This window comes from Hyperolius riggenbachi, chromosome 8 (genome assembly GCF_040937935.1).
Source record: "Hyperolius riggenbachi isolate aHypRig1 chromosome 8, aHypRig1.pri, whole genome shotgun sequence".
Taxonomy (NCBI): Eukaryota; Metazoa; Chordata; class Amphibia; order Anura; family Hyperoliidae; genus Hyperolius; species Hyperolius riggenbachi.
In genome coordinates this window covers 255,689,124-255,833,302 of record NC_090653.1, presented here as the reverse complement: position 1 = coordinate 255,833,302, position 144,179 = coordinate 255,689,124, and the positions used below count along the sequence as shown (strand labels likewise).

The 144,179-nt window shown below is 46.6% G+C and overlaps 3 protein-coding genes across 6 annotated transcripts in view; 1 reads left to right on the top strand and 2 right to left on the bottom strand.

Moving 5' to 3' along the window:
* Positions 1-35,460: 35,460 nt before the first annotated feature.
* Positions 35,461-93,728, bottom strand: ANAPC2 (anaphase promoting complex subunit 2). The gene is made up of 13 exons (XM_068248660.1): positions 93,578-93,728; positions 90,844-91,466; positions 88,504-88,636; positions 86,811-86,985; positions 84,570-84,689; positions 80,301-80,418; positions 77,463-77,638; positions 77,039-77,180; positions 73,144-73,219; positions 63,595-63,798; positions 54,431-54,560; positions 39,003-39,238; positions 35,461-35,895 (listed from the first exon to the last, which is right to left on the bottom strand). The coding sequence occupies exons 1-13, from the start codon at positions 93,644-93,646 to the stop codon at positions 35,683-35,685; spliced, it is 2,415 nt and encodes an 804-aa protein (XP_068104761.1). The 5' UTR covers positions 93,647-93,728; the 3' UTR covers positions 35,461-35,682.
* Positions 93,729-93,789: 61 nt separating this feature from the next.
* On the top strand, positions 93,790-99,017 carry SSNA1 (SS nuclear autoantigen 1). The gene is made up of 3 exons (XM_068248661.1): positions 93,790-93,926; positions 96,120-96,319; positions 98,761-99,017. The coding sequence occupies exons 1-3, from the start codon at positions 93,875-93,877 to the stop codon at positions 98,854-98,856; spliced, it is 348 nt and encodes a 115-aa protein (XP_068104762.1). The 5' UTR covers positions 93,790-93,874; the 3' UTR covers positions 98,857-99,017.
* A 21,468-nt stretch (positions 99,018-120,485) lies between these two features.
* The window catches only part of LOC137527775 (multidrug and toxin extrusion protein 1-like), a 153,411-nt gene continuing 129,717 nt past the window's right edge, over positions 120,486-144,179 (bottom strand). For all 4 annotated transcript variants that reach the window (XM_068248657.1, XM_068248655.1, XM_068248659.1 and 1 more), the window contains 6 exons: positions 138,590-138,665; positions 132,959-133,028; positions 131,705-131,837; positions 130,374-130,468; positions 127,576-127,660; positions 120,486-121,794 (listed from right to left, as the gene is read on the bottom strand). In XM_068248657.1, coding sequence (XP_068104758.1) covers positions 121,586-121,794; positions 127,576-127,660; positions 130,374-130,468; positions 131,705-131,837; positions 132,959-133,028; positions 138,590-138,665 — 668 coding nt within the window. In that variant the 3' untranslated portion in view covers positions 120,486-121,585. The remainder of the gene's footprint in view (positions 121,795-127,575; positions 127,661-130,373; positions 130,469-131,704; positions 131,838-132,958; positions 133,029-138,589; positions 138,666-144,179) is intronic.

The following is a 144,179-nucleotide window of genomic DNA, read 5'->3' as shown; positions in this document are numbered from 1 at the left end:
GCTCCGACCGATTGGGGCTTCACACCCTGACTATACCAGCTGCAAAAAGGTCCCTTAATGCCGATTTTTGTTCCGGGGTATCTTTTGGGGGGGGGGGGGGGGGCCCAGGTTTATTTTGCCCTGGGGCCCCGTTGTTACTAAAACCGGCCCTGCTCTCTCTCTCTCTCTCTCGCTCTCTCTCGGACTGAATTCCTCCGAATGGGGATTTTTGCCATTAAAGGTGATTTTTGCTTCAGCTCAGAATGATACCCAAACTAACTATCCGATGGATTTCGGATTTTTACATAGAAATTCGAGTTTGCTCGGATAGTGCTATTCGGATTTTAAAAAATCTCTGAATTGCTATTCAAAGTTCGGATAGTGAAAAAAGTTCGGATTATCTGGGTAGTTCGGGACCCGAATATTGGATGAGCAGCACTGGCGTAACAATAGGGCCTGCAGCCCCTGCCCGTCTGGCGCGACTTCCTGTATAAACAGGAAGTCGCGTCAGAGGCTAGAGAGAGGAACATCCACGCTGGAGCGCACGGAAGGTATGTATCTGCCGCCACCCGCCGCCTGCATACACAAACTATTCAACGCTGGAGGGGAGCGCAGAGGGGAGAGCCCGAGGTGAGGGGGGGGGGGGACCATCTCCCTCCCCGCCAAAGTGCAGCATGGCTTTCCCCTCATGCTGCGACCCCTCCAGGCCCCCAAAACAGCCCCAAGCCGGCCCCGAGGGGGGCGCTTAGTAATTCTGCAGGGGGGCCCAGTGGGACCTTGTTACGCCCCTGATGAGCAGCACTACTTCACACCCATAACAAGAGTAGCCACAAACACACCAGATCTGAAGTATAGCCCCTGTATCGGAGGAAGAGAAGGTTAGTAGTTGGGGTCCCCCACCGCTCTGGGCTCCTCTGCTAGTTACACCCCCTTCATGTAGGTCACACATGCAGGAGGGAGATGCATATTGAAAGATAGAAGGGTTGCTATAGACCAGGGCCGGTTCTCTCATGAAGCAAGGTGAAACACTTGCATCAGGCGCAGAGTTTACAGGGGCAGCATGTTTGTACTGTGTTTACACTAGCAGCATGCAGTCAGAGTAGGAGGAGAAGCGAGAGGAGAGCGAGGTAAAGCGGTCATCATTGGGGAAAAGCAGCTTGTTGTGCTGTGTGAGGAGTCTGACAGTGAGTGAGGGGGGGGGGGGGGGGAGGCAGGAGAGCAGCAGTGTTTCATTTGACTTGCACAGCAGAAGGGAGGAGGTGGCACTGCTGTCCTGACTGAGGAGGAATGGAGGACGGCAACTGGCTGGGGGTGAGCAGTTTGTTTGTCACAGACTCCCAGCCAGCCAGTGTGTTATTGTGTTGAGCTGCAGCATGTTATGTCTCAAGTTGTTGCATATGCTGCCTTGCTGACTGAAGCAGAGTACATTTTTGGGTGCTGTGCGATCATTCCAAATCGGGAGTGGGGGGGGGGGGGGGCGTATCTCCACAAGTTTTCCTCAGGCAGAAAAAAAGTATAGAACCGGCCCTGCTATAGACAGAGGCTGTTCAGTATATTGAAATGCCGGGTAACAGAATGAAGTCGGCCCTGGGAAGCTCTGCCTAGCTTTAGCCTGCGGTTTATAAGCAATAATTAGCGAAAGTTTCAGAACTAGTGTTTGCACAGCTTGGGGTTGGGAGGAGAGGCAGTCAAGGCTAAACTGAGCTGTTTTTGATAACAATGTTCTATAATTCTGAGAAAACTTCTGATTCAGATCCATATCAGTTACTGTCTATGATTTCCTTCTGAGTATAACATTTTCACATTCAGCACCTGCAAACGTGTGAAAGTTTTCTTGCTGTATCTCCTGTAGAGGTGAGATCTGATTGGTTACCTGGAGCTGCTCTTCCTTTACATTCATTGCTCTTTCCCCACTACAGCAACTATTATTCATACAAGAAGCATTCAGAGATCGATTAAGATGTAACGGGGCCCTAGGCAAGGTGGTAAATTTGGTGCTCGCTTATGGTCCCTTTGGTAAGCTGAAATGGAGAGAGGTCAGAGAATCTGGCAGGTGAGCCCCTTGACACTTACTAGGCCCAAAGCACCTGCCTAGGTTGCATGGTGGATGATCATGCTCTGAAGATTCTGCTCTATGGCGCTGCCATAGAGGTAAAGGGGGCAGCTGCCCCAGGGCCCCTGACCTCTGCAGGGGCCTCGCTCCACCAACCTTGCCGAATGCTGCTCCCCTTGCTCGCACTGCTCACTGGAGCCCTTGCGTGAGAAGCAGCAGCACTAATTACTATTACCTGTGGGCGGCGGCTGCACACAGTCCGGGCACTCTAGCCACGCTGTCCTCCTCCTTCTCTATGACCCGGCGCGTTATGTGTAAACATCTGGCTCATAGAGAAGGAGGAGGACAGCACGGCAAGTGTGCCTGAACTGTGCAGCCGCCGCCCGCCGGGACTGGTGAGTAATTACTGCTGCTGCTTCTCATGCAAGGGCCCTGGGGAGCAGTGAGGCAATGGATAGTGAGTGGGTAAGCACCTACCGTATTTTTCAGACTATAAGACGCTCCTGACCATAAGACGCACCTATATTTAGAGGACAAAAAACGGGGGAAAAAAAATACTAAACCTGGTGCCTCCATGGTGAAGGGGCGTCTTGTGGATTATGACGACGTGTATCTCTTGTGTCTCCATGTCCTCCTCTGTCCCCCTTGTGTCTGCCCCTGTCCTCTTCTATGCCCCTTTCTGTTGGCGGGTTGGAGGTTTGTATTAGCAGGTGTTCACAAGTCAGGAACTCCCTGCATTTGGACTATAAGACGCAGTGACTTTTTTTTACACTCTTTTGGGGGCGAGAAAGTGTGTCTTAAGGTGGCCATACACTCGTCGATTTGCCATCAGAATCGACCAACAGATAGATCCCTCTCTGATTGAATCTGATCAGAGAGGGATCGTATGGCTGCCTTTACTGCAAACAGATTGTGAATCGATTTAAGCCTGAAACCAATCACAATCTATGGAGCTGCCGCTGCTGCCGCCTCCCCCCCTCCCCCCCCCCCCCTGCATATATTACCTGTTCCGGCTGGCGCGAGTCCCCTGGTCACCACGGTCTTCTTCTCCGCTCCGGGCTCCAGACCGTTCCTGCAGCTACTAAACTTCCTGTCCAGGGGAAGTTTAAACACTAGAGGGCGCTCTACTGTTTAAACTTCCTGCCGGGACAGGAAGTTCTGTGTAGCTGCAGCTGGTCCGGAAACCCAGCGCGGAAAGAAGACAGCGGTGACTGTGGGAACTCGCGCCGGCCAGAACAGGTAATGTATACCCGCTGTATTGCGTCGGTCGCCGGGCATTCGAACGCTGCTATCGACGCACTCCCGACCCGCCGGCGATCGAGAAAAATCTTCCGCACGGACGGATCGACGGGAGCGATTGATTTCGGATGGAAATCGATCGTTCTGTCAGCGGTGTGCACGGCGATTTCACAGCCGATTCGATCACTGTGATTGAATCGGCTGTATATCGGCGGGAAAATCGTTAGGTGTATGGGCCCCTTTAGAGTCCAAAAAACACAATATATGAACTTGACACAGTTGAGAAGCAAGCAAATCTTTCCAAACCCGGACATGTTAATTGCATTCATGTGTGGCACAGACAACTGGGTCACAGACACCCTGACAACAAATTATCTACAAAACAGACTATACTCTAAGGGTAGCCATACACTGGTCGATTGCCACCAGATCGACCAACAGATAGACCCTCTCTGATCTAATCTGATCAGAGAGGGATCTATTGGCTGCCCATACGCTGCACACAGATTTGTATAGATTTGAGCATGAAATCAATACAATTCAAAACCTGTGGAGCCGCCACTGTCGCCTGCCTCACCGCCCCCAGGTCATTCCTGCTCCCTTGGCCAGCAGCAATAACATCACCTGTCTGCCGGCGCGAGTCCCCAGTATCCGTGCTGTCTCACATCTTTCAGCGTCCTCCTTGTGCTCTCATCCTGTGGCAAGTGGAAGTTTAAACAGTAGAGGGCGCTCTACTGTGTAAACTTTGGCTTGTCACAGGACGCGACAGGAAGTGAAGATGATATGGAGAAGAAGGCCAGCCAGAAGAAGTGACAGCACGGACCCGGGGACTAGTGCCGGCTGGACAGGTGATGTTATTGTTACGTTGGTTGTCGCCAAATCGAATGCCGCTAGCGATGAGCTCCCGACCCGCTGGCATTCAAGCTAAATTTTCCATTGGGACCGATCAACTGAAGCAACCGATGTCTGATGGCAATCATTCGATCAGTCAGTGTTTGCGTTCTCGATTTCACAGGAGATTCGATCACAGTGATCTGCTGAATATCGACATGAATTCAGCCAGTGTAAGAGTACCTTAAGACAGTTACATAACGACATATGAACTGTGGAATGGGGAAAAACCAAGTATGAAATACAGAGTCTTCCGATGTAAATCCTTTGTCTACATTCCAGGAGAGAAACGCAATAAGCTCCAAAACAGGGCAGTGGAGGGTATCCTTGTCGGTTGTGCAGAGAACTCCAATTGGTACAGAATCCTGGATCTAAAGACTGAGAAGATGACAGTCAGTAAGTGTACTTCATCGAAGACCTGAGAAACGTTGTGATGATTTCACCTGAACCTACAATAGAAATTAACAATGTAGAGGTGTAGCTATGGGGGGGCGCAAGGGGCACATATGTCCCCGGGTGCAGCACTGTGAGGGCGCTCAGCACGGCTGCTGCACCCCCATGCATGTGAGAGGCGGCTCGCTAGCTGGCTGAAGTGCCCCTGCTTCTCTGCCTCCCTCTGCAGAGGAGCGCAGGAACATTACAGCAGCAGAAAAACCGGGCACATCTGTCTATATAAGCAGGAGGAAGGGGAGCAAATCTGGCTATATAAATAGGAGTAAGGGGGCACATTTGACTATTTAAAGGGGCCCATACACTGGTTGATTTCAGCCATCGATCGATTTTATAGAATCGATGGATCAGAAATCGATTCTTTCAAATCTATCAAGCGATCGATTTGTGGGCGATTTTTATTATTTTCGATGGATTTAATCTATCTGACAGGATGGAAGATCTGTCGGCAGCAGATCGATAGCCCATAGAGTTGCATTGGATATAATGGTCCAATAATGCATTTAGATAGATTTCCAATAGGTTTCATTCTGATGGCGCACATCAGATAGATTCCTATCAGCTTCGACTTGACAGCCATCTGACAGAAATCTATCTGATGGTCGAATCTGCTGCAAATCTATAGGTGTATGGCCCCCTTAAATGGGGGAAGAGGGCACATGTGGCTATCTAATCAGCATTTGTCCATCTGTCTCCACCCATGACCACGCCCACATTCTGATGCGTGTCCATGCCTATTTTGTCCAGGAGGGGCGCAAAAATTGTCTTTGTCCCCAGGTTTTGAAAACCATAGATACGCCTCTGGAACAATGGTCCTGAACAGGGGCCTAACTAGAAATCACTGGGCCCCCCTGCGAAACTTTGGATGGGCCCCCCTCTGCAGACCTTTCCAGCATCACTACAGTACAGCGCACTTGGGGAGGGGTAGAGGGGCTGGGGGCTGGGCGCTGTACACAAGAGCCTGCTGAACACTGAATAAGAACTGTCTACAAATCTTTGTCTGCAAAACTTAGTATGATGGCTGAGCAGATGCAGTCATTAGAACAGTTGTGCAGAGAGAAGAAAATGTTTTCTCTCTGTGCCCTTAGTTGTCAGTCTCTCAGGACAGGGAAAAGAAACTTCTCCCCCCACGGGGCCCCATGCGGCTTCTGGGCCCCCATGCAGCTGCATCCCTTGCAGGGTCTATTGTTACGCCCCTGGTCCTGAACAGTCAACCACCACAACTACAAAACAGGAAGTTGAAGAAGCAACAAGTCAATCATCTCAGCTATAGAAGTACGCATAAGTCCAGAGACTCAACGAGAGAAAACCAGCTAACTCTCCTACGGAAACAAATAACCTGAAGGAGATGAATACTAAAGGTGATTTACTGCCAAGTAACTGTCAGTACAGAAAAGCTGTAGGAAAACTACTCAACAAAGCCACAATTGGAAGACCGGACATGGCCACAGGAATAGGATTCCTATGTAGAAAAGTGTCTCAACCAAGTCAGATGGATTGAATGGTGTTAAAAGAGTCATACGCTACTTGAAGAGCCGCATACACTTCAAACTGAGACTACCATTGACTGGGAAGAATGATCTGATTCGGTATGTAGATCCGGATTGGGCTGGTGATTCCAGTGATCGAACGTCTACCAGCGGTTTTCTATTCCCAATCAATGACAGACTAATCAGCTGGATCAGGAGGAAGCTGCCAAGTATAACTCTGTCTTCAACTAAAACCGAATAGGTAGCAGCAGCACTGGCAGGTAAATAACTAATTTGGCTAAGACAACTATTGGAAGACCTGGATCAAACAGGTGCTACACCAATGTTTGAGAATAATCAAGGATGCAATACACTCGCACAGACGGAGTGAGTCAATCCAAGAACCAAGCATGCTGATGTGAAGAATCATTATTTCAGAGAATTACAAGAAAAAAGACAAGTTGATTTGCAACTTGTCTTTATTCAACTGAAGACATGATAGCTGACAATCTTACAAAGTCTCTACCTTAGAAAAGACATTTAGAAGTGATAAAGAAAAATTGGGCAGTCAGTTTAGGGCTCATCTGTTGAGAAGGGGTGCTGGATGTGTCAACAGGATAATTAGAAGTATCAACAGGATTATTATCTTGAACTACAGCATAATAAAGCAACCACAAGACAAGACAAGACAAATAACATTTATATTGCGCTTTTCTCCTTGCGGACTCAAAGCGTCAGAGCCGAGCAGCAGCCACTAGGGCGCGCTCTATTGGCAGTAGCAGTGTAAGGGAGACAAAGGTCTCCTACTGAATTAGTGCTGGCTTACTGAACAGGCAGAGCCGAGATTCAAACCCTGGTCTCCTGTGTCAGAGGCAGAGCCCTTAACCATTACACCATCAGCCCAGTGGCGGACACAGCCAGCAGTGGGCCCCTGTGCAAAATTGTAATTGTGGGCCCCCACGACCTGCGGCGCGCGCAGCGCGCCACGTCAAAAAATGGGCGCGGCTACAACCTGCGGCGCCACGGCAAAAAATAGGTGTGGATAGAGCCGCAGCAAAAAAATGGGCGTGGCAATGACCGGATGAGGGCGGAGCTAACTAACTTAAAGCGAACCCGGGGTGAGGGTTTATTTCCTTTTAAACAATACTAGTTGCCTGGCGGCCCTGCTGATCTATTTGGCTGCAGTAATAAACTAAATTACACCAGCAACAAGCATGCGGCTAATCTTCTCAGTTCTGACAATATTGTCAGAAACCCCTGACCTGCTGCATGCTTGTTCAGGGTCTATGGTTGAAAGAATAAGAGGCAGAGGACCAGCACGGCAGCCAGGCAACTGGTATTGCTTAAAAGGAGAGAAATATGGCAGCCTCAAGATTATTCTCACCTCAGGTTCCCTTGAAAAGTGCAACGCAAAGACAGTGGGCCCACGTTTTGGTGACCCTTTCCCCAGAAAATTCACATAATTGTGCAGGTTTTCTCAAGAAAATACACATCATGTCGGCAGATATGCCCAGAAAATACGTGCAATTATGTCGGCAGATATGCCCAAAAAATACGTGCAATCATTTCGGCAGATATGCCCAGAAAATACGTGCAATCAAGTCGGCAGATATGCCCAGAAAATACGTGCAATTATGTCGGCAGGCAGATATGTCCAGAAAATACGTGCAATCATGTCGGCAGATATACCCAGAAAATACGTGCAATCATGTCGGCAGATATGCCCAGAAAATACGTGCAATCAAGTCGGCAGATATGCCCAGAAAATGCGTGCAATCAAGTCGGCAGATATGCCCAGAAAATACGTGCAATCAAGTCGGCAGATATGCCCAGAAAATACGTGCAATCATGTCGGCAGATATGCCCAGAAAATACATGCAATCATGTCGGCAGATTTGCGCAGAAAATACATGCAATCATGTGGCAGACCTGCCCAGAATATACACCTGCTAATATAAATAAAAAAACAAAAACATTTACTCACCTGCAGCAGCAGACCTCCTGTCCCAGCCTCCATCCGGCGCGCAGCTCCCATGGGTGGTTGGGTGAATAGGTAGCCTGGTGGGTGGGTGGGTGAGTGGGTTGGTAGCCTGGTGGGTGGGTGGGTAGGTAGCCTGGTAGGTGGGTTGGTAACTAGCCCGGTAGGTAGGTAGGTAGCCTGGTGGGTGGGTAGGTAGGTAGCCTGGTGGGTGGGTGGGTGGGTAGGTAGGTAGCCTGGTGGGTGGGTAGCCGGGTGGGTGGGTAGGTAGCCTGGTGGGTGGGTTGGTAACTAGCCCGGTAGGTAGTCGGGTGGGTGGTTAGGTAGGTAGCCGGGTGGGTAGGTAGGTAGCACGGTGGGTGGTTATGTAGGTAGCTGGGTGGGTAGGTAGGTAGGAAGCCTGGTGGGTGGGTAGGTAGGTAGCCGGGTGGGTAGGTAGGAAGCCTGGTGGGTGGGTAGGTAGCGAGGTGGGTAGGTAGGTAGGAAGCCTGGTGGGTGGTTAGGTAGTCGGGTGGGTAGGTAGGTAGGAAGCCTGGTGGGTGGGTAGGTAGCCGGGTGGGTAGGTAGGTAGGAAGCCTGGTGGGTGGTTAGGTAGTCGGGTGGGTAGGTAGGTAGGAAGCCTGGTGGGTGGGTAGGTAGCCGGGTGGGTAGGTGGTTAGGTAGCCGGGTGGGTAGGTAGGTAGGTAGCCGGGTGGGTAGGTAGCCTGGTGGGTGGGTAGGTAGCCGGGTGGGTAGGTGGTTAGGTAGCCGGGTGGGTAGGTAGGTAGGTAGCCGGGTGGGTAGGTAGCCTGGTGGGTGGGTAGGTAGCCTGGTAGGTGGTTAGGTAGCCGGGTGGGTAGGTAGCCTGGTGGGTGGGTAGGTAGTCGGGTGGGTGGTTAGGTAGGAAGCCTGGTGGGTGGGTGGGTAGGTAGCCGGGTGGGTAGGTAGGAAGCCTGGTGGGTGGGTAGGTAGCCGGGTGGGTAGGTAGGTAGGAAGCCTGGTGGGTGGTTAGGTAGTCGGGTGGGTAGGTAGGTAGGAAGCCTGGTGGGTGGGTAGGTAGCCGGGTGGGTAGGTGGTTAGGTAGCCGGGTGGGTAGGCAGGTAGCCCTTTTAGTAGCTATCCGGGAGGGGGGCCCGACTCCTATCCTCCCTCCCTCACCTCGGGGGCCCCCCTCCCGATATGCGCGGCGGGAGAGCGATCGGCAAATACAGGAAGTCTTCTTCGGCTCTCCAGGCAGACGCTAGAGGGCTCCGCCGCTTGGTCTCCAATATGTCTCCAAGTTGGAGACATATTGGAGACCAAGGGGCGGAGCCCTCTAGCGCCGCGCTCTCCCGCCGCGCATACCGGGAGGGGGGCCCCCGAGGTGAGGGAGGGAGGGAGAATAGGAGTCGGGGCCCCCCGGGGAAAAAATAAAAAAAATATATATATTAAAAAAAAAAAAAATACTTAATGGGCCCCTGAAGAAAACGGAACTTCAGGGGCCCTCGTGCGGCGGCACGGCCTGCACGGCCGTATGTCCGCCACTGCATCAGCCAACTGCTGATGGTGTAAGCAAGATGTCACTGTGTGTAAAATGTGATGATGATCTCTATGGTGTTGTTGTTTCCTGTGTTCCTCTCTGATTTAAAGGACAACTGAAGCCAGAGTGATATGGAGGCTGCCATGTTTATTTCCCTTTAAGCAAAACCAGTTCTCCGGCCATTCTGCTGATTCTCTGCCTCTAATACTTTTAGCCATAGACCCTGAACAAGCATGCAGCAGATTAGGTGTTTCAGACATTATTGTCAAAACCAACAAGATTAGCTGCATGCTTGTTTCTGGTGTAACTCAGACACTACTGCAGCCAAATAGATCAGCAGATGCCAGGCAACTGGTATAGTTTAAAAGGAAGTAAATATGGCAGCCTCCATATACCTCTCGCTTCAGTTGTCCTTTAAGTATGCTGCATTTCCTGATGGTGTTGTATGATGTGTCTCTGCATGTTTTTCTTCAGTAAAGAGTTCTATCTTGTTATACTGAATGCTTAAGTACAGTATACTGAATGTGTGTACAGATCACTCTGTGCCATCATGCAGCAGTTGTAAATGAATGGGCTTCCTCCATTGAGCAAATCACATATCAGACGTGTGCGTAAGCCGGCCTGTGACCAATGGGAGCAGAGGTGGGTGGGCAGCACAGCGTCAACGAGTTGCATCTTTCTTCCTTTGTTTTCATGATTTCAGCTTACTTGCCCTGCTTTTATGCATATTGTGCACATCTATTCCACAGTGTTCCTAAAATCTGGTGAGTATAAGAGCCTTCAACCAATCACTGGATTAGTGTAGAAAATGAGTAACAAGGGCTAATTACTTCCTCAGGAAGATGGGAAGTTCTAGGCAGTCCAGTCTCAGGTCTGCTGTCACTCACTTAAGTTAGTTCAGGTGTCGAACTTGTGCGGCAAAGGCTTCTGCTTTGTGCAGCTACTTACTCATGCAGGTCTCTTCGGTCTCTTTTAGTCACCTATACTTCCCTAGTGGTTTTGGGTCACCCCAAGCTGCTTGGTCACTCTGATGTACTCGTCCAAACCCTATCCCGTAGAGTCATATCAATCCCTGCCATGTACTGGAGGAACAAAAGTCCGAAACAGGCCGTCTACATGTGGGGTTGGTGTGGCTTTGTAAAATATAAATCTATAGACTATGCTATACACCAGCAGTTCTGGATGCAAGCCTGGCTACAGTAGCATAAAGAGATAATTTGCATATTCAGTAGCAGTGCATTGTGGGTAGCCACAGATGTTCACTTAAAGAGACTCTGAAGCCAGTTAAAAAATGGGTTTTTACCTTTTATTTAGCTTAAGCATGTTGGTCCCTGCTAAAACGCCGATATCCCGCGGCAGAACGAGGGTTTTTTACCCCCCAAATCCTAGGGCAAAAATCCACAACTTTTCTGGTTGTGGATTTTGCTGCCCGGGGAGGCAGAGCTGTGGGCTGTAGCTCTGCCTCCATTCGCGTCAATCTGCCCACGGATCTCTGTCTCTCTTAGCCCTTTTCAGTGAAAGAAGACTGAGAGGGGCGGGGAGAGGCGGCGATCAGCGGGGATTGACACAAGTAGTGGCAGCGCTACAGCCCAAAGCTCTGCCTCTACAAGGAAGCGCTCTCCGATTTTTTTCCCTGGGGATTTGGGGGTTAGAAAACCCTTGTTTTGCCACGGAATAGCGGCGTTTTAGCAGGGACCAACATAAATAAAAGGTAAAAACCAGTTTTTAAAACGGCTTCAGTCTCTCTTAAGGCTACTTTACACCAAGACGTTGCATTTTAGGGGACGTTATGGTCGCATAACATGCCCCTAACGCAACGCCTGGTGCTCTTGGATGTGGACGTCAGAGTGAGCCACGTTGTGCAGCTCACTCTGGCGTCCGTGATGCGTACTCTTAGACGCATGCGGCATCACGTGGTCCCGCCAGCCAATCGCCGCACAGAGCGGCCGCTCCAGGAAGTAAACACTGCACGTCACACCGTGCAGTGAATATTAATTAGCCATGTGCCTGGCCGAGGAGGAGGAGGGAAGACCTCCTCCTCCAACACTACTGAGCAAGTGCGCACACGCGGCTTAGCCGCGCATAACGCACAGCATGCAGCACTCTCAACTTACGTGCTGCATTACAATGTAACGCAACGTGGGCACTGTGAACAGCCCATTGATTAATCATTGCTGTGAGTTGGGATGCGTTACAGGCTGCTCTAACGTGTGCCTGTAACGTCTTACTGTGAAAGCAGCCTTAAAGCTGAATTTATTGCAAGTACCTTCTGTGTTGCTGTTTAGTAGGAGGGCTTTTCGGTCTGCCCCCTATACTTTCCTAGTGATTTGGGTCACCCTGAGCTGCTTGGTTACTCTGATGCAGAAAGAGGAAAAACTTACAGGCGGTCTGCACATCAGCACAGCTCAAATTCCATGTCTGTGACAAACATTTCAATTACAGTCACTTTGGGAAATGCATCATTTGCTACAAATTGAACTAGAAAGATAATTTTACTTATATTGCACCGATCTACATTCGCAACAGCTTTCCGCCACAGAGGCAGAATTTCCTTTTAAACATACTGGTATTTTTTTTTGAACCGCACCCTTTTGTTCATTACCCTGCAAGCAATGCAATGTAAACATCAGAGCGTAAAAGGGAAGCTTAAAGTGAACCGGAGGTGAAAATAAACTGATAAGATAAACAATTGTATTTATCCTACTACTCCTAAAAATGACTTTTTTAGATATCGCATGGTTTTAGTTTTTTTTTACAACTTGCACTTAGTCACGGGCTAAACTCTCTAAAAACATTACAGGGTGCATTTCTATATGTTTTCCTTCTGTCCTGTACAAGAGTTCAGGGACACTTTAAGTGACCCAGAGTAAAAATACATGAACTATTGATCTTTTTTTTTTTTTTTAATCCCCCCCGCCACCCCCTGCTCTCAAAAGTTGTATTCTGCCAGGAAAACGCTTATGACTGTAATCTGTTAATCACTGAGGTTTACTATATTCCCTGACAAGGTACAAGACAGGAAGCTGTCACTTCCATGCCTAAACATTAACTATAATTTCAGGCAGCTAAGTACAAGTAAAACAGCCTAGTTATTTATATGTTTTGTACTGTACACACACATTTATCTCATCACGACACACGTCACCTCGGGTACACTTTAAGTGACATGATGAGATAGACCTATGTATGTACAGTAGGACTACAGTGGCTCTTCTTGATAAGGAATTTGCTCTCAGAAGCCCAGTTCTCTGCCAGGAGAGGATAGATAAAAAAAAGGTCAATAGTTTATATACTGTATACAGTATGAGCACTCTGAGACACAGAGACAGACTGTTACATTCAGCTGAGACAAAACAATAAATCTGCATTTTAAAGTTTTTAAACAGGACATAAAACTGTGGTAGATCTAAAGGTGGACACACACGATACAATAAAATGATCCCATTTCACGGAAATTCGATAAAAAACGATCGGATTGTCTGAAAAATGGAAAAAAGCTCATCTTTTTCAATGGAGCAAGAAATCTAATCAGATTTCCCCTTTTTCTTTGATATAAGTCGATTGGGAATGGTGGATTTTTCTGATCAATTTTTAAGAAAATGTAATGGCGGTAGATTGTCCATTTATTAATATAAACACCCAAGCAATTTTCTCAGAGTTTTCAATCATTTCTTTTATAATGAATGCAGTTAATGTTGGTACATTGGTCAGATGTTTCAAATGTTACAATCAATCATAAAAATTGATTGTGATCCATGATTTGAAACAAAATGTAAAAAAAAAATTGTATGGTGTGTGGCCACCTTAAAAATAATTTTTAGAAGTAGGAGGATAGGCAAAATAGTTTTTCTCATCACTTTGTTTTCAAGTAACTTTCGCTGTAGACATTTTCTGGTGTGTACCAGAAGGAGAGGAGGACAGAGGGGAAGGAGAGACTCAGTTCCAGAATAGGGACTGTCGCTTTAAAGATGAGGTGTCATCTTCTCCCTGGTGGGACATGATGGGAGATGTAGTTCTCTCTGGAGAGCTTTAGGCTGCCTGTTGGTGTGAGAAATACTTGCTGAGGATTATCCAGACAGGTATGTTTCAGCCTCTGAGAGCGAGAGAAGGGGAGGGACAGCCTGACTGTAAATATATCTCTCAGCTTCTTCCAGTCTACACACAGTCCTCTCATCAGTCACTGCACAGACACAACGCCAGGTAAGGCTCTGACCCTCTGTAACTGCAGGGGGACCACACTGTTCCTGCTTTACCTGAGACCCTCAGTGACGGACAAAGCTGCGGGTAAGCTACAGCTTCCCCTACCCCTTATTGTGTATTGTAATCTCTATTATTATTGCATCTTTACATAGTATATATAGTCATAGCACTGACTGTTCTCAGAGGAGCTCACAATCTAATCCTACCATAGTCATAGTCTAATGTCCTACCTTATTATTATATATTTATACAGCACTGACATCTTCTGCAGCACTTTACAGAGTACATGGTCATGTCACTGTCTGTCCTCAGAGATGCTCACAATATAATGCTTATTATAGTCATAATCTAATGTCCTACCTTATTATTAATATGTATTTATACAGCTCTGACATCTTCTGCAGCACTTTACAGAGTACATAGTCATGTCACTGACTGCCCTCAGATGAGCTCACAATCTAATCCTATTATAGTCATAGTCTAATGTCCTACATTATTATTATTATGTATTTATATAACAATGGCATCTTCTGCAGCACTTTACAGAGTACATAGTCATGTCTCTGACTGTCCTCAGAGGAGTTCACAATCGAATCCCTAAGAACATGCAAAGAGAACACACAACCTCCATGCACATAGTGTTGTGGCCCTAATTTGAACCAGGGACCAATGGCGCTGCAAGGCTGTCCACTACAGGGGTGCTTGGATACCACTTTTCAAAATCCGAACTGATCCGGATCTGGATACCCAGATATCCGGATCTGAACTTTCAGATATCCGCGTTCATGTGGATATCCAAACGCATTATCCGGGGTATCCGGGTGGATTCAGATATCCGGATAGAAAAACCCGAAGTGCCCTTTAAATTGCTTTAAAACGTTTTTTAGGGTAAATGAAGCATGTAGCATCATTATTTTTTAAAGGGGAACACTAATTGATGATGTGGGGACTTGAAATCCCCCCCCCAAAAAAAAAAATGGCTGTCAATTAACATTAGGCCTAGGTTCCAGACAGCGGTCGTGCAGCCCACATTGTGTCCAAAGTCCAACCCGCACAACTGGGACATAACAGTTTTCAGCCAAGACAACTCCAAAAAATTCCGCAGCAATTGTGTTTTGGGTTAAATATAGGTAGTATCAGTGGCCTGTGGCACCCTGGCCTGGCGGTGGGAGCTGCACAGGCAGCAGGAGCAGGGCAATGCAGCAGCAGCAGGTGTAACGTGTGTCAGGAGCATGCCGGACATGGCACGTGGCAATTGGCACTTAGCACGTGTCACGTAATACGTGGCAAGTGCCATGTGACACATGCCAAGTGCCGAGTGACAGTCAGACCGCAGAGGAGAAGACACACTGGCACTGCTCACAGCACAGCAGTTCTGTAGTAAGCTAACACAGTAGTAGTACTACTACTCTGACAACTACTAGCACTGACTGCAGTACTACAGTACTAACTACACAATAACACAGCAATCCTATCCCTTAATACCTAACCTAACCTATACTTAAGGCTAATGGCAGGCCAGCAGGCAGCACCTGGCCTGGTCTGTGCACAGCACACACACAGACACTCGGACTGTCTCACAAATGACATCAAGTTAAATAATGATTTAACAATAGTGTAGTGATAGTGAAGAGGTTAATCACTGAACAGCTTTGGATTTATCACTGCTAGGCCAGCAGCACTGGAGCACACACTCTGACTGTCATACGACATCAATCAAGCAAATTAACGATTTAACAATAGTGTAGTGATAGCAGTGAAGGGGTTAATCACTGAACAGCTTTAGGTTTATAACTGTGTACAGCTAGGCCTCTAGCACTGGAGCATGTCTCTCAGTGAGCATTCAGCAAGCTAAGACGATATGTCTCACCATGGCAGCCCTCCTTATTATACAAGGGGGGAGGAGGGCTGGCCAGTGTTTCTGTGATTGGGTGCCAGGGTTTAGGCTGGGAGCCCTCTGATTGGCTTAATGAGGTCAGGTGGGGCTGGCCAGGGTTCCCCTCTGTGATTGGTTGCTAGGACTTCTGCTGGGAGCCCTCTGATTGGCTCCAGGACGTCATCTCCTTAGTTACAGTATTTCAGATCTGGATATCCGCAATATCCACGGATATCCGCGTTATGCGGCCAAATATCCGCAGATAGCTAGCTGGATTTTTGAGAAAAATCCAGAATCCGAATCGGATAGTGTAAAAAAGTTCTGATCTGATATGAACTCAGGTAGGGTAAGGGTCAGTTCACACTCAGAGCGCCGCTAGCCCGTGATTTTTAACTTAAAGCTTGCGATTCGTCCATGCTTTGCGCTTGTGATTCCCATTTAGTAGAATGGGAATCACAGAGCAATCGCCCAAAAATGCTGCATGCAGCGCATTCGCGATTGATGGAAATCGCAACCGGTGCAGTGTGAATGTATCCATAGGGATACACTGTAGCAGCGCTTTGCTGATTGCCGACGATCAGCAAAGCACTCAAGAATCGCCCCAATGTGAATCAGCCCTAAAAGAAATTCCTACTTAACTAATAATAGACAGTCTATAATCTTTTAATCCAAACCAGTTTCGCTGCATCACTCATAGTATCCCAACCGGGAATTCTCAGAGGTCCCCATTGGAGATGCCTAGGTATTGGTCCTGGGAGATGTATTTTTGATCACGATGACTATTGATAGTGAGTAGTGTTGGTATTCTAGTCCGGGTTTCCTAGTTAGGATTATGCCGCACACCGCACTTCAGTACCTCTCCGCTAGTGGAGAGGCCTACGGGGTTCCAGTCCATGTTGTGCTTCATGTGACTCTGATGTTTTCTCCTTCCAAGCCAGAAGGAGGAAGAAAGGGTTTTGATCCTTGATCAGGGCAGTTTCTAGGCTTAATTGAACAGTCACACAGCCACATGTAGATCCGCCAACTTACTAGTGACCAGCCGCTCATCCAGGAGGAAGCAGGGACCAGGAGACCACACAGGCAAAGAGAGCCTGGAAAGCCGACTCCTCCATGGGCGCTGCATACTGACAGCCTACAGGACATCAGGTGTCATCACGCGGTGGTGACGTGATGACGGCTTGACATCTGACACAGGCAGCCCAGGAGGAGTCAAGGAAGGTGATCGCACTGGTAATCTTCTTCCATTTGTCTGCACCGCGCATCACCAGCTCCCTATCGTTTATGTCCTTCTGCCTGCGCCCCCCCCCTTCTTTTACTTGCCCGTCTGCGCCCAGGACTGTCCACGGCTCAGGGAAGCTTCTGCCCATGGTGGAGATTGGAAATGATGGGGAGTAGAAGACTGCAATTCATGTAAGAGACGCCTAAAAATGGAACAGGTTAAAAATAGTGGGCTGCCCAAGGACGAGGGAAGTTGCTGTCTGAGGAGTGGAGGGTTGCAGCACATAGAGAAGATGCACTATTGTAGATTATTAACCACTTGCCGACCAGGGGATTTTTCAATGATCGGTGCTGCGTGGGCTCTACAGCCCGCAGCACCGATCAGGAGTGCAGCAGGGTGATCAGACTACCCCCCTTTTTTCCCCACTAGGGGGATGTCCTGCTGGGGGGTCTGATCGCCACCGGATGCATTTGCTTAGCGGGGGGGGGCTTTTCAAAGCCCCCCTCCACAGCGTTCTCCGCCGTCTCGCCGCTCCCTCCCTCAACCTGTGAGCTGCGCAGGACGGAAATCCTATGCCGGCGATCCCCGGCCAATCAGAGGCCGGGGATCGCCGATCTGCCTTACGGTGCTGCTGCGCAGCAGCGCCGTATGATGTAAACAGCGTGGATTTCTTCCCCGCCTGTTTACATTTTGCCGGCGAGCCGCGATCGGCGGCTCTCCGGCTGTTCACGGAGACACCCTCCGTGAACTGACATGGAAAGGCCGCTCGATCGAGCGGCCGTTTCCATGGTAACCCGCAGACGACCAGTTTACGCCAATCGGCGTTAGCTGGTCGTCAAGAGGTTAAAGCTGACATCTTCTGCATTGCTTTACACAGTATATATTCATGTCACTAACTGTCCCTCAGTGAGGCTCACAATCTAATCCCTACAATAGTCATATGTTCATCATAGTCTAGGGCCAACTTAGGGTAAAGCCAGTTCACTTACGTGTATGTTTGTGGGATGTGGTAGAAAACCGGAGTGCCCAGAGGAAACCCACACAGACACAGGCAGAACATACAAACTACATGCAGGTAGATCACCATGGTCCCAGTGCTGCAAGGCAAGAGTGCTATCCACTATGCCACCGTGCTGCCCACAAAATGAAACGTTGGATAGCTGCATATTAGGAGATTGCTATAAGGCCTCTTTCCCACCAGGACGTTGCATTTTAGGGGGCGTTATAGGTCGCATAACGTGCCCCTAACGCAATGCCTGGTGGTGTTGGAGGAGGACGCTACCTAGAGCTGCGTTATGCAGCTCTTGGTGTGCCTTTTTTGTGCTGTGAGATGCGGAGACCATGTGATCCGCATCATGTGGCCCCGCCAGCCAATCGTCGCACAGAGCGGCCGCTCCAGGAAGTAAACACTGCACATCACAGTGCAGTGAATATTAATTAGCCATGTGGCTGGCCGCGGAGGAGGACTGGAGACCTCCTCCACCAACATTACTCGCATGTGCAAACAGTCTAACACGGCTAAGCCGCGTATAACGTATAGCATGCAGCACTTTCTTTAAACGTGCTGCGTTACAATGTAACGCAACGTGGGCACTGTAAACAGCCCATTGATTTTTCATTGCTGTGCGGTGGGCTGCGTTACAGACTGCACCAACGTGCGCCTGTAACGTCTTACTGTGAAAGCAGCCTAAATGTTGGCTGGGATAGTTAATAAACACCAAAGGCAAGACATGTCTGCTGAACATGGGATAAAGGTGGAGAGAGGTTAAGAAAGTTGGCCAGTGGGGATAGAGAAAAGAATAAATTTGTCCTCATTTCAGATACACAAAATATATATTATAGGGTCAGTAAGCTAGAAGGGTGGATGGGGAACTCTAGTTATGAAAAATGGCTGGCTGAGTCACCACAAAAGACTTGAGGGCACCCGTCAAAGCTGGAGGACAAAAAAGGTTAACTCTTTAGGGATGGAAACGGTTCTTCACTAGGGTGTGAAAATGTGGAATAGTCTTCCATCAGAAGTAGCAACAGAGAACCACCTACCAGTATACTTCCAGCAAATTATAGTAGAACATGATTGCCATGCGGAATAATTGATGCAAATTCTTCTTTGTTTTTCAATGAGGTCTCACCTTCCTCTAAATTATTTTTTTTTATTGGTTGAACTCATTTGTCTTATTGGCCAAACTAATTCTGTAGCCATGTAACACAGATGACTTTGAAATCTGATGGCGTTGGCTTAGTTTTCTCTATGCAATTTTCCCTACAGGCTGGAGACAACTCAAGAACTCTGTTCACATCCAAGTCTATAATGGATACCAAAGTCCTCATTGACAAAGGAAAGGAGCAAGGTGTCCCTTACCCGGAACGCTACATTCAGATACTCTGTAAGGTGGAAGAGGCCTGTCGCGGCACTCAAGAGGCCAAACCTGGCCGAGGACCTTGTAGGAATATATTGCTGATCACTGGCGTGTTGGTAATCTTCCTATTCATGGTACTGCTCCTTCTCTGGAATTACAAATGCACCATCATTGATCATCTGTGTGGGAGTGATGATGAAATGGAGACGCCTACGATGAAGATATAACCATCAATAACTTAAATCTTCAGTCATCAAAGCTTGGTGCTCTGCAGTGGTCCACACCAAATTTCCAATAAGTTCCTTATGGTTCTGCATTGACAATATCCTTGAAGACCCTTCTCTCAACTGAGAATTTAGCAGTGAACTTATTGGTATCCCTACCTGAATGTTGCAACTGGACATCAGGAAGAGAGGACAGTTCTAACTCCATCATTTATGGTCAGAAGGCAATACAATTCAGCAGTACTGATTGGTAGATACTGTAGTAGAGACAATAATCCTTGTGTTAAGACTTGTGAAATGGTTTCTCAGCTGAAAAAAAGAAAGAATTGGATTGTGTCACATATATCAATGGGAATGAAACAAAAAGTTATTTTGCTTTTAAAGGGGACCTGAACTCTTGCACAGGACAGAAGGAAAACAGAGAGAAATGCACTCTGTATGTATTTAGGGAGTTCAGCCAGTCTAATCCCTCTGTGACTAATCACAAGTTGTAACTTGATTACTCAGCTGAGTTTGTAAACACAGGATGTTAACAATATGTCTGCTTTCATGAAAGCAGGAAGAAGACACACTGCAGATTTAGTTTAGGATTTGTATCAGCTATAAGAAAGAAATGTTTTTTTTTCTTTAAACGTTATTATGCTGTTGCTTATCTTTTAGAGCAGAGAGGAAGTTCTAAGCTCAGGTCCACTTTAAGAAACCAGGGACCTACTTTAATAAGCTAAAGAAGTAAAAGTTAGTGAATTTGCAGCTGTGTGGGAGTTGTGTGCATATTTTTTTTATTTTACAAAAATACGTCCTCGCTGTGGATGCAAGCATTTGTCTACAACAGCTTGAACTCAAATTCACAAACTTTTCAGCAATCTTGTCTTTGCTGTACACAGAATGGGAGGAGGCACCCCAATGTAGTAAGCAATGGATAAACTTGGGTAACGAAACAATCTTACCTCAGGTAGGATGTTTAAAGGCAGGCACGTGCAGAGGGGGGTGCTCTGGGTGCCCAGGCACCCCCCCCACCCCTTTTTAAAATCAGCAAAAAAGGCCCCTCTGATCGCGCAAAATAAGCCCCGCCCCCTACCGCGGTAAGCCCCGCCCACCCGCAAGAAGCTCCGCCTCCGCCTGGGGCACTTTTAGGTGAAGAGGCCTGGATAGGAATCCTAGTGTGGCATACTGACCTCACCCTGCACCTAGGACCCATACTGACCTCTACCTCCCCAAGCACCCATATTGACTTCTCCCTCACCCACAGGGACCTCTCCATCCACTTAGCACCCACAGTGACCTCTCCCTGCACCTAGCACCCACAGTGACCTCTCCCTCCACCTAGCACCCACAGTGACCTCTCCCTCCACCTAGCACCCACAGTGACCTCTCCCTCCCACAGTGACCTCTCCCTCCACTTAGCACCCACAGTGACATCTCCTTCCCTAGCACCCACAGTGACCTCTCCCTGCCACAGTGACCTCTCCCTCCACCTAGCACCCACAGTGACCTCTCCCTCCACCAGCACCCACAGTGACCTCTCCCTCCCACAGTGACCTCTCCCTCCACCAAGCACCCACAGTGACATCTCCTTCCCCAGCACCCACAGTGACCTCTCCCTCCACCAGCACCCACAGTGACCTCTCCCTCCCACAGTGACCTCTCCCTTCACCTACCACCCACAATCACCTCTCCTTCCCCAAATCTAGCAGTGATCCTGCCTACCCCAGCACCCACACTGACCTATCCTTCCCCCAGCACCCACAGTGATCTTTCCCTCCCCCAGAGGCTACCCTCCTGTCCCCTGCAGCACTTACAGGGACCTCCCATCCCAAAAGCAGCGCCTATAGTGACCTCTCCCAACACACAGCATCCACAACTACTCCCTCCTCCAATAACTACAATGACCTCTCCCAGCACCCACAGTGACCTCCCCTTCCTCCGGCACTCATACTGACCTCTTCCTTCCACAGAACCCACAGTGACCTACCTTTCCACCAGCACCCACACTGACCTCTACCTCCCCCAGCAACCACAATGACCTCTACCTCCCCTAGCAGCAACTATGCCATTCATAGCAGTACCCACAGTGACCTCCCACTCCCTGCACCCACTGCAATCCCACCAATATTCAGCACCCACATTACACTCAACCAGTAACCCCCACTATAGCAAGCACCCAGTACTTGCACCAAGCAACTTTCACCCAATACTTATATCCGACCTCCATATGGCACTTAGTACTTGCATCATTCACCCTATAGCTGGCACCCAGTACTCACACCCACTTGGCACAGTACTTGCACATTATCTGAACTCACATAAACCAGTACTAGCACCCAAAGTACCTGCACTCAGAATCCACATGACACACAATGCCCACCCATAGCTAGCACCTAGTGCAGGCAATGCACCAAGTATTCACACCAATGTACCTGCACCCAACACCCACATGTTTCATCTGCAGTAGTTCCAGTTGCACTAAGCCTCCACTTGGTGCCCAGCACAAACACCAAACACTCACATATGACATCTAGTACTTGCACCCAGAACTCACAAGGGCTTGAGTAACTGCAATCAACACCTACATGATGCTTGACACCAACCCATACAGCCAGAATGCACATGACACCCTGTGCCAGCACCCAGAACCCACATGGCACCCAGCTTCTGCATTTAGCACTCACATGACAACAAATACCCCACTAGCCAGCACCCATTACCCAGATGTTACCATGTACTCGCTCCCAGTACCCACTTGGCACTCAGTATTTGCACCTAAGACCCACATGACACCCTATAACCCCCATAATCAACACCCACATGGCATAGTACTCACACAGCACAACGTTCCAAAGCCATTATATGCACCTAGTACCCATCCATGGCCAGCACTCAAATAGCAACCAGTGCCCACCCTTGGTCTGAACCCATATGAGACTCAGTTCTCTCCCATGGCACTCATCCAGACCACACATGGCACTCCCTGCTCACTCATGTCCAACACTCACATGGCTCCCTGTACCAATTAACACTCACATGGCACCCACTATTGTTTATCGCCTTCTGCTACTCATTCAGCACCCAATACAGCATAGCATCCACAGCAAATAAACACCCAATACAAACTGGACCTTGGTAGTGGTACCCACAGCAGCTTGACACGGACTGTACTTTGGCACATCGGCACCCACTGCAACTTAGCACAAACTGGACCTTTGCGTCTTACCACCCACTGCATCTGTGCACCCACTGCACCTTGGCACTTACTGCAGTTTTGCATCTACTAATGCTTAGCAACCACTGCATATTGGCAACCACTGCTTCTTTGCCTAAAAAGAAGCTTGGGTGCTGATCTAGAGGGACAGAGGTCCCAGTAATGAAAGGTGAATCCATGCCTACATCAGGCTCCACTGTGCCCACTCTAATAGTGCGCACCTATGACTGCTGATTTGAGGGTGGTGGCACCAAAGAAGTTGGTTGAAAGAAGACACAAAGTCTGCCTGATACTTCTATAAAAGTATCACACACACTAAAGTATCACACACACACACACACGCACGCACGCGCGCACGCACGCGTGTGTGTGTTGGGTAAGACTGCCTAGTGCTTTCTGGAGAAGGGGTATTACATACACAATTTAGCACGATTTATCGATTAGGGCCCCTTTTTCAAATTTGAGCAGCCCCCCTTGAGAATCCTCTGCACGGCCCTGTTTAAAGGGATACTGTAGGGGGGTTGGGAAAATGAGTTGAACTTACCCAGGGCTTCTAATGGTCCCCCGCAGACATCCTGTGCCCGCGCAGCCACTCACCGATGCTCCGGCCCCGCCTCCAGTTCACTTCTGGATTTTCAGACTGTAAAGTCTGAAAACCACTGCGCCTGCGTTGCCATGTCCTCGCTCCCACTGTTGTCACCAGGAGCGCACAGCGCAGGCACAGACCATACTGGGCCTGCGTAGTACGCTCCTGGTGACATCAGCTGGAGCGAGGACACGGCAATGCAGGCACAGTGGTTTTCAGACTTTAAAGTCTGAAATTCCAGAAGTGAACCAGAGGCGGGGCCGGAGCATCGGTGAGTGGCTGCGCGGGCACAGGACTTCTGCGGGGGACCATTAGAAGCCCTGGGTAAGTTCAACTCATTTTCCCCCAACAGTATCCCCGAAGATCATTTTATTGGACACAGGAAAAGATGATGCATTTTGCTGGACCTGCCTGCTTCCTCAGGTCCACAGTACAGTGGTGTCTTATGCAGCTGCGTGCATGGACTGGGAGCACCTTTCATAGCATGAAGTCCTTGCATGCAGCTGCATAAGACAAGACCTGAATAAGCAGGCAGGTCTCGCGAAACATGTTCTCTTAGCCTGTATCCAATAACATTATTATCTTTAAACCTCCAACCTGAGGTAAGATAGTTTCATTACCAGAGTTGACCCATCGTATACTTATTGGAGTGCCTCCACCCATTTTGTGTACAGTTTCGGTGTCCCCTGTGATAATCATCCCGTGGTCCCTTTTCTGGGGTTCAACCCAACCTATTCTGGAGGATACCCAATCCACATGGAGAAGAAATTCTCCACTTGCTTTATTATGTGGTTGCCTAATAGCAACCCAGGTTTAAGTGTTTTCTGGTGTTTTCTGTTCCTTTTCCTTTGCCGGATCCTGTGGTTCCTCACTGGAGTTCATCACCCGGGCACCGCGCATTGTCTTTGCTGTGATGGTCCCTGGGGAGGGTTGCAAGCCTTTGGCACCTAATGTAAGACCACCAAGTTGGATATTGCTGGATGTTCTCCAGTTTACTACAGAGTTAGTCAATTAGATGCTAATTTTTACGACTCGTATGCAAATATAATGCCAATGGTACGCAGCTTGGAGTTGGGCCAAAGCAAATCAGCAGGAATTGCATTTGTTTGGTCCAATTCCAAACTACAAACAATTTGGCTGCAATGCAGAAAAAATAACGTCTCGTGACCATCTGTAGTGCTTTGCAGCTTAGAAGAATGTTAGAAAATGTTAGCAACCATTTTTGTATATGGTTGGTTGAGAAGTAACGAATGGATGCATTATCAAACAGGAAGTTGGCCACACTTTTTCGAACCCTAGCTCAACACATGATGCCATCTCTTAACTTTTTTATATTTGATTGTGAAAAGTGTCTGAAACAGATGTATATTTGTCCGTGAATGTAATTAAATGATTTTTACGTGAACCAAACTGTGATTTGTACTGACTGGTCCTTTAAAGCTCAACCAAACTCAAAAGGCAAAATTCTAAAAACCAATCATGTTGAACAATGCAAATGACCAGTTTCACTTTTTGGAATTAGCCTTTTAAAAATTGAGAAACCCACTTTGTAGCTGCACTTGCCTGCAGTTGGGCTCCTATCCATATAGACTTCCTGCCCCTACTATTAGCAGATAGAGGTCTTACCATTGCTCACCTCCTACTTTCTGTGAACTGCAAGTTCCACCTCCTCATACAGAGACAATGGGCTGAATTCACAGATATTGCTATTGGTGGTAGAATAGGTTCGGTATAGTTCCGATTGCTTAACAAACAGTAAACACTGTACGTAAAAGTGGTATTAAAAAAATACATACATTTTGGACTGTTCTCAGCAGGTAATCTTTTTGATTGTTATTGATCTAATTTGGAGAAGCTGCAGGCAACACCCAGCAGAGTGACAAAGAGAAAGGAATCCTTTTCTCAAATTGCACCATCTTGACTCCCCAAACCAAACTCACGCAGACTTTATATAAAGACAGGTGTAGAGTGGCGGTGTTTTTATTTGGTATTTACCGTTTTGGTGTCATTGTTTTTGCTAGTGAATTTTAAAAATGAGATTTTCCGACTAAGGTTGGTAATTAAATAAATAAAAAAAGATAAAAATATGAACATCTTTACCGCATTCATTGTTTCAAAGGAAACAACATCTGTGAATCTGCACGTTCAATATTGTTGTTTTATTTAACCTCCCTGGCGGTACGCAGTTTTGGTGGTTGCTACCGCGGGAGGGATTTTTTGAATAAAACTTTTTGTAAACCTTGTAGCTAGCACTAGGCTAGCTACCTGTGTCCCCAAAGTCCTCCTGCACCTTTTTGATCCGCCGATTGCCGGCGCTTATATTTACCCAGCCTCGATCCCGCGAGAGCCGCAGCCTCCTCAATCAGCTTCAGTTCTCGCTATGGTGACGATCAGACATGACATCTGACGTCATACGCAGTCCCAATCCTCCACACAGCGAAGCCTGGATGTGATTGGAGAGGCAGAGCGATTGCAGGATCTGGGGAGTGGTACATATAATGGAGGCAATCGGGGGGATCAGAGAGGTACAGGGGGACACAGGTAGCTAGCCTAGTGCTAGCTACAAGGTTTACAAAAAGTTTTATTCAAAAAATTCCTCCCAGGGCCATGTAATTCTCTGCAGCAGCCACCCCGAGTGTAGGTCGGGGTTACCGCTAGGAGGGTTAAATAACAAACACTTTTAACATTTCCAAAAGCGGTAAAGCTTTGTAAATTCACCCAATGGGCCTGTGTTAAATTGACTTTTTCTCCTGAGTTTTCTCCTAGGAGATAATTTTTTATCTTCTCTTTAAAATAACTTTCCAATTCAAAAAGTACCAAAAAGTAGGCGAAAAAGTACTATTGTAATTGATTTAAGTGTTTTCCAGCTTGCTGGTGGGTTTAAAAGACATTTGATTGATAATGTGTAAAAAAAACACCTAGGAGAAAACTCAAGGATAAAAACCTTAAAGGAGACCTGTAGTGAGAGGTATACAGAGGCTGCATCTGTATTTAGATGGTGATTCCGCCCTCTAACAGTCTCCCGAGCGGCATTTGCCTCTCGGAGACTGAAGGAGGGGCGGAGCTCCGCCCCCCGAACAGGAGATGCGCTCTCCTGCACTGCGAGCCCTAAGGACTTAACGCCGATCGACGTTAGGCGGTCCTGGGGCTGCCGGCGTGACGCTGTCGGCAAGCAGTTAAGCATGCAGCAGATCAGGTGTTTCTGACATTTTTGTCAGATCTGACAAGTTTAGCTGCATGCTTGTTCCTGGTGTGATTCTGCAGGCAGATAGCTCAGCAGGGCTGCCAGGTAACTGGTATTGCTTAAAATCAACATGGCAGCCTCCATATACCTCTCACTACAGTTCTCCTTTAAAGTGAACCGAGCATCATTTTTAACACCCAGGGCAGCTCTATAGCAAATTAAAAATGCATTCTAAAAATGTGGTTTATTATAAAAAAAAAAACGTTCACTTTACCTAATTTTTTTACATCTAAGGGATAAAATAGCCAGTTTGTCAGTCCGTAAGGACCTGCGGTCCCTGAGCAGGAGATGGTGGAACACAGATAAGAAATCACCTCATTAGACTTTATTGACCACAAACAAACCCCCATTGTACTTCAAACAGAAAACATCAGTTACAGTTGAAGAATTTCACACCTAGCCTGGACAATGCTAGTTGTAAAACAGCAGGGGTTGAGCTTCTGAACAATGGCAGCCCTTGCAGCTATTTGAAGCCAGGAGCTGCTTGGATCCCTTTAAAGGCAGCTGACCACTCCGCCAGGAGATGTACTCACATCCACGGACTACATCTTCCAACATACATTGCGGGGGGAGGTCGCACAACTTCGCCAGGAACAGCCGCGGTCTCTCCTGGGGAAGATGGCAGATCCCATACAGATGGGGGACCAGCAACCTCATAGGTAAGTAATGATGATCACCCCAGCAACCCACCCCCTCTCCCCCCAACAACACCCTCTATTACTAACCTCCCTTAAAGTGTACCTGAACTGTTGCACAGGACAGAAGGAAAGCATAGAGAAATGCACCCTGTATGTATTTAGAGTTTAGCCTGTCTAATTCCCCTCCTCATCTGTGACTAAGCACAATTGTAATATGATCTTTCAGCTGTCAGCTGGCTGCCTCAGCAGAACAGCTAATTTGTAAACACAGGATGTTAGGTCTTGTTCGCATTAGGCAACACAGATGGCTGTGCATTCGGAAGGCAATTCACGCCACCTGTGTTGCTGATCCCATTCATTACAGTGAATAGGATCAACGCTGCTCTTTGCTGAAAATGTGTGCAGCAGTGTGATAGCACATCGCACTGCTGCGCAGCGCATATAATCTGAATGTCAGCAGTGCTGTCTATGCGCTTCTGACGTTCTTGTGCGTCGCACACCCTACACGCTGCCAAAATGCGCAGGGCAGTGCGTATAGTGTGACTGAGGCCTTAAACCTGTCTGCTTCCGTGAAAGCAGGAAATAGACACACTGCAGACTTATTGCAGGATTTATATCAGCTGTAACAAACAAATGTTTTTCTTTAAAGGTCATTATGCTGTTGCGTATCTTTTAGAGCCGAGAGGAAGTTCTGAGTTCAGGTCTGCTTTAAAGAGAAACTCCGACCAAGAATTGAACTTTATCCCAATCAGTAGCTGATACCTCCTTTTACTTGAGAAATCTGTTCCTTTTCACAAATGGATCATCAGGGGGCGCTGTATGACTGATATTGTGGTGGTCCCACAAAGAAATTCTGAGTACGTACTCTTGGCAGTTTCCTGTCTGTGAACCTTGTTGCATTGTGGGAAATAGCTGTTTACAGCTGTTTCCAACTGTCAAAACAGCAAGCAGCAGCTACATCACTTGCCAGCAGTAAAAATGTCACCATGTAATAAATGTCAGAATATAAATCAGGGATTTAAAATATTTTTAAAATGGGCAAACACTGACTAAATCATTTATACATCATTATTGTAAAAATGAAGCACTTTTTTCATTACATTATTTTCACTGGAGTTCTTCTTTAAGGGGAGGTTCAGTTATATATTTTCAGTTGCAGGTGCTCAGTTGCCTTTAATTGCATAGGGGGCCCTTATCTTCCTACTGCAGGAAGAAACCGTCACCCTCTTGCTTTGTTGTTCTCAGAAAGCCCAGCAGTGCTACCAGGCAGATTGACAGAAGGTATGGCTCTGTAGTAGATATTTCAGGTATTTTCTACTAGCAGAGCTGTATAAATAGAAAACATCAAAAACACATAGCTCAAAGATTTACATATCAACATAAAAATGTTACTGTATAACAAGAAACTGGTACTTCTGGTTTATCTGTCTCTTCAATGTTAATTATCCTTACTGGGGTTACAGAAAAAAAAAAGCAGCAAACATTGACTGTCAGCATATATTTATATTTACTGGAAGAAATTCTGATGACGGAAGTGCAAAGAGCCCTCGGCTGAGATTTCCAGTAATGGAAACAAAAATATATAAAGACATAAGACTCAACTCTCTGTAAACCAATGTTGTTTATGTATCCTTACACTGAGACCCCTTACACACTTGGGCACTTTTTTTGCGTTGCGTTAACCTTTCTGCATGCAGTATAACGCAATGCAGGATTCCCCCCCACCCTCCCCCTTTTCCCCCCAACAGAGCTCTCTGTTGGTGGGGTATGATCATCCTCAAGTTGTTTATTTTTTTTTTTTGAATGAATATTTGTTTTTTTTATTTTTTTTTACTGTTTTTGACTTTTTAAATTTACTTTTCAATCCTCCCCCCCCCCAGCCGGCCAATGATGGCGATCGGCTGTCATAGGCTTCTGCCTATGAGAGCCAATCGCTCTCTTGTCCTCCAGGGGGACAGCCGTGTCACACGGCTGTCCCCAGTACAGCGCTGTACTGACAGTAAAGACGGTGCTTTCGCCGTCTAACACTCTCCCGAGTGGCAATAGCCGCTCGGAGACTGAAGGCGGGGCGGAGCTCTGCCCCCCGAGCAGGAGATGTGCAAAATGCAGCCCCAGGACTTGACGCCAATCGGCGTTAGGCGGTCCTGTGGCTGCCCCCGCGGCCACGCCCATGGGCGTGGATCGGTCTCCAGGTAGTTAAAGAGACTCTAACAAAAAAAAGTTCCCCTGGGGGTACTCACCTCGGGAGGAGGAAGCTTCAAGGTCCCAATGAGGCTTCCCCCTCCCCTGTAGCTGCAGGCAGTCCAGCACTGGCTCCCCCGAAGTGTCCCACAATCCTGGCTCGACAAGCCTGACAAGGCTTGATATATTTACCTTCCCGGGCTCTAGCGGGGGCGCTGTTGCGGCTCTCCGTACGGAGATAGGCGGAAAGAGCAGATCTCTGTCAGGTCTGCTCTACTACGCAGGCGCAGGAGACTTGCGGCTGCGCAGTACAGCGGACCGACAGCGATCGGCTATTTCTGCCTATCTCCGAGCGAAGAGCCGATACTGCGCCTGCGCTGGAGCCGGGAAGGTAAATATTTACATCCCCGCTGTTCGGAGGGGCAGAGCGAGACCGCCGTGGGACACAGGAGGACGGGGGAAGCCTCCATAGGATCCGGAGGCTTCCCCCATCCCAGGTGAGTACCCCCCAGGGGAACTTTTTTTAGTTACAGATTTTCTTTTAGGACCACAGGCTTACACCCTCTAGTGACCAGGCTAATTTTTTTTTTTCAAAATTAGTGCTCTGCAGCTTCAATAGCTTGCTGCACAGCCGTACAACTGAGCACACAAATGACCCCCTTCCCCTTTTCTGCCCACCAACAGAGATTTGTGTTTGTGGACTCTGATCGCTGCTGTGATGTTTATTTTAAATAAGTTTCACATTTTTTTGTTTTATTAGTTTCCTCTCTCCCCTGCCAGCCAATCAGGGCGATCCTCTCATAGGCATCAGCCTCTCTAGGGGAAAGCAGAGCGGCACGGCTGTCCCCAGTACAGCGCTGCCGTAGATCGCAGCGCTGTACAATGTAAATAGACGGCGGTCTCGCTGTCTAACAGTCTGATAGCGGCGATCACCACTGGGGGACTGTTGACAGAGCGGAGCTTCGTCACTTAAGTGGAGATGCGCGCGTGATTCCCCTGCAATCTCCGCCCCCAGGACTTGACGCCAATTGGCGTTAGGCGGTCCTGGGGAAACCACCTTGCGGCCGCAGATCGGCATTAGGCGGTCATAAGGTGGTTAACAGCGCATTGATGTGCGTCTTTCCGCAACGATGCTGCTGCAGTTGAATGCAATGCGCAATGCAGAATTTTTAAATTTGTTGGCGCCGACATATGATGGGGAAGCCGGAAATTCGGAAAGCAAACGGTCAGGACCCATTTTTTGGGGTGAAAAAGTGCATCTTATATGTCGAATAATACTCCGCGTTTGCCCATTGTAAAATCTTTTCTCTCCCTGATTTAAATTCTGACATTTATCACTGGTGGTGACATCTTTATATCTGCCAGGTGATCTGTACGGAATGTTCGCTACTAAGAGTTCTATGCACAGAAGGAAAAAGCAGTTATTTCCCACAGTGCAACAGTTTCACAGACAACAAACTGTCAGGACCATGGTCATGACATCACACTGTGGGAGGGGTTTCACCCCAATATCAGCCATAAAGACTCCCCTGGTGAGAAAAAGAAAAGGGTTATCAAATACTGATTGGAATGAAGTTCAATCCTTGGTTAAAAACCTGAGGCAGTTCCTTGGGGATGTGGGGGGGGGGGGGCATGCCTCTGTGCCCCCACACCGCCGCTCGGTGCCCTCCCGCCGCAGCGCTATAGCCCCCCAAAATTAGCGTCAATAATTGTCACTGTCTCAGAGGGTAAATAAAGGAGAGGGATTCTCTGCTCAAAAAGACCACTAGGGGCGTTCCTGCAGGCTTTCCAGAGCTGCGATTGGGCAGCTCTCTCTGGCCACGCCCCCACCTCCCTGCACGCTACTGTGAGAGATCTCTCTCCTTCCAATGTTGTGACCCAGAGGTCACGAAAGTGAAAGTGGGCCAGTACAGCCCACAGCAGGAACGGCAGAGAGTGGCGGTTTTGGAGGCTACCTGATCCGCTCAGCCCCCCAGATCAGGTAGCATCATTTTTTTTTTTTTATAAGCCCACCTCGAGCTCTCTTTAAAATTCCTTTCCAATAAAGATTTTTCTACATTTACTGAATTGGTTGAGAGGCTCCTGCAATGGTTTCTTTGTTTTCCTTCCCATCGAGTTCCCTCTCTTCAAAGGTAAGTTTTTTCATTAGGTTCGCCAATGATTTGCTTTAACGGTATATCTTGTTTTTCTGACTTCAGGCCTGGTTACCGAGGTTACGTATGATCTCCATCCCCAGCAAACCTCAGTCAATGTGCCGCACGTTCTTGCTTTTTTGTCAGGTACATTACCATTTATTGCGGTGGGTATGTACTCTTATTTGCATATGTTGGCATGGCGACGTCTCCTAATGTAAAACGGCACAATAATAGTTTCTTGTAATCTAGGGATCGTTCTGGTGACATTATCACATTTTGTGGATAGCGCTTAGTAACTGGGCAACAAGAGCCGATAGATGCTGGAAATGTAAACAGCACAGCCACAGATAAGAGGTGAATTGCAGCCCTGATGTTTATTTACAGTGATTTCACACATCCGCCATTTCCCTTACGTGTTTATGACTGCCACAGACCGGCCTGCGAATAATAATACAGAAAATGGTCCTTAACCCCTTCGGGACCGGTTGCCTAACCCCCCAGGCATTTTACATGCGGTGGGGGGGGGGGGGGGGGAGGGGGGCACGTTTGGGGGGTGGGGGTCAGGCAGCCGGATCCCTGCTGTGGCTTGCCGGGCATGGTGTCCCCCCTGCCTCCATTTGTCCCCCCTTTCACTAGCAACCTTTACTCACCTCCCAGGCTCCAGCGATGAGCAGCTGTAGACACCTCCGCTCTCGCTGGCTTCCCGGCATGTACTGACGCTCATAACGTTATCAAGCCAGGACCCAGCACTTAGCATCAATACAGCAGGGATGCCAGCCAGAGCGGAGGGGAGCGCAGATCGTCAGGGGAACGGCAGGAAGGTGAGTGCATCTACTTCTTTCCCCCCTACCGCCGCAGCTCTGTAAATGATCACTACGATCCGCTGGCGATCATAGTGATTATGTGATCAGCAGCCATACGCGATGGCTGCTGATAACGGAGGGGAGAGATCAGCTGTCATATGACAGTTAATCTCCCATCTCTGGTGCGCACAATCTCGCCGGAACGGTTCGTTAGCGCGGACTTGAATCAACGTCCAGTCAGGGCGGCAGCACCACCAGCTGGACGTAAATTCAAACTGCGTCAGTCCCCAAAAGGTTAGAGGACACCCGAGGCGAAAATAAATGAAATAAACGATTGTATCTATCTTCCTTCTCTTAAAAATGACTGTTTAAGATATTCCAGTTTTATTTTATGTTTAAATCTACTTTAAGTTTGAACTGTTTTATTGTTTTTGCTCAATTACACATTCATTGAAGTATGCCAGAGCTAAAATGTATGAACTATTGACCCTTTTTAATCTCTTTCCTGCTCTCAGAAGCAATTTTTTGCTAGGAAAGTGTTTTATAGTTGGAATTTCTTATCAGTGAGGGTCACTTCCTGTCTGAGTCAGGACTGAGTCAGCCACTTACATACCTGATATTTAACTCTTTCAGGCAGAGAAAGAAAAAAAAAGAGCACAGCATAGTTATTTGTGTGCTAGGCACTGTACTTACCCATGTCTATCTCATTATGTCACCTCGGGTATCCTTTAAAGAGATCCTGTAAGGAAAAAAGTGCCCGAGGGGTATTTACTCTGGGAACGGGAAGCGTCTGGATCCTAATGTAGCAGCCTCCTTGATCCAGTGCTGGCAGCCCCCGAATAGCATGTGGTAATATTTACCTATCTGCGCTTCTGCGCAAACGCAGAACAAGCTTCCCCTCGGGCTCTGGTGTAAATGGCAGAGTGGAAGCTTGTACTGAGCCTGCGCAGGAGCGCAGATGGGTAAATATTACCACGCACTGAAGCCCCTACTGCACCTGCACTGCCCACCAAAAAAAGCTTGACGGCAGATTTTTGGGGGCTGACAGAGCTGGATTCCCGAGGATGAAGAGGATGGGGGAAGCCTCGTTAGAATCCAGAGACTTCTCCCTCCCGAGGTAAGTACTCCATTGAGGCACTTTTTTTCCCCCTTAAAGTGTCTCCTTAAAGGGGACCCCCAAGAGAAGTTTATGGAGGCTGCCATATTTATTTCCTTTTAAACAATACCAGTTGCCTAGCAGCCCTGCTGATTTTTCATGCATCGGCCATATCTGAATCACACACCAGGAACAAGCATGCATCAAATGCAGTCAAACATCTGATCTACATGCTTGTTCAGGGTCTATGGCTAAAACTATTAGAGGCAGAGGATCAGCAGGGTCAAATTGTGCAGAATGGGAAACTGACGCCATTTGAGGCTTTAGTGATGCAATAGCAGTCCCTACAACGCAAAGATTACCGTATATGTAACTACTGCATGCTATGTGTGCTCAGTTTGGCACACTCCCTATTGTCCTTCACAACTTCCCAGTAGTACAGCTTATAAACCCATCAGCAGCTTCAAAGGAATTATCTCCTTAGACCTCAGCCAGCAGAACTTGCTGTGCTGTGAATTCTTGCAATGCTTTGATGTCTCTCTGCTAGCAGAGGATATAGAAACTAAAAACAGAAGTCTTCTGTTATTGTCTCAAACTGCCCCCATAGTGACAAGTGGCCATAAATACACATTACGGTAGTACTAATTAGTAGCAAGGAAATGTAATAAATAAGAAATAAAAAAAAAAAGTGCTAAGATAAATTGGTCTGGAGCACTTGCAAGCTTCTTGAATTAAAAAGTGTAACCTCAGGTCAAAAACCTGAAACTTGCATAAGGAGGAAGCATCTGAATCCTCTAAAAGCTTTTCACGCCGTCCTCAAGACCACCAATGCTCGTGCAGCCCCCCTTCCTTACCCAAGAAATCCGACAAGAGCCTGTTGGATTTTAGATCTGGGCTGTATTGCTCTTCATGGACAAGCGTGGCCATACTTCTCCTCTCGAGTACGCCTGTACCTGCGCGCACAAAGAAGCGGATAAAGTAATTTTGGTGCCATGAACAGCAGGTGTCCCAAGGACACCAATGTTAAATATCGGCCATAGGGCACCCAGCCAGTCAGTTGGGCGTATGATACGAGTAGTAGCCAGTCGGCTACTACATAAAATTGAATTCATAGTTTTGTCGACTGAACCTAATTACCTTTGGGGGGGGGGGGGGGGGGGTGTTAAGGTTAGGCGTTAGGTAGGAGGGGTTAAGGTTAGGATAGGTGCTGGATAAATTGATATTTTACTAATAGCAGCTTATCCCGGCACCCAACCAAGCGCTGCGGCCCAGATCTTCCAGAGGCCCCCGTCGGCAAAGGCTAGGACATGGGAAGTCTCTACCGGATCAAAAGGCTTCTCTCTTCTTAGGTATCTGTTTTTTGATCGAAAGTTCCCCTCAAGTACAACATTTTCAGCTTGGATAGAACCAATCAAAATTGACATGAAGCCCTTCGGATTGGCCTGCACACAATTTGTAATCAATTGGCATGCGAGGCAGAAATATTAGCAGCTTTAGTTTAGTTTTCAAAAAGCAAGATGGCAGCACCCACGGAGTGAAAGCCAAATCTGTTGCGTTGGTCGGTTAGTCTTAAATAACATAACACACTTTGTTTTTTGTGTGCAATTTATCATAAAAAACAAACAAACATATGTCATAATGACTAAGTCAAGCAGGCATGCTCCCATGAGCAACATGGACCACATGATGAGAACCTTTGGGGAATTGGGTCGCTTTTAGAGCCAATTGCTTGAAATGTATTTGTGGCGATGACTCCTACCTACGCCCCATATTCGATTAATTACCTCAGGAGTCTACTCAAAGTAAATCATCTCCCTTTCTGTGTTATGGGGTTCGGGCTAAGGGGGAGCAGTGACTGCACTCACCTGATCTTGCCATATGGTTTGGTTGGCATGGTGGCCTAGAAGGTTGACTACTTTTGCTTCTAAGTCTGACCAGATGGATCAAGCTATCACAAGTACTTTCTCTGCTCTGGTGGCAAACAAGTATGGCTTAGACAAGCAGGCCTATCTGTCCATGAAGCAAACACCGCCAGACACTGTTCTTTGAGAAGACCGTCTATTAGGCTAGAAAAGCCACCTGGTTCTCCTCCACCTACAAGAACCATCAAAACAACCTTGCAAAGCTGTCTCAAGGAGAGTTAAGTTAAAGTAATGGATTTTTAGAAGTTCTGCAAGTCTGTAAATAAAATGTGTTAAAGTCTTAGAGCTCTGTTGTAGTATCAGTGGCACAAATTCCAGGATGATGGGAAGCCCCAACGGTGGGAAATCAGAGCTGCACATGGCTAAAGTACCCATCCCCGATCAGGATCAGTGTCAAATGCTGGTAAACAGGAAAAGGTAGGCTATCCTTCAGCATGTTTTGAAGTTAGCTGGAGTTCTTGGGCAGTCTGTAGACCCCTCCGGAGTAGACAAGCTGATGATCACTGACTTTCTTCTGAAGAAAGCCCTGCAGTTCCTGAATATCAATCTCGGTCACCACAGGGCCGTTCATAACGAACATCTTCAGCATGCTGTGGATCCGTTCCAACGGCAGGCTCTCCAGGTTGGTCAGCATAGCCTGGATGTATGTCCAGAAGAGCTACATAAAAGGAACAAAAGCCAATATTTCACATTCTTGGTCAGATTCGTATTTTGGCAGCACAGTTCATAAAGGCAACTTACCATTAAAATGTAAAAATGGATTAAACGAACCCCCCCTTAAAGCGGAATATAACCCTGCATTTCAACTTTGCTCTAAAACATTATTTACAGCATATTATATGCAACCAGCATTTTTTTTTTACTAGACCAGCATTGGAAGGGTTAAACACAGAGGTTTAAAGTTCCATGGCGAGATATGCAGAAGTTCAGATAGATACATTTAACTAAATAGAATGTAACAAGTGATAAATGTTACACACTCTTTGACTGTCCTCCAGCTCCTTCTCAGTCAGAGAGAGTGAGTCACATTCAACACTTAGATACATTTATGTAAACAAAATGTATCTATGTAAGCTTCGGATGCGTCTGCAGTTCTATCCAGGAACTTTAAAGCTCTGTGTAACCCTTCCAATGCTGGTCTAGTGAAAAAAAAATGCTAGTTGCATATAATATACTGTAAATAATGTTTTAGAGCAAAGTTGATGCACTTTCTGACGTCTCTGTAGCCAGCATTGCGTTTTCGAATACATGGCTAAACTGCGCAGATGGAAACAAGGCCTTAGAGTAAGAATCATTTAATGCGATTGCCACCCTTTGGAGCACCCAGGTACTAAATATCCCCAAGTCGCTGTAGGGGGTCATTGCATGGAGAGCTTCTCTGAGGGGGCAAATAAGCTGCACACACTTTTCATTTTCCTTGCAAAAACAATCATCCTTTATTGTTTCAGCCAGAGCCCTAACAGGTGTACTGATGTCCACAGACCCTTCATCAACCCCACTATGGTCTCGTAGGATGTAGGTGAAGTGAACACCTTTGTCTCAAAATAGACCCCCCCCCCCAAACAAAAAACAGTCAAGTTTTGCAGGACCACGTCTGTTGGAGTTTACAGCATTCCATATCTGTATAAAGCTTAGTTCACACAATCCATTTTTCCGACAGATCGATACCACCATTTCCAATCGGTTTGATCAGATCCCGATCGATAATGCAATCGATTTTGGGTAGTTACCAATGGAAAAATCAATCGCATTATCAATTGGGAACAGTTTGGAAGTCTACACACAATGTAACTTCTCATCAGATTACCCGTTGATATGATGGAAAACTGTCTTGTGTTCTTTACTAGACAAACTGCATTATTTCGGGTGTGCCTTCATGGAAAATGGGCCTGAACATTTCTGTGTTAAAAAGCAGTTTTCAGGGAATCACCTTTTCTGCATGTAAATGAATAAATAGCGGAGAACAATACACCAGCCCTTAAACCTGACATCTACTGGTGACTGAGCTCATTCCCACCTGGGGGTGAAAACCCCAGGATCTGACTTCAAAGATGGTCTACCACACTAGGTTTGGAGAACCTGTTAATCAGGTGTGTTCCATGGCTGTTCTTGCCACAGATGAACTATTCATATAACATCCACCCCCAAATGCTAAGTACATAGCCACTTGCTGGATGCCATGGTGGAGGGGGTCTTCTTCACCTGATATATTGAGAGGAGCTATATTGGGATCTCGGGGTCAGAAGGATGAGACGTGGAAGGAGAAGGGCCCGAGCATGTGTGTATTATGAAATAGAGTAGATAGGATGCCTCCAATTGTATTTCCCCATTCCCTTAGCTAGCAGTTTTTTTTTTATTTCCTTTATTTATGGGAAAAAATTCAATACATACATTACATGGAAGAACAGTCGGTATATAAATTTTACATAGGGGAGTAGTGTAGTCTACCCGTTCTTCAAGGTGAAAAGCAAAGCACTTTTGTTCTATATATCAAGCAGAACAGATCTATTTGCTTATGAAGCCTTCCACTCCTTAGGCCTCGGAATTTTTTTTCCTCCCCCTAAGAGGAAGAGCTCCACCCCACACCCTGCCATGTTCCACTGAAGACCTTTAGAACCAGATACAGCACCAACATACCACATTCATCCAACATTTTTCCACAAAAGTTCCCACTCATTCATTCCTCCACCTGGTGATATCTCCTCCCCTCCCCACCTTCCCAACCGTCCGCCCTCCCACACCAAGCTCTTTCTAGTCACTCCTACTCTGCATTCATCTTCCCTACGCCACCCGGGTCCAAATAATGATCTCTTTAAATTCGTCCGACAAAATAAATTCCTTCCATCTCTTCCAGCTTAAGTTGCATGTTTACTCTTTACCTTGTGTGGTCATGACCAAGCTCTCCATACGTTGAGTATGTGAGATTTCCTGAAACCATTCAGACAAGGAGGGGGCCAGGTGTGACCTCCAATTTCTTTCTATAAGAATCCGAGCTGCGTTTACCATTTGGCAGCCCAGCGAGTTCCTATGCTTTTTATTCCCAAGTTCATTAAGATGTAGCAAGAAAAATGCAGGGTCATTTGACGGTGTCGCCGTTAGCTAGCACTTAATATTTCATGTGCCATTACTTGTACATTTATTTGTAAATAAAGTTACCCTTTTAAAGAAAATCTGTAACGAAAAAAGTTCGCCTGGGGGGTACTCACCTCGGGTGGGGGAAGCCTCCGGATCCCATGGAGTCTTCCCTCGTCCTCCTGTGTCCCACAGTGGCGGCGATAAAGCTCCCCGAAGAGCGGGGATGTAAATATTTACCTTCCCGGCTCCAGCGCATGGGCAGTATCGACTCTCCGCTCGGAGATAGGCGGAAATAGCCGATCGCTGTTGGTCTGCTCTACTGCACAGCCGCAAGTCTCCTGCGCCTGCGCAGTAGAGTGAACCCGGAGATCAGATAATTTCGCCTATCTCCGTGGGAAGAGCGCAACAGCGCCCCCGCTGGAGCCAGAAAAGGTAAATATTGCACAGCCTGACAAATTGTCGGCTGTGCGTTCCGGGGGCTGCAGCGAGACCGACGTGGGACACAGGAGGAAGGGGGAAGCCTCGATAGGGTCCAGAGGCTTCCCCCTACTGAGGTGAGTACCCCTCCAGGGGAACTTTTTTCGTTACAGAATCTCTTTAATGATATCAAGTGGTCGGTCCTTAATAGGTAACAAAAGCTAGAGAACATTCTACAACATGTCTTTAGTAAAATCAACTCAATGGTCTCACCTGCAGCTCTTCCTCTTTCTGGTCAGCCTGGGAAGCCATTGCAGAGTCACCTTCTTCATCGCTGTCTATCAGCACCACTTTCTCCGCCTGGTCTTTCTGCTCTTCTTCTATAACTGTGAAGGTCCCTGTAGTGTCCTCACGGAGGACACCTTGTTGGAGCCAGAAGGTAATTTTCCTGCGGAGAGAGGCGACGGGAACCTTCAACGTCTCACTGAGGTCTTCTAATGTCCAGGTACCTAGAAAGGACATCCACACCTGTGGTTAGCTCATGATCAAAAAGGGTGCTAGTCAACTTTAGGGGAACCAGCAGGAAACCTCATATAGAAATTCCGCCAATGTGATTGGGTGGATGGCACATTTTTGAACCGCTAGGTTTCAGATCGGTTGTAGTAAACTACGCCCACACTGTTTCGGCCAATCACAACGCTTTGTGCTGTAGTGGGTGCTGTGATTGGAGAACTGTTCCCTATGAGGTTTCTTGCTGGGTCACCTAAAACTAGACTAGCACCCAACAAGGTCAGTGCAACCATGAAACAAAGTACCGTATATACTCGCAAGCAAGTCGACCCGCATATAAGCCGACCCCCCAACTTTTATCTGAAAAAAAAAAAAAAACCCAGGAAAAAATGATCGACCCTCATATAAGCCGGGGGTAGGAAATGCTGGAAGCGTGATCCCCCAAGTGTGTCCCAGTATAGCTAGTATAGTGCCCCAGTATAGCTAGTAAAGTGCCCAGTATAGCTAGTATAGTGCCCAGTATAGCTAGTATAGTGCCCAGTATGGGTAGGTAGTGCCCCAGTATAGCTAGTATAGTGCCCAGTATAGCTAGTATAATGCCCAGTATAGCTAGTATAGTGCCCAGTATAGCTAGTATAGTGCCCAGTATGGGTAGGTAGTGCCCCAGTATAGCTAGTATAGTGCCCTAGTATAGCTAGTATAGTGCCCCAGTATAGCTAGTATAGTGCCCCAGTATAGCTAGTATAGTGTCCCAGTATAGCGCCCCAGTATAGCTAGTATAGTGCCCAGTATGGGTAGGTAGTGCCCCAGTATAGCTAGTATAGTGCCCTAGTATAGCTAGTATAGTGCCCCAGTATAGCTAGTAAAGTGCCCCAGTATAGCTAGTATAGTGCCCCAGTATAGCTAGTATAGTGCCCCAGTATAGCTAGTATAGTGCCCTAGTATAGCTAGTATAGTTCCCCAGTATAGCTAGTAAAGTGCCCCAGTATAGCTAGTATAGTGCCCAGTATAGCTAGTAAAGTGTCCCAGTATAGCTAGTATAGTGCCCAGTATAGCTAGTATAGTGCCCAGTACAGCTAGTATAGTGCCCAGTATAGCTAGTATAGTGCCCAGTATAGCTAGTATAGTGCCACAGTATAGCTAGTATAGTGCCACAGTATAGCTAGTATAGTGCCCAGTATGGCTAGCATAGTGCCCAGTATAGCTAGTACAGTGCCCCCACCTAACCCCCTGCGGCCGCCGCTATCACCTGAGCCTGCCCCGCATCTTCTATTATTCCCCTCTCCGCTCGTAAAGTAATTCACAGCAGCGCACCCCACGGCGGCTGCTGTGAAGATGAGGCAGGAGCCGTAGAGAGAGAGCGGTTACCATAGCTACAGGAAGCCGCTCTCTCTCTACGGCTTCCTGCTTCATCATCACAGCAGCCACCGTGGGGCGCGCTGCTGTGAATTACTTTACGAGCGGAGAGGGGAATAATAGAAGATGCGGGGCCGGCTCAGGTGATAGCGGCGGCCGTAGGGGGGGAGGGGACCACAGGTGACTCGCAAGCAAGCCGACCCCCAACTTTTTACCCCCTTTTTGGGGATCAAAAATTCGGCTTGCTTGCGAGTATATACGGTATGTACATTTAGATAGGTGTTGTGAAGTTTGTTACAGGATATTACTGATAATTCATTTATTGGTTATATAGCAGCACAAACTTCCACCTCCTATCCTCACATTAACCTGCCAGTTTTAAATTCCTAACACTAAACTTCCAAATGTCAGTAAATGTCAATTCATAAAGCCTACAACGTGCGTTAAAGGCACACATTAATACCGTCTGCTTTGAAATGGTGAAAAGAATGCGGAGTCTGTGCGAGGAGACTGTGCTGGGAGCCGTGACTCACAAGCAGAAGCAGTGAGTGCTGTGACTGACAGGAGCAGGGAGCCAATAGAAAAAGCCCCTGTTCTCCTGCAAGTCTGAATGATGGAATCTGATAGGACCCATAGCCTTCGCAACAATTTTAAACTCCCCAGGCAGCACCAGAGCGAGAACGGAACAAAACAGGCTTCCCCTGAATACCTTAGGCTGTGTAGCTGTTTAACCTCTTGGGTTCCTATTTTGAAGATGTGTAGGAGCTAGTGTGGAAAATAACCTAAGCTTGGCATGTGTAAAGTTTCTTGAAGTTCTTCTAAGCTGTGGCAATTAAACAGAATGTTAAGAAAAAGCAGTGTAACAAAACATGTGCATCTAAAGGGATGTCTGGGATGCCTCTTTTATTGTAATGTCCTCACTGCACGGAACAGCTTGTAACGCTCTCCTGCTGTTACTAACAGGTTTTTGTCAATGTGCTTCAGGAATTCACGGACCTTTTACAGCACCTGTGAACATTTTTATGAATTAGCACACGAATGCGGTATTTTCCCGACCAGATTTTTTTTCCGCACAGCCTTTTATGAATTGACCCCAATGAGTTCTCATCGCAGTGAGGCAGTATATAGGTCAAAACTAGCAGCCATAATAGATCTGAGAGCAGATATAGACACAGGTTTGTCTATATCTGCTCTCAGATCTATTACGGCTGTTATTTTTGACCTATATACTGCCTCACTGCGATGAGAACTCGCTGTGCTCTGTAATTGCCTCACATTTTAGGTGGTCATGTGGTGTATATGGATTTATTTGCATGCATGGTTACAACAGGTCTCCCTCTTCGCTGTTTACTGGGTCATATAGCACTTTTTCCACTGTAGGTACTTTTCAAATGCAGGAACTATGCACAGCATGAGGGGGGGGGGGGTCAATTTTTCTCTGCCTGTTTTCTGCCTTCTACAATCTGGCAAGGGACTATCCTCTCTAGTATTGGCCTCCAGCATACTCTGATTATACCAGTATGTTTTGCTTTGGTTTCTTTGCAGAGATTGACTATTGGATGCAATTATAATTGGCTGTGTATTGGGCTGACAGGATGATAAAAATGTGTGGCACATACATGGATGTGGTTTATACAGGTAGTCCCCGACTTACGAACGACCCGCCGATACGAACGGCATGGATTCTGTGTTTCCATGGGAACAAGCCAAAAAAAATGTTTTTCAAATTGGACTTGCAGTTCTTGTGAAAATTGATTTTAAAAAATTCAAAGAAAAAATGGATTTTAAGCTTGTATAAGCTGGTACAGAGGGCAGAGGTGACACAGAGGGGGACACTGGAGGCACAGAGGACAGAGATGGCACAATAAACCTACAGTCCCGATCTTGTTCATTAACCGGGGACTACCTGTATATGTTTTTTTCTTGTAAGTGCATCCGGTCTGCTACAAATGTATTGCTCTCTAGAGACTACACTATTTTAAATGATGCCTGTTTATTGAGCACTTGCTGGTTTGAACTATTTGATTGATTAATTATGCAGATGTTCCTTTTCACTGCTGCAGATGTTTTTATAAACCGTCCTGTATTCAAACTATGAACACAAAAAAACCCTCTGCCTCTGAAGAAGTGACCTGGTCATAGGTCACAAAACGTGCATTAGGCTATTGACATTATGACCAATGTGTATTAACCCTTTCGGGATCGCCCGCCTGACCCCCCTTAAAGGGAAGGTCCAAGCAAAATAAAAAAATGAGTTTCACTTACCTGGGGCTTCTACCAGCCCCATGCAGCCATCCTGTGCCCTCGTAGTCACTCACTGCTGCTCCAGTCCCCCGCTGGCAGTTTGCCAACCTCGGAGGTCGGCGGGCCGCATTGCGTACATTTTTACGCATTCCCGCTAGTGCAGGAACATTAACACATACATTTTTACGCGTTAGTCGTGCAACGCGTAAAATTTTACGCATTGAACCAGTAACGCGTAAAAATGTATCTGTTAATGTTCCTGCACTAGCGGGAATGCGTAAAAATGTATGCAATGCGGCCCGCCGACTTCTGAGGTCGGCAAGCTGCCAGCGGGGGACTGGAGCAGCAGTCAGTGACTACGAGGGCAGAAGGATGGCTGCATGGGGCTGGTAGAAGCCCCAGGTAAGTGAAACTCATTTTTTTATTTTGCTTGGACCTTCCCTTTAAAGGGAACCTTAACTGAACGGGGGGTAAAGAGTTTCACTTACCTGGGGCTATTACCAGCCCCCTGCAGCAGTCCTGTGCCCTCGGCGCCGCTCTGGAATCCTCTGGTCCCCCGCTGTCACTTAGTTTCGTTTTTGACGACTCACCAGTCGCCGGCCGCCATGCGTATTATTGGACGCATTCACCAATGCATTTAGCGCTATTGCGGACGCGTAGATATGCGGCAATGCGTATTTTTGTACGCGTTGCGGTCCGCAATAGCGCTAATTGCATTGGTGAATGCGTTAAGTTAAGGTTCCCTTTAAGGACCAGGCGTATTTGCATGGGGGGGTAGGTCAGGCAGTAGGATCCCTGTTAGGGCTTGCTGGGCATGGTGTGCTAAGTGTGGCCAGGTGTCTCCCCTGTAGCTGGCAGCCTTTACTCACCACCCATGCTCCAACAATGAGTCGCTGTGGACACCTCCGCTCCCACCGGCATCCCCGCTCGTACTGCCGCTAGGCCCCTGCTTGATGACATCATCAAGCCGCGACCCTGGACGTACGTCACAGAGAGCGGGGATGCCGGCCAGAGTGGGATCGCTGTGGGAACGGCAGTAAGGTGAGTGGATCCTCTTCCTTCCCCCCCCCTACCGCTGCATCAGTAACAGGGATCACTACGATCCGCCGGCGATCGTAGTGATCATGTGATCAGAAGCCATACTCAATCGCATCGGGAGCGGAAAGGGCGGGCGGCGTAAATCCTACGTAAAAAATTACATACTTATCTAAGCGAAGGGAAGCCTCTGGACGGCCTAGAAGCTATCCTGATTTATCTATGAGGCCACCATTCCTGCGCATGGAACCTCTGAAATGATCCAATAAGAGCTTGTTGGTTATGTCCCCATAGATGCACTGCCCTCTGAGCACAAGCTGCACTGGACTGCGCAAGTGCAAAAAAGGAAGCAACCTTGTGCTATGACAGCTATTAACAAGCAGCAGTAGGGACCAACCAGAGGCTCTCCTCCACTTAGGTGTAATTTTTTTTTTAATGCCCCTTTTACACTTGTCTTGCAAGCATGACTTGTGTTACCCTGTTTTACTACAACAAAGCAAAGCAATGGGGCCTAGCACACTTACGGCATCACGTCAGGTTGCGTGAAAGTGCCCAATCGGCCTCCGAACTACTGCAAAGTCAAAAGCACTTTGCAGTCGGACGTAATGTAATGTAAGTCAATGGGCTATACAGAAATTTTAAAGGAAATATCCAAGGGTTAAAAAAACAAACAAACAAAAAACAATCTACTTCCCCGTGGCATCCTGTGTCCCCACCGCAGCTCCGGTGTCCCGGGATCCCCTCTGTTAGAGATGATGACCTCGCCAGTTCGGCATCTACTGCACCTGTGCGAGCGCCGTTGGTGACTGTGGTCACGTGGTTTGGAGCGTACTGTGCAGTCGCAGAAGTACTGTGCCTGCGCAGAATTCTCCAGGTCACGTGAGCGTGATCACCAGTGGTGCCTGCGCAGGTGCAATAAATGCCGACCTGGTGAGGGGATCCCGGGACACCGGAGCTGCGGCGAGGGCGCAGGACGGCTGTCAGGGGCTGGAGGAAGCCCCAGGTAAGTACATTTTTTTTCTTTAAATTCTCTGAAATTTCCTTTAAATATGTTGGCGGCAGCGGAGCACGGAACAGCGGGAATGCGATGGGGAAACCCGGCTATCTCAGTGTCATATTTCCTGTCCAGCAGGGAGTACGTCACTGGGCAAGGGGCGTGAGGGGGTGGGGCTATGCATTGGACCCTGTCGGCGCACTCTGCCACAGGGTCATATGAATTAAGTCTTGTGGTGTGATGTGATGTGATGGGGCGGAGCATAGAAAATACACTGGCCGTGTGTAAAACTGGCATGAATTTCACAAGTTAGCTTTCAGTTACGTCTCAGAGAACATAAGCTAAAAACAGCTAGAGGGTAGACATGGCTGCAGTGCTGAGGATTACAATGCGGGAGTGGTTGGATCAAATGAGGACTATTTCTTCACCGGAGGTAAACTGTAACATTGCGACACAGCTGAGACCCGAGAGCCTTAGACAAAAAAAGCACACTGGGAAGCTTGGTTTGTGTTACAGGAAAAAAAAAAAAAGTGTAAAATTGACTGGAGATTTAAAGGGGCACTACAGCGAACAATTGTAAAATGTTCAATATGTGCAAACATATACAAATACGAAGTATGTTTTGTCCAGTAGGCAGTAGAAATCTGACACAAGTGACAGGATTTGGACTAGTCCATCTCTTCATAGTGGATTCTCAGGGATTTATTTATTTTTCAAAAGCACTTAGTGAATGGCAGTTGCTCTGTCTAACTGCCAAAAAAACTGTGTAGCGAGCAAGAAAGCTGGCCAGCATCATTGTTTAAATCCTTTTTAGGGAATACCACTTCTGTACTACCTACTGTAAGTGACAGCGACATAGGAGAAAAGTAATTTATGGCTCATTTTACTCTGGACAAAACGTACTTCTTATTTGTATATGTTTGCACATATTTTAAATTTTACAATTTTTCGCTGTAGTGCCCCTTTAAATTTGTACCTTTGAGCACCTGCTTGTTATGCAACTGAAAAAAAAAATGTGGAGTACTTCCTAGTTACTGTGATTTTACTTCTGTTGTTATCATCCCATTGGCCAGGCCATCAGTGTTATCAGATGAGTATCAGCAGCTAATATGCCTGCTAGGGATCATGGGAAGTGTAGTTCGGCTGGCACATTAGCCTCTCTCAATGGCGCTGCTGCTAGCGCAGTGGTGGTAGAATGATCGTGATCACAACTTTTCCTTGGTTCAGGTACACTAAAGTAATCTAATCCTTTGAGTGTTTCTATAATCTCCCTGGCATTCAATCTCCTCTGGATTTCTGTTCGAAAAGTGGTTCAATTAATTTTTAAGAAATCTTTGCCTGTAACCTACCAAAATGTGTCAAGCAAGGTGTGACGCCGGGCGACGCCCAGTCGTCCGAGGATTCGCGGCCGATTGTCCGATCGCAACCGTGATCGGAAAACTGACATTCTTTATTTTTAAAATAGAAGTTTTTCCTTCCTGCCTTCCCCCCCCTTTTGCCATGAGGGCTGAATGGGCCTGCGTTAGCATATGGCTAAAGCAACCTGGTTTAGCAAGAAATCCTGTTAAGGCTCCCGGAAAAGCTCTGGTGACACTAATGTGCTAATTGGGCAGAGCTGAAATACCAACAGAGTCTATTCAACAGGGGAAGCTAGCACAGCATGAGGTCTATTGACACCTACATTCCTCCCAGTCTTGACGGCACCGACTAGACTGAGTATGGAATGCATGGTGTTGATAACTTTGTCACATTTTGCAAATACCATCCATGGGAGGAATATGAAAATTACATAATTTTGTTTCCCTAATTCTGTAGAATATGGTGATACTAGACATAGCCAGGTAACCCGAGCAGGGGCTGAGATATGAATAATGGGGTCCCCGTGCGCCCCAAATATTGCAAGTTTGATGTCCTATGAACGTGTATTCTCAGCCCAATCTGAATATGAAATCGGTTTGCATGTGCGACAAAACCCCGGCGGGGTATGAAATTGGACATATTTTGTGGATGGCTGGAAGTTCCTCCCCTGAGAACTCACTGCCTGACACGCCCCTGGGCTGAGCTTGAGACTCCGCCCAGAAATGTCAGTGCTCAAAACTGATTGCATGAGGACCCCCAGCCAATTCCCCCACTTTCCATCATACCGAAAAGACTGCCACTGCTTGGGGAAATAGCAGTGGCCATCTTGCAGGCGGAGCAACGGCCATGTGGTTCGGCCATATTGCGAACTAACTGCAACAAAGGAACTTTGTCTTTTCCCGAACGGACTTTCCACAGAATCATAAGTATTCGTTCTTTTTATCCCTTTTTCTTTTATGTACTGTGTTATCACTGTCTCTCATCGTTTAATTGTTCACGATTGTCTGTATATATTAATTATTTATATTGTAACAAATAAAGGCTTTTTAAAAGGTCTTTACCTCTCAGTAAAACCTTCTATTCAGTATACACAGACGAGACCTAAACTTCCGAAGGGACGCTACTGTTTTGATAGATAGATAGGAATTGCACAGTTTTAACCGGTTGTTTGTTTCACAGGTCTATAGCCAGTTAGCAGTTTTCTCTGGGCTGATAGAAAACAGAGATGGTGGCAAATCTACCCCTGGGTTGGAGTAAAAGTGTATTTTCGTAACCTCACAGGCTCCCTACTGCGTCGTGACGCTCAAACTCCGCCAATTCTACGCAGATTGCGTCCATAGCTCTCAATCTGTGTGCTAGAATCGGATCGGACGGTTTTGCGTGTTCACGGCCAGTGGGGCTCTTGTGACAGTGGTCGGCAGCGTTTGGGATCTGTGTGTGCTGATAGTATCTCAGGTAGGGCTATCGAATTAGCCCTATCGAGAAACGAACTAATTCGTTGGTAGTGACTGAGTGCAATATATTGTTCATATATACAGAGAGACTGTGTAACCAGTACCCCTCCCCTAAGTTTTCTTTTATTTGGCATGGAAATGTCCGGGAATTACAAGGTCATGGTCCTATCCGACCTGCAGAGTCTGTGCGAGGCGAGAGGCATGGACATCCGCGGCAAGAAACAGCAGGACCTGATAACGGACTTGTACCGATGGGATAGCCAGAATCTGCGGACGCTGGAGGTGTCCACTGTGGAGGACACCGGCTCATCTAACGCAAGTCGAGGGGAACCAGAGACTGAAGATCCTGTGCGTACCGAGGTTGAGCAACCCGCGGGCAATGCGGCAACAGATACGCAGGAGGCTGTCAGTGTGATCCCCGACCCCAGAACCCCTGAAAGTACTCGCCTGGAACCGGCCAGTACTGGACTGTCCAGTTATGTTGATCCAGTAATGCAGCAGGCATTGCAAAAGCTGATGGAAACTGATGTGGACAAGTACCTGCAGTACATGGCGGAGCAAAAGCGAGAGGAACGCCAATCTGCAGAGGCGCGGGAGAGACGACAGCATGAGCTGAACATGGCGAAAGTGCAGCAAGCCAGCCGGAGTTCAACGCCCAGCCTCCCTGCTGAAGGGACTGCCGCTCCAGTAAGTGCAAAATTTAAATTTGCTATTATCGAAAAAGACACTGACATTGACTTGTTTTTGAGGTCTTTCGAAAAGGCCTGCCGTCAGTATCGTCTGTCCCAAGACCAGTGGGCCAGACATCTGACACCCTTGCTGCGCTACAAAGCGCTTGATGCTTTCTCAGAGCTGCCTGTGGAAAAGGACAATGATTATACCGCTATAAAGGAGGCTATAATCACTAAGTACCAGCTGACGCCAGAAGCCTACCGGAAAAGGTTCAGGTCCTGGCAGAAAAAATCTACTGATTCTTATCAAGATGTGGTCAGCAGTCTGCTCACCACACTCCGCCAGTGGACGCTAGGCCTCACTAAAGGGTCTTACGGTGTCCTGGAGGACTTAATCGTCCTGGAGCAGTTTCTGAACATTTGCCCGGCTGATGTACGCCAGTTTGTGCTGGAGCGCCGACCGGCGTCAGCGACGGTCGCTGCAGACCTCGCTGAGACCTTTGCAACGACCAGGGTGCCGGAGACCCGCAGGACTGCCCCATCTAGCTGGAGAGGAGGTCAGTCCCACAATTTTGCAGACTCTCCTACCTCTGTGAGCCGTGCGCCCCAGAGGCCCTCCAGCGCAGCTGCTGCGTCCAGGCCTGCAGTAACAGAGGGCATCACCTGTCACTTTTGCCGCAAGCCCGGACACATGAAGTTTAACTGCCCGGAGCGGAGGCAGACCGCGCCAGCTCCTGCACCACCTACACCTCGCCCACGGCAACTGCCGCCAGCCAGCGCACCCCAGCCGGGAGCACCCAACAACGTCATGTTCGCAGGTGGGAGAGGGATCCACTCCGCTACGAGCAACCACCAGCTGGTTACAGTGAACGACCAGCTTGTTACCGGTTTCCGCGACACTGGAGCGGATGTCACCCTGGTGCGTGCGCACCTGGTCCCGACGGAAAATATCCTCCCTGACAAATACCTTACCCTCACTGGAGTGGGGGGCACTCTTTCTCGCATTCCCCAGGCTCGGGTGTCCATCGATTGGGGGGTGGGGGTTCAAGAGAAGGTTGTTGGGGTCCTGGACCAACTGCCGGTCCCAGTTTTGTTGGGGACCGACCTGGGCAAGCTTGTGTCCTATTATGAACCTGCCCCAAGCCCCTCAGACTGCCAGGAGGGAGACGGACTCTCCGCCCACACTAAGGTACTTTGCACCAAGGGGCAAGAACAGGGGGGAGGTGGGTTGAATGTGCCCAGTCCAGGGGTACCGAGTCCAATAGTACCTGTGTCACAGGTACCTGTGTTTGATATACCGATTGTTTGTGATGAAAATGTTGTTGTACCTGTCACTGTAATTCATGCATGCAGCCAGGATGTGAGTAATGCCAGTATGTGCCAGTCTGAAGGTGTACCTGTACTGGCAGTAACACGCAGCCGCGCTGCTCAGAACCTGGGCTCAGAGCAGGTGGAAGAGGTTCCGGCCTCCTCCCCCTCCTCTGACCACAGGGATGGTAGCCTTCAGCCACTAACTGCATATGCCACGGGCCAGCTGGCTGAGAGCGAGAGTGCTGCATTTGTGCAAGCACTCCAGACTGACCCTAGCCTCGAGGCACTCAGAAGGCAGGCTTCGGAGCCCCTCACGAATGAAGATACCTTCAAGGTATATTGGGAAGGTGGTAAGCTGTACAGCGAGCCTGTACAGCCCACCGAAGGTGAAACAAGTGTGGGTACCAAGTTGCTTGTGGTACCCAGTGCCTTCCGGGGGCATGTGCTGAAGTCCGCACATGACATTCCCCTGGCAGGGCACTTGGGAATCCACAAGACACTTGACCGTATCCAGGGTCATTTCTACTGGCCCAGGATGCGGATCGATGTGACCAACTATTGCCGCTCATGTACTGTTTGCCAAAAGGTAAAACGGGCTGGGAACCCCCGCAAGGCTCCCTTGTGTCCACTGCCAATCATAGGTGAGCCCTTTCACAGAGTGGCAGTCGACATAATTGGACCATTGCCCACTCCCAGCAGCAGTGGCAAAAGGTACATCCTGACGGTGGTGGATTACGCCACCCGCTATCCTGAGGCCATGGCGCTCTCCTCCCTGAGGGCGGACAAGGTAGCAGACGCGCTACTTAACATTTTCTCCCGAGTCGGGTTCCCTGCGGAGATGCTCTCCGATCAGGGATCCCAGTTTATGTCCGAACTCATGGAGGCCCTGTGCAAAAAGATACACATGACGCACATTGTCTCCAGTCCCTACCACCCGCAGACCAATGGACTGTGTGAACGGTTCAACGGGACGCTGAAGCAAATGCTGACCACGTTTGTTGAGTCGCAAGGTGGGGACTGGGAACGATACCTGCCTCATCTGTTGTTTGCGTACAGGGAGGTGCCGCAGGAGTCAACCGGGTTTTCCCCGTTTGAACTCCTGTATGGGAGGAATGTCCGAGGACCCTTACAATTGATGCGGGAGACATGGGAGGGCAAGGGCGACCCCACTGATGTCTCCGTGGTCGATTACGTCCTCAAGTTCAGGGACAAAATGGAGTCCCTGTCCGCAGTAGTGACCAACAACCTGGCCCAGGCTCAGGCCAAACAAAAAGCATGGTACGACCGCACTGCTGGAGAGCGGTCATTTGATGTGGGTGACAAGGTATATGCCCTTCTTCCCGTGAGGCAGAACAAGCTGCAAGCAGCCTGGGAGGGGCCTTTTACTGTAGTGCAGCGGTTAAACCCTCTGACGTATCTAGTGAACATGGGGGGCAGGAAGCAGAAGAGCTTTCATGTAAACATGCTGAAGGCCCACCATGACAGGACCCAGTATGCGCTGCCAGTGTGCAGCCGGTTAGAGCAGGGAGAGGCAGACCCCCTGTTAGACCTGCTGGCTGACGTACGAGATGTGGACGGCGACCTAAACGTCAATCCACAGCTCGCCTCAGCCCAGCAAGAGCAGTTACAGAAGGTGCTGGGCCAGTACCAGCACACCTTCTCCGGTATCCCGGGGCGGACCAGTATGGCGGTGCATGGGGTAGATACAGGTACCCATCCCCCCATCAGGCAATCCGCTTACCGTGTCTCTCCCGAGGTACAGGCGGACATGCAGAAGGAGGTGAGGGAGATGCTGGAGTTAGGGGTGGTTCAAAAGTCCAGTAGTGCCTGGGCAGCCCCTGTTGTCCTGGTCCCCAAGAAGGACCAGACAACTCGGTTCTGCGTAGACTACAGGAAACTGAACGCCATCACCACTACAGACGCCTACCCCATGCCTCGCATTGATGAGCTGCTAGATACACTGGCATCAGCCAGGTACCTATCAATCATGGATCTGAGCCGGGGGTATTGGCAGATACCACTTGCACCTGACGCGAGGCAAAAGTCGGCCTTCATCACCCCTTTCGGCCTCTTCGAGTTCACGATGATGCCCTTTGGGATGAAGAACGCCCCCGCCACGTTTCAGCGGGCCGTGAACGACCTGCTAGAGGGAATGCAAGGGTTCGCTGTAGCGTATCTGGATGACATTGCGGTGTTCAGCCCCACCTGGGAAGAACACCTCAAACACCTGTCCCAGGTACTAGAGAGGCTGGCCATGGCCAATCTGACGGTTAAACCGAGTAAGTGTCAGATTGGCATGACCGAGGTGCAGTACTTAGGCCACCGGGTGGGGGGTAACACCCTGAAACCTGACACGGGAAAGGTGGACGCCATCCTGGCATGGCCTCGACCTATCACGAAAAAGCAGGTCCAGGCGTTCCTGGGGACCGCCGGCTACTATAGGAAATTTGTTCCCGCCTATAGTACACTGGCGAAGCCCCTGACCGATGCCACTAGCAAGAAGCACCCCAAGGTTGTTAGCTGGACCCCCGCTTGCGAGAATGCCTTCCAGGCCTTGAAGCAGGCCCTCGCAAGCGCCCCTGTGCTTCAGGCCCCAGACTTCAGTCGTCGGTTTGTGGTGCAAACCGATGCCTCTGACTACGGTCTCGGCGCAGTCCTCAGCCAGGTGGATGGAAAGGGGGATGAACACCCTATCCTCTACCTGAGCCGGAAGCTCCTGCCCCGAGAGGTAGCCTACTCCACAACTGAAAAGGAGTGCCTGGCGATCGTGTGGGCCCTACAGAAACTGCAGTCGTATCTGTACGGCCGCTCCTTCACGATCGTCACTGATCACAATCCCCTGAGTTGGCTAAACCGTACTGCTGGAACCAACGGCAAGCTCCTACGGTGGAGCCTGTCATTGCAGCAGTACGACTTTACGATCCAACACAAAGCAGGCAGCCGACACCAAAACGCTGATGGGCTGTCGCGGTGTCAGGGGGAACCCGACCCAACAGCGCCAATAGCTGCTACGGAAGGCGTCCTGTTGACACCTCCCTGAGCAGAGCTCGGGAAGGGGGAGGTGTGACGCCGGGCGACGCCCAGTCGTCCGAGGATTCGCGGCCGATTGTCCGATCGCAACCGTGATCGGAAAACTGACATTCTTTATTTTTAAAATAGAAGTTTTTCCTTCCTGCCTTCCCCCCCCTTTTGCCATGAGGGCTGAATGGGCCTGCGTTAGCATATGGCTAAAGCAACCTGGTTTAGCAAGAAATCCTGTTAAGGCTCCCGGAAAAGCTCTGGTGACACTAATGTGCTAATTGGGCAGAGCTGAAATACCAACAGAGTCTATTCAACAGGGGAAGCTAGCACAGCATGAGGTCTATTGACACCTACATTCCTCCCAGTCTTGACGGCACCGACTAGACTGAGTATGGAATGCATGGTGTTGATAACTTTGTCACATTTTGCAAATACCATCCATGGGAGGAATATGAAAATTACATAATTTTGTTTCCCTAATTCTGTAGAATATGGTGATACTAGACATAGCCAGGTAACCCGAGCAGGGGCTGAGATATGAATAATGGGGTCCCCGTGCGCCCCAAATATTGCAAGTTTGATGTCCTATGAACGTGTATTCTCAGCCCAATCTGAATATGAAATCGGTTTGCATGTGCGACAAAACCCCGGCGGGGTATGAAATTGGACATATTTTGTGGATGGCTGGAAGTTCCTCCCCTGAGAACTCACTGCCTGACACGCCCCTGGGCTGAGCTTGAGACTCCGCCCAGAAATGTCAGTGCTCAAAACTGATTGCATGAGGACCCCCAGCCAATTCCCCCACTTTCCATCATACCGAAAAGACTGCCACTGCTTGGGGAAATAGCAGTGGCCATCTTGCAGGCGGAGCAACGGCCATGTGGTTCGGCCATATTGCGAACTAACTGCAACAAAGGAACTTTGTCTTTTCCCGAACGGACTTTCCACAGAATCATAAGTATTCGTTCTTTTTATCCCTTTTTCTTTTATGTACTGTGTTATCACTGTCTCTCATCGTTTAATTGTTCACGATTGTCTGTATATATTAATTATTTATATTGTAACAAATAAAGGCTTTTTAAAAGGTCTTTACCTCTCAGTAAAACCTTCTATTCAGTATACACAGACGAGACCTAAACTTCCGAAGGGACGCTACTGTTTTGATAGATAGATAGGAATTGCACAGTTTTAACCGGTTGTTTGTTTCACAGGTCTATAGCCAGTTAGCAGTTTTCTCTGGGCTGATAGAAAACAGAGATGGTGGCAAATCTACCCCTGGGTTGGAGTAAAAGTGTATTTTCGTAACCTCACAGGCTCCCTACTGCGTCGTGACGCTCAAACTCCGCCAATTCTACGCAGATTGCGTCCATAGCTCTCAATCTGTGTGCTAGAATCGGATCGGACGGTTTTGCGTGTTCACGGCCAGTGGGGCTCTTGTGACACAAGGGTCTACTATACATTTTGCGTATAATAAACGTTTCAAACCCAAAATGATTGCACAAGATAACTTAACTTTCTCTTTCCGCCAGGCCACCATTTCCCCACTCTTCAGCTTTTTGGCAGAAAATGTGCAGTTTTTAGCATGCATTTTTGTGTATTAAAATTTGTGCGCAAATTTTCCCATGAAGGTTTCCAGAACATGCAAAATTGCCACGGAGGTTAATAAAGGGAATTGGAGGCAACTTACAGGTTGTACAGCCACGTGGCCGGAGATGATTAGTTGAGTTTATAAATCAGCGCTCTTACTTTTATTCTGGAAGTTTAATATGATGGCGGCGTGAATCGGGGACACGGAGAATGACAGGGTGCGGTCCGCCAGCTCCAGGTCCAAGGTCACCAGCCCCAGGTGGTGCTTCCAGTTCAGCGTCCTCATGGCCTGCAGGCAGAACATAGTAGATCAGTGCTGACATTACCACAGGCTTAAAGTGAATGGGAACCGCATTTTAAAAAAAATGAGACAGATACCCAAGGAGGGGGAAGGCTCTGGGTCCTATAGAGCCTTCCGGCTCCTCTCCTGGTTCCCTCGTTCTAGTGCTGGCTTGCCTGGTAGCAGTATTTGACAAAATTAGTCAAATAGTGCTTTATCCGGCCGTAGGAGGCTTCAGAAGTCTTCAGGGAGCCCGAGTGCTCCTGAAGAAGGGCGGCCCTGTACTGCGCCTGCGCAAGCACGCTCTCTTGCACGCTCACGCCTGTGCAGTATGGAGCCGCACGTCTTCGGGAGGACACGGCACCCGAAGACCTCCAAATACCCCTTCGGTGGGGGATTGAAACAGGGGGGGGGGGGGGGAGCCAGCACAGGATAGATAGAGAGCACCGAAAGAGGAGACAGAAGGCTCTATACGACCCAGAGCCTTCCCTCTCCTTAGGTAAGTATTTGCTTCATTTTTTTTTTAAATGCGGTTCCCATTCACTTTAAAGAGAACCCGAGGTGGGTTTGAAGAATATTATCTGCATACAGAGGCTGGATCTGCCTATACAGCCCAGCCTCTGTTGCTATCCCAAACCCCCCTAAGGTCCCCCTGCACTCTGCAATCCCTCATAAATCACAGCCACGCTGCTGACAAACAGCTTGTCAGAGCTGGCTGTGTTTATCTCTATAGTGTCAGTCTGCTGCTCTCCCCACCTCCTGCAGAACTCAGTCCCCGCCTGCATCCCTTCCCTCCCTGCTGATTGGAGGGAAGGGACAGGGGCAGGGACCGGAGCCATGCAGGAGGCGGGGGAGCAGCTGAGACTGACACTACAGATGTAAACACAGCCTCACAGCACAGCTGTGATTTATGTAGGATTGCAGAGTGCAGGGGGACCTTAGTGGGGTTTGGGATAGCAACAGAGGCTGGGCTGTATAGGCAGATCCAGCCTCTGTATGCAGATAACATTCTTTAAACACACCTCGGGTTCTCTTTAAAGTAAACATGAGAGGTTAAATAATAAAAACAATAATACATAGATGGGGCTTCCTCCAACCTATTCAGGCTAATCGATCCCTCGCTGTCCTCCACCGCCTGGATCCCGATGATCCGGCCAGTCGGGTCGTAGTGCGTGGCCTGGCTGTGCACCCCGTCGCCGGGATGCAGAACGCTCAGGCACAGAATGCTCCCGGCCGTGGGAGAGGGAGTACACTTTAAAGAGGTGGGTTTGATAAATCATATCAGGACACAGAGGCATGTTCTGTATACAATGACCTTCCAATGTGCCTAAAAAGGATTTAAACAATGATGCTGGCCAGCTTTCTTGCTCGCTACACAGTTTTTTTGGCAGTTAGACAGAGCAACTGCCATTCACTAAGTGCTTTTGAAAAATAAATAAATCCCTGAGAATCCACTATGAAGAGATGGACTAGTCCAAATCCTGTCACTTGTGTCAGATTTCCACTGCGCCTGCACGCCCGTGTCCTCGCTCCCGCTGATGTCACCAGGAGTGTACTGCGCAAACACAGATCATACTGGGCCTGCGCTATGCGCTCCTGGTGACATCAGCGGGATCGAGGACGCGGCAACGCAGGCACAGTGGTTTTCAGACTTTAAAGTCTGAAATTCCAGAAGTGAACCGGAGGCGGGGCGGAGCATCGGTGAGTGGCTGCGCCAACACAGGATGTCTGCGGGGGACCGTTAGAAGCCCCGGGTAAGTTATTATTATTATTTATTGTATTTATAAAGCGCCAACATATTACGCAGCGCTGAACATTAATTTAGGTTACAGACAATATTTAGGGGTGACATACAGCAATATGACAATACAGGAATAATAGAAAACCAGATCACACAGCACAGTATGAGTACAAGGTAATGCTTAGTCAGTCACTGGATTGAGCATGGAGATTAGGCAAGTTAGGTTCACTCAGATGCATAGCATGGGTTCACAGTAATGGAGGTGCATGATCAGGTAGGACACAAAAGGAGGAGGACCCTGCCCAAAGGCTTACAATCTAGAGGGAGAGGTAAGGACACGAACGGTAGGGGACCAGAGTTCAGCTGTAGGTTTAGAGCACTTGTGAGGGGTAGTAGGCCAGAGTGAAAAGGTGAGTTTTGAGGGCTTTCTTGAAGATGTTGAAGGAGGGGGCTGCCCTAATGGGTGGAGGTAGGGAGTTCCATAGTGTTGGAGCAGCTCTTGAGAAGTCCTGGAGGCGTGCATGGGACTGGGTGATGCGGGGGGCGGTTAGGCGAAGTTCATTGGAAGAGCGGAGTGAGCGGCTAGGTGTGTACCTCTGAGTAAGATCGGAAATGTAGGTTGGACAGGTTTTGTGGACAGATTTGTAGGTCAGACGCAGTATCTTGAATTTGATTCTGGACTGGATAGGAAGCCAGTGGAGGGATTCTAGGAGGGGATCTGCCGTGGTGGAGCGATGGGAGCAGTGGATAATTCTGGCTGCCGCATTCATGATGGACTGCAGTGGGGCTGTTCGGGTCATAGGGAGACCAGACAGCAGGGCATTGCAGTAGTCAAGGCGGGAAATTATGAGGGCATGGATGAGGAGTTTGGTGGTGGCAGAGGTCAGGAAAGGGCGAATCTTACAGATGTTACGAAGGTGGAAGTTGCAGGACTTTGTGAGGATTTGGATGTGGGAAGTGAAGGAGAGTGCGGAGTCCAGGGTTACACCCAGACAACGGGCTTGAGAGGTAGGGCGAATGGTAGTGTGGTTAACAGTGACATGCACATCTGGGAGGTTCGTGGATGGCCGGGGTGGGAAGATCATAAATTCCGTTTTGTCTAGATTTAGTTTCAGGAACCTAGCGGACATCCAGGAGGAGATGGCTGATAGGCAGGAGGAGACCTTGTCCATGGTAGTGGTGGATATGTCAGGGGTGTGGAGGTAGATCTGGGTGTCATCTGCATACAGATGATAGTTAAAACCCATGGAGGAGATAACCTTGCCAATGGAGGATGTGTATAGGGTGAACAGTAGGGGGCCAAGGACCGAACCTTGGGGGACTCCCACCGAGAGGTGGTTGGGGGTGGACGAGGACTCATTGAAGGCGGTCGTGAAGGAGCGGTTGGAGAGGTAGGATGAAAGCCAGGACAGGGCGAGATCGTGAATGCCCAAGGACTGGAGGGACTGGAGGAGTAGGGGATGATCTACTGTGTCAAAAGCTGCTGAAAGGTCAAGGAGGAGGAGAAAGGAGTATTTACCTTCAGCTTTAGCTAAGGCAAGGTCATTGACCACTTTGGTGAGAGCAGTTTCGGTTGAGTGGGCAGGCCGAAATCCAGATTGCAGTGGGTCTAGGATTGAGTTGGCATTGAGGTACTGGGTCAGGCATTTGTGAACCAGACGCTCCAGGAGTTTTGAGGCAAAGGGGAGGAGGGAGATAGGACGGTAGTTGGAGGGTAGCGAGGGGTCGAGGGAGGGTTTCTTGAGCAGGGGTAGTACAGTGGCCTGCTTGAAGTCTGAGGGGAAGGTGCCTGTGGATAGGGAGAGGTTGAACAGGGTAGTGAGGACTGGGGCCAATTCCGTGAAGTGAGGCTGGAGTAAATCAGAAGGGATGGGGTCAAGGGGCGAAGTAGTGGTATGGGAAGTCTGCAGTAGGTGGTTGACTTCCTCGGTGGTAGTAGGAGTGAAGGTTGTGAGGGGAGGATAGGGTGGAGGAGGAGCTGGTTGGGAGGGGGTGGGAGGTGAAGATTGGAGATTGGATATTTCTTGGCGGATGGAGACAATTTTGTTGGTGAAGTGGGTGGCTAAATCTGTGGCAGAGAGGGAGGAAACTGAGGGTGAATTTAAGCAGGGAGTTGAAAGTGGCAAAAAGACGCTGGGGATTGGAAGCTTGTGCTCCGATGAGCTTGGTAAAGTATTCCTGCTTCGCATGAGCAAGGGCAGTGTGGAACTGCAGCAGGTTGGTCTTGTACTGTAGGAAATCCTGGTTAAGTCTAGTTTTTCTCCATTTCCGTTCAGTGGCGCGTGTTTTCCTCTGGAGGTTGCGAGTATGGGTAGTGCGCCAGGGCTGGGGGTTAGGGGGTCGGTGGCGGCGAAATATTGGTGGAGCAGCTTTCTCTAGGGCTGATCTAGGGCTGAAGTTCAACTCATTTTCCCCCGACCCCCTACAGTATCCCTTTAATGAAAAAGTTAAATCCTCGCCTATTTAGAGGGAAGGCTCTGGATCCCATAGACTCTACCCGGTCCCCTCTCCGTTATCAACCACTGTTATTTAGCACATTCAGGACTACTCGGCAGTCTTCGGAAGCATTTGTGTCCCCGGGTGCTTCCAAAGATGGGCACATCCGTACTGCACATTAGCACGCATGCGCAGGACGGAGCTGCTCGTCTCTAGAAGTACTTGGGGACACGAGAGCTTCCAAAGCCTTCATTAAAGAGGAACTCTAGTGAAAATAACGTAATAAAAAAAAAAAAAGTGCTTCATTTTTACAATAATGATGTATAAATGATTTAGTCAGTGTTTGCCCATTGTGAAAACTTTCCTCTCCCTGATTTACATTCAGACATTTATCACATGGTGACATTTCTACTGCTGACAGGAGATGTCACTGGAAAGAGATGCTGCTTGCTGTTTTGGCAGTTGGAAACAGCTGTAAACCGCTCTTTCCCACAATGCAACAAGGTTCAGAGACAGGAAACTGCCAGGAGTACCACGGTCCTCAGTTTCTTGTGGGAGGGGTTTCACCACAATATCAGCCATACAGTGGAGCAGTGCTTTTCAGCGCTGCTAGATTTGGGCACAGCCAGCGCCGCCATAGACTGTAATGGGGATCAGTCTATAGTGGTGCTCAGTGAGTAACGTCGGCTCAGTCAGAAGACGGAGCTGAAGTTGCTTAAAAAACACAATAATTCGGCGTCCAACAATAGCTGGAAGCCAAATTATTTCATTCCCCTACTATCCAGGGCGGCCTGGAGGGGGAATAGTAATTAATACGGGCCGGACTTGTGCAGAAGCAGGATCAGCCATATACCGGCTGTATCCTGCGCCCAAGTCTACCGGCGCCAATTTCAAATGTACGCGCCATACAGACCCCCCCTGATGATACGTTTGAGAAAAGGTAAAGATTTCTCATGGGAAAGGGGGTATCAGCTACTGATTGGGATGAAGTTCAGTTCTTGGTCACGGTTTCTCTTTGAGGGCCCGTTTCCACTTGTGCGGTGCGAATCGCCGTGGTAAAAATTCGCATGAAAATTCGCATGGATGACGCTGTATGCGAATTTAACCATGGCAGTGCCGGTGTGCTTTTCCATTGATTTCCATGCGAATTCGCATGAAAATTCGCATACCAAGCCGCAGGCGATTTGCCTATTAAATAAATTAGCGGCGATTCGCATGCATTCCACACGCAGGCGAATTCTGAGGGCTCTGCCGTGCAGAAAAATCCTGCACAGAAAAACGCTCAGGAAAACTGACAAGTGGAAACAGGCCCATCCACTTGTATTGGCTGTGCGAATCTGCATGCAGGAAACGCATGCAGATTCGCGATAGTGGAAACGGGCCCTAAGAGTTCCGAAGCGGTATTCAACCTGTAGGTCATACGGCTTCAACAGGGGGACAGCAGTGAAATGAGAAGACGGAGAGGGGACTGGGAAGGCTCTATGGGATCCAGAGCCTTCCCTCTAAATAGGTTACTACCTAACTTTTTGTTTAAAAGGACAACTGAAGTGAAAGGTATATGGAAGCTGCCATATTGATTTCCTGTTAAACAGTCCCAGTTGCCTGGCAGCCCTGCTGGTCTATTCGGCTGCAGTAGTGTGTGATTCACACCAGAAACACACATGGAACTAATCTTGTCAGATCTGACAATAATGTATTCGAGCCAGAGGATCAGCAGGACAGCCAGGCAACTGGTATAGTTTCAAAAAAATAAATATGGCAGTCTCCATATACATCTTGCTTCAGTTGACCTTTAAAGAGACATTGAAGTGAAAAAAATTATAATATAATGAATTAGTTGTGTAGTACAGATAATTACTAGAACATTAGTAGCAGAGAAACTAGTCGCATATTTTTATTTTCAGTTATATAGTTTTTTTTATAACATTGCATCATTCTCTAATAATTGCAGTTTACACACTACTCAGCATTCTAAATGATTTTACAGAGCAGGCTAGTGAACTTTTGAACTGCCCTCTGGAAAAAAACAATACAGTTAGATACACTTGAGATAATAGGCTTCAGAAGACAGAGCTCTCTGCGACTTTGAAAGTCCTGGAGCTCAATGGCTTTTTGCATAGAAAACGACTGGAGTTTCTTAACTCTTCCTGTACTGGAAACAATAGTAGACTTATGTCTCTGCTCCCAATGTTTTATTTCTTAGCTGGACTACACAACCAATATAATTATATCATATATTTTTTTTGCTTCAGTGTCTCTTTAAATCTGGCTTCATCGTCATTTTAAATACATAGCACAAGGCTTTTTGCAATTTAATGCTGTACCTAATTTTCACTCCATTTCAATGTGGACCCCATTTAAAATCTACACCTCAACTGATTGAAACCGCACGTTAACATGCTGTTAAAGCGGTATTGTCACCATAAAAATCAAATTTCAACAGCAACTGGTCTGAGTGTATTAAGTGATAAAGATGCTAATCCTGCATTCAAAACTTTTTCTGCTGTTATGGTTTGGAGTTATCACATACTTAGGAGCACTGGCCCTAATGCCAAACAGTGCCAAAAAGTTGAATGCTGGGAGTTCTTTTTATCTACAATATATTCCTCCTCTTCCATTTATTTCCCTGCCTAGCTGATCACTTGTGTTTATAAGCAAGGCTGAGGTGACTCAGTGAAAAAAAAAAAAAAGACTCTGGGAGGAGGGCAGCTAATGAATACACAATGAGCAAGAGAAGGGAGGGGGAAAAACAAGAGTCAGGGAGGATATGATGTCAGCATTAGCTTGGCAAAATGGCCACTGCCAGCAATAGGATTTTCTGCTTTTCCTTTAAAAAAAAAAAAAAATCACAGAAATCATTACGTGGATAGCACAATACATCTGTTATGTAAGTAGAAGTAGTATTTATCTACTTATATATGTGTTATTTTATTACTAGGTTAGCATGGGTGTCGCTTGTTTTTTAAAGCAAAAGGGTGGGGCACAGACAACTTCCTGAGAAGAAAGCAGCCTGCAGTTCCAGAGGTCGGTGAAAAAGGAAATGGCTGACAAAGGCGTTTTACAAGAAGCACTTTAAAGCAGGAGGATTAGCCATACTGTGCCAGGGAAAAGAAAATATAGAAGTATAGAAATACTTGATCTACTTACATAACACATGTATTGTACTGTCCACGTTTTGATTTCAGTGACTTTTATATAGTAAATGAAGAGAATTCTGTTCCAGGTGGGGGCCATGTCTTTTGCCCACAGTTTGAGGCTAAATACTGATGCGATTTCTTCCCTTAACATTTTTTCTTTTCTCCTCCAATCACTGAGTCACCCCAGCCTTGCTTGTAAACACAAGTGAGCAGAGGATCATATTTCAGCTAGGCAGGGAAATAAAGGGAAGAGGAGGAATATATTATAGATAAAAAGAACCCCCCAGCATGCAACTGTTTGGCACTGACTACTAAAGGGCTAGTGCTCCTAAGGTATGTGATAACTCCAAACCATAACAGCAGAAAAAGTTTTGAAAGTTTTTTGAATGGAGGATTAGCATCTTTATCACTTAATACACTCAGACCAGTTGTTGAAATGTGATTTTTATGGAGACCATCCCACTTTAAAAAGTGATTTATCAGCTAAGCACAATGCTTCTGCATAGATAAAAATAATCTGCAATGGTAGAGTAGATAGAGACAGCCAGTACTACGGTGTGTGTATTATGCTGGATACACACCATGCTTTTCCGCGTTCGATGCGTCCGTCGATACGCATCGATTCGATTATTTCCGACATGTCCAATTCACGTTTCGATGGATCGTTAGATCGATTTGCCATACTTTATATGGCAATCGACCTAAAAATCATCGAAATGCGCTCGGAAATAATCGAATCGACGCGTATCGACGGACGCATTCGACGCATAAACGCATGGTGTGTATCCAGCATAAGAGGCAGGGTGAGAGATAGGGCTGTGAGGCAACCGTTCCTGAGTATTCAGCGTGCTCTAGTCAATAACAGCAGATATACATATGTTGTAAACAGACGAGTAGCTTCCGACACTGCTTCATCAGAGGCTATAGAATAAAATATAGCCTCCGATGAAGTGCACCACAAGAAGCAGCCATCAGGCTTTCAGTATCCAACACCCACCCAACTTTCTCCTGCTCTGGTACGTACCTTTTCTATGGACTTTGCTCACATGTACAATTAATACAGAGAAGACTTGTTTACATCTATAAAGCTGGCCAAACATCTAGCGATTTTGTAGCCCATCGACCATCCAATTTGATGATTTTATCAAATTGGATAAAAATCATTGCCACAAAAAGTATGCTGATCAACAATTCAACTTATTTGGGGCCGAAATTGGCAAACTGTATCGATTGAGCAAGCTCCATCTGACGTGGTCGATTGGGTGCATGGCGGTAATGGTGTGTGATATCGCAACAATGGACGAATGAGAAGGACCTCTGGCTGCTGTCCCCTCAAAATGTATATATGTCAACTCCCCCTTCCCCTTCCGCCCATGCATTGTATATCTCACCTGTCCAGCTGCGGCAACTCTGTCGTTTCCCTTGAGCGACGCCAGGCATTGTGGACAGGTGAGATGTAGAAGGCACGGGGAAGGGATATTAACATTTAGCGGGTGGCCAGGTGGGCGGAATCGGCGATGGCACGCAGCCGATTCCAGAGAGAGTTCATGCTGAAATCAATTGGGATTTGACCTGCGGTGTGTGGACAGCCAGCTATCTCCGACGAGACTCAGTATCACCAGCTGTGCCGGCGGCCCCCTCTTCTGTATACAATAGATAAAAATAAGCTCCCCCAGCTAGGAAGCCCCTTGTTCCTGGAGGTGGGGTTTATGTGGCCTCCATGCCTCACCTTGAGTTTCTCGTATCTCCGTGTATACATGTCCATGGTCTCTTTAATCTGTTCTGGCAGCTCCAACTTCTCTTCCTTCAGTGCCGGCCAAAACTCACTGGACAGGATGACCGCCACCAGGTTAAATGGAGGCCTCTCTTCCTCCGGTATCTTCTCCTCCTCGTCCCGTATGTTGGAGTTAATCCGCCTAGAGTCAGCCATGTCCTGTGTAAAAAAAAAAAAAAAAAAAAAAAAAAAAAACTTTAATGCCAGTTTTGTTTTGTAGTCATTAGACACGTTGCATATATTTCTTGTACTGTGAAATACCCGATTTCACTGAAATTAAGACATTCCCTGAAAGTAAGCACTAGCAAGAATTTCAAGCATGCCAGAAATATAAGCCCTACCCTAAAAAGTAAGCCCTAGCTGCAGTACGGGGAGAATGTATGGCAACTAGTGTGTTTTTACTGGAGTCGATGGTCTCACGGGCAGGACCAAGGATCCATCATTGGGCCAATCACTGCACTTGCTGCTACTCAGCGAGCGCAGTGATTGGCCCAATAACAGAGCCATGGTCCCACCTACGAGATCATCGGATCCAGTAGAAACACAAGTTGGCTCTGGAAGCACCAAACATGGATGAGTGGGTGGAGAAGGTAACCTCATACATCAGCTTTTGTGAGGACTCCTATGTACCAACCAAATCTTATAAAGTTTTCCCGAACAACAAGCCATGGTTCTCCAATAAACTACGGCAACTTCGGAAGCGCAAGGAAGCTGCGCATAAGTCAGGCAACCTTGAGGAATACAGGAGGGTGAGGAACGACTTTAATCGTGAACTGAGGGTTGCTAAAGGAGAGTTCGCTGAGAGGATGGAACAAAACCTCTGTTCAAAAGACTCACGAGCCAAATGGAACGGCCTTAAAGCTTCCACCAATTACAAATAAGCCTCCCCCCGCCCCACAACATGCTCCACCAAGAATTGAACTTGCTGAAGAACTCAGTAAATTCTACTGCAGGTTTGAGGTCCAGGATTCGCCTGTGGGGCACCTGTCACCGCCCGCTACCCTTCTGCCACAAGCTACCCTTCTGGCACCCCCTCGGCTATGAGCGAATCAGACGTCATGCGTCACCTGTGAACAATGAACCCCAGGAAAGCCTCTGGCCCGAATGGCGTGTCCCCTGCCTGCCTGAAGTCCTATTCAGGCCAGCTTGCCCCTATTCTCACCACCATCTACAACAAGTCACATCAGATGGGCAAAGTTCCTGCCTGCCTTAAGAGGTCTACAATCATTCCTGTCCCCAAAAAGCAAGGTGTCACCAACATCAATAACTTCAGGCCTGTGGCACTAACATCCGTTATCATAAAGACCCTCAAAAGGGTTGTCCTGTCCTTTCTGAAGTCCTCCACCACGCCCCTTCTTGATCAATTCCAGTTTGCGTGCAGAGAAAACAGATCCACCGATGATACCATCAATATCTGCCTGGAGCTCATCAGCAACGACTTGGATAGCGCGAGGCTCGTATGCCAGGATCCTCCTCCTGGACTTTAGTTCGGCCTTTAACACCATCTGTCCACGCAGACTTAAGGAGGGTCTAGCTGCACTCGGTGTCTATTCTAGCCTACGAATTTGGATCACAGACTTCCTATCCCACAGGTCACAACCTGTCAAGCTGGGCGACATTTCCTCCCAACCACGGTCCACGAACATGGGGGCTCCACAAGGCTGCGTCCTGTCTCCAATGCTGTTCTCTCTCTACACGAACAACTGCAGATCCACAGCGGACTCTGTCAAGGTTATCAAATTTTCAGATGACACCACTATCGTTGGCCTTATCACCAATAATGACGAGAGTGCCTATCGTCAGCAGGTTGACAGGATCTGTCACTGGTGTAGGGAGAACCGGCTGGTCCTTAACGCAGCAAAAACTGTGAAGATCATTATCTATTTCATCATGACCCCTCACCACCAATCCACGTCGACGGCACTGATGTGACGATAGTTCCCTGTGTCCGCCTCCTGGGCACCACCATCTCAAATGACCTGAGATGGAAGGCTAAAACCAGCTTCACCGTGGCGAAGGCCCAGAAAAGGCTCTTCTTCCTCCGACAGCTGAAAAAGTTTGGTATGCCCCATCAGGTCCTCACAAGATTCTACTCTGCCACCACAGAATCTATTCTCTGCTCTTCCATCCTGGTCTGGTACTCTGGTTCCTCCATCAGCGACATACAAAAACTCCAGAGGGTCATTAGATCAGCAGAGAGAATCACCGGGAAACCCCTCCCTCCACTTGACCTACTCTACAACTCGAGACTGCGCACTAGAGCGCTGAAGATAGCCAAGGACGCCTCTCATCCTGGCCACTGCTACTTCTTCAGTCACCTGCGTTCAGGGGGTAGATTCAGGGTCATCCCCACCAGGACCACGAGGCACAGGAAATCTTTTTTCCCTTCTGCAGTAAACCTCCTGACCTCCACCCACATCTCACCGCCACCACATCCTACTTAGGTTCACAGACTTGGTCCTGTCACAGACATTCTGTGCTTGGAAATTATGGCACTGGCTGCCCTCATGGGCTCAGTCCTCATAGCCTGTCATCACTATCTGTAGTATCTTGTTAAATGCTTTATCATGTATGTTTCTTGTATATTGCACTATTGCCATGTCTTTGGAGATGCTGAGCTCTGTACGTGCCAAACCCAATTCTGGGCATGATCCTGTCATGCTTGGCAAAATAAAGGATTCTGATGTTGCCGTACTTCTTCCCCATAAGCTGAAGATCGGGGACAAAGCAGCATGGAGCAAAGAAGAGGATTAGGAAGACATCACAGGACAAAGGGGACAGCACAACATGGAGCTAGGGGTAAGAGGAGGATGCGAGGGGACAGACACCAGGAGGACATGGGGTAACATGGGACACAGGAGTTTGGGAATAGAGGAGGACATGGGTACAGAGGGGGACACAAGAGATGGATCCAGCAGAGGAAGAGGCGGCACAGTGGGGAAGGCAGGAGGACACACAGCACAGGAACTTGTGTGTTCATAGAAATATAAGACATCCCCTGAAAATAAGCCCTAGCACATCTTTTGGTGCAAAAATTAATATAAGACACTGTTTTATTTTCGGGGACACACAGTAATTTTTCAGGACATAGATATGTTTATTTTATTCATGTATAAATGTATGCCTGTTGTTCCCCATATTCCCCTAGCATAAAGCACTGAATTATAATAATAATAATAATAATCCGAACATTTAAATAGCGCTTTTCTCCTGTCGGACTCAAATCGCTCAAAAGCTGCAGCCACTGGGAGGCGCTCAGGAGGCCACCCTGCAGTGTTAGGGAGTCTTGCCTTGAACTCCTTACTGAATAGGTACTTGACCTAGCCAGGATTCGAACCCTGGTCTCCCATGTCAAAGGCAGAGCCCTTAACCAGTACTCTTTCCAGCCACTGCTAATTAACTAATGATTATTATTAAGGTTGCATAGAATAAATGAAATGGTCTGTGTCACTGTGACGCTCAGCTAGATTCAAGCTATTCCAGCTATTTGACTGTTAAACAATTCAAAGATATCATCAGTGGATATATAGAAGTATATTGTATTGAACTCAACAAGATCAGTTTACAAGTAAAAGGTAAATCATATTCATCACTCACAAAACACTGTTGTAATTGTTTATGTTCATTCTCTTATTTGTTGTGAGACCTTACGAATAACAACAATGTGCAACAGGGAAAGGTTGGTCTCTTTGTAATTGTTTGTTTACATTCTCATAGGTTGTATTGACTTTGCAAATGTCTACATTGTATAGTAGGAGAAGACTAAACAATCTGTTGTGTATCTGCACCAACTTCATTGTCTCAGATGGACATTACATGCTTACATTTTCCTCAATGATATCAGCCAGACAAACATCCCTTCAAGTCTGAAGACAAAGGCCCGGTTCACATTAGCGTTCCAGGTCCGGCTTCCCCGGACCCGGAACGCTCCGTACAAAGCGGATGGTGAACGGATACATTGTTAATCAATGTATCCATTCACACTCGTGCGCCATCCGGATCAGGATCCGATCCGGGAACGCAGCTCCGGGACGGTCCGGCTTTTTTTCCAACATGCGCTATTTTTCAGTCCGTCCCGGTGCGGCTGCAGACCCGGGCCGGATCCTGACCCGAACATGCCGCCCATGCTGTGCAATGAGAAACGGATGTTTCTCATCACACTGGCAATAGGACCGGATGCTTCCAGCACCGGTCCTATGCCACTTGGGGGGCCCGGACTACACGCCGGTATCCCCCATGCTTGCGGTGCCTTTCTGGCACTGCAATGTATCTAGTTCCGGCTACTTTATTGTAGCCGGAACTGATGCATGCATCCGGCGCAACTTGTGGCCAGCGCAGAGACCCGTACGGTCTCTTTGCGGCTCCCGGACCCCCGGACACTTGCGGACTCGAACCGCAAGTGTGAATGGGGCCAAACACATCAAAGATCAAGGAAAAGGACAACTCTACATGACATTTCTAATCCAGGATTTGAATATACTGCTCATGATTGGACTTCAGTTGTAAACATTTTATGATGTCATGAGACTGCCCACTTTTTGTTTTGATTAAGTTAAAGAGGAACTCCAGTGAACATAATGTAATAAAAAAAAGTGCTTCATTTTTACAACAATTATGTATAAATGATTTAGTCAGTGTTTGACCACTGTGACATTTTCACATGGTGACATTTTTACTGCTGGCAGATGGTCAGTGGAAGGAGATTCTGCTTACTCTTTTGGCAGTTGGAAACAGCTGTAAACAGCTTTTATTTCCCACAATGCAACAAGGCTCACAGACAGGAAACTGTCCTGACATAACACTGTGGGAGAGGTTTCACCACAATATCAGCCATATAGCGTCCCCTGATGATACGTTTGAGAAAAGGAATAGATTTCTCATGTAATCAGCTACTGATTGGGATGAAGTTCAATTCTTGGTTACGGTTTCCCTTAACCTGCTGGGCGGTCTGGACGAGCTGAGCTCGTCCAACACCGCCGGAGGCTGCCGCTCAGGCCCTGCTGGGCCGATTTGGCTCAAATAAAAAGCAGCACACGCAGCCGGCACTTTGCCAGCCGCGTGTGCTGCCTGATCGCCGCCGCTCTGCGGCGATCCGCCGCGAGCAGCGGCGAAAGAGGGTCCCCCCAGCCGCCTGAGCCCAGCGTAGCCGGAACAAAAAGTTCCGGCCAGCGCTAAGGGCTGGATCGGAGGCGGCTGACGTCAGGACGTCGGCTGACGTCGATGACGTCACTCCGCTCGTCGCTATGGCGACGATGTAAGCAAAACAAGGAAGGCCGCTCATTGCGGCCTTCCTTGTTTATTCTGGGCGCCGGAGGCGATCGGAAGAACGCCTCCGGAGCGCCCTCTAGTGGGCTTTCATGCAGCCAACTTTCAGTTGGCTGCATGAAATATTTTTTTTTTTATTAAAAAAAAACCCTCCCGCAGCCTGCCTGGCGATCTTAATAGAACGCCAGGCAGGTTAAAGGCTCCACTGACAGCTAGTCCGGTATTATACTATTGACTACTTTTAGTCTAAAAATATCTCCACATATGTGCAAAATAAATTGTATTCTATTAATTTGGAAACCGCTCATTGTTCTTGTTTTTATATCTGAAAATTTAAATTTCTCCAACAGTACCAATGTGGAGCAAAGAGAAACTGTAACAGCATATACAGTAGAGTCCCAGTTAACCAGAACTCAACTAACCAGAAGTCTCAACCAACCAGAACAAATCGCTGGAAGTGCCCACAGTGGTGAAGGCCAACTTCTTAGGCTGTTTGAAGTCTGGGTTCCACGGCTCCCCCAAGGTTACTATACTTTAAATTACTGTATTGTAACATATAAAGAGACCCTGAGCAGGACCCTAAAATGTCAAAATGAACTTACCTGGGGGCTTCCTCCAGCCCCTCAGTGTGTGGTCCCTCAACGTCCTCTGGCCTCCTTCTGTTACTCCGCTGGCGGCTCAGTTAGCCCGGCAAGTGTGCGCCCGTAGCCGTGAGTGTTCCCGAAAGAATGAACCGAAGATGCGCAGAATGCTCACGGCGACGGCCAAGTGAGCGATACGTGGAGCGGGGGCGTGCATGTGTATGACTCCTAGTGAAGGAAGCCGCCAGCGGAATAATGGAGAGATCCCAGAGGAGGCCGATGGACCTCACAGACTACCAGGGGCTGAAGGAAGCCTCAGGTAAGTTCATTTTTAGCATTTCCGGGTCCTGCTCAGGGTCCCTGTAATAAAGATTTCATGGTCTGTTTAATAGAGTGCAGTACAGTACTGTATTTTCTTTTAAATACAAATAGACTCCTGCGTCTTAGCAATAAAATGTTGCTTTGCTTACACTTTAATAAAATCAGAGCATAAAAGATAGTAAAATACATATACTGACATTCAATATACTGTTCGATCTGCAGGCCTAGTTTAGCATCTGTAAACACATACCCCATAACCTGTATCTAAAAAAACAGAATAGGAACGTAAATTAAGTTCCCAATCCTCCTCATTCACATAATCTGATAGGCATCATATATTTGTTTGCCTGCACTACAGCAATCTGCAGTCTCACAAGTGATATTTCTGTGAATCGTGCTACTCCGCTGGTGCTGGCCCTACTTCATGCAGAGCAACCAAGGCCATACATGGAGGGGAGCCGCCACCATATTCCACACTATTGTTGAATATTTCCTAAGATGTCAGTGCAGGAACAAAGAAGGAGGGAAGTAAGAAGATTGGGGAAGCCTCTGGACTAATGAGAGGCCTCTCTCTACTGACGAAAGTATATTTTTCTTTGCTTTTTTTGTTTTTGCTTCAGATACCCTTTAACCATTTTAGACCGCAGTCGTTTTTCACATTATGCATCTTAGCAATTTTCACCTCCCATTCATTCGTCAATAACTTTATCACTACTTATCACAATGAACTGATCGATATCTTGTTTTTTTCGCCACTAATTAGGATTTCTTTGGGTGGTACATTTTGGCAAGACTTTTTTTCTAAATGCATTTTAACAGGAATAATATGTGTTTATTTAATTAAAAAATGTATGTGGATGTAGTTTTACTATTTAGCCACAAGATGGCCACAGTCAGTTTTTTTTTTAGTCCTGGAAGCGAACGCTCTCGCTTCCAGGAAGTATGAGGTATAAGGGAGGATGGGAAACTGTTTTTTTTTTTTTCTTCTGAAAGATTGCGGCTTCTCAAAGAAGGCATCGGTCTTTCTGCTGGGGACTTAGATCAATGAATGGAAACATATAGATCAATGAATGAGAACTATGTTTCCATTCATTGATCTCCGGGGCTAACGGGGGGGGGGGGGGGGGGGGGCACGGGAGCGCGCAGCAGCCGAATAGACATGACAGTCATCTGAGGTGAAAATGAACTGATGATAAAGACAATTCTATCTATCCTCCTTCTCCTAAAAATGATTTTTTTTAGATATCACACAGTTTTATTTTATATTTAAATCTGGTTTTTAAGTTTTTACTGTTTCATTGTCTCTGCTCAATGACACCTTTTTTGAAGTACGCAAGAGCTCAAATCTATGAACTATTGACCCTTTTTATTTCTTTCCTGCTCTCAGAAGCCATTTACTGACAGGAAAGTGTGTTATGGCTGTAATTCCTTATCAGTGAGGGTTATGCTATAGTCTGACCCAGTCCGACCCAGATAGAAACTGTCACTTACATACCTGATGTTTAGCTCTTTCAGGCAGAGAAAAAAACAAAAAGGAACACAGCATAGTTATCTGTGTTCTTGGCACTGTACATACCCATGTCTATCTCATCATGTCACCTCGGTTGCCCTTTAAAGGATACCACAGCCCAAAGGCTGTGGTAAAATCAAAGTTGCAATGTGGAGGGAAAGAAAGATACATACTTACCGCTTCCCTCGTTCCCTGCCGACGGGTCCCGCTCATCTGTTACAGCTCCCGGTACCGACCCGACTCTCCTGACCCTTCACCCGGACATACTGTGCTGCGCATGCGCAGTATGTCACTATACTCTTCGCTTCTGCCGTCGCATCGTGACGGCAGAAGTACGGACACTCCCCCGCCTCCTCCTCTCCCAGCGTGTGCGCTCCAATCTAAAGCTAGCGTGACATGCTGGCTGGAGTTCGCACTGGGATAATCGATGTGGAGAGAGCGGAGGGGGAGTAAGTTAAAAAAAAAGACACTGCCGGCTGGAGGGAGGGAGCGAGTGAGTGGGCGGGCAAGTGGGCGGGCAGGCAGCGTGTGGGCGGCGAGCAGGCAGCGGCAGTACAGCCCAACCATTCTGTTCATAGATGCAATGACATCTATGGTACAGCGAGAAAATTATCCCCACATTTATCTCTGCATATGTGCATGTATATACATGTGTGTACATGTATATATACACATGTATATACATGCACATATGCAGAGATAAATGTGGGGACAATTTTCTCGCTGTACCATAGATGTCATTGCATCTATGTACAGAATGGTTGGGCTGTACTGCCGCTGCCTGCTCGCCGCCCACTCGCTGCCTGCCCGCCCACTCGCCCGCCCACTCACTCGCTCCCTCCCTCCAGCCGGCAGTGTCTTTTTTTTAACTTACTCCCCCTCCGCTCTCTCCACATCGATTATCCCAGTGCGAACTCCAGCCAGCATGTCACGCTAGCTTTAGATTGGAGCGCACACGCTGGGAGAGGAGGAGGCGGGGGAGTGTCCGTACTTCTGCCGTCACGATGCGACGGCAGAAGCGAAGAGTATAGTGACATACTGCGCATGCGCAGCACAGTATGTCCGGGTGAAGGGTCAGGAGAGTCGGGTCGGTACCGGGAGCTGTAACAGATGAGCGGGACCCGTCGGCAGGGAACGAGGGAAGCGGTAAGTATGTATCTTTCTTTCCCTCCACATTGCAACTTTGATTTTACCACAGCCTTTGGGCTGTGGTATCCTTTAAAGTGACACTGAAATGAAAAAAGCCTAAACTTATAATGAATTGTATGTGTAGTACAGATAATTACTAGAACATTAGTAGGAAAGAGAAGAGTCTATTTTTATTTTCAGTTATAGAGCTTTTTTAAATTTATTTTTTTATTAATATAACATTGCATCATTCTGTCATATTTGCAGTTTACAAACCACACTCTATTTTTAGCTATAAAACAAAGCAGAACTAATGACCCTTTGAGCTTCCCTGCAGTAAAACCTTATCTGAAGCGGCCTCTCACTGTTTCTTTGATGTAGAAGTGCTTCAGCAAACAAGACTGCCTGCCACCCAAGTTGGATCAAGAGCTCAGAGAAGTTCTTTTACATCAAGTGAAGTTTCCAAACTCTTCCTGTACTGAAAACCAATATAAGGCTATTGTCTTTGCTACTGTTCTATTTTTTAGCTGCACTACACATACAATTCATTATATCATATTTTCGCTTCAGTGTCACTTTAAGACATGTTGCACCTATGGATGAGTACACTAATAATAGGTGACATTTGATTCCCAGCCAGCACTGACTGTTATTACATGTTAGTCACCAGGCGACCTTCCAGAAGGACATTATCCCTACCTTCAGCATAACCTCACAGTAATGCATCTGAGCCTCTCCAAAGCGCAGCTTCAGCAACTCCACGTTACGGATCTCTCTGAAATGGTGGAAGCAAAAAATTACAAACTTTATTAGTAACAAAAAGACACTGACAGATGTGCAGTCCAGTGTTCTCCCCAGGCTCTTTTAGCTGAGTGCTCCACCCGGCTAGTTTTGGTGACCACCCGGCTGTCATCGGCACACCTCCTCCTGTGCTGTAAGCAGAGTTGCCCACAGAAGCACTGGCCCTGCATTCTCATCTCGCCCCACCCAGCTACTTTTTTATGCCACCCGGCTGGAAAAAATTTCCGGGGAGAACAATGCAGTCATTTGGTGTTCTACAACATAGAACCATACAGTCACAGAGAGAAGCCAGATTTCACCAGTTTAAAGGAATTCAGCCCATTTTATTTTTAATTCTTCCCTTTGCACTTAACCTCCTTGCCGGTCTAAAAAATCCGGCAAGGAGGCAGCGCCGCACATTTTTTTAATTTTTTTTTTTTTTAAATCATGTAGCGAGCCAAGGGCTCGCTACATGATAGCCGCTAAGCGGCGGCATCCCCCCACCCACTCCGATCGCCTTCGGCGATCAGAGTATGCAGGGAATCCCGTTGAGAACGGGATTTCCTGCAGGGCTTCCCCGGTCGCCATGGCGACGGGGCGGGATGACGTCACCGACGTCATGGACGTCATAGGGAATCCCGATCCGCCCCTCAACGCTGCCTGGCACTGATTGGCCAGGCAGCGCAGGGCTCTGGGGTGGGGGGGAGCGACTCGGCGCGGCGGATTGCGGCGGATCGGCGGCGATCGGACGTTACAAGCAGCTAGCAAAGTGCTAGCTGCTTGTAACAAAAAAAAAAATTATGCAAATCGGCCCAGCGGGGCCTGAGATATCCTCCTGCGCAGGTTACCCCGAGCTGAGCTCGGGATAACCGGCAAGGAGGTTAAAGAGCTAACCTAAAGAAAAGATTCTATATATATACCTGGGGCTTCCTCCAGCCCCATACGCACCGATTGCTCCCACGCCGCCATCCACCGCTGCCCGTATCTAGGAGAACCGGGACCCCGCTCTGCCGCCAGTTGGAGCCAGTGTAGCGTAGCAGAAGTGCGCTCTTTGCGTATCTCTGCAGGAGTATATAGAGAGATACGTAGAGGGCGCACTTCTCCTGCGTAGCGCGGCTCCGATGATGTGACTGACGGGAGCCTGTTCTCGTAGCTGTGGGCAGCGGTGGATGGCAGCGTGGGATCGATCAGCGCGTGTGGGGCTGAAGGAAGCCCCAGGTATGTATAGAATCTTCTTTAGGTTAGCTCTGGTTCCCTTTAAACGTTTTTGAAAACTAGTATTGAAAGTACAAGTTTGTATTAAAGGAATACTATCGATTCACATATTTTTTTCAATTGACACAGGAATTGTTTGGGAAGTGCTGCTAAGTACTGGTGTATACATTTTAGTAGCAACTTCTTTGTTTAGTGTTAGCAAAATACTTTCAAAGTTTACTGACGCCAAAACTGATGGCTGACTGAGCCATGAGGAGAGGGGAAATTCCCCTCACACTTGATCAGTTAACTCTATGTGTAGCTCTGCGTGTGACAGAGAGAGAGAGCTCCCAACAGCTGCAGCTCCTGTGTTTCTGACTGACCTGTCTAAAGAGAGCAGAGGAAATGTAACTAATTGTCACAGCTTTTTCATACTGTTTTTGCTTTCAGAGTTTGTTATGTTTGATATTTGCTTTCTGTAGTCTGATATGCAACTCTGGCTGTGCATTGAAGCAGACACCCCTTCTGCAATTGATTTGTCCCAATATAGCTAAATCCTACCCTCAATAAATTACAGCTTTTGAATCTGATATTTAACATGAAAAGTAGGAAAATGTTTACACAGCTACTTAGACATTATTTACACACTGTCATTTTAGAACACTTGAGTATCGAGAGTATTCCTTTAAGCCCTAAATAGCAAAATTGGAGTGATTGCGGACGATTTTGCATAAAGTAAACCTGAGATGGGGACTTAAGAAAAAATACACATACCTGGGGCTTCCTCCAGCCCCGTCCAGGCTGATCGCTCCCTCGTTGTCCTCCTCGTCTGCAACTTGGCTCGGAAAATCCGGCTGTCAGCTCAGGCGCAGTCCGGCCGTGCGCGACTTTCTGGAGCCAATTGCAGAACAAGGGGGCGGAGGACGGAGAGGGAGCGATAAGCCTGGAGGGGGCTGGAGGAAGTCCCAGGTATGTATATATTTTTCTTAAAGCGGAATATAACCCTGCATTTGCTCTAAAACATTATTTACAGTATATTATATGCAACCAGCATTTTTTTTTTACTAGACCAGCATTGGAAGGGTTACACAGAGCTTTAAAGTTCCTGGAGATTTCTGCAGATGCATCCGAAGCTGACATAGATACATTTTATTTACATAAATTTATCTAAGTGTTGAATGTGACTCACTCTCTCTGACTGAGAAGGAGCTGGAGGACAGCCAAAGAGTGTGTAACATTTCTCAATAGATACATTTAACTAAATAGAATGTAACAATCTGAACTTCTGCATATCTCTCCATGGAACTTTAAACCTCTGTGTTTAACCCAATGCTGGTCTAGTAAAAAAAAATGCTTTTTGCATATAATATGCTGTAAATAATGTTTTAGAGCAAAGTTGAAATGCAGGGTTATATTCCGCTTTAAAGTGGATCCGAGATGAACTTTTACTCCTTGCATAATTGTGTTCCTTACATATAGTTTATAGGGCATTCCTCAAGCCAAATACTTGTTTTGTTTTAATACCCTAATTTCCTATAAACTAAACAAGCCACACCCACAGCTTCTCCAGAGCGCCTTGCCGCTTGCAAGGGATTGTGGGATTTCAGTCTGGGCAGGTGAAAAAGGTGTTACTAGCTATAGATTTCAGAGGCAGAGTTTTCACAATCTGAGAGCTGCAGTGCAGATACAGATCAGTTGCCTGTGTAATGGAGGAGATAAGAGTGGAGTTTTCACAGAATATGCAGATTAGCATGCCTAGATACAGATAAGCTTGCCTGTGTGTGTAATTGTGTAATAGTGACAAGCAGAAAACATGTCTGCTCCCATTGTATCACAGGAAAAAATATTAATATACTGTTGAAGCTGTTTGAAGACAGATTTGCTGTGTAAACTATCTAAACTTTAGATAAGATATATAGACAAGTCACTTGTTATATTTAGTTTTTCATCTCGGATCCGCTTTAAGACCCCATCTCAGGTTTACTAAAAGTCTGAAGAGAAAAAAAACAAAAATAAAAAAAACAGATACTCACCTATGGAGAGGGAAGGCTCTGGGTCCTACAGAATCTTCCCATTCTTCTCATGGTCCCCACGTTCCAGCGCTGTCGCCCCCTTCGAATCTCCCACTGCAGGAGGCTTTGTGAGCCAGAGTGCTCCTAAAGACGGGCGGCTCCATACTGCTCATGCACGCTCACGCAGGTGCAATACAGAGCCGCCCGAGTGCTCCTGAAGACTTCCAAAGACTCCCACTGTGGCACCGAGAAGTCTACGACCCATTGGTTGGAGACTGTTGCCGGGGTAACAGCGCTGAAACCAGGTGGCCATGAGAGGAACGGGATGGCTCCATAGAACCCAGAGCCTGTGTGTGTAAATCAATGATTGATATTTGCTGTGTAGTATTTGTTGTTTGATCTACTGTGATTCTGCAGGTTATCATCTTTATGGCTGGCAGGCATGAAACAAAAACAAAACAAAAAACACCAACCGCCATTATCTATAAACTAACAATGTGGTAGGCTGCAAGGTTGTTTATATACACAAACACACACATAGTATCTGAAACCCCTCCCCCAGTGCAACTGCAGTATTACCCAATCACCGCTAAGTACAATGGACCTACCTCTCTGAGCAGTAGCTGAACTGGTGGAGAAGTCTGTCGGCGAGGAGAGTCCGGTACTCGTTGATGAAAAGCTCTTTGCTGCCGTAGATGCTGACCAGAAGACTGATGATATCCGAGGAACGCCGTTTGGAGCCGCTTTTACCTTGGAGGAAAAAAAAAAGAAAAGAGGTGTAACTGCAGAAGATGGTCTACAAAAACAGAACTTGTGCCCTTCTCATTCATCATACTGTGTTCGCCTTCGCTGAAATCGACCTATGACCAAAGTATTAGACTCTGCTTGCAGTCACCCTGTCTATTATTGCAGCCCCAGTGGTGAAAACGTTACACTAGAGTTCTAGTGAAGACACCAGTGTCAGGTTTATTCATAGGTCTCCCTGATTGTGTTACAGAGGATTATGGGAGGCATACACTGGAGATTACGTACCAGGATCAGCATCCACAGGATCTGGCATCCAGTCTTCTGGATCAGACACTTCATCATCGCTCTCCTGCCCGTTCTCCAGGACCACAGGATCAGCCTTGGAGAGCTCATTGGCCAAATCCCCCTCAGCATCTCCGGTCAGACCGGCCACAATCTGCCGCACGGTGTCCTCCCGCGTCCTAACATAAGATATGAAAAACTGTAACCAACTCTACTGAACCATATTCTTGCAAAGTGTTCCTCAATGCCTCTGAAGTGCTCCTTTGCTCTTTGGATTTAAAGGACGCCTGAAGCAAAAGGGATATGAAGGCTACCAGATTTATTTCCTTTTAAGCAATACCAGTTGCCTCGCTGCCCTGCTGATCCTCTGTCTCCAATACTTTTAGCCATAGACCCTGAACAAGCATGCAGCAGACCAGGTTTTTGACATTGTCAGGTCTGACGTAGCTGAGGTAGGGATACCAAGTAGCTGGTATTGCTTAAAAGGAAATAAATATGGCAGCTTCCATATAACTTATATACTCGCATATAAGCCAACCCGTGTATAAGATTAGGTACCCACTTTTCCCTCAGAAACCAGGAAAAAGCGATTGACTTGTGTATAAGCCCCCTCCCAAATATAGCGCCCTTCACAGTAGCCAGATGTTCCCCCAGTACAAGTCAACCCCCCTCCCCATAGCCAGATGTGCCCCAAGGATCATACAGCTGTGTCTCAAGAAGCCACTAGATAACATCCTAGATGTGAGACAGTGATTGCCACACAGGAAGAATCCACAATCATTGCACCGCTGACACATTGCTGGCACGCTCCGCTCCACCACAAGCCAGGGGACACAGGTAGTCTAGAGCAGCGCAATCTGCACACCATGTTGCGGGGGATGGGGGGAACAGACACAGAAGGGAGCCAGCTGGCAAGAGCAGGATCACTGGTGCACAATCCTTACGCTCCTCTGCCAGTAGGGAAAAATGCTCCACCGTCTGTTTTGCTCCACTGACTCGCATATAAGCCGAGGGGGTAACTTTTCAGCCCATTTTTTATGCTGAAAAATTAGGCTTATACGCGAGTATATACAGTACTTCACAGTTAAGTTGTCCTATAAACTATCTCTGCTTATCATCTTATGCAGATAATTTTAGCACTGGTACACACATCCAATTTTGATGATTCAATGATTTAAACATTAAACTGGAGGAGCAGGAGCCCAAAGTTGCTAAAGTAACAATACTTTTTAGACTGTTCAATAAAAGTTATATTTTAATAAACAATTTGGCCCGTGACTTAGACAATATTTTCGATTTTGGCCCCTTACGTGACTGAGTTCGACACCCCTGTCATAAGCCATAGTTTGTACTGAACTTTGTAAATTGCACCTCCCCAGTTATTTTTTGGTTCACGCAAGTGATAATATTCTTCTATGTCTAAATTTGTGAATAACGGCTGCTGAATCAGGTCATTTGGACGCTGGGGCTCGGCAGGCCAGTGCTGGTCGTAATGGAAAAATCTACGCTTCCGGATCACTACGCGTAAGTTTACGCTATTACGGTTACGGCGTAGGAAATTATCTACGGTACATCACTGTAATTACGCGTTAACTTACGCAGTTACGCGTAAGGATACCGCAATGTAGGCGCTTACACTACGATGTTACGCGTAGTGCCGTAATACCCATTAATGCGTATTTGACGCATACGGACGATGTGTACGCAATAGCCGTCAATGTGACAGTTATTGCATACATATCATTCGTATGCGTCAAAACGTACGCTTATACTGAAGGGCGGGAGAAGATACTATTGGTTGCTTAGGATGTTGACTGATAGGCTATTCTTAGAAAAGGGGAGTTTTTACGTTAGTAATTACGCGTAAAATTACGCGTAAGTGTTCGTAAAATTACGCATACCTAGCAATTACGGTAGACAGTGTAATTACGATACCACTTAACTGCTTACGCGTAAATAATTACGCGTAAGACCGTAAGTTACGCGTAGCGCTTACGCGTAAATTTACATTGAATTACGATGCGTAATTACGCTCATGTGTAATTTCGGCCCAGCACTGTGGCAGGCGTCTAATACACATTTGTGTACCAGAGGTGAACCTCGGGTCAAAAGCCAAACACTTACTAATAAGAGGGAAGCCTCTAGATCCAGTAGAGGCCTCCCACACCGTCCTCTAGTCCCCCGTCGCCAACCACGGACCCTCCAATGGAATCCAACAAGCTCTTGTCGGATTCCACACTTACAACCGCGCTCCTCTTTAAGCACAAGCACGGCCATACTGCGCCTGCGTGAACACAGCTGCACCTGTGCAGTAAGCCCGTGCTTGTGTGATTGCAGCCCAGCAAGGCTAGTGCATGAAAAGGAGCAGCCGCGATGTGTAGGAGGGTCCCTGGCAGCGGTGGAGGTCTGGAGGAAAGCATGGGAGAATCCAGTGGTTTCCCTCTACTTAAATAAGCTTTGATTTTTGACTCTAGGTTGACCTGGTGTTACCGGTAATCGGCGACCGAACAGATAGTAGCCAACCAGCTACTACATAGGAAATAAAGGTTGAAGCCGGTCAACTACAACTAACAATTATTTGTGCACTGGGGTTAGTGATAGGAATTGAGAGGAATTGAGAGGGGGGTTTGTTTTAGGCACTTGAAGGGCAGGTTATCATTAGGCATTAGGTGGGGGGATAGTTTTAGGCACTAGAAAGGATTCAAGTGAGATTGGGTACCAGGTAAGTGGATAGTAAAATACTGGTAATGTAAAATCCTTTTGCTAGCCACTACCCAGCGCCTAACTCAAGCCGCTGCATCAAATACGTACGTGTGGCTGTATAGGACATAAACCTGTTACCTCAGGTACTTCCTGATTGGCTCACAGGCCACCTCCAGAATCACCATAGAGGGATCCAGCTCTCTCAAGGCTTTGATGGCGGAGATGTATAAAGTGATGATGTCCGAGGTGTTCACTCCTGCAAGAGAAACAGTACATGAGCAGCAACTGCAACCAGAAAGTTTCACTTTGGTCTAGGCCTGAGCAATTTTAAGAAAAGATTGAATTGCGATTTCGATTCACAACGATGGATCAGCACACCGATGGGGAGTACGAGTTCCCCCAGTATACAGTGGGTTGCAAAAGTATTCGGCCCCCTTGAAGTTTTCCACATTTTGTCACATAACTGCCACGAACATGCAACAATTTTATTGGAATTCCACATGAAAGACCAACACAAAGTGGTGTACACGTGAGAAGTGGAACGAAAATCATACATGGTTCCCAACATTTTTTACAAATAAATAACTGCAAAGTGGTGTGTGCATAATTATTCAGCCCCCTTTGATCTGAGTGCAGTCAGTTCCCTATAGGCATTGCCTGATGAGTGCTAATGACTAAATAGAGTGCACCTGTGTGTAATCTAATGTCAGTACAAATACAACTGATCTGTGATGGCCTCAGAGATTGTCTAAGAGAATATTGGGAGCAACAACACCCTGAAGTCCAAAGAACCACACCAGACAGGTCAGGGATCAAGTTATTGAGAAATTGAAAGCAGGCTTAGGCTACAAAAAGATTTCCAAAGCCTTGAACATCCCACGGAGCACTGTTTAAGCGATCATTCAGAAATGGAAGGAGTATGGCACAACTGTAAACCTACCAAGACAAGGCCATCCACCTAAACTCACAGGCCGAACAAGGAGAGCGCTGATCAGAAATGCAGTCAAGAGGCCCATGGTGACTCTGGACGAGCTGCAGAGATCTACAGCTCAGGTGGGGGAATCTGTCCATAGGACAACTATTAGTCATGCACTGTACAAAGTTGACCTTTATGGAAGAGTGGCAAGAAGAAAGGCATTGTTAACAGAAAGCATAAGAAGTCCCGTTTGCAGTTTGCCACAAGCCATGTCGAGGACACAGCAACCATGTGGAAGAAGGTGCTCTGGTCAGATGAGACCAAAATGAAACTTTTTGGCCAAAATGCAAATGCTATGTGTGGCAGAAAACTAACACTGCACATCACTTTGAACACACCATCTCCACTGTCAAATATGGTGGTGGCAGCATCATGCTCGGGGGGTGCTTCTCTTCAGCAGGGACAGGGAAGCTGGTCAGAGTTGATGGGAAGATGGATGGAGCCAAATACAGGGCAAACTTGGAAGAAAACCTCTTGGAGACTGCAAAAGACTTGAGACTGGGGTGGAGGTTCACCTTCCAGCAGGACAATGACCCTAAACATAAAGCCAGGGCAACAATGGAATGGTTTAAAACAAAACATATCTATGTGTTAGAATGGCCCAGTCAAAGTCCAGATCTAAATCTAATCGAGAATCTGTGGCAAGATCTGAAAACTGTTGTTCACAAACGCTGTCCATCTAATCTGACTGAGCTGGAGCTGTTTTGCAAGGAAGAATGGGCAAGGATTTCAGTCTCTAGATGTGCAAAGCTGGTAGAGACATACCCTAAAAGACTGGCAGCTGTAATTGCAGCAAAAGGTGGTTCTACAAAGTATTGACTCAGGGGGCCGAATAATTACGCACACCCCACTTTGCAGTTATTGATTTGTAAAAAATGTTTGGAATCGTGTATGATTTTCGTTCCACTTCTCATGTGTACACCACTTTGTATTGGTCTTTCACGTGGAATTCCAATAAAATTGATGCATGTTTGTGGCAATAATGTGGAAAACTTCAAGGGGGCCGAATACTTTTGCAACCCACTGTAGTTAGCTATGTATAGGCACCTCCACTATAGTTTAGCCAGCTATTGGTGCCCTAGTAAAGGTTAGCTAACTATAGGTGCACCAGTATAGATTAACAACAACAACAACTAACAACATTTGTAAAGCGCTTTTCTCCCGTGGGACTCAAAGCGCATAAGCATGGCTCCGACCATCGTGGTACAGAGGAAGAATTTTATAAATCTGGAAATGCCAGGCTAAACAGGTGGCTTTTCAGTCTGGATTTGAATAGCTCCAGGGATGGTGCTGTCTTTACTAGGTGTGGTAGGGAGTTCCAAAGAGTAGGGGCAGCATGACAGAAGGCTCTGTCTCCAGATTTTTTGAGGTGCACTCAAAAGATTAGCCAGCTATAGGTGTTGCAGTACAGGTTAGCCAGTATAGATGGCGCAGTACAGGTTAGCCAGTATAGGTACCGCAGTACAGGTTAGCCATCCAGATCCCACTTAGTGTATATAACCAGACCCCCCCCCCCTCCCCACCTTTAGTGCATATAGGCAGATCCCCCCTTTAGTGTATATAGGCAGATCCCCCCTTAGTGTATATAGCCAGATCCCCTCCCCCCTTAGTATATAAAGGCAGATTCCTCCCCCTCCCTTTAGTGTATATAGCCAGATCCCCCCTTTAGTGTATATAGGCAGTCCCCCCCCCCCTTAATGTATATAGCCAGATCCCCCCCTTTAGTATAGGCAGATACACTTCCCCCCCTTCCCTTTAGTGTATATAGGCAGATCCCCCTCGCCGCTGGTACCTGCTATTCTCGTGGCCCCCTCTTCCTCTCCCGGCGCTCTCCTCCAGCAAGTTCTGATCCCATTTGGCTTCACCTCATTAGACTGCCGCGCGGTGAGCCGTGGTGAACAGGCAGCGAGAGTTGCCTGGTAACAGTGGCCGCCAGGAATTGATGTCACACTTCCTAGTACAGGCCTCGCGACACTAGTCAACACTCGCTGCCTGTTCATAACAGCTCACCACGCAGCAATCTAATGCGGTGAAGCCGAATGGCATCAGAACTTTAAAAACGAAAATCGTTCAGCCCTACTTTGGTCTATTTGAGAAAAGGTAAAGATCTCTCGACGGAAAGGGGTTGTTGTCTACCGATTCGGATGAAGTTAAATCCTGGGTTAAAGTTCCCCTTTAAAGCAAACCTGAAGTGAAAATAAACGTATTATATAATAAATTGTACATTTAGTACAGCTAAGAAAGAGAACATTAGTAGCTAAAAAAAAGTGTGTCATATTGTTTTCCAGTACAGGAAAAGTAAAAAAAAAAAGAAAAAAAGAAAAACGTTATCTATGCAAAAGAGCTTCCCTGGGCTCTCTGACCAACTGTGTCGAATACAGTCCTGTTTCTGAAGCACTTAAACCGCCAAGAAATAGTGAAAGACAGCTTGAGATACGGTTTTACTGCAAGGAAGTTCAAAGGGTCGTTATTTGAGCTTTGTTTTATAGCTTAACAGACAGTGTGGTTTTAAAACGGCAATTGTGAGAGTGATAATGCTATGTTATATAAAAAGCCATAGAATTGAAAATAAAAATTAGACTTTGCTACTTTGTTCTATCCATTATCCGTATTATGCATACAATTCACTATATCATCAGTTTTTTACGTTTCAGGTTTGCTTGAAGAAGTGCGCTGATTGTTTCTCTTGTTTTGCAATGGCTCAGACTCATGAGGTCACACTGGGTTTCAGTTACATAATACATGATTATTATTTATCTTTATAGAGCGCCAATATATTCTGTAGCGCTGCACTAAATGCAAAACACACAACATTGGGGAGCATGGATACATGAGCAGTTCCACATACTGTACAATCAGAACATCCAGCGACACGAGTACCGATATATACAACTGATGTGTAGTTTATAAAATCGCCAAATACCGATAGTTGTTCATTTGATAAATTGCACAGAAACAGGAAACAAGGTCCCTGCCCTTGCAAGCTTACAGCTTAAAAGGTAGTGGGATGACGGATAGGCTGTGGTAGACTTCCAAAGGAGAGGTGACACTCATGAGAAGTCCTGGATGTTAGAGGAGGTGACCAAGCTGGATAACAAAAGGGTATCGTGGGAGGAGAAAAGGTTGATATCATCTGGAGATTAATAATTAAATGTATGGAGGGGGTAGCCTATGTAGAGCTTTGTATGAAAGTGTTAAGAGTTTGAATTGGATCATTTGGGTGATTGGCAGCCAATGGAGGGATTGGCAGTGAGGGGCAGCATCAGAGGAGTAGGAGGAGAGGTGGATGAGATGAGCAGCAGAGTTCAGTAGGGATTGGATAGGTGCCAGTCTGTTTCTATGGTAGGCCACAGAGTTGGGTATTACCGCAATCAGACATGTCTAGAAATACATCAGTTTGGCAGTAACATGGCACAGCAGCAGCCTCTCACCTGGGTGTAGCAGCCGGGTTTCCAGAGCAATCTTCAGGGATGAAAGCAGCTCCTGCCTCTGATTGGTCCGTTCTAGGCAGAACTTTAAATCCTCAATGGCCGGTTTAGAATCTGGGAAATCTGGGCACAACATATTACAACTTAGTGAGGATAACCAGTTACCTAAACTACCTCCACCCAAACAGTCACAGATGCTCCTATCCATGACAGCTGTAACCGGCTCATAACCAGTTACCTACAAATACCTCCACCCCAACTGTCCCAGTGCTTCACAGACAGACACAGACCACTTATATAGCGCTTTTCTCCTGGCGGACTTAAAGCGCCAGAGCTGCAGCCACTAGGACGGGCTCTATAGGCAGTAGCAGTGTTAGGGAGACTGGCCCAAGGTCTCCTACTGAATAGGTGCTGGCTTACTGAGCAGGCAGAGCCGAGATTCGAACCCTGGTCTCCCATGTCAGAGGCAGAGCCCTTTACACCATCTAGCCACTTTCCTCAGGATGCCCCTTATCCATGACTCCTGTAACCGGCTCATAACCAGTTACTTAAAATACCTCCATCCAAACCGTCACAGTGCTACAGGATGCTCCTATTCATGACAGCTGTAACCGGCTCATAACCAGTTACCTAAAATACCTCCAACCAAACCGTCACAGTGCTACAGGATGCTCCTATCCATGACAGCTGTAACCGGCTCATACCCAGTTACCTAAAATACCTCCAACCAAACCGTCACAGTGCTCCAGGATGCTCCTATCCATGACTTCTGTAACCGGCTCATAACCAGTTACCTATAATACCTCCACCCAACACAGTGCCCCAGGATGCCCCTTACCCATGACTCCTGTAACCGGCTCATAACCAGTTACCTAAAATACCTCCAACCAAACCGTCACAGTGCTACAGGATGCTCCTATCCATGACAGCTGTAACCGGCTCATAACCAGTTACCTAAAATACCTCCAACCAAACCGTCACAGTGCTACAGAATGCTCCTATCCATGACATCTGTAACCGGCTCATAACCAGTTACCTAAAATACCTCCAACCAAACCGTCACAGTGCTACAGGATGTTCCTATCCATGACAGCTGTAACCGGCTCATAACCAGTTACCTAAAATACCTCCAACCAAACCGTCACAGTGCTACAGGATGCTCCTATCCATGACTTCTGTAACCGGCTCATAACCAGTTACCTAAAATACCTCCACCCAAACCGTCACAGTGCTACAGGATGCTCCTATCCATGACAGCTGTAACCGGCTCATAACCAGTTACCTAAAATACCTCCAACCAAACCGTCACAGTGCTACAGGATGCTCCTATCCATGACAGCTGTAACTGGCTCATAACCAGTTACCTAAAATACCTCCAACCAAACCGTCACAGTGCTACAGGACGCTCCTATCCATGACTTCTGTAACCGTCTCATAACCAGTTACCTAAAATACCTCCAACCAACACAGTGCCCCAGGATGCCCCTTATCCATGACTCCTGTAACCGGCTCATAACCAGTTACCTAAAATATCTCCACCCAACCGTCACAGTGCTACAGGATGCTGCTATCTATGACACCTGTTACCGGCTCATAACCAGTTACTTAAAATACCTCCACCCCAATTGTCACAGTGCTACAGGATGCTGCTATCCATGACACCTGTTACCGGCTCATAAACAGTTACCTAAAATACCTCCACCCCAATTATCACAGTGCCCCAGGATGCCCCTATCCATGACTCCTGTAACCGGCTCATAACCAGTTACCTAAAATACCTCCACCCAACACAGTGTCCTAGGATGCTCCTATCCATGACTCCTGTAACGGGCTTATTCGCTGTCCTCAAAGTGCACAGAGCTGGAGCTCAACATACAGGCAGCTTCATTCAAGGTATAAAGCACTTAGAGGAACATTCTTAGAGATATATGGAGGCTCCCATATTTATTTCCTGTTAAACAATACCAGTTACCTGGCAGTCCTGTTGATTTCTTTGTCTGCAGTAGTGTCTGAATCTCACACCTGAAACAAGCATGTGGCTAATCTAGTCAGACTTCAGTCAGAAACACTTGATCTGCTGCATGCTTGTTCAGGGTCTATGGCTAAAAGTATTAGAGGCAGAGATTCAAGAGGACAGCCAGGAAATCAATATGGCAGCCTCCATATCCCTCTCACTTCATGTGCACTTTAAAGAATATGTGAGTGTGTAACATACGGACCATGTTATGGACTATAATAGCTCACCCCGAATAATACTGAAGAGTTCATCAATGCGCATGCTGGCGTACAGGCGGTAGAAAAATCGCTGGACGTGACATCGCCAACGCTTTAAAGTGCTGCTGGCTTCAGGATTGATGGATGGCTGAGTCCCTCCCTGCAGGAAAACCTTTCCCAGCCAGCCAATCACCTTCTCTATCCACTGTCAAAAAAAAAAAAAAGTTATTTACATCACTAACATTAATCGCACCATTCATATAAAACAAGTATTGTATATAAAAAGTGACATTGGGTATCTAGTCCAGGAATGGCTCCCCCTCCCCCTTTACCCCTCTCTGTGCAGCTGCTTGAAACAAACATCAGTGCTCCCCACTATTGCCTATGGAATTGGCAACTATCAAATTAGCGACCCCTATTAGCACCTTATAAAGTGTACATCAGGTCTGACTGTCATATTATGCATTTGAAAAAAAAAGCACAAACATGCCACATATCAGGACTTGTAACCACTTTTTTCCTCCTTATGGATCAGAGCAGTGTTCACATTTTAGCTATGTCCCTATTTGATCATCAATAACTTTATCCCTAAGTATGACACCTATATAATAAATATGTATCTTTTATTAACTATTAACTTTTATTGGGCTGCATTTTTCCCCGAAGAACAATTTCGTTTCCGTGCATTTTAATGGAAAAAATAGGAATAAAATAGAAAAAATATATTTCTCAGGTTTTACAAATCTCAGTTTAAAAATAAAAAGTGCTACTGTAGATAAAACCACAAATTTGACTTGGCTATTTCTCTCGTTTATTGACTGAAGTCGGAGGACAATTATTACATTGTTATATCACTATTTTGTGTACCATTGTTGAAAGCCATATGTCCCTGTATAACATCATTTAAAGCTGTAATGTCTCCCTTATCTATTGTGCTGTGTAATTTAAACGTTTGAAGCGGACCTGAACTCAGAACTTCCTCTCTGCTCTAAAAGACATGCAACAGCATAATACTATACAGCAGTGGCTGAATAGAGTACTGGTTAAGGGAACTGCCTTTCACATGGGAGACCAGGGTTCGAATCCTGGCTAGGGTCAGTATCTAGGGTCAGTAAGGAGTTCAAGGCAAGACTCCCTAACACTGCAGGGTGGCCTCTTTAGCGCTTCCCAGTGGCTGCAGCTCTTCAGCGCTTTGAGTTCGACAGGAGAAAAGCGCTATATAAATGTTCGGATTATTATTATTATAATACATAATAAATCTTTAAAGAAAAACATTTTTGATACAGCTCATACAAATCCTGCAATAAATCTGCAGTGTATTTACTTCCTGCTTTCATGGAAGCAGACATACGGTTAACATTTTGTGTAACATTTTGTGTATACCTATTAGTGCTCTGCCGTGGCAGTCCGGTGACAGTTATGGGATCAAATTACAACTTGCGCTTAGTCACAAATGAGGGGGAATTAGGCTAAACTCTCTAAATAAATACAGGATGCATTTCTGTTTTCCTTCTGTCCTGTGCAAGAGTTCAGGTCCACTTTAATAATAATGTTGTAAAGAAATTCCCTTTGTTATACAGTATTGTCCTTGTATTTACATCACAAATTGAATAAATTCCTTTGAAAATGTAAGTGTGACGAGCTGAAAACTGCCGTCTTGGAATCAGTCAGTTTAAGCTTTATTAAGCAGGACGCTATAAATGCCATGGCCTGATGACGCTACCTCCTGGAACTCCCCGAGGAAGGATCTTTCGTAGTCGCCCCGGCACCTCTTCTCCATCCTCTGCTCTATCATCTTGTGCAGGATTGTGGTGACGGCATCTGAACAAACTCTCTCCAGCAGGTTCAGCCGGTGGCTGCGGATCACACAGGACTCCAGTTACAAACGAAAAGGTATAAACAGGTCACAGAAATATACACAGTTCATAACACCAAACTCCAGGCCAAGGTCTTAACACACCACCTGAGAGTGTGGTAACCAAAGGGATCAAATGTTACCTTTCTGTTAAATAAGATTGCTGCTGCTAAAGAGCTTGTTTTAAAGCAAACATGAGGTTATTCTTCCCAAGATATTTACCACAGTGGAGAGTAGCCTCTGGATCCCCTATGCAGACCGGTACTGGGCCAATCAAAATCTGCAGCAACTGCACTGGGCTGTAATTCCAAACTGCATGCAATTTACACTGAATTTGCATGCAAGTTGGAAAATGTAGCATCTCACTGTTCATCTCTACTGCTGACACCAATTTCTACCTTGGCTCCTTCAAGAGTCATTCCTATTTGCAATGCCGGAGGTTGTGCATTGCTATACCTGAGCTGCTCTCCAGCACAGCTATGTATTCCTCCAGCCCCTTACAGCCGACATGCCCATCGCAGCAGCTCCGCTCCCAGTCGCTGGCCCGGGTCCCCGCTGGTGCAGAGTCCGACCTAGCGAGGTCATCCTCTACCGCTCCTGCACCGCCGTCAATCACTCACACGTGGGCTGGCGTGTTCTGCACAGGCGCAGAACTACTGCGCAGACCAGTCCAGCCCACATGTGAGTAATTGATAGCGGTGCAGGCGCAGTAGAGGACAACCTCACGAGGTCGGACTCTGCATCGGTAGGGACCCAGGCCAGTGGCTGGGAGCGGAGATGCGACAAGGGACATGTCGGCTACCAGGGGCTGTAGGAAGCCCCGGGTAAGTAGATCTGGGGTAGCTTAAAATGCTTGATTATACTTCACTCCTCAGTTTATGAGACCACCGACTCCAAGTACCCAAAACAGCTCCGACTCCTTAGTCTAATACTTATCAGGGCTGTGAATTTGGTACAAAAATCATCCGAATCAGACTCCTGACTCCTCAGTTTATGGAACCCCCGACTCCAACTCTAGGTATCCAAAATTTCTCTGACTCCTCGACTCCACCTCCACAGCCCTGCCCAGAACCCTATAATTGTTTGGAAACTCCGCCATATATGACCATCCCAAGCTTTTGTAATAGATGGGAAAAGATTTGGGCTGGCAGGAAAACGCAATGTGGTGGCCACGGATCTTTAGGAATATAAAAATCAGGCAGCTGCAGCTAGTACAATATAAAGTAATATCAAGGTGGTGCTGGCATCTAACAAAGACAAAACTAAAAAGCTAAAAGATACTCGAACATAAGCTCGGGCACGTGCAGGAGGTGCCTGGCCTAAGAGCCACTGGGGAGCGACTCAGGTGGTTTTGGCACACGGCACCGAAACTAGGCGCCCTATCGCAGTAATGTTATACTGCGCGAATAAGGGTAATTCCGGGCTCCAGTGATGGCTGGACCCCGAATTATATCTCCCTCCAAGTTGCTACAACTCGGAGGGGCAATAGCATTTAGCGCAGCCGGGGATTTGAGTGGCAGCAGGGAGAGCCTCATTCAGCTCACCCTTCGCCCATCTGACCGGTGGCGCAACAATATGTATGTCTAGGGAGTATTTACTTTGAGAGGGGGAAGCCTCTAGATCCTAATGAGGCTTCTCTCGTTCTCACCTGCAGCCCCAATCCAGTGCTGAGTCCTAGCTGGCAGCCCCCAAAAATCCGGGGCTCCAGGATCTAAACAATCCTGTGAGAGCCTTGTGGATCCGCTCTACTGCGAAGGCCTGAGCTGTGTGCACCTGCGCAGTAAAGTGCACCCGATCGGGCCCGGCTATTTCCGCATGGGCAGGGGTGGAAAGCCACTACCGCGATTGCGTGCACGCCAACAAAGGAGATCTTTGGCAGGTCCCAGCGCTGGATCCCCTCTACTTTAGGATCCAGAGGCTTCCCCCTGCCGAGGTAAGTACCCCCATAGGGCACTTTTTTCCTTACAGGTGTTCTTTAAACATCTCCAGGGATGGACCAGTCTCAACTGGGTGTGGGAAGACATTTCAAAGGGTAGAGGCAGCATAGCAGTAGGCTCAGACTCCAAAGGTAAGGAGTTGGAATCAGGGAGTGGTCAAGTTATTAGATCTTGTTGAGCTGAGTTTGTGGGAGGTGTGATGCAGTTACAATAAACAACAATGAATGATATACATTACTTATGACAATGGTCTTTACTTAAGGGCTCTTACAAGATACTGTTGAGCTCCTGAAAGTGTTCCATGGCAGTACTGCACCAACACTGGTCCTTAGGACTCTCACACCCAGCACACTCAGAATCCTCTGCACCACGGTCATCTGAGTCACTTTCCTGCTCGTTCTCATTCATACTGCTGTCGCCGTCATTGACACTATCATCCCCTCTCTTCTTTGGCCTCATGTATATTTTAAACGTCCGACTGTAGAAAATCTGGACCATATTCTGAAATGTTTTTGGGGTGGAGAAGAAGAGGATGGCTTTAAACATGGTGAACACTTTATCCCGTAAGTTCTGGGAGTCAGAACCGATCAGGAGACCCATGTCCGCCCACCTCCCCAGAACGTCCAGGCTTTTTAGGTACGGATCTAAGCGGGACAACAGAAGACGGAAGGTATCCAGTAAAAGCAAGATGCAGTCCTGTTCCTCTACTGCGTTCTCCTGATGACTGATGCCATTCCAGAACTCAGGGGCAATGTTCCTCTGCAGATCCATCTGCAAGACCTCGGTGAACCATTCCTCCACAACAGTGTGCAGGCCGTAATTATGGAGGACCCCTAGAGCTGAATTGAGGTCAAATTCTTTAATCGACTCATCAGGACCAGATCTGGAAACAGGCTGTAAGGAAATATAATACAAGATGTAAGATTCATAGAGCCCAAATAAGAGCTTAAAGCGGACCCAAACCAAACATTTTTTTTTAATTAAAAATATTTAGTTGCACCACTCTAACACATACAAAGATAAATAAACACTCCTTCAAGCCTATGAGCATTTCAGTGCATACTTTTCACCCTCCTCTTTGCATAACTAGGATTATACAGGTGGCAGCCATTAGCAATTCCTCCTTTGCTGGACACCATCTACTTCACCAGTCTGCCGGATCCTGGCCCGGCAATATGAAAGGAAGGGAGGGGTTCCTCCAATAAATGTAAAATATTTTATATTTGTCATCATGCAGCTGAAAAAAGTCTGCTATTTATCATTATAATTTAGAAAATAGATTTAATTTCTGAAATCTTGTATTTTTAATTTGGGTCCACGTTAATTTTCACAATTTTATTTCTGGCTGGTGGGCTTCACCCATCACTCGTCCCTCTGAAGCGCCATAATCAAATATCAAATTTGCTTTGGCAACATTCTTGTCCTTCTATCCCTCCTTCCCCCAGTTGATATGACGTGCTAGGACTTGAAGTCTCAACACAGCTGACAGGGCTTTGCTGTGAAGATGCTGAGCCTTGAAGTCCCTCCATAACTAACAGGCTATGCAAGACTTTGTGCTATACTCCCCCAAAAGCTAGCAAAACATGGTTGGCCATATGGTCTTCAAACATAAGACAAGCTGACTAAATCGAGACTACAAAGCCAAGCAGAAACTACAAAGCCAAGCAGAAACTACACCACCATGGGCTCTATTCTCAAAGACTTCCTGCATGCGGTAAAGTACATGCGGGAAGTTACCGACCAAAACACCGCCACATTGAAATTCACTAAATTTTCCGCATGTTTTTTCCGCATGCTGTAAATGTGTGGGATTCATGCGGAATAATTTCCGCAAAAGTCGGTATTTTCGGCAAAAAAAAAAATCTATTCTCAAAACTGTTCAGGCGCATCATTTCGTCGTTATTTACCGGTTTTTTTATCACCTACAAGTAGTAGGTGATATATTCCGCATCCCATTGACGTTAATGAAGTCTGGAGCCTTAAGGGCTGTGTTTTTTTTTAAAAACACTTTTTCATGCGACCTTTTTACCGCATGATTACCGCATGAATAATGTATGTTTCCGCATCTTTTTTACCTCATGCGGAAAATGTTAGTGAATGTTGAAAAAATGCAGAGTTTACCGCTGGCAGAAATTTAGCGGTAAAATTTTGCAGTAATTTTGGCTCTTTGTAAGTAGAGCCCAAAGGCTGAAAGGTTATACTAATCTTTATTGCCCTGACAAAGTAGAAAGAGCACCCTGAGCCTTGCGATCCCCCATAGCATGTTGGGCTTTGTGATATCCCCCTGCCCCCATAGCAGGCAAGACATGCTGAGACATATGAATCTCCCATAGCAGACAAAACATGCTGGGACTTGTAGTTGGAGCTAGTCTACTTAAGGGGATCCACAGCCGCTTCTTGCTCACAGCATTTTGGTCACGACCACTAATTTGAAAGAAATAGGGGACACAGCGGAAGACACTATCCAAATCCATGACCCAATTAGGTCTAGTAAAGTTGCATGAATGGAGGTGATAGCAAAAGCCAGCGCCATGGCCAAAGGCGGAGGGCAAGGATCTTAGCGTGCAATTTTGGCAAAACGTTAGTGTTTCCCCCTGGGTCCCCTATGCCTTACAAATTAATGGACGCAACCAAATTGCCAAGAGCAGAGAGCGGCAATTGGTCTATGAGGTTTACCACTGGGTCCTCTCAACCACCCTACCGCCTTATAGTCTGCATGTAACTGACAGCATATACTGAGCCCTGTAGCAAACCCAATAGATGACAGGGCATTCTTAAGCCTGGTACACACTTTCAATTAAGATTGGCCAATTACTGACCAATTTTACCACCTCCTTAGTATGAGAGTCATCAGACATTGAATACTGTGAGCAGATTGTGTAGGTAAGCTCTCATAATACATGGAGGTAATAAAATTGGTCAGTGATTAGCCAATCATAATTAAAAGTGTGTGCCATGCTTTAAATGGAACAGACATGCCGGGCCTTGCAGTAGCGCTCACTGACCAGTCCCAGCGCGGAGGGCGGCACCAGCCCGCAGCTCAGCGTATTCCAGGCGGCTGACAGATCCGCCATCTTCGTGCTCTCTCCAGTCGCACATGACAACGTCACTACGGGCGCTGAATGATGACGTATTGGTGCAGGGCTAGCCGTCTCCATGGCAGCAGGGAACGCCAGCCCGCGGAGTGACTGCACAGGCTCGCAGGTCACGTGACGGCCGGTCCCGCCGCTTATTGGCTGGCAGAAGCGCGTGACGTTCGGCTTACGGGAGAGCGGAAAGAACGAGCGGGCGGCGGGGAAGCCATGAGCCAGCAGGGAGCCGCTCTGCAGACCTACAACAACGAGCTGGTCAAATGTGAGGAGCTGCCGGGGACCCTGTGGATACCCTGACTCCCCTCCCTCGCCTGCTGATACCCTGGCCCCCCTTCCCTCTCCTGCTGATAACCTGACCCCCCTCCCCTGCTGATAACCTGACCCCCCCCTCCCCTGCTGATAACCTGACCCCCCCCCCCTCCCCTGCTGGTAACCTGACCCCCCCTCCCCTGCTGAAACCCTGGCCCCTCCCCTGCTGATACCCTGACCCCCCCCCCCCTCCCCTGGTGATACCCTGACCAACTCTTATCCACTCCAATACCCCCCCCCCCCCCCCCCTTATCCCCAGCAGACCATCTTCCCTGCTTATACTCTGATCTGAAACACACACCCCACTTCCTTCTTGCACCTCTCCAATCACCCCACCAGCTGAACATCTCCCCTGCTTATACAATTACCGCTTTCCCTCACCCCTCCAACTCTCTCCCCCCCAGCTGACCATCTCCTTTGCTTTTACTCTGACAACCCCCTCCACCACCATCACCCCCTTTCAATCACCCCCATGTTGACCATCTTTTACTGTACCATCCCCACTTCCTTTTTGCACCTCTCCAATCACCCCACCAGCTGTACATCTCCTCTGCATATACCCTGACCTCCTTTTTTTTGCATCCACCCAAGCTGATTTCCCCTCCCTCAGAAGACCATCTCCCCTTCTTTTACTCTTGATTCGCCTTTATTCCCGCACCCCTCCAATTCCGTGACCATCATCCCTGCTTATACCACAACTGCTTTCCCTCACCCCTCCAACTCCCTTCCCCCCCCCCCCCCCCCCAGCTGACCATCTCCTTTGCTTTTACTCTGCTCTGCCCTCCTCCTTGCTCCCCTCCAATCACACAAATTCTCCCTTCACCCCCTGCTGACTAATTCCACCCCCCCTCACTCGTTCTGCACCCCTCCGAAATGCCACCGTCGCCCGCCCAGCATACAGTCTCCTCTGTTTATACTCTGACCCCCATATTCCATCCCACACCATCCATATCCATCCCTTTCCCCACAGCCAAGCATCTCTACTTATGCCCTGAAACCCCCACCCTGCTTCCTTCCATCTCACACCTCTCCAATCCCCCCCAGGCTTATCTTGTACTTAACTATCTTCCACCCTACTGGCAGTATTGCTCTCCTGCACCTGATCTACTGCTACTCCTATCACATTTAGCCTCTGACCACTTCACTACCTGCCAGCCTGGTTAGCCAGTGCCCTTTTCTTTGACCTTCCACTTTCCTGTGCCCTCCCACTGCCATCAGGCTTTTACTTCCCCTCTCCCTCATTCAGCGTAGCCAGTGTATCTTCCCAACTAGATGTAAGTATGCCATGTGCCTTCTACATCGCCCTATTTCCGCCTATACTCCATATATATGGGGTCTCACCTTTCACTATGGTTATCCAATGAGCAGCCCTTCTGCTTTCCCTGATCATGTTGTGCCATTTTTCAACTCAACCGACTCCCATTCTTCCTTCAGTACTGTTTATTCTTTACCTGTGTCGTATCTGACGCCCAACTTCTCCTGTGCCCCTTCTGATAACCCGATAACCCACTGCTACTGCCATTTATCTATTCGATGATCCATCTCATATGAATGCCTTTTCTGTGGTGTAACTACTGGCGGAGGAAACGATATGTGTGTCTGTGTGTTACTGTTTTTGTATACCAATCTTGGATTAATTTGTAAGATTAGCTTTTGCTGCCATGTGTTATCAGGCTAAAGGTGGTGATACATCTAGCAACGTATGGACAGACAACCAAGAGAAAGATCTCCCTCTGATCTAATCTGATTAGAGAGATCTGTTGGCTCCCCACACGCCACAGGCTGATACCCGATAGATTTCAGCATGATACCTCTCACAAGTCGGCCTCATGACTCTAGCAATTCGGGGGGGGGAGGGGGCAGGAAGGACAGAGGCAAGTGGGGTCTGTCGTCCTCATCGGACGGCACAATATCGCATGCTATTGCTGTTGTGCACCTTCGACCACAACGGGCCAAGATTTTGCAGCTTGCTCGGCCAATACATTTCACTGATTTAGGCCCAAAATGTTTTCAATGCTCGATCCACCATTGTTGCGGCACCGATTTTTATCCGATTCAATATAATTTTATTGTATCGGATGGTTGATTGGTCTGCAAAATCACTAGCTGCATGGCCAGCTTAACACTTCCCTTCTGTGCGCATCAGGTATAGAAGATCTGTGCAGCAAGAGAGATGAGCTGAACCGCCAGATCCAGCACGAGGAGGATGAGAAGAACAAGCTCCAGAATGACATCCGCATCCTGACGGAAAAGCTCTCCAAAGTGAACGAGAGCCTGGCCAGGAAGATGGCCTCCAGGAACGAGTTTGACAAGACGATTGCTGAGACGCAGGCAGCGTATATGAAGGTAGGATAAAGCACAGATCATTTCCCCATAGCCTGTATTAACTACAGCATATCGGTGGTGGTCCCTGTGCTGCACTCAAACTACCCTCAAAATGTGGCCACCTGAACATGTATGCAGGACTTTGCAATGCAGAATTATGAGGTCATTTGCATGCTGACTTTACTGAGGAGATGACCTATCCATTCACCAGAGACTAGCGACATCACTGAGAATGCAGCCTATCCATTCTCTAGAGAGCAGTGACCTCACTGGGGATGCAGCCAATCCCTTCACTAGAGACCAGTGACATCACTGAGAATGCAGCCAATCCATTCACTAGAGACCAGTGACCTCACTGAGAATGCAGCCTTTCCATTCTCTAAAAAGCAGTGACCTCACTGAGAACGCAACCTATCCATTCTCTAGAGACCAGTGACTTCACTGAGAATGCAGCCTATCCATTTATTAGAGGCCAGTGACCTTACTGAGAATGCAGCCTATTCATTCTCTAAAGACCAGTGACATCACTGAGAATGCAGCCTATCCATTCACTAGAGACCAGTGACATCACTGAGAATGCAGCCTATCCATTCACTAGAGACCAGTGACATCACTGAGAATGCAGCCTATCCATTTACTAGAGTCCAGTGACACCACTGAGAATGCAGCCTATCCATTCACTAGAGACCAGTGACATCACTGAGAATGCAGCCTATCCATTCACTAGAGACAGGTGACCTCACTGGGGATGCAGCCAATCCATTCACTAGAGACAGGTGACCTCACTGGGGATGCAGACAATCCATTCACTTGTGACCTCACTGGGAAAACTTGTCTAGTCAAATTGGTGGGCTGCTTATCATGTATTTACATATTCAACCATGCTCAAAACAGTCCATGGCTAGCTGCATTCATGTGTATCAGTTTGCATTCAATTTTATCTAGTTGTAGGGTTTAGTGCATAGTTTGCATCTGTTTTGCATTAAGGTGTGTATTTAAGTTTGTGGGGGGCGTTGCACACCTGTTGGTATTCATTTCAGTTGCAACCTGAATAGGAGCATTGCCGATTCCTTCGCTGTTTGGAAGAGGCCTGTGCTTATCACAGCATTTGGGACTAGTCCATCCTCCAACTGCCGTTCAGGAAGATGGCGCCTTAGATGGCTGCCAGCACCACGGGATTCTGGCTTTTTTTGTTTTTCTTCCCTATTCCCTACCAATTCACCTTCTCCCCCACCCCTCCCACGTAAGGGGTGCAGTGTGATCCGGTGTAGCCAGGTACGCTGGTGGGGAGGCCGGGACCTGGAGGTTTTTCCACCTTGCCAGTGCCTGGGCCCGTTGTCTGTACAGGTACAGGCCGTGTGGAGACCACCGCTGCTCCGCTGAGGTAGGGCACCATGCTGACTAGGATACATTTGGCCTCGCTGGATTCCGGCTTCATCCATCCATCGCCTGCTGCTTCACTGCAGCAGGGGCACCTCTGGTTCAGTCGCTCCATGATGCAAGCCTCTAAACCGGAAGTAAGGGCCGCTGCAGCTGGATGCTTCTGTGACGCCAGATTATTTCTACCTGCCCTGCTGAATGCTGCCCAGGAGTCGGGCCCCACCACAGAAGTAAACACTACTGAACTGGAACACCTTGGCCAGCACTGCGAGTAATCGGGATTCTCAGCAACGTCAGCCATCACCACAGGTTTCTTTCAAGAAGAACTGGCTGGGTCATCACTGCTGAAACTTTGGCTCCCTCTGCCTCCTTTAAGCCATCCCTATGTCTCCTTAGGGATGACCAATGATTTCCAAGTGCATCTGGTGGCGCTGTAGTATGGCAGCCTCGGCTTCTGGCTTTCTGACATTATCACCCCCATCCTTCTGGAACTTTTATGAGCCAATTCCGAGTGTAACTCCCGTTTGTACTTGGTGATATAAATGATCCTTTTTGAAATTATTCCCCGCCCCCCTCCTTTCACAGGCCAATTACTTTGGCTGTTGGAGCCATGCATTGATGTAAGAATTTGGGAGAGTAGATTTGGAAATCTCCAATTCTTCCGCACACCACACTTCAGCACCCAAAGCCATGGACGGGGTCACGGGGAGTTCATTCTCTTGCAGTTCACACTGTAACTGCAGGTACATGATCCCTTGGGCGACAGTCCTGTGTGGACACTGTTCAGATAAGTCATGAGGCAGCAATACAGAGACACAGAGGCTTGTGATTATGCACAGAACATGCCTCTGTGTCCTCTAAAGATTTAAAATACCCGACTCGGGTTCTCTTTAACAGTATTGAATCACTACAAGCAGTCTTCTAGAAGGTAAGACCAATCCTAAGACTGTATACATTTTTGAGCACCTTTAGTATCGCTATTCTATGGATCACCCCAGCATTTTGTTTTAAATCTGTATTCTTGTTCCCAGCCCAATCCAATGAATCTTCAAGGAGTTCTTTTATCTCTGTCTGTGTTCCAGATTCTGGAGAGCTCGCAGACCTTGCTGAATGTGCTGAAGAGGGAGGCGGGGAACCTTAGCAAGGCCACGGACGTGCGGGGGAGCACCAATGCCTGACCGCTGCTGCTGCTGCCGCCTCTATGGGACATTTTGGAACTATGTTTGTACATTTTATATCTGTTGGGATAAATGGTGCAAGTGTGTCATTTTTAAGACTTTTTTTTGTATTTAATTACACTTTATAATAATCAGTGTAATAAAAGAGATTTAAACTAGAATATAGTTCTGTGATGGGAATTTGTCAGTTAAAATCTTAGTTCTGTCACATAATTTTACTTAAACTTTTTTTTAATTTATTATGCTGAACCGAAGGTGTGTTGTTGCCCATAGCAACCAACAAATTACATTTCTGCAATGCCTACAAACAGGGCCGGATTTAAGGCACTGTAGGCATGTGCCTACAGGCGCCTGATGATGAAAAGGCGGCTCACTTCCCTTCTCGGAGTGCCTTCCTTCCTCCTTCCCTATGCAGAGCCCTGATGAGAGCATAAATGAGAGGTTCCTCACCCAGCTCTCTGCATTCCACTGACCAGATCTCCCTTCAGTCAGGGGCACCTCTAGCTACTTAATACTGAGGGTACCTCAGGCTACCTAATACTAAAGGGCACCTGTAGCTACCTATGACAGGCAAGGGAAGTCAGGGAGAAGTGACAGCTGGGCCAGCCAGCACACTTGCGGTGCGGTTCGGCGGGGGTTTGTAGGCTCATGGAGGGCGGAGTCTAGGGTGCCAGGACATCTGTGCCTATAGGCTCCTGTGCAGTAAATACAGGCCTGTCTACAAAGGTTTATAAGACAAAACTGGCTGTTTTTGCTAAATCAAGGAAAATACCTGCTGTACTGTACCGATTCAGATCCTCCCCTCCTCCTTTGCAACCTACAGCTGCCTGCTCACTGCCCATTTGAGGCCACACCTCCTGGCAGCCACAGTAGACATGTATGTTTAGCTTCGTCAGTGTTGCCAACTCATCCCTTTAATTACTGACACATCGAAGTTATACAGGTTCTGGGGCTATTGGCACATAATCAGTGCCTTAACTGCATCTACCTAGCCACAAAACCTGTATAATTCATGTGTCGGTAATTAAAGGGATAAGTTGGCAACACTGAGCTTCATCTTTTGATAGCTGGGTGTCGGAGCAGTCAAAGCCGCGTATCATATTGCTGGCCATAGATTGCCACTGAGTTGCTAATAAAGTGAACGACATGCGATTCTAGAGCGTGCCCTTGAATACAATAGCCGGTTAGGCAGTGCGTGTTTTGCTGTGTGCAGCAAATCAAATAACTGCGCTCCCTGCCTAAAGCAGATAAAGGCACTGGAGGGGTGCATAACTCGTTCCACTTTCCTGAAGCGAATTGATAACCTTGAATCCACTTATCACCATAAGATGGCGATAAAGCACCAGGAATTATCATATTGTCTTTTCATTAAACTCTTGCACAGGACAGAAGGAAAACCCAGAGAAATGCACCCTGTATGTATTTAGAGCAGGCTTTCTCAACCAGGGTTCCCTGAGGACTCTGCAGAGGTTCCTTGGCATTTTACCCCATTGTGAGGGAAGATTAATAGAGCGCATTATAATAGGGGGTACTGTTAAAAGAAGCACTAAATTGGGGTCAGAATAAGAATGAGCACAGTATGAGTGGCAGTGTAATAGGAGGTAGTGAAATTAACAGCCTCACCTACTTTTAACCTCCTTGGTGGTAATGACGAGTTCAGCTCGTCCATTACCGCCGGAGGGCGTCGCTCAAGCCCCGCTGGGCCGATTTTGACAATTTTTTTTTTTTTAAAACACGCAGCAAGCAAAGTGCGTGTTCACATCGATCGCCGCTACATGGTGCATTATAGACCCCCCCCCCCAAGGGGTGGACCGTGACTCCCGATGATGTCACGACGTCGATGATGTCATCACAATCGGGGGAAGCCCTAAAGGAAATCCCGTTCAGAACAGGATTTCCTTATGGGAAGACACAGCGGCGATCGGAAGGGTGGGAGGGACGCTGCAGGGAGGGGGGAATCATGTAGCTAGCTCTAGGCTAGCTACATGATTAAAAGAAAAAAAGTGCTGCGCTGCCACCCTGGCACATTTAATAGAACGCCAGGGTGGTTAAAGACCACACCTCCTGAAAAATAAATGCAGGGGTTCCTCAAGATCAAAAAATTGTTTGCAGGGGTTCCTTGAGATCCAAAAGCTATTTGCAGGGTTCCTCCAGGGTAAAAAGGTTGAGAAAGGCTGATTTAGAGATTTGCGGTGTCAGCTGGCTGCCTCATTTATAAGATTTATGAACACAGGATATTAACAATATGTACAGCTCTATGTTGGCTCTTAGAGGTTTGCTCACATAATTGCATTACCACATCTACTACCTAGCGTTGCCAAATACGGGGAGAAATAAGGCTACCTAGTCAGGGGAGTAGAGATGTCAACTTACTATGGGGGTGTGGCCTCAGTTTAGGGGCAGAGCTTAGGGTGCCACAACGCCTCTGCCTACAGGCTCCTGGGCTGTAAATCCGGCTCTGGTCTGAGCACCTGATCTGAATGCTTTTTCAGGGTCTGTGGTTTAAAGTATTAGAGGCAGAGGATCAATATGTCAGCCTTCTTCTTGCTCTCACTTTAAGTTCCTTTCAAGCTCCTAAAACCTGAAGGCACGTGAAATATGCTTAAAAAAAAAAGATGGTGGGTAACAGTACCCACTACTTACCATCGTTGTGCTGCTCACTGCCTTCCTGGTCTCTCTTGTTCCCCATTTCTGGTCCTCCCTCCTTCCCCATAGACTCTTAGATGTTCACCCAATAAGTAAACAAGTGATTCAGAACTGTGCACTTAATTTGTCTTTAACCACATCCGTACCAGCAGTCTCTGCCCTCCTTAAGGACCAGAGACTGCTGGTACGGTAAAACGCCGCCTCTCTACGAATTGCTGCAATACCCGCTGCTGTCCCATCACCGCAGACTCCTCTTTATGACGACAGAGTGTTGACAGCTGGTTCCTGCCACTGTTTATCAATGTGAGCCAATGTGATTGGCTCTCCGTGATCACATGGTCAGAAGCTAATGAAAGTGGGCTCCTGACCGGCTCACAGATCCTTATAGACTGCAGAGTAAGCGAATTGCGTCGGGTGCAGATCGGCGGTAACGGTGGGGATGTGCGATTCATTGCGACGTTTCATCTATGTCCAGTCAGAGCTGCAACACCACCTGCTGGACGTAGATTTGTACTGCGTCGGTCCGGAACCAGTTAAGATCAGAATAATCAGAATCTGAATAATTTATTTCACCAAGCTTGACTGAATCATGCCCGGTATTCTTTTTGGCACAATGCATATAGCTCAGGAAGTAGACGTAGATAGACATAGATGGATAGCAGCGAACAGCAGAGGCATCGGTTAACATTACATTATACATCACAGTCCCCAATATGACATTTACATGTCCATCAGTGAAGAGAAGTCGCCACCGTCAAGTCAATGTCCTTCGCCGCAGTTCCACTGTCATCCAGCCTTCTGCTTTCTCCTACATAGCCACTGGGTCTGCAGCTTATGCACATGCACAGACGCTGCTTGTCATCACACTCCCATATCCAGGAGCATTCTGCTCAGGCGCAGTAGCACTGAACCTGCACGGAACATTCCTGTAGCCTGTGCGCTCCCGCAGAAGACGCCAACCTGGCTGGGTCACCGGCCGCTACTGAGGGGTCAGCAGAAGACTGGATGATGGTGGAACTGCAGTGAGGGACACAGTGATTTCTAGGGGCTGGATGAAGCTCCAGGTAAGTAAAACTTCTGGCTATCAATATTGGAGGGGGGCACTCTCTGGCTGCCTGTACGGTGGTCACTCTCTCTGGCTACCTACACTTGGGGGTCACTCCCTGGCTGCCTAAACTAAGGGGTACACTCTGGCTACTTACACTTGGGGGTCACTCTCTCCCCACCTAAACTAGAGGGTATACACTCTGGCTTGCGGTGGCTGGGAAGTGTAATGGTTAAGGGCTCTGCCTCTGACACAGGAGACCAGGGTTCGAATCTCGGCTCTGCCTGTTCAGTAAGCCAGCACCTATTCAGCAGGAGACCTTGGACAAGTCTCCCTAACACTGCTACTGCCTATAGAGAGCGTCCTAGTGGCTGCAGCTCTGGCGCTTTGAGTCTGCCAGGAGAAAAGCACGATTTAAATATTTATACTTACATTTGGAGGGGGGTCACTCTCTGAGCCCCCAACTAGGGTGTACATTCCGGCTCTTAAAAAAAAAAAAAAGCAAAATGCTCTAGGTGTGAACAAGCCCTTAAAATTTAAACTGCTGTGACTTTTCTTCCTGCTGGACAAAGTCCTTTCTAACCCCCCTCCCCCCTTCTCCTTTTCCCCCTGTAAAGCAGACTCCCAAAGTACTGCTTTCATTGGAAATATTTTTCACAGATCACAGAAAGGTTCTGATCAGCACATCTGTGTTGGCTTTGATGGGCTCGGCTGTTGATTTATTCCCATGTTTGCTGTTCATTCAATCCGGAATGACCTCGTAGTTCTCTTTCTATGCCAGAATCATCACCGACTCGCCACACTGATCACTTGTAGAGGGAGTCACCTGTGCTAATATAAACTCTACACCCAATCATATCAATAATGGTGGCCACACACAGTACAAAAACATTGCTTTTATTTTTTACTCAGTATTTCAATCAACATTTTTCATAATTTAACACAGTTCTGTTGCTTCTCAATTTTTTATAGCCCATACCCCTTCTTATAGGACAACTGAAGTGAGAGAGATGTTGAGGCTGCCATATGTATTTCCTTTTAAACCATACCAGTTGCTTGGCTGTCCTGCTGATCTATTTGGCTGGGGTAGTGTCTGAATCGCACCAGAAATAAGCATGCAGCTAATATTGCCAGATCTGACAATGTCAGAAACACCTGATCTGCTGCATGCTTGTTCCGGGTCTATGGATTAAAGTATTAGAGGCAGAGGATCAGTAGGATAACCAGGCAACTAGTATTGCTTAAAAGAAAATAGATATGGCAGCCTCCGTATTCCACTCACTTCAGTTGTCCATAGAATGGACATTTGAAGAAAGAGGGATGTGGTGGCTGCCCTATTTATTTCCTCCGCCCCCTCCATAGCAACAAAACACATCGCTAGCCTCAAGGCTATGAATGTGTCTGTACAGCATCGTACCACAAATTGCCGCTTGAGGGATGGTTACTCGATCCCTGAAAGGCGTCAATTCTTGAATGTTTGTACTTAGCTTAAAGGGAACCCGAGGTGAGTAATTGGAGGCTGCCATATTTATTACCAGTTGCCTGGCGGCCCTGCTGATCTATTTGGCTGCAGTAGTGAACTAAATTACACTAGAAACAAGCATGCAGCTAATCTTGTCAGATCTGACAATATTGTCAGAAACCCCCGACCTGCTGCATGCTTGTTCAGGCTCTATGGTTGAATGTATTCGAGGCAGAGGACCAACACGGCAGCCAGGCAACTGGTATTGCTTAAAAGGAAATAAATATGGCAGCCTCCATATTATTCTCACCTTGGGTTCCCTTTAAAGAGACTCCGTAACAAAAATTGCATCCTGTTTTTTATCATCCTACAAGTTCCAAAAGCTATTCTAATGTGTTCTGGCTTACTGCAGCACATTCTACTATCACCATCTCTGTAATAAATCAACTTATCTCTCTCTTGTCAGACTTGTCAGCCTTTGTCTGGAAGGCTGCCAAGTTCTTCAGTGTTGTGGTTCTGTAATGCATCTCCCCCTTCCAGGCCCTCTCTGCACACTGCCTGTGTATTATTTAGGATTAGAGCAGCTTCTCTCTTCTCTCTTATCTTTTACAAGCTGGATAAATCCTCCTCTGAGCTGGCTGGGCTTTCACATACTGATGAATTACATATGGGCAGAGCTGTCTGCACTCTGCAGTAAGAAACAGCCTGACACTTCAGTGGAAGATAGCTGCAGGGGGAAAGAAACACACAAATGATCTCTTGAGATTCAAAAGGAAGGGTGTATACAGCCTGCTTGTGTATGGATGTATTTTCTATGTGTGGACATACTGTACATCAACCTACTTCCTGTTTTGGTGGCCATTTTGTTTGTTTATAAACAAACTTTTTAAAACTGTTTTTAACCACTTTTAATGCAGCGAGGAGCGGCGAAATTGTGACAGAGGGTAATAGGAGATGTCCCCTAACGCACTGGTATGTTTACTTTTGTGCGATTTTAACAGTACAGATTCTCTTTAAGCTGGTCAGGCTACAAAGGGGCCTGAATAGCTTGCAGCCATGAAAGTCTGTGGAGCAGAAAATGACAACTGCTGAAGTTCCTGACCAAATTTTTTAAAAAGTGATTTGCCTCCAGTCAGTGAAGAACCTTCTGTACGGATACAAATAAAAACTTTGGTTTAAAAAAAACAAATGTAACGGAACAAATGTAATGACTGTATTGTTGCTACAGAGGATATCATTTCTCAAAATGTGCAAAAGAACTGCCAACACAGAAACAATCAGGTTTGTATTCACAAAGAAAAATAACACTGATGGTAAAAAAAAAAAAAAGTCTTGTCTCCGGTGTTTGTGGAACATCTTCATGTAGCTGTAGCTGATCCAGCAAACCAAATGAAAACCAGAGGAGCACCTGTGAGAGCCAGGCTGAGTATATTACTTACAAGCAAATAGATCAATAGGGGTAGAGGGTGAGTTCTCAGGTAGGGCTGATCAAATAATTTCTCCTTGCATTCAAATTTCATGTAAATTATATGCACCAATCAGAATAACTTCCTGGCAGTTTTTATTGGTCCAAGTTCAAGCTGCATAACATTTACATGCAAGAAGGAATTATTTCCATCTCGCTGATCATCCCTACTCACAGGTCGCCTACACGCCATCTTCCATCCGCCTCCTCCTCCCGGACCTGTAAGTTTGGCCAGTCGGGGCCAATTGGCACATGGGCAGTGTGGCTGCGCAGCCCCCACCATCTGGTGCCCATGGCTGGGAGCATTCTGCAGTCTGCGCAGTGTCGAGATTTCCATATGGCGAAATAACGTTTTTCCGATAAACTGAACTATGTATGATCAAATACAAATAAAACCTAATTAATTTCCTTCCCCTAAGGTACAGGAGACAAAGACTTTTTAATGTATGGTGATTGCAGGTTAATATATACATTGATCATTGAGAAAGGCAGAGCATATTTTCATATGGCGATATAATATTGCCAAGTAATACTGAATTGCACAGTATGTGTCCCTCTAGAAAGATTAGTTGGGAATAACAGGCAGTCAGCTGAGTGCTATTTGCAATAGGTAATCTCATTCACCTTACTTGAACAATGGAAGCAGACAAGTACCTTGTTTGACCAAACAATTGCCAAACAAGAAGAGTCTTAGGACAATGAAAGAGACAGACCAGACCTTAACTAGCTTTTGTCGGTAAATGAACCAGTTTTTGTAAACAATGGCTCAGACCTGGCTGTATTTAATGCATAGAAGCCTTGGATGGGGGTTGTTTTCCTTTCACAAATGTATGTGTTTCCAAAGTTCAGACACAAAAACAAAGCTTGGGAAATATATTGACTGTGCTGTCAGCAATAGTTCATATTAAAGAGCATAAAGTTATATTATAATTCCCCATCTAGGTTAAGAAAACAGACAGCACATGTATGCATCATTGCATAACAATTAAGAATGAATATAAAAAAAAAGGTTATGGCATTGTATATGTATTAATATAAAGATTATTTGAATGAATATATCCAGGATGATATAGAGATGCTATATGTTTACCAGTGTTGTATGTTAAACAATAATGTTAGAGATATAAAACCCTGCTAACAAGCACAATGTGTTATAATGAGAGATCCATGGTGGTTTTAAGCATGCCAATGATTTTTGGATCAAATCCAATCTATCTTAAATATGGTAGAAAAGGTCACTGTATAATAAATAATAACCAGTGATTCCAGCAAGGTCAGCTATCCATAGAGGAATTATAACATTGATTTATTCACTGTTGGGTTATAATAAAACATGATTTTTGTTTTTAGTTTGCCAAATATCCCAGTAAGTCTGTGATTAGTTAGCCAACAGCACCTACAAAGGGTGAAAGCCAGTATTACACTTGGGTTAAAGATTAGTCACAGAAAGCTCCCATTGGTCACTCCCACTGCCCAGTGATAGGCTAGAAGATTTAATCTCCTGGGCAGGACCATAGGTAGTGAGGGGAATAAGATGAGAGGGGTCATTCAATGAGGGGAGGATCAGACCATCAAGAGATCTGAGCAGACCAGGACATAAGGGATCCCTGCCATCTGAACGCAACCACGCCTAAGAGGAACACGCCCAGAGGCCATCTTGGTGACTATACTTGAACCCAGTTCCGATTTTCTTGTTAGTTAGACGGCTTATTACAGCGCAGAATATCTGAACATATGATGTATTGATTGAATTTCATTGGTTATATTTTAAAAAGGGGTGAGCTTTTCCAAAGTTGCAAGTTGGAAACAACTCACCTAAGTTCTACCATATGTTCATTGATAACTGGCTGTTTAACTCAGTCTTGGATAAAAAAACTAGACCTTTCAAGCTACCTCCTCTAGATATTTTGATACTTTGCCGCAGCATGTGCAGGCCACACCTAACCAAGTTTAGGACGACTCAATAGATATTTTATTCCAAAATTATATGTATTTTACCCGCCTGCTCTGTGTAGTAACACAGGCCAGCGGAGGTTAAAGTGTAGACAGAGGGAAAATTCCTGTCATTTATAGTTGATTGCATAGCGATTGTGGGGCAACGCCCAGTCGTCAGATCCACTGAGTCATCCTAAATTTGTTATATTGAATGGTATAGCTGACATCAGCCAGTTTATTTTGGATAGCGCATTTTTGATTTTGGACTGCGCAATTTTGATTTTTGATAGCCACCATTTTGTTTTTGATAGCCACCATTTTGTTTTTGATAGCCACCATTTTGTTTTTGATAGCCACCATTTTGATTTTGATAACAGCCATTTTGTTGTCGTTCAATTCATCCATTTTGTCTCCAGAGACCCTGTGGTAAATTGAGTAACAGGGCCGACGGCCACATTTGATGAGTCATATCTCTGCACTGTATTTAAGTTGACTGCTAATTGGTTTAAGCCTTTTGTATTGGTGAATAAGTATAATAACATTTTGATATTTTACTGAAATTATTATCCAGCTCATTGCTTATTATAGGAATGACCTTATGAGTTTTATATCAAAAGTGCAATATTATATTGTTTTGATATTGTAATATTTATTCGATATTAAATTGATATTTTTATAAATTGGTCCACATTTATTTGCATGTTTAAACCAGTACTGTAAAACCTCGGAAAACAAGCTCACACAGTTAGGCGTATGTTTGTATTTTAGCTCCTCCTATTTTCCCAGGAGCATTACATTTACATTTTTGATTTTATATTTATTTTTAAACAAGTTATACAAACATTGACAAAACGCCCGACATAAAATTGGAGGCCCCAGCGAGATCCGTTTACTTTCCATTACTGGTTTAAACAGTGTAAAAACGTTTTATTGAGCTGGTTTTATTGCATTGGCTATTGAATCATGAGTGCTACAGGTAGTGATTCAGAACTGCATTTGGAACAGACGTTCCGAAAAATTGTGGAATTTATATTTATACAACTAAAATATAATGAGGAAGTAGATGAATGGATAAGCAGAATGAGGAAAAGTGTAAAACAGGAAGCTGATTGTATATTTCAATCTAAAGGTATGGTGGATCACTATCTTTCATGTATGATCACAATAACCTCGGATTCCGAACTGAAGAAGAGGTTGTTAGGCGCCCTACCCTCTGTGTTATATGGGTTATTAGAGGTAGATATTCTTGCACAATCTAGGAAAAAAGAGATTGTACAGTTGAGATCCCAATTGCAAGGAACAGAGGGAAACGTCCAATCATTGAACTCCCAGTTACGGGATGTGGAATCAGATCTTCAAATTATAAGGGCTGATAGAGACCAATTAATGATTAATATTTCAGACAGGGAGGTAGCGATCAAAAGTCTGGAAAGAGACGCCGAACGGAATCGTGAAGCGCATCGCAGACTTAAACAGGATTTTGAAGAACTACAACAGCAGTACTTCAAAATCCAACAGGCAGGTAGACTCGATAGATCATCCAGCCCTTGCCCGCCAGTACTCACTCCATATGACCTAAAATGGCAAGGCATGTTGGATCGTATGGAGACGGTATGTAAGACTATGAATACCATAATCGATGACAGTACAAGGGTCCCTAAAGATCAACATTTGGATTCCTCTCCAGAGAGAGATATGCAAATGAGGGCCCCTAGGTATGATGATTCCCATAAAGGTCACGACTCCCTTGCTGATATCGATTCAGATGAATTTGAGGCTGATGAAAGAAAGCGGAAATCCAGCCCTATCCCAAGAAGGGGGAAAGGTACGTATAAAGGGGTTTCAAGCAGGGGAAATAATCAGTACTCCCAGGAAAAGCAGAGCTCAGCCAGCATCATAAAATTCTTAAACACCGCTGTGCCAAAATTCACTAAAAAGGGTTCAGCACAAATCGCATCCCACTTGGAGTTATATGAATCCACTATGGATTCTTTAAATCTGTCTGAAGCAGACAGGATCAGATTTCTCCCATGGGTTTTTGATGACAGATACCGCCACTATTTCACTTCATTTAAGGAGCGGGGTATCATTAGATGGCAAGCAGTTTCACACGAAGTGAAGCTTGAGTTTGGGCCGTATCGCACTAATTCAGAAGCTAAACGAGATGTGTATCGACTTACTTGTCGACCCGATCAGAGCCCCCGAGAATTCCTTTCCGTGCTAAAAAACTCTTACAGTTTAGCATATCGGAATCCTAACTGGGAGTCTCTTGATTTTAAACAGGCATATTACGATGCATTGCCTACCCAAATAAAGTTAAGCATGGCCAATGAGTTAGACTTCGGAAACTCCCTAGAGAAAATGGTTACCTCAGCGACACTGCTGTTCAACATCAGTGGGAGTTCCAATGTAAGTGGGAGAAACAACAAAAAGTACCCAGAGCGCAGAGTAGAAGAAACCAAAGTGAAAGCGGACCTAAACCTTGAATCCCAGCAGAAGAAAATACCTCCTGCAAAAGTACCTATCCAGCAGGGCCAAAGACAGCAACAAAACCCTAATCAAAACAGACCACAAAATCCTAAAGGGTCAGATAGGGATAGCTCAGGTTCTGAGAACCAGGTCTACCGTCCTCGGTTCAATCGCAGGTATCAAGGATACCAGGGTTACCAAGGAAACCAGGGTAGTCAAAGGTATAGAGGTTACCAGGGATATAGAGAACCCCAGGGGTACAGACGTCCCCAAAGATATAGACAATGGGATAACCGACCCAGGCAGCAGTGGGAAAGGAGACAGCACCCACCTAATTCACCTAGGGGTAGATCACCACCTAACTCACCTAGGAGTGGATCACCCGCAGGGAACAGATATGATCCCAGGAACCAGAACCCTCGCCGACCTAATAGGTTTGATCAGCTTGTTGATCAAGTGAACAAATTGAGTGACATGATGGGTAAGTTGGCTCAGGGATCTGCAGGAAGACAGCATGAGGATTTTTTAGCTGGGGAGGCAGGGCCCAGCTCTGCCAATTAAAGGAAACCGAGACAAATCACTATACGGAAACGGATATGGCAGTACTAAATACCGTTAATGAAAATGACTTGCAATGTACCGACCTATCCCAGGTCGAGGAAGGGAAGTCTAATGTTCTCGATATTTCAACACAAATATGTGATATTGTGTCATTTGAGCCAGAGCATGAAGTACCCTCTGTTCAGATTGTCCCAGTGGTAGAATCCATGGGAACCCAAATGCCTTGCAGGCGGAATCAGGAGGAACAAGTTCCTAATACCCTGACGCTGCAGAGAGATCATTCTCTGAAGCAACAAATGGAAAAACATTCCAATTTTCTTTGCAATCTTGAACAGGTAGATGGCCGGTATTTTATCGATACCCATCTACAAGATGGATGTATCGGACCGATCCCAGGTTTACTGGATACCGGTTCCCAGGTTACTATTCTGTCTTTTAACTATTACCAGCAGATCTTGGATTCATCACAAAGGAAGCCAAGATTAAAAGCCTTTGACGGTGCGCTGATAAGCGTTGGTGGTAATAGTTTACAAGTAAAAGGCACATCCTGGCTGACATATAAGATCGGTAAAAAGATCATTAAACATCCAACTTTGATTGTTGATCTTCCATATGATAGATTGATCATTGGAATCGATTTGCTCAAACGACTAAATTCCATAATTGACTTCATTAATGAAGCAATATGGGCTCAAGTCAATACTCCAATTGATTTTGAGCGCTCCAGCAATGCACAGTCGCAACGTAGCTGCCATATGATTGAGGAAAGGCCTAACTCTGTTGAAATCCATTTCCGGAACAGTCAGATACCAGAAGTCACGATCCTGAAAAACGGTAAACCCGAGGAAAATGCTAACACTGCTTTTCACATTATAAATATCCGAAAGGATAAGATTGAAAAGATAGTCCTTGAAGAGGATGTGTTAACTATTTCCTTTAAAGGGGGAAACCAGGAAGTGGCAGGCATAACCAAGCATACACAGGCATTGGTTGAAATCGAGAAAATCAATGATACTGTGCTGGTTCCCGTGCAGGTAGATGATATTGCTCGGGTAAAATATGCCAAGTTGGACCTCAAATCTGAGGCCAGCTACATAGGCCTAGGACTGCTGAAGCAGGTTACAGACCCTCAGGTCATCAAATTTATTTCCACACAGGAATGGATCCACGATCTGGATAACGATAACCAGAGTCATAATGTGATTGCAAAATGCATTTTATCTGTGTCCTTAGGAAACAAATCTGCAAAACATGTCTTCAGTGTGTTAAAGGAACCACAGTACCAAATGTACTTAGGAAACGACATTATTCATCGATTTGCCATACAGGTTGATCTGATCAATAATGTTCTGTGGTCCAAATTATCCGGAAACCCAGAGGAATTCCAGGATAGAGAACAAGCCCTGAGATGGGGACAGCGAATACCATATGCAGTGGATATCACTGTCGCTGAAAAAGTAAAAATCCCTGAAGGTTGCAAATCATTTCTTTTACCCATTCAAGTAAAGAAGGGGCAAAAGATGAGAAATGCAGATGCATTGATTTGTTTATCCAATCGGATGCAACAATTGGGGTTGAAGGTAAAACCAATTCCCCTAATAAATATTCATCAGGAACCATTATACATGGTCATGCAAAACATGAGCCCTCATAGTATCACGTTACAGGAGGATACAATGATTGGCTTAGCCATTGACTCAGAATATTATACTTTTGGATTCCAAAATGAAGTCATTGGATTAATACCTGATGAATATTTGACAGAAGAACAAATAGTGGACCAACAATATTTCTCAACACCTGAAGGGTTGTTCAGCATACACTCTGTTTATCCTTTCAGTCCTGAGGAAGGTACATGTCATGTCGAGGAAACATCATTGATTTTCAATCATGAGATCAATGAAAGTGAGTATCAAACACTCCAGCAGGGTAAGGATCAAGCATGTTACACCCCAAATGACTTAACTAATAGGCTTGAAGAAGCTTATGAGGTAGGTCAACCTGAGATTTTCCCAGAATTTCAGGAACGGGTAGAAGAACAACTCTCTATAGCTGATGGATGTTCTAATGAATCAGAACGACAGCAGCTAAGGCAACTATTCTGGGATTTCCAGGAGATGTTTGCCAAGAACTCTTATGACTGTGGGGAGACTAACCTGCATGTTACGAGAATCCTGACTGATCCAGATGCACCCCCTGTGTTTATCAAACAATATCGACTTCCGCTAGCAGCCTACGAGTCATTATCGGAAATTGTTAAGAACCTGGAAAAGAAAGGTATTATCCGCCCAGTACACAGTTCCTTCAATCATCCAGTACTCGGAGTTCTCAAACCGAATGGTCAGTTCCGTCTATGCTCAGACTTGAGACAGTTAAACAAACGTGTCTACATGTCGGGTTGGCCTGTACCATACATTGACCAATGCTTGGCGCAAATCCAAGGGTCTAAAATATTCACAGCCCTTGACTGCGCACAAGGATATTGGACAATTAAAGTGGATGAAAGGGATCAATACAAACTAGCCTTCACATTCGGTAATAGACAATTTGCGTGGACCCGTACGCCTTTCGGATACATCAACGCAGGCCACGAATTTGCTGTGTTCATGCACAAAGCAATGCCTGATGCAGCTGAACGAGGTACCCTAACTTATGTCGATGATATCCTTATCAAAAGTACAATCTTTGAGGAACATATTTCAGAGTTGAGATATGTATTGAATCAACTAAGAGAAGCAGGTGTTAAACTTTCCCTACAGAAAGCTCAATGGTGCCGATCTAAAGTAAATTTCCTAGGACATGAAATTACTGCAGAAGGAATTAATCCACAGAAAAAGAAAGTGGAAGCAATCAAAAATACGAAGTTCCCCACAAATCTCAAGGAACTGAGATCATTCCTGGGGATGATGAATTATTCTCGCAAGTTCATAGATAACTATGCTGAGATTACAAAGCCGCTATTGCAGCTGCTAAAGAAAGGAATACAATGGGAATGGAATGAGTGCCATGAACAAGCTGTATCTGAGCTTAAAACAAAACTCATACAGGCCCCATGCCTTGCTTATCCAGAAGGTGGTAAACCCTTCTATGTTGAAACAGGTTTTACCGACAAGAGTGTAAGTGCAGTTCTTTTCCAAAAGCAAGAAAGACTGAATAAAATAATTGCTTATGCCAGTAAATCACTATCACCAGTTGAAATCAAATTTAATAATTGTGAGAAGGCATTATTAGCAACTGTGTGGGCTTTGCAATATTTCAGAAGTTTTATTCAAGGGGAAAAGATCATTGTAGAAACTGCACACCAATCACTACAATATTTGCAAAGTAACCAAATAAAAGAAGGTAACCTGTCAAACAGTAGGATAACGGCATGGACAATGTCCCTAATGGGATGGCCATTGGAAATCAAATATAAACAGGATACTAAAAACCCAGTTGCTCAGGGATTAGCTGAACTCCATGATTGTACTCATGTGGAACATAAAGATGAGTCACCAGAAAACGATTTTCTGGAAGAGCAATCTTTATCCCCATATAAATCCTATGAAGAGGAGTACTGCAAATCACTACCATGTGCATATGTTGACGGCTGTTCTTTTCACACAGAAGGAGATGAAAAGATGCTGGTTGCAGGTATCGGTATCGTATGGAATAACATATTTCCAGAGATATCTGCGGGATACAAAATTGGTCCCAAAAGTAGCCAGGTCGCAGAACTTGCTGCCGTGTATAAAGCTATACAAATAGCTATCGAACATGATCTTAAGGAGTTTGTTTTGATAACAGATTCTGAATATGTTCGAAACAGTTTTGTAGAATATTTTCCCAGTTGGAAAAGAACTAGTATGACAAGGAGTAACAAAAAGCCAGTCAAACATGGTAAATTGTTCTGTAAAATAGATGAACTGGTTAATACCCACGACCTTACCATTTATTGGAAAAAGGTAAGGGGTCATTCGAAACACCCTGGCGCTGATAAAGATGGGAACGATCTAGCAGATTCCCTCGCTAAGAAAGCAGCCATTGATGGTGAAATCTTCGATATCAATGACCTCATGGGAACTATCGAAGTAAATGTCACCACTAGGGGGCAGGCCCAAAAGGAGTCTCAACCCAGTGTAGCAATGTGGAGTCAAGATTCTCCTAATGAGGATCTCATTGCGAGCCAAAAGGGGATCCCATTATTGGTTTGTTTTATAAACATATTGGAAGTCCACATGATTATCCCATCACCGTGGAAGACTGCAGTGACAACGAAGAATTACGCATTCTGATGAAAGGTGTGTCACAATTTTCATTACAGGATGGATTGCTGATACGAACCTCGAAAAATGGTATTACGCAATGGGTAGTACCCGCAGCATATCGGGGTTTGATGTTGCAACATGCTCATGATGCCCCGACAGCTGGTCATCGAGGAGAGAAAATAACGTATGAGTTATTAAGAGACTACGCTTACTGGCCACACATGTTACAGGATGTCAGGACATATTGTCAAGGGTGTTTGATATGTCCTCAATTCCAGCCACAAGGTCCCACTCACAGGGCACCGCTGATGAAAAGAGGAATATCCATGCCATGGTCAGACATCCAGATCGATTTCATTGGACCAGTAACAACGTCCTCAAAGGGAAATCGATACATGTTAACCGTAACATGCCTGTTCACTAAATGGGTAGAATGTCTACCAAGTAAAACATGCAGTTCCAGTGTGTGCGCATCACTGCTCATTAACCACATATTTTCCCGATTTGGTCTTCCACAGCGCATCGAATCCGATCGCGGAAGTCACTTCACCAGTGAAGTAATGACCAAAATGTGGGAAATCCTAGGGGTAAAACGGAAGCTACACATAGCTTACCGACCAGCCTCTAGTGGTGGAGTGGAGCGTTACAATCAATCCATTGTAAATATCCTGAAAAAATTTGTTAGCGAATCAGGTAAAGACTGGGATGTCAAGCTGCCACTAGTTCTTATGGCTATTAGAGCTACTCCAAGCGCAGCAACCAAACTTTCCCCATTTGAGATGCTCACTGGTAGAAAGATGGTGTTACCCCAGCATTTGCTTTACAAAACCTCAGATCACAACTTGATGAATGCAACTACTGCACATCAATATGTGGAGAACTTACGGAAGCACCTCCAGCATGCCTTTGCATTTGCTCAAAGAAACATCGAAAAAGCCGCAGTCAGTACGAAAACGTACTATGACCTCAAAACTACGCAAAAGGAGTATCAGATTGACGATAGAGTGTATCTGTATAATTTCGCCAGAGACCAGGTAAAGGAAAAGAAATTCCTCCCTTCATGGAAAGGTCCATATCCAATCACCGATAAACTGTCTCCTGTGGTTTATAAGGTTAAAATCCCTAAGGGGGATGACTTCATTGAAAAATGGGTACATATTAATCAACTGCGTATATGTCACCCTAGTTCACAATTGCGGAGAATTGAGCAATCTTGAAATGTGTCCTAACAAATTATTTTTCTCCTGACAGGTATACCTAATGATGTGTTAATCTCTACTAGAATCTCCACTAGACACAAAGATTCATACCGGCGCAAAGATGCCCCACCTGATGATTGCCATCCTTTACGCAGTCCTAATCTTGGGGAAGAGTGCCGAGCCAAGTGTGGTGCCAGGTCTAGCATTCCTGAGGTTACCGAATACAGCGGAGTTCATCATGACCAGATAGATGTTCCTATCCTAGAGGGTCCAGATGAGCCTAAACCCGCAATGTGTCGTTGAATGACGAGCGGATGTATCCGAGGTCCATTTGATGGAGATGCAAAGTCTGATACCTGTTCCACACCAGATACTCACAGGAGTGAGTTATTCAAATCTTGAAGCAGATCCGGAAAATCCTTTTATTTGAACCAAAGGCCAAAGCAGTTCATCGCTGTTACAGTTGCTGTTTGCTACCTTTGCAACAAGAGGAAACTTGTTTGTTTACAGCCGGAGTATCATTTGCCAAGTTTATTTTTCTTGAAGCGTGAAACATGAACTTCAATGTGATGAAGACAATGTTTAAAGTCCATTTCCCTTTCATACTTGGATTACAAATACAAAACATAAAGCTTCGTTCGCAACGCGTTCCCACAGGAATGAAGAAAACGTAAAACGTTTAATAATCCTTGTTGTTCTTTTGAAATGGTCACACCCTGGAACATTCCAAAAGAAAAGGGGGATGTGTCGAGATTTCCATATGGCGAAATAACGTTTTTCCGATAAACTGAACTATGTATGATCAAATACAAATAAAACCTAATTAATTTCCTTCCCCTAAGGTACAGGAGACAAAGACTTTTTAATGTATGGTGATTGCAGGTTAATATATACATTGATCATTGAGAAAGGCAGAGCATATTTTCATATGGCGATATAATATTGCCAAGTAATACTGAATTGCACAGTATGTGTCCCTCTAGAAAGATTAGTTGGGAATAACAGGCAGTCAGCTGAGTGCTATTTGCAATAGGTAATCTCATTCACCTTACTTGAACAATGGAAGCAGACAAGTACCTTGTTTGACCAAACAATTGCCAAACAAGAAGAGTCTTAGGACAATGAAAGAGACAGACCAGACCTTAACTAGCTTTTGTCGGTAAATGAACCAGTTTTTGTAAACAATGGCTCAGACCTGGCTGTATTTAATGCATAGAAGCCTTGGATGGGGGTTGTTTTCCTTTCACAAATGTATGTGTTTCCAAAGTTCAGACACAAAAACAAAGCTTGGGAAATATATTGACTGTGCTGTCAGCAATAGTTCATATTAAAGAGCATAAAGTTATATTATAATTCCCCATCTAGGTTAAGAAAACAGACAGCACATGTATGCATCATTGCATAACAATTAAGAATGAATATAAAAAAAAAGGTTATGGCATTGTATATGTATTAATATAAAGATTATTTGAATGAATATATCCAGGATGATATAGAGATGCTATATGTTTACCAGTGTTGTATGTTAAACAATAATGTTAGAGATATAAAACCCTGCTAACAAGCACAATGTGTTATAATGAGAGATCCATGGTGGTTTTAAGCATGCCAATGATTTTTGGATCAAATCCAATCTATCTTAAATATGGTAGAAAAGGTCACTGTATAATAAATAATAACCAGTGATTCCAGCAAGGTCAGCTATCCATAGAGGAATTATAACATTGATTTATTCACTGTTGGGTTATAATAAAACATGATTTTTGTTTTTAGTTTGCCAAATATCCCAGTAAGTCTGTGATTAGTTAGCCAACAGCACCTACAAAGGGTGAAAGCCAGTATTACACTTGGGTTAAAGATTAGTCACAGAAAGCTCCCATTGGTCACTCCCACTGCCCAGTGATAGGCTAGAAGATTTAATCTCCTGGGCAGGACCATAGGTAGTGAGGGGAATAAGATGAGAGGGGTCATTCAATGAGGGGAGGATCAGACCATCAAGAGATCTGAGCAGACCAGGACATAAGGGATCCCTGCCATCTGAACGCAACCACGCCTAAGAGGAACACGCCCAGAGGCCATCTTGGTGACTATACTTGAACCCAGTTCCGATTTTCTTGTTAGTTAGACGGCTTATTACAGCGCAGAATATCTGAACATATGATGTATTGATTGAATTTCATTGGTTATATTTTAAAAAGGGGTGAGCTTTTCCAAAGTTGCAAGTTGGAAACAACTCACCTAAGTTCTACCATATGTTCATTGATAACTGGCTGTTTAACTCAGTCTTGGATAAAAAAACTAGACCTTTCAAGCTACCTCCTCTAGATATTTTGATACTTTGCCGCAGCATGTGCAGGCCACACCTAACCAAGTTTAGGACGACTCAATAGATATTTTATTCCAAAATTATATGTATTTTACCCGCCTGCTCTGTGTAGTAACACAGGCCAGCGGAGGTTAAAGTGTAGACAGAGGGAAAATTCCTGTCATTTATAGTTGATTGCATAGCGATTGTGGGGCAACGCCCAGTCGTCAGATCCACTGAGTCATCCTAAATTTGTTATATTGAATGGTATAGCTGACATCAGCCAGTTTATTTTGGATAGCGCATTTTTGATTTTGGACTGCGCAATTTTGATTTTTGATAGCCACCATTTTGTTTTTGATAGCCACCATTTTGTTTTTGATAGCCACCATTTTGTTTTTGATAGCAGCCATTTTGATTTTGATAACAGCCATTTTGTTGTCGTTCAATTCATCCATTTTGTCTCCAGAGACCCTGTGGTAAATTGAGTAACAGGGCCGACGGCCACATTTGATGAGTCATATCTCTGCACTGTATTTGAGTTGACTGCTAATTGGTTTAAGCCTTTTGTATTGGTGAATAAGTATAATAACATTTTGATATTTTACTGAAATTATTATCCAGCTCATTGCTTATTATAGGAATGACCTTATGAGTTTTGTTTTATATCAAAAGTGCAATATTATATTGTTTTGATATTGTAATATTTATTCGATATTAAATTGATATTTTTATAAATTGGTCCACATTTATTTGCATGTTTAAACCAGTACTGTAAAACCTCGGAAAACAAGCTCACACAGTTAGGCGTATGTTTGTATTTTAGCTCCTCCTATTTTCCCAGGAGCATTACATTTACATTTTTGATTTTATATTTATTTTTAAACAAGTTATACAAACATTGACAAAACGCCCGACAGCAGTAGTACTGCACAGAGAACTCACGTGCGCACTGCGCCTCCACTGGCCAAGCTAACGGCTTCTACTGGGAGGAGGCGGAGGAAGACTGCGTGGGCGTGATCAGTGCGGAGGGGGCTGGAGGAAGCCCCAGGTATCTATAAAACTTTTATATTGATTCAGCTCAGGTTTCCTTTAAATGGTTTGAGTTTGCCATCTGGGTCATATCAGATAAAAGAGTTTGTGAGAGATTGGTGAATTAGTGGCGGTGCAGTTGCATGCGGCATCCCCAGCAAGGGAGTAAACAAAAATAAATCTAGGACAGCACCAGTTACCTGGGACCTGAGCACACTTCTGTCCACTTTTAAGCAAGACCTGGGATCCACTCAGGGCCAGATTTTACCATAAGGCACTATAGGCATGTGCCTACAGGCGCTTGATGGAAATGCAGCTCACTCCCCTCCCCGAGTGCCTCCCTATGCAGAGCCCCGAGTGTAGTGTAAATGAAAGGTTACTCACCATGCTCTCGGCATTCCACTGACGAGATCTCCCTTCAGTCGGGGCACCTCTAGCTACTTAAAGTGAACCTTAAAGGACTTACGAGGCGAAACACCGAAAAAAAGTTAATCACTTGCCTCATCTGTTAAGGCACGGAGGACGCCGTCCGCGCCCTCCGTGCCGATTCGCCGGGTCCCCCCGCTTATTTGCCCCCCGGGCCGGCTGCCGACCCCACGGCCCGGGTCGGGCTCTCTCGCCTCTGCCAAGATGGCCGCATCCTTTGCCCGCGGCTGCGCAGTCCGCATAGCCGCGAGTGCGGCTGCGCAGCTCTAGGGCCAACCCCTCCGATCCACGCTACGTAGGCGTCCTCCGTGCCTTAACAGATGAGGCAAGTGATTAACTTTTTTTTCGGCGTTTCGCCTCGTAAGTCCTTCAAGCCTGTTAAAAAAAATGAGATGAACTCATCTGGGGCTTCCCTCAGCTCCCTGCAGCCGATCGGTCCCCTCGCAGCTCCGGTCCGATGCCTCTGGACCCGCCGGCAAACACTTCCGGTTTGGCCGTCACCGGCCGACAGGCATGGGAACGCGAGTGATTGTTCGCGTTCCCAGCCTGTATATCGCCCCCTATGCTGCTATTGCGGCCAGTGACGGCCAAACCGGAAGTGCTCGCCGGCGGGTCCAGAGGCATCGGACCGGAGCTGCGAGGGCACCGATCGGCTGCAGGGGGCCGAGGGAAGCCCCAGGTGAGTTCATCTCATTTTTTTTAACAGGCTTAAGGTTCACTTTAAGGACACCAACCGAGGCGAAAATAAACTAATAAAACAAACCATTGTATCCATCTTCCTTCTCCTAAAAAAATGACTTTTTAAGATATTTCTCAGTTTTTCATGTTTAAATCTACTTTTTACGTTTTAATTGTTTTATTGTTTTTGCACAATGACACATTCATTGAAGTATGCCAGAGCTAAAAATCTATGAACTATTGACCCTTTATAATCTCTTTCCAGCTGTCAGGCCTGGTGCACACCTAAACCAGCTAGCAGATCCGCAAAATGCTAGCAGATTTTGAAACGCTTTTTCTTCTTTTTCTGTAGCGTTTCAGCTAGCATTTTGTGGTTTTGTGAAGCGTTTTTGGTGTAGTAGATTTCATGTATTGTTACAGTAAAGCTGTTACTGAACAGCTACTGTAACTAAAAATGCCTGGCAAACCGCTCTGAAGTGCCGTTTTTCAGAGCGGTTTGCGTTTTTTCCTATACTTAACATTGAGGCAGAAACGCATCCACAATCCAAAATCTGCAGCAGCCCGGGAGTATGAGTTTCTGCAAAACGCCTCCCGCTCTGGTGTGCACCAGCCCATTGAAACACATTACCCTAGCGGATCCGCACCCGCAAGCGGATCGCAAACCGCAGCAGAACCGCTCTGGTGTGCACTAGGCCTCAGAAGCCATTTTCTGCTAGGAAAGTGTTTTATAGTTGTAATTTCTTATCAGTGAGGGTCACACTGTAGTCTGGCTCAGTCCTGACTCAGACAGGAACTGCCACTTACATACCTCATATTTAACTCTTTCAGGCAGAGAAAGAAAAAAAAAAGAAAAAGGAACACAGCCTAGTTATTTGTGTGCCTGGCACTGTACATACACATGTCTATCTCATCATATCACCTCGGGTATCCTTTAATTCTGAGGTTCCTCTAACTACTTAATACTGAGGGTACCTCTGGCTACCTAATGCTAAGCGGTACCTGTAGCTACCTATGAAGCGCATTAGTGTTCTCACTAGAAGTGCCTGCATGAGACTGAAGCTGCCGACATACTTGCCCATCAGCTCCCCCCACGTTGTTCCAGTATGACCCAGTAGAGAACTTCAATTTGAATGTTTTAAAAACTTCAGTTTAGGTTTTCCAGATCGCTTATGATTTCCCCATTTGGTGATCATCAGACTTTCGACCGATACCGTATTACAGAGGCTGGTAAATCAGCCCCAATGCCTTTGGCAATGCCCTTAGACGCTGAGTCGTATTAATATCCCGATCATTAGTACAACGATGCCAGCGAGAAGCACTAGACAGCGCCGGACGATCAGCTCCCGTTGGCACAAAAGCTTTTTGCCGTGTGCCGGATTGGGTGATGCGCTCTGGTCTTCCGCCTCGTCCGGCCGTTGCTCCACTTCCAAGTCTGTAAGAGTTCTTGTTTTCGAGGCTTCTGCTTCTTCTGTGGAACAAAGTTTAGACATTAAAGTGAACGGGAACCGAGAAAAATTAACCAGATACTCACCTAAGGAGATAGAAGGTTCTGGGTCCTATAGATCCTTTCCGCTCCTCTCACAGATCCCTCGTTCCACCGCTGGCTCCCCCGGTAGCAGTATTCAACTAAATTGGTCAAATACTGCTTTCCGCCACGGAAGGAAGCTTCGAACGTCTTTGGGAGCCTGCGTGCTCCCAAAGACAGGCCGCTCCGTACAGCACCTGCGCGAGAAAGCTCTCTTGCGCGCTCATGAAAGTGAGATTATACTCACAAGGGTGGGTTGCACATCTGCAAACGCTTCAGAGCGTACGGCAAAATGTTACCATTCCCGTTCGGTAACCCAGGTCTGCTGGTGCAGGTGCTGGTCGGTCGCTCTCCTTGGATTATTGAGAAATGAAACTTTGCAATACTAAACCCCAAAGGGTTAAGCTAACACTGAGATAAAAAACAAAACTGTAGGAGGCGCCCTTAATGTATGTATAGCCTAAAAATAAAAATGGGAGTAATTCGATCTTACCTCCTTCAAGGAACAAACTACAAGAGGTAGATAAATTTATTGATGCACATAAGACAACACGTTTCACGGGTACTGGCCCGCTTCCTCATGTCAGTATAAAGTGCCTAAGTTTGAGCAGTCATGAGTGCCTCCTTACCCGTGAAACGCGTTGCCTTATGTGCATCAATAAATATATCTACCTCATGTGGTTTGTTCCTTGAAGGAGGTGAGATTGAACTAACATTTTTATTTTTAGACTATGAGTACATTAGGGCGCCTCCTACAGTTTTTTTATGCCCGACAGAGGAGAGCAAATAGTGGGAAAGGGAAGGAATGAAGCCTGACAAATGAGAGCAGCAGGGCTGGATTTGTACTCTTTACCGCCTAAAGCCACTGTTACCAGCTCTCCCCCCCCCCCCCCTTCAGTATAGGTAGCCAGATGACCCCCTCGCCCTTCCCTCTAGTATAATAGTATAAGTAGCCTAATGACCCCCCCCCCCCCCCCCCCCCCCCCCCCCAGTATAGGAAGCCAGATGACCTCTCCCTTTTTTCCCTCCAGTATAGGTAGCCAGATGACTCCCTTAATCCCTCCTTTTCCCACCCCTACCTTTCAGTATAGGTAGCCAGCTCTCCTTCACACCGCAGCAGCCATCAGTGTCTCTCATTTCTCTGCTTGTCTCCAGTGCAGAAGCTTCCTCTTCCTTTCCGTCTCTAATGCTGCCCAAGTCAATAGCTGCCGGCCACAATGCAAACATGCCCAGAGAACAAGGTGGCTGCTGCACAGGCGGCTAGCAGCAGAGTACCGCGGTCAGGTGCTCGCCTGATCTCCCTGCATTGCAGCATTTGTAAGCTTGTAAATGCTGCACCAGTTTAGCCTGCTGCTTTGGTGCCCTTGCTCCTGTGGTGTCCTAGGCTGTGGCCTTGGCCTAAATCCAGCTCTGGAGAGCAGATAGTAGGAATGCGAAGGAATGAAGCCTGACAGAGGGGAGCAGATAGTGGGAAAGCGAAGCAATGAAGCCTGACAGATGAGAGCAGATAGTGGGAAAGGTAAGGAATGAAGCCTGACAGAGGAGAGCAGATAGTGGGAAAGGTAAGGAATGAAGCCTGACAGGAGATAGTAGGAAAGGTAAGGAATGAAGCCTGACAGATGAGAGCAGAAAGTGGAAAAGTGAAGGGATGAAGCCTGACAGAGGAGAGCAGATAGTGGGAAAGTGAAGGGATGAAGCCTGACAGATGAAAGCAGATAGTGGGAAAGTGAAGGGATGAAGCCTGACAGAGGAGAGCAGATAGTGGGAAAGTGAAGGGATGAAGCCTGACAGAGGGGAGCAGATAGTGGGAAAGCGAAGCAATGAAGCCTGACAGATGAGAGCAGATAGTGGGAAAGGTAAGGAATGAAGCCTGACAGAGGAGAGCAGATAGTGGGAAAGGTAAGGAATGAAGCCTGACAGAGGAGATAGTAGGAAAGGTAAGGAATGAAGCCTGACAGATGAGAGCAGATAGTGGAAAAGTGAAGGGATGAAGCCTGACAGAGGAGAGCAGATAGTGGGAAAGTGAAGGGATGAAGCCTGACAGATGAAAGCAGATAGTGGGAAAGTAAAGGGATGAAGCCTGACAGATGAGAGCAGATAGTGGGAAAGGTAAGGAATGAAGCCTGACAGATGAGAGCAGATAGTGGGAAAGTGAAGGGATGAAGCCTGACAGAGGAGAGCAGATAGTGGGAAAGTGAAGGGATGAAGCCTGACAGATTGGAGCAGATAGTTGGAAAGTGAAGGAATGAAGCCTGATAGATGAAAGCAGATAGTGGGAAAGGTAAGGAATGAAGCCTGACAGATGAGAGCAGATAGTGGGGAAGTGAAGGGATGAAGCCTGACAGAGGAGAGCAGATAGTGGGAAAGTGAAGGAATGAAGCCTGACAGAGGAGAGCAGATAGTGGGAAAGTGAAGGAATGAAGCCTGACAGATGAAAGCAGATAGTGGGAAAGGTAAGGAATGAAGCCTGACAGATGAGAGCAGATAGTGGGAAAGTGAAGGAATGAAGCCTGATAGATGAAAGCAGATAGTGGGAAAGGTAAGGAATGAAGCCTGACAGATGAGAGCAGATAGTGGGGAAGTGAAGGGATGAAGCCTGACAGAGGAGAGCAGATAGTGGGAAAGTGAAGGGATGAAGCCTGACAGATGAAAGCAGATAGTGGGAAAGGTAAGGAATGAAGCCTGACAGATGAGAGCAGATAGTGGGAAAGTGAAGGAATGAAGCCTGATAGATGAAAGCAGATAGTGGGAAAGGTAAGGAATGAAGCCTGACAGATGAGAGCAGATAGTGGGGAAGTGAAGGGATGAAGCCTGACAGAGGAGAGCAGATAGTGGGAAAGTGAAGGAATGAAGCCTGACAGAGGAGAGCAGATAGTGGGAAAGTGAAGGAATGAAGCCTGACAGATGAAAGCAGATAGTGGGAAAGGTAAGGAATGAAGCCTGACAGATGAGAGCAGATAGTGGGAAAGGTAAGGAATGAAGCCTGACAGATGAGAGCAGATAGTGGGAAAGGTAAGGAATGAAGCCTGACAGATGAGAGCAGATAGTGGGAAAGGTAAGGAATGAAGCCTGACAGATGAGAGCAGATAGTGGGAAAGTGAAGGGATGAAGCCTGACAGATGAGAACAGATAGTGGGAAAGTGAAGGGATGAAGCCTGACAGATGAGAGCAGATAGTGGGGAAGTGAAGGAATGAAGCCTGACAGATGAGAGCAGATAGTGGGAAAGTGAAGGGATGAAGCCTGACAGAGGAGAGCAGATAGTGGGAAAGTGAAGGGATGAAGCCTGACAGATTGGAGCAGATAGTGGGAAAGTGAAGGAATGAAGCCTGATAGATGAAAGCAGATAGTGGGAAAGGTAAGGAATGAAGCCTGACAGATGAGAGCAGATAGTGGGGAAGTGAAGGGATGAAGCCTGACAGAGGAGAGCAGATAGTGGGAAAGTGAAGGAATGAAGCCTGACAGAGGAGAGCAGATAGTGGGAAAGTGAAGGAATGAAGCCTGACAGATGAAAGCAGATAGTGGGAAAGGTAAGGAATGAAGCCTGACAGATGAGAGCAGATAGTGGGAAAGTGAAGGAATGAAGCCTGATAGATGAAAGCAGATAGTAGGAAAGGTAAGGAATGAAGCCTGACAGATGAGAGCAGATAGTGGGGAAGTGAAGGGATGAAGCCTGACAGAGGAGAGCAGATAGTGGGAAAGTGTAGGGATGAAGCCTGACAGAGGAGAGCAGATAGTGGGAAAGTGAAGGGATGAAGCCTGACAGATTGGAGCAGATAGTGGGAAAGTGAAGGAATGAAGCCTGATAGATGAAAGCAGATAGTGGGAAAGGTAAGGAATGAAGCCTGACAGATGAGAGCAGATAGTGGGGAAGTGAAGGGATGAAGCCTGACAGAGGAGAGCAGATAGTGGGAAAGTGAAGGAATGAAGCCTGACAGAGGAGAGCAGATAGTGGGAAAGGTAAGGAATGAAGCCTGACAGATGAGAGCAGATAGTGGGAAAGGTAAGGGATGAAGCCTGACAGATGAGAGCAGATAGTGGGGAAGTGAAGGGATGAAGCCTGACAGAGGAGAGCAGATAGTGGGAAAGTGTAGGGATGAAGCCTGACAGAGGAGAGCAGATAGTGGGAAAGTGAAGGAATGAAGCCTGACAGATGAAAGCAGATAGTGGGAAAGGTAAGGAATGAAGCCTGACAGATGAGAGCAGATAGTAAGAAAGGTAAGGGATGAAGCCTGACAGATGAGAGCAGATAGTGGGAAAGGTAAGGAATAAAGCCTGACAGAGGAGAGCAGATAGTGGGAAAGTAAAGGAATGAAGCCTGACAGATGAGAGCAGATAGTGGGGAAGTGAATGGATGAAGCCTGACAGATGAGAGCAGATAGTGGGAAAGTGAAGGAATGAAGCCTGACAGATGAAAGCAGATAGTGGGAAAGGTAAGGAATAAAGCCTGACAGATGAGAGCAGATAGTGGAAAAGTGAAGGGATGAAGCCTGACAGAGGAGAGCAGATAGTGGGAAAGGTAAGGAATGAAGCCTGACAGATGAGAGCAGATAGTGGGAAAGTGAAGGAATGAAGCCTGACAGATGAAAGCAGATAGTGGGAAAGGTAAGGAATGAAGCCTGACAGAGAAGAGCAGATCGTGAGAAAGTGAAGGAATGAAGCCTGACAGAGGAGAGCAGATAGTGGGAAAGTGAAGGAATGAAGCCTGACAGAGGAGAGCAGATAGTGGGAAAGTGAAGGAATGAAGCCTGACAGAGGAGAGCAGATAGTGAGAAAGTGAAGGAATGAAGCCTGACAGAGGAGAGCAGATAGTGGGGAAGTGAAGGGATGAAGCCTGACAGAGGAGAGCAGATAGTGGGAAAGTGAAGGAATGAAGCCTGACAGAGGAGAGCAGATAGTGGGAAAGTGAAGGAATGAAGCCTGACAGAGGAGAGCAGATAGTGAGAAAGTGAAGGAATGAAGCCTGACAGAGGAGAGCAGATAGTGGGGAAGTGAAGGGATGAAGCCTGACAGAGGAGAGCAGATAGTGGGAAAGTGGAGGGATGAAGCCTGACAGAGGAGAGCAGATAGTGGGGAAGTGAAGGAATGAAGCCTGACAGAGGAGAGCAGATAGTGGGAAAGTGAAGGGATGAAGCCTGACAGAGGAGAGCAGATAGTGGGAAATTGGAGGAATAAAGCCTGACAGAAGAGAGCAGATAGTGGGAAATTGAAGGGATGAAGCCTGACAGAGGAGAGCAGATAGTGGGAACGTGAAGGAATGAAGCCTGACAGATGAGAGCAGATAGTGGGAAAGTGAAGGAATGAAGCCTGACAGAGGAGAACAGATAGTGGGGAAGTGAAGGAATGAAGCCTGACAGATGAGAGCAGATAGTGGGAAAGTGAAGGAATGAAGCCTGACAGAGGAGAACAGATAGTGGGGAAGTGAAGGGATGAAGCCTGACAGATGAGAGCAGATAGTGGGAAAGGTAAGGAATGAAGCCTGACGGAGCAGAGCAGATAGTGGGAAAGTGAAGGAATGAAGCCTGACAGAGGAGAGCAGATAGTGGGAAAGTGAAGGGATGAAGCCTGACAGAGGGGAGCAGATAGTGGGGAAGTGAAGGAATGAAGCCTGACAGAGGAGAGCAGATAGTGGGGAAGTGAAAGAATGAAGCCTGACAGAGGGGAGCAGGTGGATGTTTTTTCCCTCCACATTTTTCAGATGTAAATCTATCCTCACCACCTCTTACCTGTTTCCAGTGCGCTGTGATAAAGTGCCAGCTTGTTATCAGCATCATGTGTCATTCTCAGCCTCTCCTTCGCACGCGATTGTGCCTGAAATAAAACAAATGCTTGCAATAAAACTTTACTGCTACCCTGACTTAAAAGCAGTGACATAAACGCAGTGACATGAGCACAGTGACATGAGCACAGTGACCTAAGCACATTAGAGCCTTGGTTATCCGGCACTGACGGGATTGGCTGATGCTAGGATAAGTGTGCTTCTGACAGGGCTGGATTTACCAGAAGGCACAGTAGGCACATAAATACAGGCGCCTGATGGTGGAAAGGCGGCTCAGTCCCCTCCTCAAGCACCTCCCTCCTTCCTTCCCTATGCAGAGTCCTGATGAGAAAGGTAAATGAGAGGTTACTCACCCAACTCTCAGCATTCCTCTGGTGATATCTCACTTCAGTCAGGGCACCCCCCAGCTACTTAATATTGAGGTTCCTCTAGCTACCTAATACTTGGGGGCAACACTAGCTACTTAATATTGAAGGTTCTTCTGGCTAACTAATATTAAAGGCCACCTGTAGCTACCTATGACAGGCAAGGGAAGTAAGGGAGAAGTGACAGCTGGGACAGCCAGCATACTAGCAGTGCGGTTCGGCAGGGGTATGTAGGTTCATTGAGAGGAAAGTCTAAGGTGCCAGGATATCTGTGCCTATAGGCTCCTGTGAGGTAAATCCGGGCATGTTTTCTGGTTCCTTGAGACTCAATGTTAAAAATAGGATTAGATAATACAGTACTCCCCACCACTCTATACTGTATACATACAATTGACTCTGTGCACGGCGAGTGTACTGGCATTTATTGCATCACCCGGACAGTGTAAACTTAGGCCCCGTTTACACTTAATCAGTTGGTATGCGTTAGTGTGCCTTGGTACGCGTTTTTTCCATAGCAGTGCATTGGGAAAAATATTTCAGTTAAAACGCGTTAAGTGTGAAAGGTGCCATAGGAAAACCTAGGCATTACTTTGAAAATCAGTTTTCTTTCCGTTTTAACTGAGAGCAACTGATTAAGTGTAAAAGGGCCCTTAGGCCTCACATGTTCATTAACCACTCACCGCACCTAGTGCAGTATATCTACACCTTGGGAAACTTCATCTGAAGTCCCAGGGACGTAGAAACTAGTCTTCTGTTGTGGGCGGCCGCCACTCGTTCCCGAGCGGGTACTCGTCACTGCCCGTTAGAGGGGAGATCAATGAATTCTTTGATCTAAGTCCCCATGTCAATGATCGCCGGCATCAATGAGATGCCGCAGTTATTTGTAACCAAGGAAATAACATGTCCATGCATTACTTCCTGTTTGCGTACTTGCTAATAGGAAATAATGCGCGAGGACATCTTGTGGCCAAATAGTAAAATTACACCTACATACATTTATTTTAATATGCAATGTGCATAGCATTTGCATCAACTCAGAATTACCGGTATTAGCATATTGTTTACCATCAGTACTCAAAACCATCACTAGCTCTGTGAAAAAGCCCACTGCATATAGTCCATAGGGCAGAGCCACACTGCAAAGCGTATTTGGATCAATCCGCGCTGCGTTTGCGTTTTTAAAAACACACTACCATCGACTTGCATTGAAAACCGCCAATGGTAGTAAGGTTTTAAAAACGCAAAAGGCAACATGGAGGAATTGCAAACCGCTCTGCAGTGTGGCTTAGCCCTTAGGGTGCCCCATACGTTATTTGATTTGTGGGCCGATTGACCTTTTGATCTAATAATTTTATAGGATCGAAGGAGAATCGGAATTGCAAGATAACTCCCGAAACGATCTTTCAACCATTTTCCATCCGAAATCCAATCAATCAGGAATGCTGGAAAATCTCAGTCGCAAGGGATTGATCAGTTGTGCAGTGGAAACGGTGTTCGATATCACAATGACTGTCAGACCCCCAGTGTATATGTGTGTTCCCCCCCCCCATGCCTGTGTGCAGTGGTGAAGGCTCACCTGTCTGCTGGCGTGAATCCCGGCCTACTCTGGTGTCCGGGGTCACCGTGAGCACCTGTGTCACTACATGCACTGGTGTCACATGGTACAGGCACTTCCTGTGATGCCAGACACCGGAGGAGGACAGGATTCAAGCCAATGGTGTACCTTCAACACTGCACACAGTAGGACGATTTCCAATAGATTTCATGTTGAAATCAATTGGAAATCGCTGTGCATTGTGTGAGCAGGCAAAAGATCCCTCTCTAATCCGATTTGATCAGAGGTATCTGATGGTCTATCTGGCCATACATTGAGAAATGTATGGCCACCTTTAAGGGGAACTTGTCATTTATCAAGTCCTCAGTATCTGGCACCGGCGAGGATCGCCTGATGCTGGATACATGTGGTTGCCGGTTGCTTGAGCAACCGACCGAAATAGCACAGACCTCTCCCCTGAAATACTTACTGAGGCTCCAGCGATGTCTGGCAGTCTCCCTGAACCTCCTTGCGGGCTCTGATTGGTCTCTGGCTTCCCCAGTGCACGGAAGCCGGAGTGTCAGCTGACCTGTATTGGGTCATGTGACACGCTAGCTTTCATACACAGATGCCAGAAGCCGCTAGGAGCCGGCAAGGAGGTTCAGAGAGACTGCCAGACATTGCATGGAGCTTCGCTAAGTGTTATAAAGCCTGCCAGCCCCCACAGGAAGCCCCCAAAAGAGGTCCCCGGTTTCCCCTCAGGCATGCTGGTTAGTTGAGACTTCCGGTTGCCTGAATGCCGGATAACAGGGACATTGCTGTAGACGCAGATTGGAGATGACGTACCTCTTGTGCTGCCTTGACCCAGTCGATCCGGAATACGAATGTCAGGAAAGCTATGATTTGTAGGAATGCGCAGGCGAGTGCTCCCAGCCAGAACCCTGCGGGTAAACACTGTGTGATTAGACAGCGATGATACTGGCGAGGTCACTCACAATTCAATCATTGTTTCCCTCTTCTATGTTCTACACAGGGACGGATTTCTGGCAAGGCCACATAGGCCATGGCCTAGGGCACCAGAAGTTTAGGGGCAAAAACAAGGAACACCAAGAGCCCCAATAGTGTAATATGTACTGGTAAATGGTTACTAGATAGACTAAATATTAATAGTCACAAACCAGGGTTACCATTAGGCAACCACTGTACAAGCAGGTGGGGAGATTTTCCTGACCCCACTCAGGAATAAGAAGTCGCTCTCTGTAGATGACAAAAAGGGGGTTCAACCCTCCACCCAGGGTGGACTCAATATTATGCAGGGGAACAGAGGCGCCAAAAGGATAAAAGGAAGCTAAATGACCTTAAAAAAACAAATTCTTGGTAAATAGAGGAGGTAGTGGTGGACTTACCTCCTCCAAGTAGACACACAACGACTGTAGTAAAGACAGTCAATATATTTTATTTATGAACTCCAAATATGCAACGTGTTTCGCAGGTTTGATCCCGCTTCATCAGGCAATAACAACGGAGCAATAGCATATGTGGTCAGTAGAAGAGCCAGGCACCTCTGTGTCTCTGTGGCTCTTCTACTGACCACATATGCTATTGCTCCGTTGTTATTGCCTGATGAAGCGGGATCAAACCTGCGAAACGCGTTGCATATTTGGAGTTCATAAATAAAATATATTGACTGTCTTTACTACAGTCGTTGTGTGTCTACTTGGAGGAGGTAAGTCCACCACTGCCTCCTCTATTTACCAAGAATTTGGTTTTTTTAAGCTCATTTAGCTTTCTTTTATCCTTTAGCGCCTCTGTTCTCCTGCATAAGAAGTTTAGGGGCAGCTCAGTGAGTGGCAGTAAAGCTGTTCTATGCAGCCATCCCTATCTACAAGTTCAGCTTTAACCTTTGAACTCTCTGTCCTGTATTTTGCTGTCCCTGCAAGACCTGTAAGCTCTATCCTGCAGGTACACATCAGCCTAACAATGGTGACACATTGGGTCCATCATTAACGAGATGGCAAGCATACCATAAAAGTTAAAGTACTACACTATTGTGGGCTCTTGGGATTCCCTTTTTTTGTCCCCTAAATAGCTACAAGGTAGAACAGTGACGTGACGGGAGATTCTGAGGCAGATAACTCTGAAACATGGTGGTTGACATGACAGGAAGCCTAGCTCACCAATTATGCCAATCTTGGCTGCAAACATCAGAGACACGGCCACCGGAAGGCAGATCACGTAATAGCCTATGGCATGAAAGATGGCTCCGATCTTCTGCTTTCCTGTGCCACGGAGGATGCCACAGCACACCGACTGCAATGAAAACAAGACAGTAAAACTCCCACTGGCTGGCACTGATGAGGATGCCGGATAAGTGTAGTTTCAGACTTCGAATGCTTACGGGCGAGTGGGTAAGTCATTGCTGCTCACACCCGCCAATCCTGGCAACTTTAACACAAGGGTTGGATTTTTCGAAAGGCCCCTAAGGCCCGGGCCTTGGGCGGCAGCAACCCAAGCGGGCACCTGAACATGAAAGAATTTGCAGCATATGAAAGAAGAGGCTGAAAATGTGGAGCAATACTTGAAAAAGGGCAATTGATGCCCATGGAAGCTGCTCATGAAAGAGAGGGGCTGCTGTACATGGACGATACACATGGAAGTGGGGGCTGCCTTGGCCTAGGGGTAAAAAGTATAACTCCAGCCTCAAGAGCTTTACAATTAGTACTCTTTCACCCTTATTGATGTACTAGCTTCTTCCTCTATAATGGAGTTCTGGATAACTGTAGAGCTTACTTCTATGCCCGCTACTTTTACAGGGTTAGGCATCAGGAAGGGGCTTTTATGGTTAGGCGCCAGGAAGGATGGTTTTAGGGTTAGGTGTATGGAAGGGTGGTCTCAGGGTTAGACTTCAGGAAAGGGGAGTTTTAGGGTTAGGCATCAGGAAGGGAGGTTTTAGGGGTAGGTGTCAGGAAGGGGGGATTTAAGGTTAGGCATCAGCGGAGGAGTTCAGGGTTAGGTGTCAGCAAGGGGGGTTTTAAGGGTAGGCGTCAGGAAGGGGGTCTTAGGGTTAGGTGTCAGGAAGGGAGGTTTTAGGGTTAGGTGTCAGGAAGGGAGGTTTTAGGGTTAGGTGTCAGGAAGAGAGGTTTTAGGGCTAGGTGTCAGGAAGGGGGGTTTTAGGATTAGGTGTCAGGAGGGAGGAGCGTTCTATGCCAGAGTAGGTTTAGGTTTTAGTTGTAGTAAAATATCGGTACCAATGTTTTACTATCGTCATTACCACCGTAAATATTTTCTGTTTTCATTTGGCGCTGAATTCACAATGGTATTTATCGTTCCTTGCACCTCTATTTCATGCAAGCCATAAAAACAGGTATTCGGTGACTATGTAAAAAAACAGTGCAGTATATGATCTCATGTTTAACATATAAAGTTCTTACCACACATCCATCGAAGAGGTGACACACGGCATACACAGGCAGCACATAACTCACCAACTCCACTATTGCCCTAGAAGGAGAGGAATAACATGACATAGGGGTGAGGGAACCTCAAAGAAAAGACAGGGAAAAGCTTTCCTGATTCTTCTATAAACCTATACACTCCTGTTTATGAATATAGAAAGGGGGAGGGGGGCAGGAATGGATTAAGATGAAATGGGGACCATATGCAAGCTAGCAGCTTTTGCCCACCAATGATGGTCACCTTGCTTTTTTTTAAAGATTTGGTGGGGGCTAACATCCACCAGGCCCCTAGATTAACATCAACTTTTCCCAACAACTATGGCTTACATCTAAACCTGACCATACTCATTCCTATCATGGTCAGGCAAGGCCACAAAGGCCATGGCCTACAGCACCAGGAAAGCAAGGGGTGGGCTTGTGCAGCAGGGCGCAGTAGCAGTTAGCCTGCCGAATATTCCTCCTGCTACACAGAGTTTGCACATAGCGGTGGGTGGCTACTAGTGAACATCAAATTTGAATTTACTGCAAATGTTTGTGAACCGGCTGTTTATGGTGGGCTCTATTTTTCAAAAAGACCTTATAGTTTTTGAGAAAATCAATGTTAAAGCTAAAGGAAAAAAGGTGTAAAGTTACTGCGCTAAAATGGCACATAATGTATTAACATGTATATCAATGTATTTATTTTTATTTTTTTATATATGTTCAGAGTTTTTTTTAAAGGTACAGATAATTATTTCTGGTTAATTAAGATAAATAAAGGACTTTTTTTCGTTGCCGTGTTTTTATTTCATTTAACCCTATATGGAAATGGGTAAGGGGTACTATGTACTCCTATTCTCACTTCTCCTGGGAGGGGGCTGGCATCTGAGGGTTCCCTTCTTAAAGGGGACTCCCAGATGCCACCATGCACCCACACAGGAAGTCAGCGGCCCCCTCCTCCTCCTGGAGCACCGAAAGTGGGGAAGAGCACATTGTGCATGGATTGGACAAGGGCTCTGGGGGAGAGTGAAGGCTTTGCTGTCAGCAGTGCTGGTGTACAGTGGCGTGTGTGTACACCAGCTAGGAAGAACTCAGATCTCCTCAGGACAGGGCTGTTCTTCCATGAAGCAACGTGAATCATGTGCTTCAGGGTGGCAACAATTTGAGGGCAGCAAGAGGCGGCTCCCCTCCCCAAATGTCACCCTCCTCGTCTCCCCCTCACTAGATGCGCGGAGCTGCTTCACTCACCTGCTCTCAGCGTTCCAGCAATGGGATCTCCATCTTCCCATCCAGCGTCCTGTATCCATGGCTACAGCGGTGCCTCATGTAGCCTAGACTGACCATACGTCCCGGATTGCCTGGGACAGGTCCCGGATTCGGGGTCCCCTGTCCCAGGCTGGCTTGGGTCCCGGGAAACGTCCCACATTTAGATGCAGGACGTCCCGGCTGCGGGAGTATGTGACGTCAATGTCCCGCCCCCCGCCGCCCTGACCCGCCCCCCTGCTGCTACTGCTCCCCTCCCTCCGTCTTCTGCCTGCATTGGCTAAGGATTCCCAGCGCTGTCTGGACCCGCCCCCCGCCCTGATGCTACTGCTCCCTCCCTCCCTGTCTTCTGCCTCCATTGGCTAAGGATTCTGTCGAGCAGGGCTACGGCAAGATGGCTGCCGAAGCCCTGTACTGGGGACTGTGTCTCCAGTACAGGGCTTCGGGCGCCATCTTGCCGTAGCCCTGTCAGCGCGGGAGACGAGCAGGAGGAAGGTGGTCCCGGGAGCAGCTCGCTAGAGGCCGGAGACTTCTGCCAGGTGAGTAAATGCTTTCTTTTCCAGGTGAAATGTTTGCCCGCGTTGCGTTTCTTTTCCGGTGAAATGTTTGCCCGCGTTGCGTTTCTTTTCCGGTGAAATGTTTGCCCGCGTTGCGTTTATTTTCCGGTGAAATGTTTGCCCGCGTTGCGTTTATTTTCCGGTGAAATGTTTGCCCGCGTTGCGTTTATTTTCCGGTGAAATGTTTGCCCGCGTTGCGTTTATTTTCCGGTGAAATGTTTGCCCGCGTTGCGTTTATTTTCTGGTGAAATGTTTGCCCGCATTGCATTAATTTTCCGGTGAAATGTTTGCCCGCGTTGCGTTTATTTTCCGGTGAAATGTTTGCCCGCGTTGCGTTCATTTTCCGGTGAAATGTTTGCCCGCGTTGTGTTCATTTTCCGGTGAAATGTTTGCCCGCGTTGCGTTCATTTTCCGGTGAAATGTTTGCCCGCATTGCGTTTATTTTCTGGTGAAATGTTTGCCCGCATTGTGATAATTTTTTGGTGAAATGTTTGCCCGCATTGTGATAACTTTCTGGTGAAATGTTTGCCCGCATTGCATTTATTTTGTACTGACATGTTGCCCGCATTGCGTTTATTTTGTACTGACATGTTTGCCCGCATTGCGTTTAGTTTGTACTGACATGTTTACCCGCATTGCGTTTAGTTTGTACTGACATGTTTGCCCGCATTGCATTTAGTTTGTACTGACATGTTTGCCCGCGTTGCGTTTATTTTGTACTGACATGTTTGCCCGCATTGCGTTTATTTTGTACTGACATGTTTGCTCGCATTGCATTTATTTTATACTGACATGTTGCCCGCATTGCGTTTATTTTGTGCTGACATGTTGTCCATTGCTTTTATTTTCTGGTGTCCGGGGTAACTGTTACTGCATTTATTATTTAATGGTCATAGATGGCTATGTTTGCTGCTTTGTGGATACGGTATACTATCAGCATCACAGTTTCTGCACACCCATGATGCAAAGTCTCGTTTGTCCACATCATGGCGAAAACACTGCTTTCTTATGCCTCGCTGTTACATCATTATGTTAGCTCCGCCCATACAATGTCATGACCACGCCCATTTTTCAACGCAGCCCTCCCCCCCCCCCCCCCCGGTCTTCATCGCTGCGCGCTCCTCAGTCCTCCCCACTTTTCACCGCGCCCCCCCTCCCCGTCCCAGGTTGGACCCACAAAAATCTGGTCACTCTATGTAGCCTGTTACATGCTGCCGGGTCACATGAGGCACCGCTGTAGTCAGAGAGGAAGCAGGACGTCACATGTAGCTGGTGATCCCATCACTAATCTGCTGAGGGCAGTTGAGTGATGCAGCGCCGGTGCAGCACATACCTAGAATCCTCTGAGGAAGCAGAGGGAGGTAAGCATAGTGCCAGTGCCTGTAATGCACAGCCCCATGTGTCTCTCCTCTCCGGCTGTGCACACACACATCAGGGGGGGGGGGGGGGGAGGGCGTGCACACAATGAATTGCTTCAGGTGGCAAAAAGTTTAGAACCGGCCCTGCCTCAGGAGAGGTAAATTATCAATAACATCAATAACAGATAGTAACTGCATTGATCACTGGGCAGTCTTGTGTTAATTTGGTACATGTATCGATAGCTCCCAACTGTCCTTCTTTCGGAGGGACAGTCCCTCTTTGGGAACCAAATCCCTCTGTCCCTCTTTCTTCCCTCGTTCTTCCTCATTTGTCTCTCTTTCAGTAGAAATGTACAGATCTGTGTTAATATATTGTAGATCTCTAGATTGTAAGCTCGCAAGGGCAGGGACCTCCTCCTAGTTTTTCTCAACCTGCTGTAATTTATAATATGCACATGTACCAACTACACATTCACTTTGTATGTATTTGTATTTCTGCTATTCAATGTCATGACTGTATAGTGTCTTTGTATCTCTTATGTACATTTGTTCCCCATCATTTTAGTACTATGTACAGTGCTACGGAAGATGTTGGCGCCATATAAATAAATAATAATAATAATAATAAATGTAATTTTTTTACTGAAAAATGTGTTGAACTGACTCTAAAATTTATTCCCATCAACTAAATTGAAATATTTCTTATTTTCAGAGGTTAAAAAGACCATAGAAAGGACCAGTGTGGTTTGAATGATAAAACTACATCTTTTGCTTCTGAATTCTTTGTGAATAACGAGGGGTGTGGTGAAGCATGGCTAGAGGTGTGCCAGGGGTGTGTCTTAAAGGGCCCCGTTTTCTTATATAAAAAAGTTGGGAGGTATACGTATCCTTTAAGTTGGAGGCTAGAATCACAGTGGGATGTTGCGATTTGATGCGACGTTAAAACCACAATGCAAACTTACAATGCAACGCGCCAAAAATGCCAATCGCCTGGCGACAGCAGCGACGAGCGACGTTTCGGTGCGTGCGCGCCATACTCACGGGTGACCTGTCCCTGCAACGCGCGCGTGCCACGTGGTTGCGGCGACAATTGTAGCCCGTGAGTATGGACTATTAGGCATGTCTGCTAATAACACAGGAGGAGGGGAGAGGATAGACAGCCGAGATAAGGTGGCTGATTTATTGCCTGTCAGAGTGCAGGGGTCCTTCATGACTTCAGTCTATGCTGTGAGGAAGTGCAGCTTTACAACAGTTTATAGCGGCTTGGCTCATGAGTGCGGATAGTGATGCTCAAATCCGAACTTTGGGTGAATCCGGATAGTTGCTATCCAGATATCACCCAGTAAACCTGTGCGAGCTGGGTGAGGGGGGTCAATCTTACCTGTTTGACATCTTCTTTGTCCGTCCCTCGGCGCCTCCCACGATGCGCTCCATGCACGTCACGTGACTACAAACACTTCCTCCTTCAAGGGATGGACCGAAGAAGACGTCAAAGAGGTAAGCTTGACACCCCCCCTGCACAGGTATCTGGGTAAAATCCGGATAGAATTATCCGGATTCACCCAAAGTTCGGATTTGAGCATCACTGGGTGCGGAGAAACCAAAAACAACAAAGTGACAGGGAAGTCAGATCTGAAAAAATAAACAGTCATACCTGATGTAACCCCCCCCCCCCCCCCTGTAAATAATGTACTGGTCTCAGTGTCAGGCCGAGGCAGAGGCGAGAGAGGCTCCAGCCTCAGGGCGCAGTATAGGAGGGGCGCACAACTCACTCAGCTACTATTCCCCTATTGTGTTTGAAGCAGAGAGAAATAAGAAAAGGGGATACATGGCAGTGACTGCAAGCCAGATAACTAGAGATTAAAGTGTTGGGGGCCCTGGGGCGGCTCTTAGTCTAATAGCAATCAGTGTGTGACGGCTGGGGTGGGAGGGATGGAGGAGGGGCCTCTTACTCTAATAGCAATCAGTGTGTCACGGCTGGGGTGGGAGGGATCGAGGAGGGGCCTCTAACTCTAATAGCAATCGGTGTGTGACAGCTGAGGTGGGAGGGATGGAGGGGAGCACTTTGGTGTCTCAGCCTTGGGTGCTGGAGGACCTTGTCCCGGCTCTGACTGCTCTATTTAGTCCGAAGCTTAGGATACAAATGACGGGCTACTGAAAGCTAAAGTGATTGAGTAAGCAGCTCTGGTTTTTTTTCTTAAACTAAAGCTTTTTAATTGCAGCTTCTTTTGGATGCTGGCTTAATTTTATGCTGCATTAAACAGTCATTTGTCATAATATCCCTTTAATGTGCAGCGTTAGTCACCAATGCAACCTGTGCACTGTGAATGGGGCATTGATATTTCATTGCAGCGAGTTATTCTGCATTAAATGTTGTTTTAACGTGCGACTTTAATGTCCTGCTGTGAACTTAGCCTGAAGTCAACACACAATATAAAACAGATACTTACTCATCTGAGGTGTAGACATAGGCGATGACGTCCTTTATGCTGACCAGCAGAATGCAGCTAGCTATAGCAGAGCCTTCTGCAAAAATAACCCACAAAGAGTCTGATTACTAAGGATGGTCGATGAGCAGGTAGGTAACAATGGTCTCTGTGACCGTGATGGCCAGATCACACACAAGGCAAACAAGGCAGCTGCATTGGCCCTTAGGGAATCAATTAACGAGAAGGAGACCCTCTGGGGATTCGTAGCATGCCCCCTGAACTGCAGAGTGGCGAGTGAAGCAGAGTCTGAGGAGAAATAGCTTGCCTGACATGCTCCTGCTCCTTCACCCTCCTCCAGCATCCCTGACTGTCGCCAAGGCTTCAACAGCATCATCAGTTATCCAAATGGTATGCACTAGAAAAGGGGAGGGGTTAGGTGTAACGTGGGGTCCATTTACATTTTCACAGGGGGGGGGGGGGCTCCATTAGGGCTGCACGGTTTTTCGGTTCATAACCGAAACCGCGGTTTGTGTCAAGACGATCTGGTGATCGTCAGTATCCTCGGTTTTTCTGAGTGCCCGCCCGCTGCTTGCACGCTTGTCTGGCCCGCCTTCCGCTGTGCGCAGATTTGCCAGAGCTGCCAGAAGCAGTGAATATGCATTATGGTTAATGAGCACGGGGGCGGGTCCACTCGAGCGAGCGGCACACAGCTTTACAATACAATAATAATAATACAATACAATAACATTTCTATAGCGCTTTTCTCCCATAGGACTCAAAGCGCTTAGGCTCTCTCAGATTCAGTAATTAGTAGGATGAAGTATTCACACAACAAAAGTTATATTTCTGCAAATGCCAAACTGAACAGGTGGGTTTTCAGTCTGGATTTAAACACGTTCAGGGATGGAGCTGTCCTGATCTGTTGAGGTAAGGAGTTCCAAAACGTAGGGGCAGCATGACAGAAGGCTCTGGGACCAAAAGTTTCCAAGTGGACTCTGGGTATGACTAGATTATTAGAACCTGTTGATCTGAGAATGCGGGGATTGCTACGCAGCTGCAACATATCTTTCATGTATCCAGGGCCTAAATTATTCAGGGATTTAAATGTCAGTAGGCCGATCTTGAATAGGACCCTCCATTCTATAGGTAGCCAGTGAAGGGAGTGCAGGACTGGCGTTATGTGGCAGTGACGGGGTTGGTTGGTTAGCAGTCTGGCAGCAGTATTCTGTATCAGCTGTAGTCGGTACAAGACCTTTTTTGGAAGGCCAGTGTAGAGAGCATTGCAGTAGTCCAGTCGGGATGTGATGAAGGCGTGGACTAAGGTTGGCAGATCTTCTGGGGGTATGAGGTGCTTGATTTTTGCAATGTTCTTCAGGTGAAAATAGGATGATTTCACCACAGCAGAGATTTGAGTTCTGAAGTTTAAATCCCAATCAATTAGAACTCCCAGGCTACGCACATGATCAGAGCTGCGCAGATCCGTGCCTCCTATTCCCAGTGGTGAAGACTGCAAGTTAAGTTGTTTTGTTATCATGCTCTGCCCTCCTATCAGAAGGACTTCAGTTTTGTCTGCATTTAGTTTCAGCCAGTTGTCATTCATCCATTGCTGTAGTTCACGTAAGCAGGCGTTTATAGTTAGAGTTGGGTCTGTCACACCAGGCTTGAAGGAAAGATATAGTTGAGTGTCGTCTGCATAGCAGTGGTATGTCAGGCCATGTTTTTGGATTAGTTTTCCCAGCGGTAACATGTAAATCGTGAAAAGCAGGGGACAGAGGAATGAGCCCTGGGGCACCCCATACCTAAGTGATACAGGGGTGGACAGGAAGGGCCCCATAGACACTTTGTGGGTTCTGCCACTCAAGAAGGATTGGAACCACTGAAGAACTATGCCATCAATGCCGCAGTATTCCTGTAGCCTGTTTATCAAGATGTCATGGTCAACTGTATCAAAGGCTGCAGAAAGGTCTAGCAGTATGAGGATGGAGCACTCTCCTCTGTCTCTTGCCATGAGCAGGTGGTTGCATATTTGGATGAGGGCCGTTTCAGTGCTGTGGTGTTTCCTGAAGCCAGACTGGAATGGGTCATAACTGTTTTGTAGGATTTTGGCTTCTAGCTGGAGGTAAACAGCTTTTTCAATTAGCTTGCCCAGAAAGGGAAGGTTAGAGACAGGTCTGTAGCTGGTCATTGCATCTGGGTCCAGGGAGGGTTTTTTGAGGAGAGGCCTGATGATTGCTTCCTTCAGTAAAGCAGGAAATATCCCTGATTTTAAGGAACAGTTAACAATTTTTAGGAATACCGGTACGAACAGGTCGGGGCAGTTCAACATGAACTGTGTTGGGCCAGGATCTAGGTCACAGGTAGTTAGGCGGACGTGAAGGAGGATGCTTGATGTGACTTCTTCATCAATTTCTTTGAAGTTTGACCAAGGTGTTACATTGTCTCTGCTAATGGTCTTCGGCGCTATATTAGGCTCAGATGCTGTAAGTTGGATGGCGGACCTTATAGCGGAGACTTTGTCTGTGAAGAAATGGGCAAATTGGTCACAGAGGTCCTTTGAAGACTCGATGTTAAGTTTTTGACATGCCGGGTTGCAGAGTTTTTCCACTGTGCGGAACAGTTGGGCTGGTTTGTTAACTGCATTTGCAATCTCTTGTGATAGAAAGGATGATTTTTTTCCCGTGATTACCTTTTGGTAGCTCTTCAAGTGGAGGATTAAGGCATGTTTGTCTTCTGGGGACTGAGATTTGCGCCACAGTCTCAAGTTTTCGGCCTTGTCTTTTCAGCTCTTTTATAGCGTTATCAAACCACTGTGCATGATGGTGTGGAGTAAGATATTTGGTGCGCAGAGGAGCAATGGTCTCAAAGGTGGAGGACACACATTTGTTGTATTTAAACACCAGAGTATCAGGGTCCAAGCTGGAGTCAGTCAATTCATCAAAGCTAAGGTTATCTCGGATATGTTGAGGTGTTAGCCCTTTTAAGCGGCGATATTTTATTTAATTCTTGACCTGGTGTTTGACAGCTGGTATTGAGAGGGAGAAGTGGATAGTGTGATGGTCTGACCAGGCAACAGGATTAATTTCCACATTGGCTATTGACAGCCCAGTATGGAATATAAGGTCCAGAGTGTGGCCTTTCCTGTGAGTAGCAGAGCTGATTGATTGGAGGAAGCCCAGTTCATGTAAGGCACGAGGTAGCTCTATTCCAAGTTTTGAAGAGGAGTCATCCACCCATGTATTGAAATCTCCAAGAACAATCCATCTGGGGTGTTCCAGTGTTAGGTTGCATAGGAGGTCTACAAGATCCTTAAGGAAGTCTGAGTGTTTTTCTGGTGGGCGGTAGATCAGCAATATGTTAATGTTTTTCTCAGCTGAAAGTTGCACCCCCAAGCATTCAAATGAGTTGGTAGGACCTACAGTAAGTGGTCTGATTTTCAAAGCTGATCTAAAGCAAAGTGCAACCCCTCCTCCCCTGCGTTCTTTCCTGTTGCAGTATATCACGGAATAGTTTGTTGGCACGGCAGCCTCCAGGGTGGGGCCAACTGGTTCAGAAAGCCAGGTTTCAGTCAGGCAGGCCAGATCAGAAGACTCTATTAGATCATGTATGATTGCTGTTTTGTTGTTTATCGATCTGACATTACAGAGGACAGCCTTGATGGGGCTACCCTGGGAGCTAGGGTCTGAGATTGATGACTCCAAGACAGAACAGTTTCCAGATGTGTGGCTGTCATCTCTGCTGGATTGTGCTGGAGCTATTAGGGTTGTTGGCTGGGTGTACTCTGCAGATTTTGTCACAGAGTTATTTTGGTTCTGCGGTGAAGAATATCTTTTCCCACGTCCTCTCGAGCCTCTCTTTGTCTTTCTGAAGATTCCAACAGACTTCAGTAGAATTATTGTGGATTTGTCAATTGGATAGATATTTCTTGGTTGGTATACAGCTAGAAGTCTCTCTGCTGAATATTGATGTTTACACATTAGGATGGACAAGAGACAGCTCAGGGCTCCTGCTGAGATAGGTCCTATTTAGAGTCAAGGTGTGAAGTTTGTCAGCTGTGGCTGGTATCCTGCAGAGATCAAAGGGCCTGTATAGACTGAATTGTCCTTACACAGAGATGTATGGATGGACAGCATGAATTTGAAAACACAGTTCTTTGTTTAGGAATTTGAAGATATAATGTATAATATATGTAGAAAAATATAGTCTATTGAGCATAGATGCTGTAGATAATCGATGAAAGTTACTCACAGGATGGGAGAGGGCAGCTGCCGTCATTCCATCGCTATCCAGTGATTGGTAAAGCTGTGTGTGCCGCTCGCTCGAGTGGACCCCCCCCCCCCCCCCCCCCCACTCATTAACAATAATACATATTCACTGCTTCTGGCGGCTCTGTCTAATCGGCGCACAGCGGTAGGCGGCTAGACAAGCGTGCAGGCAGCGGGCGGGCACTCTGTAAACTGCAGATAGTGACGATAACTATATCGTCTTCACGTGAACCGCCCCCCGCTGCCCTCACGTGAACCGCCCCCACTGCCCGGCTCTTAAAAAAGAACTCCAGTGAACACTGCTGACAGGTGATGTAGCTGCTGCTGCATGATTTTACTGCTGGCAGGTGATGTAGCTGCTGCATGGTTTTTGGCAGTTGGAAACAGCTGTAAACAGCTATTTCCCACAATGCAGCAAGGTTCACAGACAGGAAACTGCCAAGAGTACGTACTTTTCTTGTTCTTGTGGGAGGGGTTTCACCACAATATCAGCCATATAGAGCCCCCTGATGATCCATTTGTGATGGGGTATCAGCTACTGATTGGGATAAAGTTCAATTCTTGGTCGGAGTTTCTCTTAAAGCAATCGTCTGCCCGCAGTATCTGGCTAAACTATACTGGGGGCATAGTGAATTTAGTGCCAAAGCTCGATTTGAAAAAAAAATCGTGAAAAAATCGAAATCGCAATTTTTGAGAGAAAAATCGCAATTTCACTTTTTACCTAAAATCGTGCAGATTAGGCTCCATGGTTCATAGCTACACCCCTATCAATAAGATGATGCTAGTTACAAGTTGATAGAAAGTTCATGCAAGTTTATGAAGCTTGGAAATGGACCAATTTTCAGCTCCTTCAGACTGACTAAGGCTAGGTGCAGAAACGCAAGCGTTGCAGAAAACCCTGCGTTTTTTGCCGCTAATTGAAGTCTATGGGCCGCATGAAAAAACGCATATAAAAAAACGCATGTGCGTTTTGTATGCGTAAGTTTTTAAAAACGCTGTTTTGTTGCATAATGTTCAAAAACGCATAAAAATGCACATAATGAAAGTCAGTGGGAACGCGTTTTGTACGCAGTTCTCATGCGTTTTTATATGTGTTTTTTTTTTATTATTGTTTTGCGATGTATTTCCGCTTCCTGTTGTCTTCCTAGTGATTTGCATAAAATGCAATCTAAAAACGCATGGAAAACGCATATAAAAAGCATATGCGTTTTGTATATGCAAACCACAAATGCATAAAAACGCAAGCAAATCGCTTGAAAAAAACGCATATGCAGAAAAAACACAAACGCACTAAAAACGGACAAAAAACGCACATGACAGAAAACGCAACCTTTCACGCTCTGTTATGT

Excerpts from the sequence above, each read along its gene's own strand:
- ANAPC2 (XM_068248660.1), bottom strand. The coding sequence starts at position 93,646 with ATGGCGGATCTGTCAGCCGCCTGGAATACGCTGAGCTGCGGGCTGGTG. Across the intron at positions 80,419-84,569 it reads AACCCGGCTGCTACACCCAG|GAGTGAACACCTCGGACATC; the intron begins GTGAGAGGCTGC and ends TTTCTCTTGCAG. Across the intron at positions 54,561-63,594 it reads GGAGATACGAGAAACTCAAG|GCCATGAGGACGCTGAACTG; the intron begins GTGAGGCATGGA and ends TTCTGCCTGCAG.
- SSNA1 (XM_068248661.1), top strand. The coding sequence starts at position 93,875 with ATGAGCCAGCAGGGAGCCGCTCTGCAGACCTACAACAACGAGCTGGTC. Across the intron at positions 93,927-96,119 it reads CAACAACGAGCTGGTCAAAT|GTATAGAAGATCTGTGCAGC; the intron begins GTGAGGAGCTGC and ends TGTGCGCATCAG. Across the intron at positions 96,320-98,760 it reads CGCAGGCAGCGTATATGAAG|ATTCTGGAGAGCTCGCAGAC; the intron begins GTAGGATAAAGC and ends TCTGTGTTCCAG.